This window comes from Chiloscyllium plagiosum, unplaced genomic scaffold (assembly GCF_037043375.1).
Source record: "Chiloscyllium plagiosum isolate Xiang-an unplaced genomic scaffold, Cpla_swu_hap1 HiC_scaffold_47, whole genome shotgun sequence".
Taxonomy (NCBI): Eukaryota; Metazoa; Chordata; class Chondrichthyes; order Orectolobiformes; family Hemiscylliidae; genus Chiloscyllium; species Chiloscyllium plagiosum.
In genome coordinates this window covers 23436961-23581139 of record NW_028270185.1, presented here as the reverse complement: position 1 = coordinate 23581139, position 144179 = coordinate 23436961, and the positions used below count along the sequence as shown (strand labels likewise).

Below are 144179 nucleotides of genomic sequence, written 5' to 3'. Positions count from 1 at the left end.
TGAAAGGTTATCATGGCAAGTGGGAATGTGGGCTTGACATTACAATCAGATCAGTCATGATCTTATTGATTAGATTACTTACAGTGTGGAAACAGGCCCTTCGGCCCAACAAGTCCACACCAACCCTCCAAAGAGCAACCCAACCAGACCGATTCCCCTACATCTAACACTACGGGCAATTTAGCATGGCCAATTCACCTAACCTGCACATTTTTAGACTGTGGGAGGAAACCAGAGCACCCGGAGGAAACCAACGCTGACACGGGGAGAATGTGCAAACTCCATACAAACAGTCGCCTGAGGTGGGAATTGAACCTGGGTCTCTGGCTGTGAAGCAGCAGTGCTAACCACTGTGTCACTGTGCTGCCTTTCAATCTTATTGATCTTATTGAACAGTGAGGAAGCTTCAAGGTGCTGAATAGACCTTGTTTGTATGTTTGTGTATCATTCTAAGTCAGAGAAGAGAAGATATAAAATCCTATGAGGTATTAAAAGGACAGATATGGAGTAGATGTTTACTGCTATAGGAGAATCTACAACTGGGGTCTTTGTTTAAAATTAAGAAGTCAATCATTAAAAGGGATGAGGCAAATATTTTCTCACAGAGGATGAGTATTTGGACCTGAAAAGGAAGTATTTGGAAGCAAAGTCTTTGAATAGTTGTAAGGCAGAGGCGCATAAATTCTTGTTAAGTAAAGCGCAGGTTGTGGGGCAGTGCGGGATGTGGGGTAGTGAAACATTATCGTGGCAGGCAGGAATGTGGATTTCACATTACAATCAGATAAGCCATGAGATTTTTGATCTTATTGAGCAATGGAGCAGGTTCAAGGTGCTGAATTGTATTGTTATACTACATTATATAATTTTTCAATTACTTCTTTTTTCTTGTTGTATTTTGATTATAGTGGATGTGTAAAGTGTGTTTTGTTCTATATGTGGTAGTTTGACCAGTTGCATTGCATCTGGAATGCAACAGTTACCTTTAAAAGAAGAATTCAGCGTCTTCTGAATATTTTGAGGATTATATTATATTTTAGAATATTATATTATTATATAATCAATACATTTTTGTACCTTGGCTGTTTGTTTGTGTATAGTTCCAAGACAGCGGCTTGAAGGGTAGTGCTCCTAAGCATCTGCTGTCGATGTCCTTCAAGGTGCAAGAGTTCACAGATTTGGAGATGCTGTGGTCGAAGCCTTGCTAAGCTGTTGCAGTGGATCATGTGTTGCTGATGTCTATTAGTGGTTTAGGAAGTGCATGCTGAAGGTGTTAGTAGGCCCCGAATCTAGTCAATGGCAACATCCGCAATATTGATAATGGGGGAATTCAAAGATGATAATACCATTATATGTCAATGGGTAATAGTTAGATTATTTCTTGCTAGAGATTGTCCAACAGCATTAGTAGCAAGTGAGAGACAAGATCGAGTGATCCCAAATGCAGTTATGTCATGAGTGGTGGAGGAAGATAGTTGTGATTGTTGGAAGTCAATCATCTCAACTCCACGACATCACTAAGGAGCTCCTGAGGGAACTAGGTCCTACATCTTCAGCAGCTTTGTCAGTGACCTTCCTTCCATCACAAGTTCAGAATCTGCATGGTATCCGGGAAAAATTAATTAATGGCTCAAATGCAGGTTAATGAATATGGTCTTATAGCATGGTAACAAGCAGATCAAAGCTGGGAACTAAATATTCAAGGGTATATGACCTTTCTAAAGGACAGACAGGAAGGAGAGGGTGGTGGGGTAGTATTATTGGTCTAAGTCCAATAGCAAGAAATGATCTTCGATCAGACGATGTGGGATCCATCTGAACCAGACTAAACCCCCTGCAAAATATTCAGAAGATAGTATAGAACCTGACTTTTTCTTATTTTAAAGGTAAGTGTTGCATTCCAGATGCAATGCAATTGGTCAAACTAAAGGATATAAACACTTTATACATCCACTAAAGTTAAAATACAACAAAAAAAAGAAGCAATTAGAATCACTTAGCACTGTTAGAAAACTTAACAAAATAACAGAATAACTGTTCCAATATAGTAACATCCCATTAATTCACCCTTGGCAGAAGCTGGAAAACACGTTGTCTCATATGCAACTCCAGCAGCAGGAAGAAAAATTCCCCATCTTTCAGCTGTAACCGAGATAGGGAACTAAGAATTTCCACTTCTCCAAGTGGCAGCTGCTTAAAGCCAAAACTGAAAATCCTGGCTCTGTGGGAACTTGGTGACACACCTTCAGGCTGCTCCTTTATTCTAACTTTTAAAAACATGCCAAGGCCTCACCAAGTGTTTACTATAATGACTCTAGTAGACTGCTCAGCATCTCTACCTTAAAAACCTCTCTTCACAAAAAAGGAAAAAAAATGGAAAAAAAAACACCTCTTAAAGCCACAGTACGGCCAACTGTGAAATACAAAGGAATTTAAGAGAGCGTTGGATTATTTGGATAGAAAGAGTGTAAAAAGTGAGGGAATGGTGAAGCAGACTAGGTAACGATCCTCATTTGAGATGATTAGCTGAATGGCCTCTTTCTGCACCATAATGTCTCTGTAATTCTGTGGAAAAGGGGAATAAGTCACTATTTATAATAGACTGGAGATCCTCTAACAGTATCTATATGGTCAGAGAATAGTTCAGGAGATAATGAGAGCATGTAACAAAGACAGTACATTAATCATGGGTGACTTTGATATGAACGAAGAATGGTAAGCTCATATTGGGGGACGTAGCCACAAAGAAGACTGTAGTATATCTGGATTAGTGGTGCTGGAAGAGCACAGCAATTCAGGCAGCATCCGAGGACAGGCAAAATCGACGCTTCGGGCAAAAGCCCTTCATCAGGAATAAAGGCAGAGAGCCTGAAGCATGGAGAGATAAGCTAGAGGAGGGTGGGGGTGGGGAGAGAGTAGCATAGAGTACAATAGGTAGGTGGGGAAGGAGATGAAGGTGATAGGTCAGGGAAGAGAGGGTGGAGTGGATAGGTGGAAAAGGAGCTGGGCAGGTCGGACAAGTCCGGACAGGTCGAGTTACTGGAGGTTAGAAACTAGGATGAGGTGGGGGAAGGGGAAATGAGGAAACTGTTGAAATCCACATTGATGCCCTGGGGTTGAAGTGTTCCGAGGCGGAAGATGAGGCGTTCTTCCTCCAGGCGTCTGGTGGTGAGGGAGCGGTGGTGGAGGAGGCCCAGCACCTCCATATCCTTGGCAGAGTGGGAGGGGGAGTTGAAATGTTGAGCCACTGGGCGATTTGGTTGATTGATGCGGGTGTCTCTGAGATGTTCCCTAAAGCGCTCTGCTAGGAGGCGTCCAGTCTCCCCAATGTAGAGGAGACCGCATCGGGAGCAACGGATACAATAGATGATATTAGTGGATGTGCAGGTAAAACTTTGATGGATGTGGAAGGCTCCTTTAGGGCCTTGGATGGAGGTGAGGGAGGAGGTGTGGGCACAGGTTTTACAGTTCCTGCAGTGGCAGGGGAAAGTGCCAGGATGAGAGGGTGGGTCGTAGGGGGGCGTGGACCTGACCAGGTAGTCACGGAGGGAATGGTCTTTGCGGAAGGCGGAGAGGGGTGGGGAGGGAAATATATCCCTGGTGGTGGGGTCTGTTTGGAGGTGGCGGAAATGTCGGCGGATGATTTGGTTTATGCGAAGGTTGGTAGGGTGGAAGGTGAGCACCAGGGGCGTTCTGTCCTTGTTGCGGTTGGAGGGGTTGGGTCTGAGGGCGGAGGTGCGGGATGTGGATGAGATGCGTTGGAGGGCGTCTTTAACCACGTGGGAAGGGAAATTGCGGTCTCTAAAGAAGGAGGCCATCTGGTGTGTTCTATGGTGGAACCGCTCCTCCTGGGAGCAGATACGGCGGAGGCGGAGGAATTGGGAATACGGGATGGCATTTTTGCAAGAGGTAGGGTGGGAAGAGGTGTAATCCAGGTAGCTGTGGGAATCGGTGGGTTTCTAGAAAATGTCAGTGTCAAGTCGGTCATCACTATCATCTATTGTATCCGTTGCTCCCGATGCGGTCTCCTCTACATTGGGGAGACTGGACGCCTCCTAGCAGAGCGCTTTAGGGAACATCTCAGAGACACCCGCATCAATCAACCAAATCGCCCAGTGGCTCAACATTTCAACTCCCCCTCCCACTCTGCCGAGGATATGGAGGTGCTGGGCCTCCTCCACCGCCGCTCCCTCACCACCAGACGCCTGGAGGAAGAACGCCTCATCTTCCGCCTCGGAACACTTCAACCCCAGGGCATCAATGTGGATTTCAACAGTTTCCTCATTTCCCCTTCCCCCACCTCATCCTAGTTTCTAACCTCCAGTAACTCGACCTGTCCGGACTTGTCCGACCTGCCCAGCTCCTTTTCCACCTATCCACTCCACCCTCTCTTCCCTGACCTATCACCTTCATCTCCTTCCCCACCTACCTATTGTACTCTATGCTACTCTCTCCCCACCCCCACCCTCCTCTAGCTTATCTCTCCATGCTTCAGGCTCTCTGCCTTTATTCCTGATGAAGGGCTTTTGCCCGAAGCGTCGATTTTGCCTGTCCTCGGATGCTGCCTGAAATGCTGTGCTCTTCCAGCACCATTAATCCAGAATCTGGTTTCCAGCATCTGCAGTCATTGTTTTTACCTCTGTAGTATATCTGGGACAGGTTCCTAGAACAGTAGGTTGTGGATTCACAAAGATCAGGTATTTTAGGTCTGACGATCTGATAATGAGACAGGTTTAACAGAGGATCTGAGAGTTAAAGGTCCCTGAGGAAGCAGTGAACATAACATGGTAGAATTTACACTCAGTTTGAGAGGGAGGAAACTGGATCAGAAACAACTATGTCCAATTCAAATAAAGGTAATTATAAAGGAATAAGGGCAGAGCTGGATAGAGCTGACTGGGAAAAGAGTTCTGCAGCAAGGATGGTTGAGGATGTATAAGAAAATAATGCATGGTTCTCAATAGAAAAAGTTTCCTTTAAGAAAGAAGAATTCTAGGAAGGGGTTAAATCAACCAGGGTTAATCAGAAAAGTTAGGATGGTGTTCAAATAATAACTGAAAGCAGTGAGTGGCAAAAATAGCACAGTAAGTCAGGCAGCATCCGAGGAGCAGGAGAATCGACATTTCAGACAAAAGCCATAGACCAGTTAGCTTAGCATGTGTTCATGGGAAAACGTTACAGTCTGTTAGAAAAGATGTAAATGCAAAACATTTAGAAATAAATAATATGATCAAGCAGAGTCAGCATGTCTTGAATGAAGGGGAAATTTATTCAAATTACTTAAGGAGGTATCAAGCAGGATAGATAAAGGAAGAACAATGGATGTGATGTTTGGATTTTTCAGAAGGCATTTGATAAGGTGCCACATATTAGCCTACTTAATAACATAAGAGCCTGTGATGTTGAAGGTACTAAGGGACATTTTCAGGATGTCAACCTGTGGAGTGGAGTGCCACAAGGATCAGTGTTGTGGTCATACTTATTTACCTGTACTAGATGTATTGAAGACTTGGATAAGGAAAGTGTTCCCAACTTTGAATTTGACACAAAAATAGATGGGAAGGCAAGTGGCGAGGATAACACAAAGAGACTGTGGAGGGATATAGATTTACATATGAATAGGTTAAGTGAGTGGGCAATAGTTTAGCAGATGAAATATAGTGTGGGAAAATATGAGGTAGGAATAATAAGGAGCTTTGGTAGGAATAATAAGGAGCTGAATATTATTTAAATGTAGAATGACTGCATAACACTACAGAACAAAGGGATTTGGTGCATAAATCACAAAAAGCTCATATAATATCTCATGAAGCCAAACTGAAAAGGAACATTGTTTATTCTTGAACACCAAAGTAAAGCCACTACTCATGATATACGTAGAACTGTAGACATAGTTCTGGGATTAGCCAATGGACACTACAAGTAATGGCTCTATTTTGGTGTTCAACAATAAACAATGCTTCTTTCTAGTCAGGATTTCTGAGTTATTGCAGCTTGTATACAATTTTAGCAGGTATTGGTCATATCACAACCTGAATACTGTGAAAAGTTTTGGTCCCCCTTATCAAAGAAAAGATCCTCTGGCAGTTGAGTAAGTTGGGCTTGTACTCATTGGAATTTCGAAGAATGAGAGGACACCTTAATTAAAACATGCAGGATTCTTAGGGGGCTTGACAGCGTAGTTACTGAGAGTCTGTTTTCCCTTGTGGTCGAGTCAAGGATCAGAGGGTGTAATCTCAGAAAAAGGGGTTGCCCATTTAAGACAGAATTGATGAGGGTCTTTTTTCATGCTTTACAGCACAGGACTGTTGAGGTTGAGTCAGTAAGTATATTCAGGGCCGAGACAGGCCAAGTTTTAATCAAGACCGAGTCCCACGGGCTATTTTGAGGGATATAGTTGAGGAATTTTGGGCTGAATTCAGAGCCTTTACTGAACAATTCTTTAAAATGTTCTCCCCATCAGCACAAACTCCTCACTCCTGATATCCCTTCCAAGATTGGCACTGTGAGTATCTTGACCACACTGAAGAAAATGAACATCAATCTCCAATGCTTTTTCTACCCACCATTTCATAGAATCCCTCCAGTGATGAAACAGGCCCTCTGCCCAACCAGTCCGCACTGACCCTCTGAAGAGTATCCCACCCAAATCAATTCCCTTCCCCAATTACTCTATATTTTACCCCTAACTAACACATCTCTGAATCCTAAGGGCAATTTAGCATGGCCAATTCATCCTAACCTGCACATCTTTGGATTGTGGGAGGAAACTGGAGCACCCAGAGGAAAGCCACGCAAACAACATGCAAACTCCACACAGACAGTCGCCCGAGGTTGGAATCGAAACCGGGTCCCTGGTGCTGTGAGGCAGCAGTGCTAACTACAGAGCCAACATGCCACCCCCACATTTGTACCTTGTGTTGCAAGTTTTATGTTCTACTGCTAGCTTCAGTTATTTAACACCATTTTGTAATATGATAACCAGAACTACATACACGAAGTGTGCTCTAAGCAGCAGTTACTATTAGCATACAAACACTACTGGTATCTTCTCAATTCTATCCATCTTGATATAAAGCCGAAAACACAGCTTGCTTGTTTATGAGCCTTGTTATGTTTGTCCTCTGATATTGTCTTGTTCTTACATAACCCTGACTCTCACCTTCCTAGTGATTAATGGCATTATTTGGACCAAAATGTTCGGCTTCATATTGATCCATGTTGAACTTAATTTGCTAATTATTTGCCCATCCTGAAAATTTATTAATGTCCTGAAGTTTGTTGCAATCTTAGAATCCCTACAGTGTGGAATCAGGCCATTCGGTCCATCAAACCCACACCGACCCTCCAAAGAACAACTCACCCTCTCTACCCTATCACTCTACATTTCCCATGGCTAATCCATCTTGCCTGCACGTTCCTGGATGCTATGGACAATTTGGCATGGTCAATATACCTAACCTGCACATCTTTGGATTGTGGGAGGAAACTGGAGTACCCGGAGGAAACCAATGCAGACACAGGAGAATGTGCATGCTCCACACAGATAGTAGTCTGAGGGTGATATCAAACCCGGGTCCCTGGCGCCGTGAGGCAGCAGTGCTAACCATTGAGTCACCATGCCCCACAAACATCCTCTGTATTATCTGTCACACCATCCCTCTAAATTTGGTTTCATCTGCAAAATAGAAATTGTGCTTTTCAAAGTCCAAGTTGTTGGATGTAAATTGTTCACAGAATGATTCCAGTATTGATTCCTGTGGGAAACAACTTCTCACCTTCTGCCAGCACTCTGAACAATTCCCCTTTACTCCCACTTTCTGCTTTTTTGTCAGCTGCAAACAAATCTGCTCCTATTCCCCAGACTTTTCATTTTCTGACTTTGTTCGTTAAACTATTCCAGGCATCTTATCAAAAATCTTTTGAAGATTTACTACAGTCTACTTTCCCTTCCATATGATTTAAAATACTATTCAGCTGTTTTCCATCTTCCCTCATAGCTTTCCTCACTCACTTAAAACATATTAGAGTTGTAAACATCTAAAAATATGCTATATTCATAAAACTTACAAAATTTCACAAAATTGCATGGTGTATTAGTTCAAAGCTGGCTAGCATTACATAAATTGAAAAACAGTTCAGTATCATTCAATACAGTATGTAGACGTCTGAGTGCCTGACTCCTTTTACAATATCAGATTATATCCATAACAGCCATGTTAATGTCAAACATATAGCTTGAGGGATTTTACATTGTTTCCATTCTGCTAGATATCAAAGTTAAAAATCACACAACACCAGGTTATGGGCAAAAGTGAGGACTGCAGATGCTGGCAATCAGAGTCTAGATGAGAGTGGTGCTGGAAAAGCACAGCAGGTCAGGCAGCATCCAAGGAGCAGGAAAATCGATGTTTCGGGCAAAAGCCCTTCATCAGATATCAAGAAATGGCTAAAGACCTGGATACTGCAGAAACTATATTCAGAAAACTTGTCTCTAGAAGAAGCCATGTTCCAAGTCAGGTTGTCCCAATACAGTGAAAATGTCATCTACCCAACACTGTGAAAAATTGCCCAGGTATTTACTGTTCACAAAAGAAGCAGGGCAAATCCAAACCGACTAATGCCTCACCCATCAGTCTACTCTCACCAGTCAGCCAAGTGCTGTCAAACAATGCATCTTAGCTACAACCTGCTGACTGACACTCAGTTTGGGAGCCATCAGGGTCACTTGGCTCCTGATGGCGTTCTAGTGTTGGACAAAAGAAGCAAATTCCACAGGTACACTGAGAGTGGCTCTCCTCAACATCAGAATTAGAATGAGCATTCGCTTTATTGTCATGTGTACAGGTGGTTCTCCTATAACACCGTAACTGCGTCCCAGCGAAACCTCATTTAAGTAGAAAATCACCTAATAGAAACAATGGGGCCAATGGGAAAAGCGGGCAGACCAGCAGAAAAAAATCACTCACAATCGGTCATAAATCTCCCAAAGGTCGAACACAAAGTATAGCACAGTCTGAATGAAGGTATAAATCATGCTTATCAATGAGACTAAAGTAAATTTAACACAGTACATATAAAAAATATTGTTCATGTAGGGACAGAGGGTCATCATGGTGTGTGAGATAGATTCCCTCATTCCTGTTAAGCAAGCTATATCTCATATTCTCTCCCTACACTCAAAACGCTTTATAACATCGAGCTTCTCTTCCAGTGTTAGAGTCGCTCTTTTGCATTTAGCACTTGCAACCTTATCACCGGGACCCTTCTTGCTAACATTCTTGTCACCAAGTCCCTCCATTTTTTTCAAAAAAAGGGATAGTCTAGGAGTAGTGTAGTTTTCACAGGAAGCTGCTCAATGTATCTCTCCCAGACAGCTGCTCTCTGCACAATACCTCCCACAGAAAGTTGCTCTCTATACAGTAGCTCTGCCAGAAAGCTCTTCTGTTGGCAGCATGGGCAGAAGGGCACGAAGACCAGAGCTGACATCGGCGCATGCTCAGAACAAAGTGCGTGATCCCCACTGGAATCGCACTATTGCCAACAGAGGTAACTGTTCTTGAAAATACTGTCCCTTAATTCTCAGAAATATTATACGAAAATTGCACTTCCGGAATGCGCATTACCTGAGAACTACCTTGTACTCAAATGAGTGCAGTGGAAAGTTGATAAGTCGCCACTTACAGGACTACCTTAGATGGAAGGGTCTCTCGGTACAGTGTCTTCAGTTACAAGATTAGTTACAGTGTACAATGTCACCAAGACACAGTGCCATCTCAGGGCCAGAATACCGAGGTCGAATCCTTAGTTACAGAATAGAGGAAGAAAGAAAAGAAAAGTTACATTACAGCTCTACACAGTATAACCACAGGTCAGAAAAATAACAAGCACAATTTAAAAGACAAATATCACAGTCTCTCACCAAGGGATCATCAAGCAGACCAGCACAGGGTGCCTCCACATGGTCTGACAGTTGGTTACTGTCTCCACTCCGCACTGGTTCCTGTCCCCACTCCACACTGGTTACTGTCCCCACTCCGCACTGGTTACTGTCCCCACTCCGCACAGGTTACTGTCCCCACTCCGCACTGGTTACTGTCCCCACTCCGCACAGGTTACTGTCCCCACTCCGCACTGGTTCCTGTCCCCACTCTACACTGGTTACTGTCCCCACTCGGCACTGGTTCCTGTCCCCATTCCGCACTGGTTACAGTCCCCACTCCGCACAGGTTACTGTCCCCATTCCGCACAGGTTACTGTCCCCACTCCGCACTGGTTACTGTCCCCATTCCGCACAGGTTACTGTCCCCACTCCACACTGGTTACTCTCCCCACTCTGCACTGGTTGCTATCCCCACTTTGCACTGGTTGCTGTCCCCAATCTGCACTGGTTGCTGTCCCAACTCTGAACTGGTTGCTATCCCCATTCCACACTGGTTGCTGTCCCCATTCCACACTGATTGCTATCCCCATTCTGCACTGGTTGCTGTCCCCATTCTGCACTGGTTGCTGTGCCCTCTCTCCACTGATTGCGATTCCTACTCTACACTGATTACTGTCCCCATTCCGCACTGGGTACTGTCCCCAGTCTGCACTGGTTCTTGTCCCTACTCTGCACTGGTTGCTGACCCCATTCTGCACTGGTTGCTGTCCCCTCTCTGCACTGCTTCCTGTCCCCATTCCGCACTGGGTACTGTCCCTATTCTGCACTGGTTGCTGTCCCTACTCTGCACTGGTTGCTATCCCAATTTCACACTGGTTGCTGCGCCCTGTCTGCACTGGTTGCTGCCCCCATTCCGCACTGGTTGCTGCGCCCTGTCTGCACTGGTTGCTGTCCCCATTCCACACTGATTGCTATCCCCATTCTGCACTGCTGCTGTTCCCATTCCACACTGATTGCTATCCCCATTCCTCACCGGTTGCTGTTCCCATTCCACACTGATTGCTATCCCTATTCGGCACCGGTAGCTGTCCCCATTCTGCACTGGTTCTTGTCCCCATTCTGCACTGGTTCTTGTCCCCATTCTGCATTGGTTGCTGTTCCCACTCTGCATTGGTTGCTGTCCCCATTATGCACTGGAATTAAGGGCTATGGGGAGAATGTGGGTAAGTAGAGTTGAAATGCCCATCAGCCATGATTGAATGGCGGAGTGGACTCGATGGGCCGAATGGCCTTACTTCCGCTCCTAGGTCTTATGGTCATATGGTTGCTCTCCCCATTTTGCTCTGGTTGCTGTCCCCAGTCTGCACTGGTTGCTGTGCCATGTCTGCACTGGTTGCTGTCCCCACTCCGCACTGGTTACTGTCCCCAGTCTGAACTGCTTGCTGTGCCATGTCTGCACTGGTTGCTGTCCCCACTCCGCACTAGTTACTGTCCCCAGTCTTCACTGGTTGCTGCACCCTGTCTGCACTTGGTTGCTGTCCCCAGTCTTCACTGATTGCTGGCCCCTGTCTGCACTGGTTGCTGTCCCCAGTCTGCACTGGTTGCTGTCACCACTTTGCACTAGTTGCTATCCCCATACCGCACTGGTTGCTGTCCTCACTTTGCGCTGGTTGCTGCCCCATTCCACACTGGTTGCTATCCCCATTCTGCACTTGTTGCTATCCCCATTCTGCACTGATTGCTGTCCCCACTTTGCACTGGTTCGTGTCCCCATTCCTCACTGGTTGCTGTCCCCATTCCGCACTGGTTGCTATCCCCTCTCTACACTGGTTGCTGTCCCCTCACTGCACTGGTTCCTGTCCCCATTCCGCACTGGGTACTGTCCCTATTTCACACTGGCTGCTGTCCCCATTCTGCACTGGTTGCTGTCCCCACGTTGCGCAGGTTGCTGTCCCCAGTCGACACTGGTTGCTGTCCCCACTCTGCACTGGTTACTGTCCCCATTCCGCACTGGTTGCTGTCCCCTCTCTGCACTGGTTACAGTCCCCATTCCACACTGGTTGCTGTCCCCATTCTGCACTGGTTGCAGTCCCCATTCTGCACTGGTTGCTGTCCCCTCTCTGCACTGGTTGCTATCCCCATTCCGCACTGGTAGCTATCCCCATTCCACACTGGTTGCTGTCCCCTCTCTGCACTGGTTGCTGTCCCCATTCTGCACTGGTTGCTGTCCCCTCTCTGCACTGGTTGCTATCTCCATTCCGCACTGGTTGCTATCCCCATTCCACACTGGTTGCTGTCCCTATTCCGCTCTGGTTGCTGTCCCTACTCTTCACTGGTTGCTATCCCCATTCCGCACTGGTTGCTATCCCCATTCCACACTGGTTGCTGTCCCTATTCCGCACTGGTTGCTGTCCCTACTCTTCACTGGTTGCTATCCCCATTCCGCACTGGTTGCTGTCCCCTCTCTGCACTGGTTGCTATCCCCATTCCGCACTGGTTGCTATCCCCATTCCACACTGGTTGCTGTCCCTATTCCGCACTAGTTGCTGTCCCTACTCTTCAGTGGTTGCTATCCCCATTCCACACTGGTTGCTGTGCCCTGTCTGCACTGGTTGCTATCCCCATTCGACACTGGTTGCTGTCCCCACTCCGCACTGGTTACTGTCCCCAGTCTGCACTGCTTGTTGTCCCCACTTTGCGCTGGTTGCTGTTCCCATTCTGCCCTGGTTCCTGTCCCATTCTGCATTGGTTGCTGTCCCCATTCCACACTGGTTGCTGTCCCCATTCTGCACTGGTTGCTGTGCCATGTCTGCACTGGTTCCTGTCCCCACTCCGCACTGGTTACTGTCCCCAGTCTGGACTGGTTGCTGTGCCATGTCTGCACTTGGTTGCTGTCCCCAGTCTTCACTGATTGCTGGCCCCTGTCTGCACTGGTTGCTGTCCCCAGTCTGCACTGGTTGCTGTCACCACTTTGCACTAGTTGCTATCCCCATACCGCACTGGTTGCTGTCCTCACTTTGCGCTGGTTGCTGCCCCATTCCACACTGGTTGCTATCCCCATTCTGCACTTGTTGCTATCCCCATTCTGCACTGATTGCTGTCCCCACTTTGCACTGGTTCGTGTCCCCATTCCTCACTGGTTGCTGTCCCCATTCCGCACTGGTTGCTATCCCCTCTCTACACTGGTTGCTGTCCCCTCACTGCACTGGTTCCTGTCCCCATTCCGCACTGGGTACTGTCCCTATTTCACACTGGCTGCTGTCCCCATTCTGCACTGGTTGCTGTCCCCACGTTGCGCAGGTTGCTGTCCCCAGTCGACACTGGTTGCTGTCCCCACTCTGCACTGGTTACTGTCCCCATTCCGCACTGGTTGCTGTCCCCTCTCTGCACTGGTTACAGTCCCCATTCCACACTGGTTGCTGTCCCCATTCTGCACTGGTTGCAGTCCCCATTCTGCACTGGTTGCTGTCCCCTCTCTGCACTGGTTGCTATCCCCATTCCGCACTGGTAGCTATCCCCATTCCACACTGGTTGCTGTCCCCTCTCTGCACTGGTTGCTGTCCCCATTCTGCACTGGTTGCTGTCCCCTCTCTGCACTGGTTGCTATCTCCATTCCGCACTGGTTGCTATCCCCATTCCACACTGGTTGCTGTCCCTATTCCGCTCTGGTTGCTGTCCCTACTCTTCACTGGTTGCTATCCCCATTCCGCACTGGTTGCTATCCCCATTCCACACTGGTTGCTGTCCCTATTCCGCACTGGTTGCTGTCCCTACTCTTCACTGGTTGCTATCCCCATTCCGCACTGGTTGCTGTCCCCTCTCTGCACTGGTTGCTATCCCCATTCCGCACTGGTTGCTATCCCCATTCCACACTGGTTGCTGTCCCTATTCCGCACTAGTTGCTGTCCCTACTCTTCAGTGGTTGCTATCCCCATTCCACACTGGTTGCTGTGCCCTGTCTGCACTGGTTGCTATCCCCATTCGACACTGGTTGCTGTCCCCACTCCGCACTGGTTACTGTCCCCAGTCTGCACTGCTTGTTGTCCCCACTTTGCGCTGGTTGCTGTTCCCATTCTGCCCTGGTTCCTGTCCCATTCTGCATTGGTTGCTGTCCCCATTCCACACTGGTTGCTGTCCCCATTCTGCACTGGTTGCTGTGCCATGTCTGCACTGGTTCCTGTCCCCACTCCGCACTGGTTACTGTCCCCAGTCTGGACTGGTTGCTGTGCCATGTCTGCACTGGTTGCTGTCCCCACTACACAATGGTTACTGTCCCCAGTCTTCACTGGTTGCTGCAACCTGACTGCACTGGTTGCTGTCCCCACTCCGCACTGGTTGTTGTCCCCATTCCACACTGGTTGCTGTCCCCTCTCGGCACTGGTTGCTGTCCCCATTCCGCACTGGTTGCTGTCACCTCTCTGCGCTGGTTACTGTCCCCATTCCGCACTGGTTGCTGACCCTTTCTGCACTGGTTACTGTCCCCATTCTGTACTGGTTGCAGTCCCCAGTCTGCACTGGTTGCTGTCCCCTCTCTGCACTGGTTGCTGTCTCTACTCTGCACTGGTTGCTATCCCCATTCCACACTGATTGCTGTCCCCTCTCTGCACTGGTTGCTGACCCCTCTCTGCACTGGTTGCTGTCCCTACTCTGCACTGGTTGCTATCCCCATTTCACACTGGTTGCTATCCCCATTCCACACTGGTTGCTGTCCCCTCTCTGCACTGGTTGCTGTCCCCTCTCTGCACTGGTTGCTGTCCCCATTCCACACTGGTTGCTGTCCCCTCTCTGCACTGGTTGCTGACCCCTCTCTGCACTGGTTGCTGTCCCTACTCTGCACTGGTTGCTATCCCCATTTCACACTGGTTGCTATCCCTATTCCACACTGGTTGCTGTCCCCTCTCTGCACTGGTTGCTGTCCCCTCTCTGCACTGGTTGCTGTCCCCATTCCACACTGGGTATGGTCCCTATTCCACACTGGTTGCTGTCCCCATTCTGCACTGGTTGCTGTGCCCTGTCTGCACTGATTGCTGTCCCTACTCTGCACTGGTTGCTGTCCCCATTCCGCACTGGTTGCTGCGCCCTGTCTGCACTGGTTGCTGTCCCCACTCCGCACTGGTTGCTGTTCCCATTCTGCACTGGTTGCTGCACCTACACTGCAATGGTTACTGTCCCCAGTCTGCACTGGCTGCTGTCCCCACTTTGCACTGGTTGCTATCTCCATTCCACACTGGTTGCTGTCCCCATTCCGCACTGGTTGCTATCCCCATTCTGCCCTGGTTGCTGTCTCCATTCCGCACTGGTTTCTATCCCCATTTCGCACTGGTTGCTGTCCCCTCTCTGCACTAGTTGCTGTCCCCATTCTGCACTGGTTGATCTGCCCTGTCTGCACTGATTGCTGTCCCCAGTCTGCACTGGTTGCTGTCCCCACTCTGCACTGGTTGCTGCACCTACTCTGCACTGGTTGCTGCGCCCTGTCTGCACTGGTTGCTGTCCCCAGTCTGCACTGGTTGCTGTGCCCTGTCTGCACTGATTGCTGTCCCTACTCTGCACTGGTTGCTGTCCCCATTCTGCCCTGGTTCCTGTCCCCATTCCGCACTGGTTGCTGTCCCTATTCCGCACTGATTGCGTCGCACTGTCTGCACTGGTTGCTGTCCCGACTTTGCGCTGGTTGCTGTCCCCATTCCGCACTGGTTGCTGTCCCCATTCTGCCCTGGTTCCTGTCCCCATTCCGCACTGGTTGCTGTCCCCATTCTGCCCTGGTTCCTGTCCCCATTACGCACTGGTTGCTGTCCCCATTCCGCACTGGTTGCTATCCAATTCCTCACCAGTTGCTATCCCCATTCTGCACTGGTAGTTGTCCCCATTCCGCACTGGTTGCTGTCCCCATTCCGCACTGATTCCTATCCCCATTCCTCACCAGTTGCCATCCCCATTCCTCACCGGTTGCTGTCCCCAATCGACACTGGTTGCTGTCCCCACTCCGCAATGGTTACTGTCCCCACTCCACACTGGTTACTGTCCCCAATCTGCACTGGTTGCTGTCCCCATTATGCACTGGTTGCTGTCACCACTTTGCACTGGTTACTGTCCCCAGTCTGCACTGGTTGCTGTCCCCACTCTGCACTGGTTGCTGTCCCCATTATGCACTGGTTGCTGTCCCCAATCTGCACTGGTTACTGTCCCCAGTCTGCACCGGTTGCTGTCCCAACTCTGCACTGGTTGCTATCCCCATTCCGCACTGATTGCTATCCCCACTTTGCGCTGGTTGCTATCCCCATTCCGCACTGATTGCTATCCCCATTCTGCACTGGTTGCTGTCCCCATTCCGCACTGGTTGCTATCCCCATTCCGCACTGATTGCTATCCCCATTCTGCACTGGTTGCTATCCCCATTCCACACTGGTTGCTGTCCCCATTCCGCACTGGTTGCTGTCCCCATTCCGCACTGGTTGCTGTCCCCATTCCGCACTGATTGCTACCCCCATTCGGCACTGGTTGCTATCCCCATTCCACACTGGTTGCTGTCCCCATTCTGCACTGGTTGCTGTCCCCATTCCACACTGGTTGCTATCCCCATTCCGCACTGATTGCTATCCCCATTCTGCACTAGTTGCTGTCCCCATTCCGCACTGGTTGCTATCCCCATTCCGCACTGATTGCTATCCCCATTCTGCACTGGTTGCTATCCCCATTCCACACTGGTTGCTGTCCCCATTCTGCACTGGTTGCTGGCCCCATTCCGCACTGGTTGGTATCCCCATTCCACACTGGTTGCCATCCCCCATTCTGCACTGGTTACTGTGCCCTCTCTCCACTGTTTGTGATCCCTACTCTGCACTGATTACTGTCCCCATTCCACACTGGTTACTGACCCCATTCCACACTGGTTACTGTCCCCAGTCTGCACTGGTTGTTGTCCCTACTCTGCACTGGTTGCTGTCCCCTCTCTGCACTGGTTCCTGTCCCCATTCTGCACTGGGTACTGTCCCTATTCTGCACTGGTTTCTGTCCCTACTCTGCACTGGTTGCTATCCCAATTTCGCACTGGTTGCTGCGCCCTGTCTGCACTGGTTGTTGTCCCAACTCTGCACTGGTTGCTGTCCCCATTCCACACTGATTGCTATCCCCATTCCGCACTGGTTGCTATCCCCATTCCACACTGGTTGCTGTCCCCATTCCACACTGATTGCTATCCCCATTCCACACTGATTGCTATCCCCATTCTGCACTGATTGCTATCCCCATTCTGCACTGATTGCTATCCCCATTCCTCACCGGTTGCTGTTCCCATTCCACACTGATTGCTATCCCCATTCCACACTGATTGCTATCCCCATTCTGCACTGATTGCTATCCCCATTCTGCACAGGTTGCTATCCCCATTCCGCACTGGTTGCTGTCCCCATTCCACACTGATTGCTATCCCCATTCTGCACTGGTTGCTGTCCCCATTCCTCACTGATTGCTATCCCCATTCCTCACTGGTTGCTGTCCCCATTCCGCACTGGTTGCTGTCCCCATTCCACACTGATTGCTATCCCCATTCGGCACCGGTGGCTGTCCCCATTCTGTACTGGTTCTTGTCCCCATTCCGCACTGGTTGCTGTCCCCATTCCACACTGATTGCTATCCCCATTCTGCACTGGTTGCTGTCCCCACTCTGCACTGGTTGCTATCCCCATTATGCACTGGAATGAAGGGCTATGGGGAGAATATGGGTAAGTGGAGTTGAAATGCCCATCAGCCATGATTGAATGGCGGAGTGGACTCGATGTGCCGAATGGCCTTACTTCCGCTCCTATGTCTTATGGTCTTATGGTTGCTGTCCCCATTTTGCTCTGGTTGCTGTCCCCAGTCTGCACTGGTTGCTGTCTCCACTCCGCACTGGTTACTGTCCCCAGTCTGCACTGCTTGCTGTGCCATGTCTGCACTGGTTGCTGTCCCCACTCCGCACTGGTTACTGTCCCCAGTCTTCACTGGTTGCTGCACCCTGTCTGCACTGGTTGCTGTCCCCAGTCTACACTGGTTGCTGCACCCTGTCGGCACTGGTTACTGTCCCCAGTCTGCACTGGTTGCTGTCCTCACTTTGCGCTGGTTGCTGCCCCATTCCACACTGGTTGCTGTCCCCATTCTGCACTGGTTGCTATCCCCATTCTGCACTTGTTGCTATCCCCATTCTGCACTGATTGCTGTGCCCACTTTGCACTGGTTGCTGTCCCCATTCCTCACTCGTTTCTGTCCCCACTCCACACTGGTTCGTGTCCCCACTCTGCACTGGTTGCTATCCCCATTATGCACTGGTTGCTGTCCCCACTTTGCACTGGATGCTGTCCTCATTCTGCACTGGTTGCTGTCTCCACTCCGCACTGGTTACTGTCCCCAGTCTGCACTGCTTGCTGTGCCATGACTGCACTGATTGCTGTCCCTACTCTGCACTGGTTGCTGTCCCCATTCCGCACTGGTTGCTGTCCCCATTCTGCCCTGGTTCCTGTCCCCATTCCGCACTGGTTGCTGTCCCCATTCCGCACTGATTGCTGCGCACTGTCTGCACTGGTTGCTGTCCCGACTTTGCGCTGGTTGCTGTCCCCATTCCGCACTGGTTGCTGTCCCCATTCTGTCCTGGTTCCTGTCCCCATTCTGCACTGGTTGCTGTCCCCATTCTGCCCTGGTTCCTGTCCCCATTCCGCACTGGTTGCTGTCCCCATTCCGCACTGGTTCCTATCCCCATTCCTCACCAGTTGCCATCCCCGTTCCTCACCGGTTGCTGTCCCCAGTCGACACTGGTTGCTGTCCCCACTCCGCAATGGTTACTGTCCCCATTCCACACTGGTTACCGTCCCCACTCTGCACTGGTTGCTGTCCCCATTATGCACTGGTTGCTGTCCCCACTTTGCACTGGTTACTGTCCCCAGTCTGCACTGGTTGCTGTCCCCACTCTGCACTGGTTGCTGTCCCCATTATGCACTGGTTGCTGTCCCCAATCTGCACTGGTTACTGTCCCCAGTCTGCACCGGTTGCTGTCCCAACTCTGCACTGGTTGCTATTCCCATTCCGCACTGATTGCTATCCCCACTTTGCGCTGGTTGCTATTCCCATTCCGCACTGATTGCTATCCCCATTCTGCACTGGTTGCTGTCCCCATTCCGCACTGGTTGCTATCCCCATTCCGCACTGATTGCTATCCCCATTCTGCACTGGTTGCTGTCCCCATTCCACACTGGTTGCTATCCCCATTCCGCACTGATTGCGATCCCCATTCTGAACTGGTTGCTATCCCCATTCCACACTGGTTGCTGTCCCCATTCTGCACTGGTTGCTGTCCCCATTCCGCACTGGTTGCTATCCCCATTCCACACTGATTGCTATCCCCATTCTGCACTGGTTGCTGTCCCCATTCCGCACTGGTTGCTATCCCCATTCCGCACTGATTGCTATCCCCATTCTGCACTGATTGCTATCCCCATTCCACACTGATTGCCATCCCCATTCTGCACTGGTTGCTGTCCCCATTCCGCACTGGTTGGTATCCCCATTCCACACTGGTTGCCATCCCCATTCTGCACTGGTTACTGTGCCCTCTCTCCACTGATTGTGATCCCTACTCTGCACTGATTACTGTCCCCAGTCCACACTGGTTACTGACCTCATTCCACACTGGTTACTGTCCCCAGTCTGCACTGGTTGTTGTCCCTACTCTGCACTGGTTGCTGTCCCCTCTCTGCACTGGTTCCTGTCCCCATTCTGCACTGGGTACTGTCCCTATTCTGCACTGGTTTCTGTCCCTACTCTGCACTGGTTGCTATCCCAATTTTGCACTGGTTGCTGCGCCCTGTCTGCACTGGTTGTTGTCCCAACTCTGCACTGGTTGCTGTCCCCATTCCACACTGATTGCTATCCCCATTCCGCACTGGTTGCTATCCCCATTCCACACTGGTTGCTGTCCCCATTCCGCACTGATTGCTATCCCCATTCCACACTGATTGCTATCCCCATTCTGCACTGATTGCCATCCCCATTCTGCACTGATTGCTATCCCCATTCCTCACCGGTTGCTGTCCCCATTCCGCACTGATTGCTATCCCCATTCCACACTGATTGCTATCCCCATTCTGCACTGATTGCCATCCCCATTCTGCACTGATTGCTATCCCCATTCCTCACCGGTTGCTGTTCCCATTCCACACTGATTGCTATCCCCATTCCACACTGATTGCTATCCCCATTCTGCACTGATTGCTATCCCCATTCTGCACAGGTTGCTATCCCCATTCCGCACTGATTGCTATCCCCATTCTGCACTGGTTGCTATCCCCATTCCGCACTGATTGCTATCCCCATTCTGCACTGATTGCTATCCCCATTCTGCACTGATTGCTATCCCCATTCTGCACTGGTTGCTGTCCCCATTCCACACTGATTGCTATCCCCATTCTGCACTGGTTGCTGTCCCCATTCCGCACTGATTGCTATCCCCATTCGGCACCGGTGGCTGTCCCCATTCTGCACTGGTTCTTGTCCCCATTCTGCACTGGCTACTGTCCCCATTCTGCACTGGTTCTTGTCCCCATTCTGCACTGGTTGCTGTCCCCACTCTGCACTGTTTGCATCCCCGTTATGCAGTGGAATTAAGGGCTATGGGGAGAATGTGGGTAAGTGGAGTTGAAATGCCCATCAGCCATGATTGAATGGCGGAGTGGACTCGATGTGCCGAATGGCCTTACTTCCGCTCCTATGTCTTATGGTCTTATGGTCTTATGGTTGTTGTCCCCATTTTGCTCTGGTTGCTGTCCCCAGTCTGCACTGGTTGCTGTCTCCACTCTGCACTGGTTACTGTCCCCAGTCTGCACTGCTTGCTGTGCCATGTCTGCACTGGTTGCTGTCCCCACTCCGCACTGGTTACTGTCCCCAGTCTTCACTGGTTGCTGTCCCCACTCTGCACTGGTTACTGTCCCCAGTCTGCACTGCTTGCTGTGCCATGTCTGCACTGGTTGCTGTCCCCACTCCGCACTGGTTACTGTCCCCAGTCTTCACTGGTTGCTGCACCCTGTCTGCACTGGTTGCTGTCCCCAGTCTACACTGGTTGCTGCACCCTGTCGGCACTGGTTGCTGTCCCCATTCTGCACTGGTTGCTATCCCCATTCTGCACTGATTGCTGTGCCCACTTTGCACTGGTTGCTGTCCCCATTCCTCACTCGTTTCTGTCCCCACTCCACACTGGTTCGTGTCCCCACTCTGCACTGGTTGCTATCCCCATTATGCACTGGTTGCTCTCCCCACTTTGCACTGGATGCTGTCCCCATTCTGCACTGGTTGTTGTCCCTACTCTGCACTGGTTGCTGACCCCATTCTGCACTGGTTGCTGTCCCCTCTAAGCACTGCTTCCTGTCCCCATTCCGCACTGGGTACTGTCCCTATTCTGCACTGGTTGCTGTCCCTACTCTGCACTGGTTGCTTTCCCAATTTTGCACTGGTTGCTGCGCCCTGTCTGCACTGGTTGCTGCCCTTATTCCGCACTGGTTGCTGCCCCCATTCCGCACTGGTTGCTGCGCCCTGTCTGCACTGGTTGCTGTCCCCATTCCACACTGATTGCTATCCCCATTCCTCACCGGTTGCTGTTCCCATTCCACACTGATTGCTATCCCCATTCCGCACTGATTGCTATCCCCATTCAGCACCGGTTGCTGTCCCCATTCCACACTGGTTCTTCTCCCCATTCTGCACTGGTTACTGTCCCCATTCGGCACCGGTGGCTGTCCCCATTCTGCACTGGTTACTGTCCCCATTCTGCACTGGTTACTGTCCCCATTCCACACTGGTTCTTGTCCCCATTCCGCACTGGTTACTGTCCCCATTCGGCACCGGTGGCTGTCCCCATTCTGCACTGGTTACTGTCCCCATTCTGCACTGGTTACTGTCCCCATTCTGCACTGGTTCTTGTCCCCATTCTGCACTGGTTCTTGTCCCCATTCTGCATTGGTTGCTGTCCCCACTCTGCACTGGTTGCTGTCCCCATTATGCACTGGAATTAAGGGCTATGGGGAGAATGTGGGTAAGTGGAGTTGAAATGCCCATCAGCCATGATTGAATGGCGGAGTGGACTCGATGGGCCGAATGGCCTTACTTCCGCTCCCATGTCTTATGGTCTTATGGTCTTATGGTCTTATGGTTGCTCTCCCCATTTTGCTCTGTTTGCTGTCCCCAGTCTGCACTGGTTGCTGTCTCCACTCCGCACTGGTTACTGTCCCCAGTCTGCACTGCTTGCTGTGCCATGTCTGCACTGGTTGCTGTCCCCACTCCGCACTGGTTACTGTCCCCAGTCTTCACTGGTTGCTGCACCCTGTCGGCACTGGTTACTGTCCCCAGTCTGCACTGGTTGCTGTCACCACTTTGCACTAGTTGCTATCCCCATACCGCACTGGTTGCTGTCCCCACTCCGCACTGGTTACTGTCCCCAGTCTGCACTGCTTGTTGTCCCCACTTTGCGCTGGTTGCTGTTCCCATTCTGCCCTGGTTCCTGTCCCCATTCTGCATTGGTTGCTGTCCCCATTCCACACTGGTTGCTGTCCCCATTCTGCACTGGTTGCTGTGCCATGTCTGCACTGGGTCCTGTCCCCACTCCGCACTGGTTACTGTCCCCAGTCTGCACTGGTTGCTTTGCCATGTCTGCACTGGTTGCTGTCCCCATTCTGCATTGGTTGTTGTCCCCATTCCACACTGGTTGCTGTCCCCATTCTGCACTGGTTGCTGTCCCCATTCCACACTGGTTGCTATCCCCATTCCGCACTGATTGCTATCCCCATTCTGCCCTGGTTCCTGTCCCCATTCTGCATTGGTTGCTGTCCCCATTCCACACTGATTGCTATCCCCATTCTGCACTGGTTGCTATCCCCATTCCACACTGATTGCCATCCCCATTCTGCACTGGTTGCTGTCCCCATTCCGCACTGGTTGGTATCCCCATTCCACACTGGTTGCCATCCCCATTCTGCACTGGTTACTGTGCCCTCTCTCCACTGATTGTGATCCCTACTCTGCACTGATTACTGTCCCCAGTCCACACTGGTTACTGACCTCATTCCACACTGGTTACTGTCCCCAGTCTGCACTGGTTGTTGTCCCTACTCTGCACTGGTTGCTGTCCCCTCTCTGCACTGGTTCCTGTCCCCATTCTGCACTGGGTACTGTCCCTATTCTGCACTGGTTTCTGTCCCTACTCTGCACTGGTTGCTATCCCAATTTTGCACTGGTTGCTGCGCCCTGTCTGCACTGGTTGTTGTCCCAACTCTGCACTGGTTGCTGTCCCCATTCCACACTGATTGCTATCCCCATTCCGCACTGGTTGCTATCCCCATTCCACACTGGTTGCTGTCCCCATTCCGCACTGATTGCTATCCCCATTCTGCACTGATTGCTGTCCCCATTCCGCACCGGTTGCTGTTCCCATTCCACACTGATTGCTATCCCCATTCCACACTGATTGCTATCCCCATTCTGCACTGATTGCTATCCCCATTCTGCACTGGTTGCTATCCCCATTCCGCACTGATTGCTATCCCCATTCTGCACTGGTTGCTATCCCCATTCCGCACTGATTGCTATCCCCATTCTGCACTGATTGCTATCCCCATTCTGCACTGATTGCTATCCCCATTCCGCACTGATTGCTATCCCTATTCCTCACTGGTTGCTGTTCTCATTCCACACTGATTGCTATCCCCATTCCACACTGATTGCTATCCCCATTCTGCACTGATTGCTATCCCCATTCCGCACTGGTTGCTATCCCCATTCCGCACTGGTTGCTGTCCCCATTCCACACTGATTGCTATCCCCATTCTGCCCTGGTTCCTGTCCCCATTCTGCATTGGTTGCTGTCCCCATTCCACACTGATTGCTATCCCCATTCTGCACTGGTTGCTATCCCCATTCCACACTGATTGCCATCCCCATTCTGCACTGGTTGCTGTCCCCATTCCGCACTGGTTGGTATCCCCATTCCACACTGGTTGCCATCCCCATTCTGCACTGGTTACTGTGCCCTCTCTCCACTGATTGTGATCCCTACTCTGCACTGATTACTGTCCCCAGTCCACACTGGTTACTGACCTCATTCCACACTGGTTACTGTCCCCAGTCTGCACTGGTTGTTGTCCCTACTCTGCACTGGTTGCTGTCCCCTCTCTGCACTGGTTCCTGTCCCCATTCTGCACTGGGTACTGTCCCTATTCTGCACTGGTTTCTGTCCCTACTCTGCACTGGTTGCTATCCCAATTTTGCACTGGTTGCTGCGCCCTGTCTGCACTGGTTGTTGTCCCAACTCTGCACTGGTTGCTGTCCCCATTCCACACTGATTGCTATCCCCATTCCGCACTGGTTGCTATCCCCATTCCACACTGGTTGCTGTCCCCATTCCGCACTGATTGCTATCCCCATTCCACACTGATTGCTATCCCCATTCTGCACTGATTGCCATCCCCATTCTGCACTGATTGCTATCCCCATTCCTCACCGGTTGCTGTTCCCATTCCACACTGATTGCTATCCCCATTCCACACTGATTGCTATCCCCATTCTGCACAGGTTTCTATCCCCATTCCGCACTGATTGCTATCCCCATTCTGCACTGGTTGCTATCCCCATTCCGCACTGATTGCTATCCCCATTCTGCACTGATTGCTATCCCCATTCTGCACTGATTGCTATCCCCATTCTGCACTGGTTGCTGTCCCCATTCCACACTGATTGCTATCCCCATTCTGCACTGGTTGCTGTCCCCATTCCGCACTGATTGCTATCCCCATTCGGCACCGGTGGCTGTCCCCATTCTGCACTGGTTCTTGTCCCCATTCTGCACTGGCTACTGTCCCCATTCTGCACTGGTTCTTGTCCCCATTCTGCACTGGTTGCTGTCCCCACTCTGCACTGTTTGCAATCCCCGTTATGCAGTGGAATTAAGGGCTAAGGGGAGAATGTGGGTAAGTGGAGTTGAAATGCCCATCAGCCATGATTGAATGGCGGAGTGGACTCGATGTGCCGAATGGCCTTACTTCCGCTCCTATGTCTTATGGTCTTATGGTCTTATGGTTGCTGTCCCCATTTTGCTCTGGTTGCTGTCCCCAGTCTGCACTGGTTGCTGTCTCCACTCTGCACTGGTTACTGTCCCCAGTCTGCACTGCTTGCTGTGCCATGTCTGCACTGGTTGCTGTCCCCACTCCGCACTGGTTACTGTCCCCAGTCTTCACTGGTTGCTGCACCCTGTCTGCACTGGTTGCTGTCCCCACTCTACACTGGTTGCTGCACCCTGTCGGCACTGGTTGCTGTCCCCATTCTGCACTGGTTGCTATCCCCATTCTGCACTGATTGCTGTGCCCACTTTGCACTGGTTGCTGTCCCCATTCCTCACTCGTTTCTGTCCCAACTCCACACTGGTTCGTGTCCCCACTCTGCACTGGTTGCTATCCCCATTATGCACTGGTTGCTCTCCCCACTTTGCACTGGATGCTGTCCCCATTCTGCACTGGTTGTTGTCCCAACTCTGCACTGGTTGCTGACCCCATTCTGCACTGGTTGCTGTCCCCTCTAAGCACTGCTTCCTGTCCCTATTCCGCACTGGGTACTGTCCCTATTCTGCACTGGTTGCTGTCCCTACTCTGCACTGGTTGCTGACCCCATTCTGCACTGGTTGCTGTCCCCTATAAGCACTGCTTCCTGTCCCTATTCCGCACTGGGTACTGTCCCTATTCTGCACTGGTTGCTGTCCCTACTCTGCACTGGTTGCTATCCCAATTTTGCACTGGTTGCTGCGCCCTGTCTGCACTGGTTGCTGCCCTTATTCCGCACTGGTTGCTGCCCCCATTCCGCACTGGTTGCTGCGCCCTGTCTGCACTGGTTGCTGTCCCCATTCCACACTGATTGCTATCCCCATTCCTCACCGGTTGCTGTTCCCATTCCACACTGATTGCTATCCCCATTCCGCACTGATTGCTATCCCCATTCAGCACCGGTTGCTGTCCCCATTCCACACTGGTTCTTCTCCCCATTCTGCACTGGTTACTGTCCCCATTCGGCACCGGTGGCTGTCCCCATTCTGCACTGGTTACTGTCCCCATTCTGCACTGGTTACTGTCCCCATTCCACACTGGTTCTTGTCCCCATTCCGCACTGGTTACTGTCCCCATTCGGCACCGGTGGCTGTCCCCATTCTGCACTGGTTACTGTCCCCATTCTGCACTGGTTACTGTCCCCATTCTGCACTGGTTCTTGTCCCCATTCTGCACTGGTTCTTGTCCCCATTCTGCATTGGTTGCTGTCCCCACTCTGCACTGGTTGCTGTCCCCATTATGCACTGGAATTAAGGGCTATGGGGAGAATGTGGGTAAGTGGAGTTGAAATGCCCATCAGCCATGATTGAATGGCGGAGTGGACTCGATGGGCCGAATGGCCTTACTTCCGTTCCCATGTCTTATGGTCTTATGGTCTTATGGTCTTATGGTTGCTCTCCCCATTTTGCTCTGTTTGCTGTCCCCAGTCTGCACTGGTTGCTGTCTCCACTCCGCACTGGTTACTGTCCCCAGTCTGCACTGCTTGCTGTGCCATGTCTGCACTGGTTGCTGTCCCCACTCCGCACTGGTTACTGTCCCCAGTCTTCACTGGTTGCTGCACCCTGTCGGCACTGGTTACTGTCCCCAGTCTGCACTGGTTGCTGTCACCACTTTGCACTAGTTGCTATCCCCATACCGCACTGGTTGCTGTCCCCACTCCGCACTGGTTACTGTCCCCAGTCTGCACTGCTTGTTGTCCCCACTTTGCGCTGGTTGCTGTTCCCATTCTGCCCTGGTTCCTGTCCCCATTCTGCATTGGTTGCTGTCCCCATTCCACACTGGTTGCTGTCCCCATTCTGCACTGGTTGCTGTGCCATGTCTGCACTGGGTCCTGTCCCCACTCCGCACTGGTTACTGTCCCCAGTCTGCACTGGTTGCTTTGCCATGTCTGCACTGGTTGCTGTCCCCATTCTGCATTGGTTGTTGTCCCCATTCCACACTGGTTGCTGTCCCCATTCTGCACTGGTTGCTGTCCCCATTCCACACTGGTTGCTATCCCCATTCCGCACTGATTGCTATCCCCATTCTGCCCTGGTTCCTGTCCCCATTCTGCATTGGTTGCTGTCCCCATTCCACACTGATTGCTATCCCCATTCTGCACTGGTTGCTATCCCCATTCCACACTGATTGCCATCCCCATTCTGCACTGGTTGCTGTCCCCATTCCGCACTGGTTGGTATCCCCATTCCACACTGGTTGCCATCCCCATTCTGCACTGGTTACTGTGCCCTCTCTCCACTGATTGTGATCCCCACTCTGCACTGATTACTGTCCCCAGTCCACACTGGTTACTGACCTCATTCCACACTGGTTACTGTCCCCAGTCTGCACTGGTTGTTGTCCCTACTCTGCACTGGTTGCTGTCCCCTCTCTGCACTGGTTCCTGTCCCCATTCTGCACTGGGTACTGTCCCTATTCTGCACTGGTTTCTGTCCCTACTCTGCACTGGTTGCTATCCCAATTTTGCACTGGTTGCTGCGCCCTGTCTGCACTGGTTGTTGTCCCAACTCTGCACTGGTTGCTGTCCCCATTCCACACTGATTGCTATCCCCATTCCGCACTGGTTGCTATCCCCATTCCACACTGGTTGCTGTCCCCATTCCGCACTGATTGCTATCCCCATTCTGCACTGATTGCTGTCCCCATTCCGCACCGGTTGCTGTTCCCATTCCACACTGATTGCTATCCCCATTCCACACTGATTGCTATCCCCATTCTGCACTGATTGCTATCCCCATTCTGCACTGGTTGCTATCCCCATTCCGCACTGATTGCTATCCCCATTCTGCACTGGTTGCTATCCCCATTCCGCACTGATTGCTATCCCCATTCTGCACTGATTGCTATCTCCATTCTGCACTGATTGCTATCCCCATTCCGCACTGATTGCTATCCCTATTCCTCACTGGTTGCTGTTCTCATTCCACACTGATTGCTATCCCCATTCCACACTGATTGCTATCCCCATTCTGCACTGATTGCTATCCCCATTCCGCACTGGTTGCTATCCCCATTCCGCACTGGTTGCTGTCCCCATTCCACACTGATTGCTATCCCCATTCTGCCCTGGTTCCTGTCCCCATTCTGCATTGGTTGCTGTCCCCATTCCACACTGATTGCTATCCCCATTCTGCACTGGTTGCTATCCCCATTCCACACTGATTGCCATCCCCATTCTGCACTGGTTGCTGTCCCCATTCCGCACTGGTTGGTATCCCCATTCCACACTGGTTGCCATCCCCATTCTGCACTGGTTACTGTGCCCTCTCTCCACTGATTGTGATCCCTACTCTGCACTGATTACTGTCCCCAGTCCACACTGGTTACTGACCTCATTCCACACTGGTTACTGTCCCCAGTCTGCACTGGTTGTTGTCCCTACTCTGCACTGGTTGCTGTCCCCTCTCTGCACTGGTTCCTGTCCCCATTCTGCACTGGGTACTGTCCCTATTCTGCACTGGTTTCTGTCCCTACTCTGCACTGGTTGCTATCCCAATTTTGCACTGGTTGCTGCGCCCTGTCTGCACTGGTTGTTGTCCCAACTCTGCACTGGTTGCTGTCCCCATTCCACACTGATTGCTATCCCCATTCCGCACTGGTTGCTATCCCCATTCCACACTGGTTGCTGTCCCCATTCCGCACTGATTGCTATCCCCATTCCACACTGATTGCTATCCCCATTCTGCACTGATTGCCATCCCCATTCTGCACTGATTGCTATCCCCATTCCTCACCGGTTGCTGTTCCCATTCCACACTGATTGCTATCCCCATTCCACACTGATTGCTATCCCCATTCTGCACTGATTGCTATCCCCATTCTGCACAGGTTTCTATCCCCATTCCGCACTGATTGCTATCCCCATTCTGCACTGGTTGCTATCCCCATTCCGCACTGATTGCTATCCCCATTCTGCACTGATTGCTATCCCCATTCTGCACTGATTGCTATCCCCATTCTGCACTGGTTGCTGTCCCCATTCCACACTGATTGCTATCCCCATTCTGCACTGGTTGCTGTCCCCATTCCGCACTGATTGCTATCCCCATTCGGCACCGGTGGCTGTCCCCATTCTGCACTGGTTCTTGTCCCCATTCTGCACTGGCTACTGTCCCCATTCTGCACTGGTTCTTGTCCCCATTCTGCACTGGTTGCTGTCCCCACTCTGCACTGTTTGCAATCCCCGTTATGCAGTGGAATTAAGGGCTAAGGGGAGAATGTGGGTAAGTGGAGTTGAAATGCCCATCAGCCATGATTGAATGGCGGAGTGGACTCGATGTGCCGAATGGCCTTACTTCCGCTCCTATGTCTTATGGTCTTATGGTCTTATGGTTGCTGTCCCCATTTTGCTCTGGTTGCTGTCCCCAGTCTGCACTGGTTGCTGTCTCCACTCTGCACTGGTTACTGTCCCCAGTCTGCACTGCTTGCTGTGCCATGTCTGCACTGGTTGCTGTCCCCACTCCGCACTGGTTACTGTCCCCAGTCTTCACTGGTTGCTGCACCCTGTCGGCACTGGTTGCTATCCCCATTCTGCACTGATTGCTGTGCCCACTTTGCACTGGTTGCTGTCCCCATTCTGCACTGGTTGCTGTCCCCATTCTGCACTGATTGCTGTGCCCACTTTGCACTGGTTGCTGTCCCCATTCCTCACTCGTTTCTGTCCCAACTCCACACTGGTTCGTGTCCCCACTCTGCACTGGTTGCTATCCCCATTATGCACTGGTTGCTCTCCCCACTTTGCACTGGATGCTGTCCCCATTCTGCACTGGTTGTTGTCCCAACTCTGCACTGGTTGCTGACCCCATTCTGCACTGGTTGCTGTCCCCTCTAAGCACTGCTTCCTGTCCCTATTCCGCACTGGGTACTGTCCCTATTCTGCACTGGTTGCTGTCCCTACTCTGCACTGGTTGCTGACCCCATTCTGCACTGGTTGCTGTCCCCTCTAAGCACTGCTTCCTGTCCCTATTCCGCACTGGGTACTGTCCCTATTCTGCACTGGTTGCTGTCCCTACTCTGCACTGGTTGCTGACCCCATTCTGCACTGGTTGCTGTCCCCTCTAAGCACTGCTTCCTGTCCCTATTCCGCACTGGGTACTGTCCCTATTCTGCACCGGTTGCTGTCCCTACTCTGCACTGGTTGCTATCCCAATTTTGCACTGGTTGCTGCGCCCTGTCTGCACTGGTTGCTGCCCTTATTCCGCACTGGTTGCTGCCCCCATTCCGCACTGGTTGCTGCGCCCTGTCTGCACTGGTTGCTGTCCCCATTCCACACTGATTGCTATCCCCATTCCTCACCGGTTGCTGTTCCCATTCCACACTGATTGCTATCCCCATTCCGCACTGATTGCTATCCCCATTCAGCACCGGTTGCTGTCCCCATTCCACACTGGTTCTTCTCCCCATTCTGCACTGGTTACTGTCCCCATTCGGCACCGGTGGCTGTCCCCATTCTGCACTGGTTACTGTCCCCATTCTGCACTGGTTACTGTCCCCATTCCACACTGGTTCTTGTCCCCATTCCGCACTGGTTACTGTCCCCATTCGGCACCGGTGGCTGTCCCCATTCTGCACTGGTTACTGTCCCCATTCTGCACTGGTTACTGTCCCCATTCCACACTGGTTCTTGTCCCCATTCCGCACTGGTTACTGTCCCCATTCGGCACCGGTGGCTGTCCCCATTCTGCACTGGTTACTGTCCCCATTCTGCACTGGTTACTGTCCCCATTCTGCACTGGTTCTTGTCCCCATTCTGCACTGGTTCTTGTCCCCATTCTGCATTGGTTGCTGTCCCCACTCTGCACTGGTTGCTGTCCCCATTATGCACTGGAATTAAGGGCTATGGGGAGAATGTGGGTAAGTGGAGTTGAAATGCCCATCAGCCATGATTGAATGGCGGAGTGGACTCGATGGACCGAATGGCCTTACTTCCGCTCCCATGTCTTATGGTCTTATGGTCTTATGGTCTTATGGTTGCTCTCCCCATTTTGCTCTGTTTGCTGTCCCCAGTCTGCACTGGTTGCTGTCTCCACTCCGCACTGGTTACTGTCCCCAGTCTGCACTGCTTGCTGTGCCATGTCTGCACTGGTTGCTGTCCCCACTCCGCACTGGTTACTGTCCCCAGTCTTCACTGGTTGCTGCACCCTGTCGGCACTGGTTACTGTCCCCAGTCTGCACTGGTTGCTGTCACCACTTTGCACTAGTTGCTATCCCCATACCGCACTGGTTGCTGTCCCCACTCCGCACTGGTTACTGTCCCCAGTCTGCACTGCTTGTTGTCCCCACTTTGCGCTGGTTGCTGTTCCCATTCTGCCCTGGTTCCTGTCCCCATTCTGCATTGGTTGCTGTCCCCATTCCACACTGGTTGCTGTCCCCATTCTGCACTGGTTGCTGTGCCATGTCTGCACTGGTTCCTGTCCCCACTCCGCACTGGTTACTGTCCCCAGTCTGCACTGGTTGCTTTGCCATGTCTGCACTGGTTGCTGTCCCCATTCTGCATTGGTTGTTGTCCCCATTCCACACTGGTTGCTGTCCCCATTCTGCACTGGTTGCTGTCCCCATTCCACACTGGTTGCTATCCCCATTCCGCACTGATTGCTATCCCCATTCTGCCCTGGTTCCTGTCCCCATTCTGCATTGGTTGCTGTCCCCATTCCACACTGATTGCTATCCCCATTCTGCACTGGTTGCTATCCCCATTCCACACTGATTGCCATCCCCATTCTGCACTGGTTGCTGTCCCCATTCCGCACTGGTTGGTATCCCCATTCCACACTGGTTGCCATCCCCATTCTGCACTGGTTACTGTGCCCTCTCTCCACTGATTGTGATCCCTACTCTGCACTGATTACTGTCCCCAGTCCACACTGGTTACTGACCTCATTCCACACTGGTTACTGTCCCCAGTCTGCACTGGTTGTTGTCCCTACTCTGCACTGGTTGCTGTCCCCTCTCTGCACTGGTTCCTGTCCCCATTCTGCACTGGGTACTGTCCCTATTCTGCACTGGTTTCTGTCCCTACTCTGCACTGGTTGCTATCCCAATTTTGCACTGGTTGCTGCGCCCTGTCTGCACTGGTTGTTGTCCCAACTCTGCACTGGTTGCTGTCCCCATTCCACACTGATTGCTATCCCCATTCCGCACTGGTTGCTATCCCCATTCCACACTGGTTGCTGTCCCCATTCCGCACTGATTGCTATCCCCATTCTGCACTGATTGCTGTCCCCATTCCACACCGGTTGCTGTTCCCATTCCACACTGATTGCTATCCCCATTCCACACTGATTGCTATCCCCATTCTGCACTGATTGCTATCCCCATTCTGCACTGGTTGCTATCCCCATTCCGCACTGATTGCTATCCCCATTCTGCACTGGTTGCTATCCCCATTCCGCACTGATTGCTATCCCCATTCCTCACTGGTTGCTGTTCCCATTCCACACTGATTGCTATCCCCATTCCACACTGATTGCTATCCCCATTCTGCACTGATTGCTATCCCCATTCCGCACTGATTGCTATCCCCATTCCACACTGATTGCTATCCCCATTCTGCACTGATTGCTATCCCCATTCCACACTGGTTGCTATCCCCATTCCGCACTGGTTGCTGTCCCCATTCCGCACTGATTGCTATCCCCATTCGGCACCGGTTGCTGTCCCCATTCTGCACTGGTTACTGTCCCCATTCTGCACTGGTTCTTGTCCCCATTCTGCACTGGTTGCTGTCCCCACTCTGCACTGTTTGCAATCCACGTTATGCAGTGGAATTAAGGGCTATGGGGAGAATGTGGGTAAGTGGAGTTGAAATGCCCATCAGCCATGATTGAATGGCGGAGTGGACTCGATGTGCCGAATGGCCTTACTTCCGCTCCTATGTCTTATGGTCTTATGGTTGCTGTCCCCATTTTGCTCTGGTTGCTGTCCCCAATCTGCACTGGTTGCTGTCCCCACTCCACACTGGTTACTGTCCCCAGTCTTCACTGGTTGCTGCACCCTGTCTGCACTGGTTGCTGTCCCCAGTCTACACTGGTTGCTGCACCCTGTCGGCACTGGTTACTGTCCCCAGTCTGCACTGGTTGCTGTCCTCACTTTGCGCTGGTTGCTGCCCCATTCCACACTGGTTGCTGTCCCCATTCTGCACTGGTTGCTATCCCCATTCTGCACTTGTTGCTATCCCCATTCTGCACTGATTGCTGTGCCCACTTTGCACTGGTTGCTGTCCCCATTCCTCACTCGTTTCTGTCCCCACTCCACACTGGTTCGTGTCCCCACTCTGCACTGGTTGCTATCCCCATTATGCACTGGTTCCTCTCCCCACTTTGCACTGGATGCTGTCCCCATTCTGCACTGGTTGTTGTCCCAACTCTGCACTGGTTGCTATCCCCATTCCACACTGGTTGGTATCCCCATTCCACACTGATTGCTATCCCCATTCTGCACTGGTTGCTGTGCCCTCTCTCCACTGATTGCGATCCCTACTCTGCACTGATTACTGTCCCCATTCCACACTGGTTGCTGACCCCATTCTGCACTGGTTGCTGTCCCCTCTCTGCACTGCTTCCTGTCCCCATTCCGCACTGGGTACTGTCCCTATTCTGCACTGGTTGCTGTCCCTACTCTGCACTGGTTGCTATCCCAATTTTGCACTGGTTGCTGTCCCCTCTCTGCACTGCTTCCTGTCCCCATTCCGCACTGGGTACTGTCCCTATTCTGCACTGGTTGCTGTCCCTACTCTGCACTGGTTGCTATCCCAATTTCGCACTGGTTGCTGCGCCCTGTCTGCACTGGTTGCTGCCCTTATTCCGCACTGGTTGCTGCCCCCATTCCTCACCGGTTGCTGTTCCCATTCCACACTGATTGCTATCCCCATTCCGCACTGATTGCTATCCCCATTCCGCACTGGTTGCTGTCCCCATTCCACACTGATTGCTATCCCCATTCTGCACTGGTTGCTGTCCCCATTCCTCACTGATTGCTATCCCCATTCCTCACTGGTTGCTGTCCCCATTCTGCACTGGTTCTTGTCCCCATTCTGCACTGGTTACTGTCCCCATTCGGCACCGGTTGCTGTCCCCATTCTGCACTGGTTCTTGTCCCCATTCTGCACTGGTTACTGTCCCCATTCTGCACTGGTTCTTGTCCCCATTCTGCACTGGTTGCTGTCCCCACTCTGCACTGGTTGCTGTCCCCATTATGCACTGGAATTAAGGGCTATGGGGAGAATGTGGGTAAGTGGAGTTGAAATGCCCATCAGCCATGATTGAATGGCGGAGTGGATTCGATGGGCCGAATTGCCTTACTTCCGCTCCTATGTCTTATGGTCTTATGGTTGCTGTCCCCAGTTTGCTCTGGTTGCTGTCCCCAGTCTGCACTGGTTGCTGTCTCCACTCCGCACTGGTTACTGTCCCCAGTCTGCACTGCTTGCTGTGCCATGTCTGCACTGGTTGCTGTCCCCACTCCGCACTGGTTACTGTCCCCAGTCTTCACTGGTTGCTGCACCCTGTCTGCACTGGTTGCTGTCCCCTCTCTGCACTGGTTGCTGTCCTCTCTCTGCACTGGTTGCTGTCCCCTCTCTGCACTGGTTGCTGTCCTCTCTCTGCACTGGTTGCTGTCCCCATTCGGCACTGGTTGCTGTCCCCTCTCTGCACTGGTTGCTGTCCCCATTCCGCACTGGGTACTATCCCTTATTCTGCACTGGTTGCTGTCCCTACTCTTCACTGGTTGCTATCCCCATTCCGCACTGGTTGCTGTGCCCTGTCTGCACTGGTTGCTGTCCCCACATTGCGCTGGTTGCTGTCCCCAGTCGACACTGGTTGCTGTCCCCACTCCGCACTGGTTACTGTCCCCAGTCTGCACTGCTTGTTGTCCCCACTTTGCGCTGGTTCCTGTCCCCATTCTGCATTGGTTGCTGTGCCATGTCTGCACTGGTTGCTGTCCCCATTCTGCACTGGTTGCTGTCCCCATTCCGCACTGGTTGCTGTCCCCATTCTGCCCTGGTTCCTGTCCCCATTCCGCACTGGTTGCTGTCCCCATTCCGCACTGATTGCTGTCCCCATTCTGCCATGGTTCCTGTCCCCATTCCGCACTGGTTGCTGTCCCCATTCTGCCCTGGTTCCTGTCCCCATTCTGCACTGGTTGCTGTCCCCATTCCGCACTGGTTGCTATCCAATTCCTCACCAGCTGCTATCCCCATTCTGCACTGGTAGTTGTCCCCATTCCGCACTGGTTGCTGTCCCCATTCCGCACTGGTTCCTATCCCCATTCCTCACCAGTTGCCATCCCCATTTCTCACCGGTTGCTGTCGCCAGTCGACACTGGTTGCTGTCCCCACTCCGCAATGGTTACTGTCCCCACTCCACACTGGTTACTGTCCCCACTCTGCACTGGTTGCTGTCCCCATTGTGCACTAGTTGCTGTCCCCAATCTGCACTGGTTACTGTCCCCAGTCTGCACTGGTTGCTGTCCCAACTCTGCACTGGTTACTATCCCCATTCCGCACTGATTGCTATCCCCATTCTGCACTGGTTGCTGTCCCCACTTTGCGCTGGTTGCTATCCCCATTCCGCACTGATTGCTATCCCCATTCTGCACTGGTTGCTTTCCCCATTCCGCACTGGTTGCTGTCCCCATTCCGCACTGGTTGCTGTCCCCATTCCGCACTGGTTGCTGTCCCCATTCCGCACTGATTGCTATCCCCATTCTGCACTGGTTGCTGTCCCCATTCCACACTGGTTGCTATCCCCATTCTGCATTGGTTGCTGTCCCCATTCCGCACTGGTTGCTATCCCCATTCCGCACTGGTTGCTATCCCCATTCTGCACTGGTTGCTGTCCCCACTTTGCGCTGGTTGCTATCCCCATTCTGCACTGGTTGCTGTCCCCATTCCGCACTGATTGCTATCCCCATTTCACACTGGTTGGTATCCCCATTCCACACTGGTTGCTGTCCCCATTCTGCACTGGTTGCTGTCCCCATTCTGCACTGGTTACTGTGCCCTCTCTCCACTGATTGTGATCCCTACTCTGCATTGATTACTGTCCCCATTCCACACTGGTTACTGACCCCATTCCACACTGGTTACTGTCCCCAGTCTGCACTGGTTGTTGTCCCTACTCTGCACTGGTTGCTGTCCCCTCTCTGCACTGGTTCCTGTCCCCATTCCGCACTGGGTACTGTCCCTATTCTGCACTGGTTGCTGTCCCTACTCTGCACTGGTTGCTATCCCAATTTCGCACTGGTTGCTGCGCCCTGTCTGCACTGGTTGTTGTCCCAACTCTGCACTGGTTGCTGTCCCCATTCCACACTGATTGCTATCCCCATTCCGCACTGGTTGCTATCCCCATTCCACACTGCTTGCTGTCTCGATTCCACACTGATTGCTATCCCCATTCTGCACTGATTGCTATCCCCATTCTGCACTGATTGCTATCCCCATTCCACACTGATTGCTATCCCCATTCTGCACTGATTGCTATCCCCATTCCTCACCGGTTGCTGTTCCCATTCCACACTGATTGCTATCCCCATTCCGCACTGATTGCTATCCCCATTCCGCACTGGTTGCTGTCCCCATTCCACACTGATTGCTATCCCCATTCTGCACTGGTTGCTGTCCCCATTCCTCACTGATTGCTATCCCCATTCCTCACTGGTTGCTGTCCCCATTCTGCACTGGTTCTTGTCCCCATTCTGCACTGGTTACTGTCCCCATTCGGCACCGGTTGCTGTCCCCATTCTGCACTGGTTCTTGTCCCCATTCTGCACTGGTTACTGTCCCCATTCTGCACTGGTTCTTGTCCCCATTCTGCACTGGTTGCTGTCCCCACTCTGCACTGGTTGCTGTCCCCATTATGCACTGGAATTAAGGGCTATGGGGAGAATGTGGGTAAGTGGAGTTGAAATGCCCATCAGCCATGATTGAATGGCGGAGTGGATTCGATGGGCCGAATTGCCTTACTTCCGCTCCTATGTCTTATGGTCTTATGGTTGCTGTCCCCAGTTTGCTCTGGTTGCTGTCCCCAGTCTGCACTGGTTGCTGTCTCCACTCCGCACTGGTTACTGTCCCCAGTCTGCACTGCTTGCTGTGCCATGTCTGCACTGGTTGCTGTCCCCACTCCGCACTGGTTACTGTCCCCAGTCTTCACTGGTTGCTGCACCCTGTCTGCACTGGTTGCTGTCTCCTCTCTGCACTGGTTGCTGTCCTCTCTCTGCACTGGTTGCTGTCCCCTCTCTGCACTGGTTGCTGTCCTCTCTCTGCACTGGTTGCTATCCCCATTCTGCACTGGTTGCTGTCCCCTCTCTGCACTGGTTGCTGTCCCCACATTGCGCTGGTTGCTGTCCCCAGTCGACACTGGTTGCTGTCCCCACTCCGCACTGGTTACTGTCCCCAGTCTGCACTGCTTGTTGTCCCCACTTTGCGCTGGTTCCTGTCCCCATTCTGCATTGGTTGCTGTGCCATGTCTGCACTGGTTACTGTCCCCAGTCTTCACTGGTTGCTGCAACCTGTCTGCACTGGTTGCTGTCCCCACTCCGCACTGGTTGTTGTCCCCATTCTACACTGGTTGTTGTGCCCTCTCTGCACTGGTTACTGTCCCCATTCCACACTGGTTGCTGTCCCCATTCCGGACTGGTTGATGTCCCCATTCCGCACTGGTTGCTGTCACCTCTCTGCACTGGTTACTGTCCCCATTCCGCACTGGTTGCTGTCCCCTCTCTGCACTGGTTACTGTCCCCATTCCACACTGGTTGCTGTCCCCATTCTGCACTGGTTGCTGACTCCTCTCTGCACTGGTTGCTGTCCCTACTCTGCACTGGTTGCTATCCCCATTCGCACTGGTTGCTGTCCCCTCTCTGCACTGGCTGCTGACCCCTCTCTGCACTGGTTGCTGTCCCCTCTCTGCACTGGTTGCTGTCCCCATTCCGCATTGGTTGCTATCCCCATTCCGCACTGGTTACTGTCTCCATTCCTCACCGGTTACAGTCCCTCCTCCGCTCTGGTTGCTATTCCCATTCCTCACCGGTTGCTGTCCCTTCTCCGCACTGGTTGCTGTCCCCATTCCGCACTGGTTGCTGTACCCTCTCTGCTCTGGTTGTTGTCCCCATTCTGCACTCTCCCCCACTATCGACATTCTGGGGGTTAATCAGAAACTAAACTGGCCTAGTCATAGAAATGCAGTGATTACAAGGACAGCTAAGAGGCTAGGAATCTTGTCATGAATAACTCACATTCTGACCTATCCACCATCTTCAAAATATGTGAAATACTACTTTCTATTTGCCTGAAGGAATGCAACTCCAAGAAAGCACAAATTGATTACTATTCAGGACAAAGTAGCCAACTTCCAAGCCATTAAATTTGAAGATACATCATTATTCCACGCAGCTCACTACCACTTTCGCAAAGTTAAAATGTGATCAATTAAGCGCTGGGTCAGACAACAATGGCCGCATCTCATGAAAGAATACATAAAATAGGAACTTTCCTTACAATCCTCTCTTCCATCAGCTCTTCTGATTGATCAGTGTGCACTGTACAAGAAATAAATTAGCAATTTCTTTGTTGCATTTTGATAGTTAATTACAAATGGTTGATTCATTTTACCTCTCATTCAAACTTGCCTCCCCTCTTCCAGCCCATGCCTCCAGGGCCTTTGGGAATTTTTTGGGGGGAATGGTTCGAATAAAATGTGCTCACTTTGCCGAACGACAGTGAAGGGTATTGCAAAGGGGTTTGCTTTAATTGCCATTGTCCAGCACAGCATCCTTTAATACTGAGCCCCTCCTCCAAACCCTGACTCCCTCAGCCCTAGTCTTACAAGTCTGACAAAACTAAACATGCAACATTACTAGGCAGTTTGTTGATGTCTTCAAAATCCCGGCTGCACAGCTGGATAGAAACTTAATCCTATTTTTAGGAAACCTGACCTCAAACTGTTTGCTGGTTTCCAACGTGGGAACAGTGATCAACTTTTGTCTGTCCCCGGGCTGCCTTCAGAATGTCAACGACACTATTTCCAGGCTCCCATACCCCTCCCTTCCCTGGGAGCAAGGAGCTGTGTCCGGGTTTGCTGTTTACAACTGATAGACTGGATCCTGGGGTCTGCCTATCTCTCAGTCAAAGATTCTGCTAAAGCCTTGGATTTGATAATGGTATTTAGAAGTCACCTCTTCTCATTTGCCAGAGGATCAAATGTCACGGAATCATAATTGTTACAGAGCAGAAAGAGGCCTCCACTAACTCTAATATCCAGTCCCAATTTCCTGCCTTTTTCACAAAACCTTGCACACCATTTCTATCCAAATAACTATCCAATGTCCTCCTGAATGCTTCACTTGAACCTGCCTCCATGACATTTATGGGTTTTTCATTCTATAAGCTAACTCCTCACTGAAAGAGTTATTTCTTTGTTAGACTTTAAATCTATGCCCTCTCATTCTTCTTTCTTTTGACCAGCCTAACATCAGCTCAGTCCAGGCTGCTCACAATTTGAAAATCTCAAATAGATCTCCACTTCACCTTCCTCTGTCTGAGGAGAACAGTCCCAACTTTTTCAGTCTATTTATAGTGAGTGTAACAAGGTCAGCCAGGTGATCCTCATAGAATACAAGTTCCCTGATTGGGGCTGTTAACCTGGGTCAATCAGGGAGCCCTGGCTGACAGATAAGAACAGGAGTGTCAGACATCCTGACACTCTGAGAGCTGGTTCTGAGGGAGCTGGATCACAGTGTCAATGACTCTCCACATGTAAATAAAGGATGACTTGGTGACATGACGCTGGTCTCTGTGAAGTTCTTTGACTATCCACAAAGTTAAAAATTCTCACACCTGGATCCATTCCAGTAAATTACTTACTTTCTATAGTGTGGCAACCACAACTGCACATAATACTTTAGCTGAGGTGTGATGTGTCTTACACAAGTTCAATATCACCTCGTTGCCCATGTACTCTCTTCCCCTATTAATAAAGCTTTGCACTTTATGTCATAGTTATTGCAATTTCCATTTGTCCTGTCACCTGCAATGATCTTCACACAAAAACATCCAAGTCCCTCTGCTCCAGTACTCTCTATTTTATACTGCCTTTTTATGATGTTCCAACAAAAGCACATTACATCACACTTCTCTGCATTTAACCTCATCTGCCACCTCTGCCATCTTGGCAATGTCCTTTTGGAGTTCTGCACATTCCTCCTTACAGTTTATGATTCTTCCAAGTATATTGTCACCTGCGAACATGGAAACAGACCCTTCGGTCCAACCCGTCCATGCAGACCAGATATCCCAACCCAATCTAGTCCCACCTGCCAGCACCCAGCCCATATCCCTCCAAACCCTTCCTATTCATATACCCATCCAAATGCCTCTTAAATGTTGCAATTGTACCAACCTCCACCACATCTACTGACAGCTCATTCCATACACATACCACACTCTGCGTGAAAAAGTTGCCCCTTAGGTCTCTTTTATATCTTTCCCCTCACACCCTAAACCTATGCCCTCTAGTTCTGGACTCCCCGACCCCAGGAAAAAGACTTTGCCTATTTATCCTATCCATGCCCCTCATAATTTTGTAAACCTCTATAAGGTCACTCCTCAGCCTCCAACGCTCCAGGGAAAACAGCCCCAGCCTGTTCAGCCTCTCCCTATAGCTCAAATCCTCCAACCCTGGCAGCAGCCTTGTAAATCTTTTCTGAACCCTTTCAAGTTTCACGACATCTTTTCCCCTAGGAAGGAGACCAGAATTGCACTCAATATTCCAACAGTGGCTTAGCCAATGTCCTGTACAGCCGCAACATGACCTCCCAACTCCTGTACTCAATACTCTGACCAATAAAGGAAAGCATACCAAATGCCTTCTTCACTATCCTATCTACCTATGACTCCACTTTCAAGGAGCTATGAACCTGCACTCCAAGGTCTCTTTGTTCATCAACACTCCCTAGGACCTTACCATTAAGTGTATAAGTCCGGCTAAGATTTGCTTTCCCAAAATGCAGCACCTCGCATTTATTTGAATTAAACTCCATCTGCCACTTCTCAGCCCATTGGCCCATCTGGTCCAGATCCTGTTGTAATCTGAGATAACCCTCTTCGCTGTCCACCACACCTCCAATTTTGGTGTCATCTGTAAACTTACTAACTGTACCTCTTATGCTCTTATGCACATCAAGGTCCAGATCATTATTAAATATCCATATGATCCGATATGATCCCTGGGATCCGCTCAAACCTTCCTCCAATCTGAAAAATATCCATTGACCCATTAATCTCTGTTTCGTATCAATCAGTCAATTTGCTATCCATGTTTCCACTGTCCCTTTGATACACGGACTTACAACTTTTCTCACACATCTGCGTGAAATGTCTTCTCGAAATCTACGCATACTGCTTCAAAAATACTATCCTCATCAACCATTTCTGTCACCTCTTCAAAAAACTACAGAAAGGTAGTTACACACAATTTCTCCCTTAGATTCATGTTGACACTTCCTAACTAAACTCACCTTCCGTGTCACTACTGACTTAATTCCAAATAATTTTTCTAAACATTTCGCACCGCTGAAGTTAAATTGACTGATCTGTAACTGCTGGCAGTATCCTTACAACTTTCTAGAAACAGGCCATAATGCTGACAATTCTTCTGCTAAATCGCTGAAGTCCAAAGAGGACTGAAATATTATGATTAGTGCCTCTGTGACTTCTACCCTTAATTCCTTCAAAATCCCTGGATGCATCTAAAACAGTCGTGGTGCCTTGCTAACTTTATGTGGGATGGGGCTGCAGCTTAAGTAAGTATCAAGATGGCCTGTTTCCGTCTTGTGATTGCACTGTACAACTAGTTCCAATCCTTCTTCCCCACGCTGTTTCCATTTAACTTCCCTTGGTTTTACTTGTCTTTCTAAACTGTATTTAAGTTTTGACATGGTCTCTGTTTCAGTCACTAATGTTGGTTGCAAATCTTCATAAATAGGCAGTTTGGGTAAACACATTCTAATGACGTCTTCATCCACAAGTGTGCACAATGCACCATTTATTGACTACGACTCCAATTTACATATTGCAATTTATTCACAATCTTCCTTTTGACTTTTGAACCTTTCTGGGCAGCATCTAGATAGTTGCAAAGTATTCACGTCAAACGTTGCTCCTTACCAACTACTATAAATCCACTTTTCAGTATTTGACTGATCCTACTGCTATTTCAGACCATTGCCTTACTGTTTTCATTCTGATTGAAGACTTTGAGACTTTCCTTAATGAAAGATGGGTGACATGGTGGCTCAGTGATTAGCACTGCTGCCTCAGAGTGCCGGGGGGCTGCGTTCGATTCCAGCCTTGGGCAAATGTTTGTGCGGAGTTTGCACATTCTCCCTGTGTCTGCATGGGTTTCCTCCCACAACCCAAAGACGTGCAGGTTAGGTGAATTAGCCATGCTATGTTGCCCATAGTGTTCAGGAGTGTGTAGGTTAGGTGTCTTTGTCAGGGGTAAATGTAGGGGAGTGGGTCTGGGTGTGTTATGCTTCGGATGGTCGGTGTGGGCTGAAGGGCCTGTAGGGATTCTATGAAAGCTGCTACCTTTATCATGCATCCTCTTTGCATGATAAAAGGTAGCAGCTCCCCCACCCTCACCCAAGCCTTTGGTATTCCTGTTGATTCTCTCTTTTTTTATGATTTGTTCACCGGATGAGGGCATTGCCAACTCGTATTTGTGTCCATTCCTAATTGCCCAGAGGGCAGTTAAAAGTCAACCACATTGAGTTGAGTCTGGAGTCACATGTCAGCAGTTTCCTTCCTACAGGCCAGATGGGTTTCCCTGACAATCAACAACAGTTTCATGGTCATCATTAGACTCCAGATTTTTGAAACTTCAGATTTCACCATCTGCCATGTTAGGATTCAAACCTGGGTCCCCAGAACATTACCTGCGTCTCTGGATTAACATTAGCCTCATTCCTGATGAAGGGCTTTTGCCCGAAACATTGATTTTCCTGCTCCTTGGATGCTGCCTGACCTGCTGTACTTTTCCAGCACCACTCTACTCTCGACTCTCTGAATTAACAGTCCAGCACTAATACAACGAGCCATTGCCTCCACTCTATTGTATTTTTAACCTTACATATGTTGTCAGCACACTTCGTTTCTAGTGTTAATTCCAACCCCTTTGTCACCTGGGGCTCTCTGAATTTGTCCCACTTTTTGTGTTAGCAGGAATAGACTGTGAGATATTATATGTTAGGTCCCTTCACTAAATCACTCACAAGCACTTTATATTTCCCAGTCACAAGCCGTCTATGTTTATTCATTCATAACTCCTTTACTAACCCACTCACAAGCGAACACTGCATTCCTTTTCATTCATAACTCCCTACTATAATACGGTTTCATTCATTCATTCATAAAACGGTTGTTCTGTCGTACATTTTACTATCATAAAATAGACCAAAGTAAAACAACTCTTTCTAATCAAAACAACCCTTTCAAACCCATTACTGCTTTTTCACACCTTCGATCCTAATCAGCCCTTGCTACAAGTAGTGTTTAGGCTTATTTAACTCGGAATAAGTTTTCGTATCATAAACAATGCCATCCCTATCAAGTCTCCACAAAACACTATAATATTAATCAGGCCTTACCAACCATCTCTCATGGTTGGTAAGGCCTGATTAGATTACAAAATAGATTACAGAACACCAAACAGTTTCCCCAATTAGGATGCACTTGTTGAATACCTTTTAAAACGGTGCTTAAACATTTAAAAGGCATCTGTATACGAATAAGAAGAGTTCAGAGGGATATGGGCCAAGTGCTAACAAATGGGACTAGGTTAATTTAGGATATCTAGTCAGCATGGATGAGTTGGACTGAAGGGTCTGTTTCTGTGCTGTACATCCTTGTGACTGTATGGCCCTATATTAAATTGCATTAATGAATGAAACTCACACCAGCAAATTGTAAACATATCTCACAACCCAGCTGAGGTAATCCGTTTAATATCCTCTATTCTTTTATTAAGTACAGGTCCAATTTCTAACTTATTTAGAGCATAGAGGTCTAGTATTTTTACTAATATTTACTAACTCAAAAGACAAAAGAACTAACACCTCTTAATTATGACACGATGATCTTTTGCTATAGATTCTGTGTTCTGTGATCCTGGGCAAAAGTGAGGACTGTATATGCTAGCAACCAAAGTTTATTCCTGATGATGGGCTTTTGCCCGAAACGTCGATTTTCCTGCTCCTTGGATGTTGCCTGACCTCCTGTTCTGTGATCCTACCCCACCACCTACCTGACAAAGGAGCAGCGCTCTGAAAGCTAGTGCTTCCAAATAAACCTGTTGGGCTATAACCTGGTGTTGTGTGATTTTTAACTTTGTCTACCCCAGTCCAACACCGGCACTTCCACACCGTGACCTCCTAATTGTGCAAGTAGACCGGACACTCTTTCCCCCATCAGAAGTAGCAACCAGCACTTAGCACATCTTTTAACCCACCTCCTGCCTCAGGACAGAAGCCCCTCAAACCTTTATGTACTGTAGATAAAACAATGTAACACTATAGTGACAGAATTCTAATATATGTAAGAACTGTGTTATACGATGCTGCTGTAAAACTGTGTTCCGGAATTCTATTGCTACCTCAAACTTGTGCGACTGTGGTTGCTGAATAAAGAGACTACTTTCACCGCACCGATTTCAGCCGTTATTTGAACACGATCCCACAATACCTTGACTCTACCCAAAATATTTGCTCTTTGAACTTGGCCCATTGTTCGGTTACTGACCTGTGAGGGAATGAACTTGCATCTTTAGTTGTCGAGCTGGAAGAAGAGTTTGAAGAAGGTCTTTAGAGCAGAGAAGGCTGAGAGGGGACCTGAGTGAGATGTGTAAGATTACGGGGGACATGGACAAGTTGGAAAGGAAGCAGCTGTTCCTTTAGTTGTTCAAAGAGGAATAATTTTATGGTGAAGGGCAGGGTGTTTAGAGGGGATTTCTGGAAAATTGTTTTCATCCAGGAATGGTGGGATCCTGGAATGCATTGCCTGGGAGGTTGGTAGATGCAGGAAGCCTCTCAACCTTTTAAAAAGTACATGTATGAGCAGTTGAAGTGACATAACATTCAAGGTAAGTGCTGGACAGTGGGATAACCATAGCTAGGTCAGTGCAGACCCATTGGGAAGCAAGACCTCTTCTGTGTTATATGACTCTATGATCCGAAGAAGTTCTTGCTGCTTCAGCAGCAAAGGTATTAGCTCTCATCAAACCCCTTACCAATATATCTGAAAACAAGGTGAATAAATTGTGTTTTTACAAACACGAGCTTATGAGTTTCAGGTTGTCTGCTTAAGCTGGCCAGGTGTTCAAAAATTTAAAAAACTGGATTCCATGTGGTTGCATAATGTGCACAAATTTCCCCTTGCAGCTCCTTATGTGCAGTAACCTCTCCAGTTTTTATCCTTGCTCTATAGAAACTAGTGAAGTGGCTGTAATTCCACGCCTTGTCTCTTTTCAAGGACAATTCCCCAACAAATCCCAAGAAAATCATATTCCAAGGATAGGCAAACATTCTCTCTTACTTTCTTGCCATCTGTTCTCTGTCTGTCTCACCCCAAAATGCTGTCTATGTGATATCCAGAAATGTTTTAACATTGGACTGCAAGTCAAAGTTATAACAATATCATGGCTCTGAATTGCCAGCATGTTATATTAGTGTCACTGGTTTTAGAAACAATGTGGGGAAGGTGCCTACGCAAATATTTCAGCAGCAGATAGACTCAATCTTGAACTGTAAATAGGTTTATTATGTCTCACTTAATTGCTAGTTGCATTACATCTCAAATACATGATAATATCTTGTGAGGCATCAGGTTTGGGGCAGATCCAGGTTCCTTTAAACAAGTTGAGGGTATCTGTATCCAACACCAAACTGAGCATCAAATTCCAGACACCTAAACAGCCTCTTCTATTTTTTCTTATATATACAGCCAAGACCTCTCTGCTCCTGCACACTCTTTAGAATAGCACCCTTTATTTATGATGTCTGTGTACCAAAGTATACACTTCAATCTTGATCTGTCTTGCTCACTGTACGGAAATTGATAATAGCTTTATCGTCATCAGTACCGACACTAATTTATTAATTAATTAAAATTAAATTCTACCCGTTGTCATGGTAGGATTTGAACACATCTTCCTGATGTTATACATGAGAAAATAACAGCTTTTAACAAAATCCCCATCCACACTTTTAGTGAGAGGTTTATTTTCGTTAACTACACACTGTTAAACTCTCACTGCATTGATTATTAACTTGCCATATTTATACAACTAGTCCCCACCCAAACAGTCCTTAATTCAAGCATGCCTCACCTGTTTTATTGCCCTGTTAGGTCATAGAAACATTGAAAATAAAAACAGTTGTAGCCTATTTGGCCCTTCCAGCCTGCTCCACCATTCAATATGATCACGGCTGGTCATTTTGCTCAGTACCCTGCTCCTTCTTTCTCCCCAGAGCCTTTGATCCTTTTAGCCCAAGAATTAGATCTAACACCTTCAAAGCATTCAATATTTTGGTTTCAGCCATCTTCTGTGGTAGAGAATTCGACAGAGAATTTACCACTTTCTGAGTGAAGACATTTACTGTGACCCTGGTTCTGGGACGTACAGTCATCAGGAACGTTGTAGGTTCTGTAGGTTTCAGACATCCTTTAGACTGTACTAACAACATTTCTCTCACCTTCCCAAATAAAAACTAGAAACCCTCCTGCCTCAAGAACCCATCACATGGATGTACTAAAAACAAATTTCACTTGGAGTCATAGATATGTACAGCACGGAAACAGACGCTTTCGGTCCAACTTGTTCATGTGGACCAGATACCCCAACCCAATCTGGTCCCACCTGCCAGCATCCGGCCTATATCCCTCTAAATCCTTCCTATTCATGTACCCCTCCAGATGCCTTTTAAATGTTGTAACTGTACCAGGATCCATCATTTCCTCTGGCTGCTCATTCCATACACGTACCACCCTCTGCATGAAAAAGTTGCCGCTTAGGTCTCTTTTATATCTTTCCCTTCTCACCCGAAACCTATGCCCTCTAGTTCTGCACTCCCCCACCCCAGGGAAAAGTCCTTGTCTATTTACCCTATCCATACCCCCTCATGATTTTATAAACCTCTATAAGGACACCCCTCAGCCTCTGACACTCCTGGGAAAACAGCCCTAGCCTGTTCAGCCTCTCCCTATAGCTCAAATCCTCCAACCCTGGCAACTTTCCCGTAAGTCTTTTCTGAACATTTTCCAATTTCACAACATCCTTCCTCTAGCAGGGAGACCAGAATTGCACATGATGTTCCAAAAGTGGCCTAACCAATGTCCTGTACAGCCGCAACATGACCTCCCAACTCCTGTACTCAATACTCTGACCAATAAAGGAAAGCATACCAAATGCCTTCTTTCTTTGCATCTCCCTGTGATGGAAATTTCAAAACATAATGTTCCATTTTTAATGTTTTCAATGCTGTTCACTCAGAGAGTATCTTCCATCTTAGGCTTTTTCACAGTTGTACTGTAACATTTCAAACCTGGCTCCATTAGGTGCCCAGCCACACTGTTCTTCACAATTCCTCCATTTCAATTTTTGAAACCAATGCAACTTTTGAAACCCTACCTGGACTACATTAACATTTTTCAAATAAAATTACTGATTGAAATTGACTTGATCTTTTCTGCCTGATTTCCAATCCAATTTACTTAGAAGTCTCTGAAGCCTAGTTGCCAATATTAACTTTCATTCATTACAATGTTTTCAAATTCACTGCTCTCAGCCTCCAAAATAATCATCTAATTGCATCGTAAAGATGCCTGCATAGTGCCAATAAAACATTAATTAACATTGCCAGGAAGTACCAAACTCCTGGGTCATTTGGGGGCATGGTGGCTCAGTGGGTAGCACTGCTGCCTCACAGTACCAGGGACCCTGGTTCAATTCCAGCCTCAGGCGACTGTCTGTGTGGAGTTTGCACATTCTCCCCGTGTGGAGTTTGCACATTCTCCCCGTGTCTGCATGGGTTTGGTCCAGTTTCCTCCCACAGTCCAAAGATGTGCAGATCATGTGAATTGGCCACACTAAGTTGCCCATTGTGCTAGTCAGAGATAATTGGGTCTGGGCGGGTTACTCTTCAGAGGGTTGATGTGGACTTGTTGGGTAGAAGGACTTGTTTCCACACTGTAGGAAGTCAAGTATATGCATTTATTTAACTTCAGAGTATGTTCACTTCATTTGATGTCTCTTTTGGAGGATGAAGAACCAATTCTCTCATGCTGATGTCACTGCAATCATGCAGATGTAACAACAATTAATCTATACACCCAGGCATTTGTTGCCAACCAACCAGCACCTTGCTGAATGCTTGGCCTTATAATTATGCAACTGTTCCTTCTGCACAACATCCTTGTATACTCCATGGTAACCATCCTCCTTGATTCTTCATCCACACAACTCCTGATTATCAAACCACTTAGTCTCACCAAAACCACAGTAGAGAGAGAGACTCCAAGTTAATAATTTGACTGGCACCTCCAGTAGAGGCTAGATTAGAGTGGTGCTGGAAAAGCACAGCAGTTCAGGTAGCATCCGAGGAGCAGTAAAATCAACGTTTCGGGCAAAAGCCCTTCATCAGGAATACAGGCAGAGAGCCTGAAGGGTGGAGAGATAAGTGAGAGAAGGGTGGGGATGGGGAGAAAGTAGCATAGAGTACAATAGGTGAGTGCGGGAGGGGATGAAGGTGATAGTTGGAAATGAAGATAGGCAGGTGGGACAAGTCATGGGAACAGTGCTAAGCTGGAAGTTTGGAACTGGGGTGAGGTGGGGAAGGGGAAATGAGGAAACTGTTGAAGTCCACATTGATGCCCTGGGGTTGAAGTGTTCCGAGGCGGAAGATGAGGCGTTCTTCCTCCAGGCGCCTGGTGGTGAGGGAGCGGCGGTGAAGGAGGCCCAGGACCTCCATGTCCTCAGCAGAGTGGGAGGGGAAGTTGAAATGTTGGGCCATAGGCAGTGTGGTTGATTGGTGTTGGGCCACAGGGAGGTGTGGTTGATTGGTGGTCTACCTCCAGCAGACTTCCAAAAAATGAACTGTCTTTGATGCGGGTTATGAATACTGATGTTTGTTTTTTGTGAAAGATTACATACTTAAGTGTATTGAATGTGCTTTTGTGTGTGTTTTCAGAATGTTTTTATAAATGTGTTATGAATGTCTGATGTCTTTTCTAGGGTGGGGGATATTAAGACTAAGGCGCATACTTTTACAGTGAGAGCAGAAGGATTTTGTAATAGAACTTTTTTTCTTTCAGCACGGCTCCCGAGGTCTGCTTCTGTTGGATAGCAGGTAAGTTGTCAAGGGTATAATGACATCAGGTAGTGGGTAGAGGGGCATGGATTGGTATGGAAAGGATAAGGGCCCATCATTGAGGGGCACAGAGGTATATTGGGCTGGGTGGAGACATGAGTTAGCATGGATAGACAATGGGTAGTTGGTGTTGAGATGAGGAGTGCTGGTGAAGGTAAGCATCTTAAACAGATCACTTTGGCAGGTAACAGCCTTCAGGTGCCTTCAGTTTGTATCTGGAGGTGGTGCTATCCTGCCACTGCCCTCCTGGAATGAACATGGGCCATCAGGTCACTATCTCTCACGGGGAAATGAAGCATCGAGCTGGGATATTTCCCAACATGAGCCCCCCCCCCCTTCCCCCCCCCACCTCTAAAATGAAAATTCGACTCGGTATCTCTCTCCAAGATGCTTTTTGACATGATGAGAATTCCCTGTGCTTTTATTTTAGCAAACTATCAATGATGCTTAATACTTGATTGGTGCTTGATTCCTTGATTGGTGTTTATGTAAGGCGCTGAGAGAAACAAGCTCTCTCATCCTCTGTTGTTCTCTTCTACCAGGGCCTGTGCATCAGCAATGTCACTAAAAATCCTTCTTTACTGTTCCAATTGGGTACATCTGATTATGACATCAGGACAAATTGCTCCCACCCCCACTGCACTTGCCTGGAATTGGCAGAATCTGTCAGTACTGGCTGGAGGATCACAGAGCTGGTGACAGCAATGCGTTAGAATGTGTTCTCGAGGGATTCATCAAGGATACCTGAAGAAATATGGTAAGGTTGTAAAACATGTCTTACTTATTTTTTCACAATGAGGAGACACAGCACCAGATTATAACAGACTCAATAACCTAGGGAAATTGACAAGCTTAAACAATGACGTACTGGACGAGTCATGACGATCAAATATTTTTAAACTGCCTTTTTAATCGTGGGAAATTATAGTATGGAAGAAATCTATGTGGCTCATCATGAATGTACTAATTTTTCAACGAGAACTTTACTCCAATCCATATCCCAATTTTTTTTCCCAATATTCTTTTAAAATCTTCCCCTTCAAATCCCTTTCCAATTCCTTTTCAGATGATCTTACAATCTCTCCCTCAATAATCCTCTAATGGTAAAATATTTCAAGCTTTAACCCCTCAGTGTAAAACACTCATCTTTTTCATTTATCCTTGTAGTCAACTTCCTCAGTCTTTATTTATGTTCAGAATCACCACACATTTTACCTTTATTATCCTTGGATGCACATTTGATGGACATTTGAATACATTAATCATGATATTTTTCAACATTAATGTTGTGATTGCTGTGTGCATGTTTTTCGGATTGAAACCATTGACAGTAGCTAGAAAGGTGAATGGTGTCTGTTACAGGGAGTAGAGCAGTAGTCTCAAAAAATGGGAGAAAAAAGTACAAGTATTAGAGGAAAATGCAACACATCAGAATTCAGTGAATAATAGGTTGAAAATGTATGCATCCAAAATTATTAAAGTTTAAAATTATTCAGGTCCTTTGAGCACCTTCAATAATATAAATCTTCTGACATTTATATTACTGAAAGATATATACTTTATGATGCCTATAAAAATCATTAAGAGAAATTTGGTATGATTCCTTGCCCTTGATCCTAACCAGTTTGATACCTTCTTACTTAATATCAGTTTATAAACAGAGGGACAGTGAAAATACAGCAAGGGGCTAGTTAATTAATTCATGATAGATTAGAGTGGTGTGGAAAAGCACAGCAGGTCAGGCAGCATCCGAGGAGCAGGAAAATCGATGTTTCGGGCAAAAGCTTTTCATCAGGAAAGAGGCTGGGAGCCTCTCTCCACCCCAGAGGAGAGAGCAGAAAGATTTTAAAAAGTCATGCAATGCAATTTTTTTTTACCCAGAGACTGGTTGGTGTATGGAATGAACTTCCAGAGGAAGTGGTGGATGCGGGTACAGTTACAACATGTAAAAAAATTTAGATATGTATATGAAAAAGAAATATTTGAAGAGATATGGGCCAAGTTTAGTATGGGATTATAGTCGACATGGACTTGTTGGACCAAAGGGTCTGTTTCCATGCTCTATGACTTTATGTCTGCATGGTTCTCTAATGAGCATTATGACTTACTGTCAGTCACCTGCACTTCCTCATACCATTTAGTTAATTTTCATTTGAGCGTTATAGATTAGATTCCCTACAGTGTGGAAACAGGCCCTTCGGCCCAACCAGTCTACACCGACCCTTCGAAAAGCAACCCTTCCAGACCCATTTCCCTCTGACTAATGCACCTCACCTGCACCTCTTTGGATTGTGGGAGGAAACCAGAGCACCCGGAGGAAACCCACACAGAGAATGTGCAAACTCCACACAGACAGTCACCCAAGGCTGGAATCGAACCTGGGACCCTGGTGCTGTGAGGCAGCAGTGCTAACCACTGAGCCACCGTGCCGCCCTGAAGCTGCTTTCACTTCCTCATGTAGCATCCCAGACCAGAGCTCACTGAACAACAAACTTTTCCTCACATTGCCTCTCACCGATCATTTTCAATCAACATTCAATCACATGAATTAGGAGCTGAAGAAGACCATTCAGCACTTCAAACCTGCTCTGTTATTCAATAATGTCATACACCGTTTATATTCCATTTGCTCCATATCAATTGATTTCCTTTAACAAGAATCTATTTAGCTCTGCCTTAAAAATCTTCAATGAACCTCTCTCCACCGCCTTCTGAGAGGGGTCCATAGCTATACAATCATTTAAGAGGAAGTATTTCCTTTTATCTTTGTCCTGAAGAGGGTTATTTGAGCCTTCAACTGTTGAAAACAGTTCTCTTCACTGTATCCTTTCTTGATCTGACACACCTCGATGAAGTCTTCTCTTCACCTTCCCATATTTAGGGAGGAAACCTCTAGCGTCTCTGATTTCTCCGCATTACTGAAGACCCACATCCCTGCAACTTTCCACTTTACCTATACTGCACTCTCTTTAGGGACTTGCTAGCATCTCTGACATGTAGTTGTTTATTCCACCTTAGGCCCAAGCAGTATTTTAGAGGGGCTTAGCAAAGCCATTTTGCTTCTGTGCTCTACACATTTATTAATAAAGCCCAGAAGATCACATTTGTTAGCCCTGCTGCCTCATAGCACCAGAGACTTGGGTTCTATTCCAGCCATAAGAGACTGTCTGCATGGAATTTGCATGTTCTCCATGTGTCTGAGTGGGATCCCCCCCCCCCCCCAACCCGGGTGCTCCGGCTTCCTCCCACAGTCCAAAGGTGTGCAACTTAGGTGCATTGCCCATGCTAAATTACCCTGCAGTGTTCAGAAATGTACAGGCAAGGTGGATTAATCATGACAATCACAGGGCGAGTTGGGACTGGTTGGGCTGGTCTTTGGAGGATCAGTACAGACTTGTTGAGCCGAATAATTTTTCTGCATTGTAGAGCTTCTGCGATTCTATGATTTTTTAAACAGCTTGCAGACATCGCTCAATAATCCCAGATCTTCAAGCCACTCAGTGTGAAGTTGAAATGATTAATAGACAAATTTAAAATGTCAAAGCGCTTCCTTTCATACTAATAATTTCCGTGATACTTCAGTAGCAGCTTTCAGTGATAGCTCTTGACAGCCCACTCCTTTCTAACCCCCACCACTTTCAACTGTGCGTTCCAGAGTAGAGACATATCAGACTCAAAATGTTAACTTTATTTCTCTTTCCACAGATGGTGCTAGACCTACTAAGTTTCTCCAGCGCTTTCTGTTTTTATTGACCTAAACGGATGATTTATTATGTCACTGTTTATGGGATCTTTCTATCTACAAATCGGCTGCTGTGTTTCTTATTTTACTGAAGATCATTACATTTCGAAAGAACTTAATTGGCTGTGAAGTGTTTTTTATTCAGAGATTGTGAAAGAGGCTGTAAAAATGCATGTGTTTCCATTTATTGTGGGTAATGTCAGCCTTAAATATCTGATCACATTATGAATGAGATGGAGTAATTTAATGCATCTGAGAAAATGATGTTAACAGGTTTCCCGCGCACTTTATTCAAACTGCAGATGAAGTCAGACGCAGTGAGGGGATGGGATCTCAGAACATACTGTCCTATGCAAACCCGTGGAGAGCAATCAGCTTGTGAATGAGGGAGAAAAGCCAGGGAGGAAATGAATTCTGTTCCAGATTAAACAGCTCCAATCAAACATTACGGCATCCTGCTTTCAGGATTCTGCCCACATGGGGCCCTGAGTGCATTAGAGATTAATGCTGCAAAAAGCTGATTACTTCCTAATCCAGCAAGTATTATAGCCCATAAACATAACTTAATCAGTCTTTAATCTATCACTGCTTTCTCTCTCTCTCTCTCTCTCTCTCCATAGCTTTGAAGTATTATTAATTCACAGTGGATCATAATCTAATGCATGATTTTAATATGAATATGAAAGAGGGTTCAGAATGCATTTCAGAATGGGGATTATTTGAGACAGGACGATTAGGTAGCCATCAGAATGTTGCTCAATTAGGATAGTGGAAAGAGTAATGATAATGGGTGTGTGATTCTACAGGTTTATTTCATTAAATAGAAATCATTTGTAATACCATTATTTTAAAAGCTGAGTTTGCTTTTAGTCCAAATAAATTGATAATCTCAAGTTAAAAATAGTAATCTTTTAAAAAAGAGAGACTTTGTTTTGATTCCTTCATGAGATATGGGTATCGTTGGTTGGATCAGCATTTATAGCTCATTTCTAACTGCCCTAGAGAACTCAGTCACGAGCTGCCAAGTGGAACCACTGCAGTCTGTTTGCCCAGGTAAACCCTCAGTGCATTTTGAGAGGATTTTGGCTCAGTGACACTAAAGGAACAGCATTTTAATTCCAAATCAGGATGATAAATAGCTTGCAGAGGAGCTTTTGCTTGTGATTTTCCCATGTATGTGCTGCTCCTCACTGTCTCAATGGAACTGGTTGTGAGCTTGGAAAGTGCTGTCTGAAGAGCCTGGGAGAAATTGTGTAGTGCATCCTGTGGATGGTAGACATTGCTACTACTGTTGGTGGATGTTTGTGTCGATCAAGCAGGTTGTTTTTTCTTGGATGGTGTCAAGCTTTGTGAGTGTTGTAGAAATAACATTCATTCAGGTAAGTGGGTAACATTCCAGCACACACATAACTCATGTGGATCTATAGCCATTTACAGGATATCCCAAACATTTTGCAGCCAATGAAATAGTCTCAAGTGTACTCATTACTTTAAAGTAGGAAACACAGCAGCTGAATGTGCACAGTAGGATTCCATTAACAGCAATGTTGTAAGAACCAGACAATCTTTTTTTGACATTGGTTGAAGAATAATTATGTCTCCAACAGTAGAGTGAACCCTCGTACTCCCACACAAGTCTGAGATTAGAATTGTAGTAATGTCCAAGTGGATGTAACTGGAATTCATACTTCAAACTGAAACTGTGTTGAGGTGACTGGCTCAGTTGCTATCACTAAGAGGAACACTTGGGGAATCTGCTGAGAGTTAACACATTGGATGGATTCAGTTGTGTTAAAACTTCCCCCCTTCCCACTGCTAGGATGGTCTTTAGGATTGGTGAGATCAGGGGCAAGCTCTTTCACTGATGAATAATGGTCATCATTCGATTCTTAATTGGATTCAAATTCTACAAACTGCTGTGGTGGGATATGAACTCGGGTTCCTGGAACATTAGCTGGATCACTGGATTACCAAACTAGTGGTAGTACCAGTAGGCCATCACCTCCCCCTATCTAAAAGTGCAGTTCACCAAGTGCCACTTAACATTTTCTTGTAACCCTGCACATTATTCCTTGACAGATGATTATCCAATAATCATCGGAAAGTACCAATTAATTGAAAGGCGTTGAGAAACGTATCAGCCATGATCGAACAGCAGAGCAGATTTAATGGGCTGATTGATCTAATTCTACTCTGATATCTTATAGTCTTAATCCTGCCTCCATTGCACTCTCAGCTGATGCATTTTAAACTCGAACCACTTGCTGCATGCAAACAGTTTTCCACGTGCAGCCATTGCTTTTTGACCTTAAGTCTGTCCTGGTGTAGATACAATGAGCTGACTGCTTTTATCTGTGCCATAGCTTTGGTATGGATCAATGTGATCTCTGTTTCTCAATTCTTCCACCAATGTGTGGTCTTTCCTTCTGCAGAGCCCTCAGGATTTTGAACGCTGTGGTAATTGGATGCAAAGTCTGGACGTTTTCAGGCAATGAAAACATTTTGGAAGTGTTAATCTGTGAATGATTAAAGTAAAACATTTGCATGGATTAAGGGAAAGAGCAGAGGAAATGATTAGTAACCTCTGACATGATGCCAACTGGCGTCCTTTCTTATGCTGCTTATCTCTGATTCACTGATGGCATCTAACTAGGGATGGCAGTAATGTCAACCTGACCTTCTCATAAATTGTAAGAGAATCTCTTAACAATTAAGAGATTTGGCTTAAGATTGTGAGGTTTTTTTAAAAAAAACATAGTTCAATATTCATTGAAAGCTGGTTTATAAATGGTGCATTTAATTGAACTGGTTTAATTCAATTTAAGTGGTTTATTTAATTACTAACAATTAATTACAAACATACATCCGAATATATGAGTCAGGAACATGAACCTACTGTGCCCATTGATAGGACTGTGTTTACTCTCCTATTCATCCCCTCCCTGACATCCTTTGTCAATCAAGAAACTATTCGATTCGGCCTTAAACCAACTGATGCAGTTGAAGATGCTGTGCTCAAAGACATGCTTAAAAAAAGTCCTGTTTACTGGGTATGGTCATGGTTCCACCCGCCACGCAGAGACCCCAAGCTGCATTCGCTTCTCAGTGAACTCAGACGTCAAGCTAGGAAGGAAGGCAAGAGAATTCTTCATCATATTAACGAATCGATCATAAATCAATCGAAAACTGTATGAATGGTCGATATATCTCGTAGGTTTGAGGATTTGGCTAATACAGTTATTTTAAATGTGTTTGTGAGCACATGTTTTGGTTATTGATGTCCTGACACATGTGCACATGTTCCTGAGTGTCAGCAAGTTCATCCTTAGACATATCATAATTAACTTGAACTGTGTGTTGATTATAAACAAATTTCTCTGTTTTATTGTCAGTTGTAAATTTTATATTAGATTAGATTACATTACAGCGTGGAAACAGGCCCTTCAGCCCAACAAGTCCACACTGACCCGCCGAAGCGCAACCCACCCATACCCCTACATTTACCCCTTACCTAACACTACGGGCAATTTAGCATGGCCAATTCACCTGACCTGCACATCTTTGGACTGTGGGAGGAAACCGGAGCACCCAGAGGAAACCCACGCAGACACAGGGAGAATGTGCAAACTCCACACAGACAGTGTGAGGCGGGAATTGAACCCGGGTCTCTGGCACTGTGAGGCAGCAGTGCTAACCACTGTGCCACCGTGCCACCCACAAAGCTTTTGTGAAGCTTTGCTTGTTCTCAATATTTATGTGCCATTAACATTGATTTTTGAAGTGATGTGTGATTCTCTGCCTTGTTTTTGAATGTATTTTCTATTATCTGTCCATCAATTCAAATTCCTAGCCTTCCCACAAGCTGACTGTGTGGAGTTTGCACGTTCTCCCCGTGTCTGCGTGGGTTTCCTCCGGGTGCTCCGGTTTCCTCCCACAGTCCAAAGATGTGCAGGTCAGGTGAATTGGCCATGCTAAATTGCCCGTAGTGTTGGGTAAGGGGTAAATGTAGGGGTATGGGTGGGTTGCGCTTCGGCGGTTCGGTGTGGATTTGTTGGGCTGAAGGGCCTGTTTCCACACTGTAATGTAATCTAATCTATGAGACTTGTGCTTCCCATGATTTCTGGCAGGACCTCTGTCTCACTGGTTCTGAATGGGCAACTGGAGGTATTCGTGACAGGAGTACTGACCAAGGCCCAAGCCCGATCGAGGAGTCTCAACATTGATCCTGAGCCATCTGAGCCTGAAATGGCAAGGGCTGGGGACCATACGCAACTCATGCCTGGGAACCAAAATGCTCTGCCAGGCCCCACTTTTCTTGCCAACTCTCATGCATGCCGAAGGTCAGATACAATCTGGAAATAATTGCTATCAAGAATCCCAAAATTACAGAGCCCAATTATGAGTAAGGCTCAAGTTTGGTTTGAAATTGTAATTTTGTAGTTAAAACGGTCTGAGTTCACATAGGAAAGCCGAGTTGGCATTGAAGTCATTACCTTCTTAGTCGATATGTTACTCTGCCCCAACTCACGGAGACATCAGAGAAACATGATGCTTGGCTCACTGCCCCAGAATTGTACGTCGGGCCTTCAGTAGAGTTACCAAATTTCCTGGATTCTCCAGGAATCAAATATAAATTTCTTCTTTACTCTGAGTCAAAAGATTATGGCTTTTATTTCCACTCCAGGAGTGCTACATATACATCAATCAAATTTAGTAAATGTGCTGCATTGAGGGACTTTTTAACAAATTCACTCATGGGATGGGCAAGCATTTATTGCTCATGTCTAAGTACCCTTGAGAGCATGATGATGAGTTGCCTCCTTGAGCCACTGCTGTCGATGTGCAGTAGGTAGAATTACAGTGTTGCTAGGGAGGAAATTACAGGCATTTGTCCCAATGACAATGAAGGAATAGAGATATATTTCTAAGCCAGAGTAGTGAGAGGCTTGAAGGGGAACTTCTAGGTGGCGTTGTTGCCATGTATCTGCTGCCTTTGTCTTTCTAGGTGGTAGCAGTTGTGGATTTGAAAGGCACTGTCTAAGGATCTTTGGTGAATTTTAGCTCCCTTAAGTAGAACAGGGAATTTTCCTGATGTCCTGGGCAACGTTTATTCCTCAAACATCATCAGAAAAACAAACTAACTGCTGATTATCATATTGCTGTTTTGTAAGAATTTGTATTTCTATATGACAGCAGTGAGTACACTTCAAAATGACATTAATGGGTGTAAAACACTTTGAGACTTTCCAAGATGTGAAAGCTGTTCTTGAAAGGAAAGTCTTTTTCTGTTGGACACTAATATGAGCAATCAGGGAATTACCAACAGACTATTAGAAAATAGTGTGTTTTATTTGCACACTTTTAAAAATTAGTCTTGAAGTAATTGGTGTTTTGGATAAATGCTTTTTGACTGGACATAGTTTTTACAGATGGAAAGACATGTGACAAATTCTCCAGAGATATGACAGCTGGAGCTGACAACATATATCTTTATTCATGAAACGGAAATTGTTCCAAGAGGAGGAATTGGCATTTAGGTCCCACATTAAAACTGGTCATGTGAAGTTCCGGAGATGGAAGTGGAAAGGCAGAGAAGTTTATGGAAAGAATTCCAGAGTGGGATCTCTGCTGCCAAAGGCAAAACTTTGGTCATCATCTTTAGGGGAGGAAGGAAGTAGAATTCAATCCAACGCACAGAATAAGTGCAATAAAGTCTTGTACTTATTCTTCAAAGAGAGACAATTGTAAATATTTTCAATCAACGTATCCAGATATGTATGACACGCATCTGGAGCAAATGAGACCTGAATCCACGGCTTCTTGTTTAGAGGTAGGGACACTACACATAGTGAAAGCCTGTGCAAACAGTGTTACTGTATAGTCAGTCGTATCACTGAGCAATATACAGAAAAGGTTCTGTAATTGGGCATGAGCTAATTCACATCAAGTACAACACTGTTTACAAAAGATCAAGCTACTTCTCAAATAGGAAGTGGTGAATGCAGCTTAAAGTTGAAATCAGGTGAAGGCTTATTCAAGAATTCACTTTGAGTTTATTCTGAAAGCTGCTTCTAAAACCATGTACTGTGGCTGCCTCACTTTCAAAAACTACCTTGTAAAGTGAACGAGGCAGTTCTCCTTTTGTGGCCTTAGCCAGCCTCGTGCATTCTCTTCATCAATCCCTCTCCCTCTCCACTTCCCCTGCTTCCTTCAGTGTTCTCCTTAAAATTGATACTTCACCAAACTCTGCCAGCCTTCCTCATGAAAATTACCTTGGTTTGGAAACCACGTTTCTCCTGAGCTTTGTCTGGAAGTTAATTGCAGGTTGATTCTTTTTCAGTGCTGGGGATGCATATGCTCAAACAAATGGTAGATATTGAATATTAACTGGGGGCTCAAAGGGAAACAACCCTTCTAAAAATGGTTTTGACCTGTGTTGAAGTCAAAAGGATTGTGGCTGCAAAAGCTACGGGGTGGAGATTTGCTTGTCCCTTGGTTGTCCACCCATTATCAACTCATTGATCCACCCGTTATCAACTCATTGAAAGTTCCAGAATGGAACCTCAGTCGTAAGTATTAAGTGAATGTTCCTTGGAACCTACTGGAAAATATTTGCATGAATTGGTGTCCTCAGAAGCCAAGCAAGATACAATTCAATGTAAAATCATGAGGGGCATTGATAGGATAAATAGATAAAGTCTCTTCCCTGGGGTGGGGGAGTCCAGAGCTAGAGAGCAAAGGTTTAGGGTGAGAGGGGAAAGATATAGAAGAGACCTAAGAAGCAACTTTTTCACGCAGAGGGTGGCATGTGTATGGAATGAGCTGCCAGAGGAAGTGATGGAGGTTGGTACAATTGCAACATTTAAAAGGCATCTGGATGGGTACATGAATAAGAAGGGTTTGGAGGGATATGGGCCGGGTGCTAGCAAGTAGGATGAGATTGAGTTGGGATATCTAGTCGGCATGGATGAGTTGGACCGAAGGGTCTGTTTCCGTGCTGTACATCTCCATGACTCTATGACTCTATGACCTGTGATGTTATGATTTTGGAGTTTTAAGTGAACTGGCCAGTTATATCTCATTGATTTTTTTTCTTTTCATTTATTCCTTGACTGTGTCTATTTGACTATCTGAAGACAATTTTAACTGTTCCACTGAAACATGGCTTTGTTTTGGAGTTTTGCTGTGGGCTGACTGAGTGACCCTCTAGGCAAAAGTGAGGACTGCAGATGCTGGAAACCAGAGTTTAGATTAGAGTGGTGCTGGAAAAGCACAGCAGATCAGGCAGCATCTGAGGAGCAAGAAAATCGATGTTTCGGGCAAAAACCCTTCATCAGGAATAGAGGCAGGGAGCCTCCAGGATGGAGAGATAAATGGGGGGTGGGGGGGTGGGGCTGGGGAGAAGGTAGCAAGGAGAACAATAGGTGAATTTGGGTGGGGATGGAGCAAGGAGTACAATAGGTGAATAGGGGTGGGGATGGAGCAAGGAGTACGATAGGTGAATTGGGGTGGGGATGGAGAAAGGAGTACAATAGGTGAATTGGAGTGGGGATGGAGAAAGGAGTACAATAGGTGAATTGGAGTGGGGATGGAGAAAGGAGTACAATAGGTGAATTGGGGTGGGGATGGAGAAAGGAGTACAATAGGTGAATAGGGGTGTGGATGGAGAAAGGAGTACAATAGGTGAATAGGGGTGGAGATGGAGAAAGGAGTACAATAGGTGAATTGGGGTGGGGATAGAGCAAGGAGTACAATAGGTGAATTGGAGTGGGGATGGAGCAAGGAGTACAATAGGTGAATTGGGGTGGGGATGGAGCAAGGAGTACGATAGGTGAATTGGGGTGGGGATGGAGAAAGGAATACAATAGGTGAATTGGAGTGGGGATGGAGAAAGGAGTACAATAGGTGAATGGGGTGGGGATGGAGAAAGGAGTACAATAGGTGAATAGGGGTGGGGAACATCCTGAGTGAGGCTATGCAATTGCCTGCACTCAAATGGTGTTCCACAAGCTCAATCAGACCAGTAAGGGTGTTCACTTTCATCGGGATACATTACAATCCATATGCTCCACGTGTCGCATTTTCCAATGATAAAGCCAGTTGTAGCACCTGTTGGAAGTCCATTTGGACTAGCAGGAATTTTTGCATGGTTACATTAGGAACTTCACAAACCAGTATCTCTCATTAAGGAATAAACCAAATTCACAGGCAGTTGTCTTAACCCAGTCAAAAACCCTGATATGGATTCCCCTGGTTCTCAAACTGCCAAGTAAAAGCGAGAATGTCTCAGAATTTAAGGAGGCTTGGGGTCACGATATTCCTTAATTTTGTCAGTCAGTTCTTAATGATTTTAGATTAGATTACTTACAGTGTGGAAACAGGCCCTTCGGCCCAACAAGTCCACACTGACCCGCCGAAGCGCAACCCACCCATATCCCTACATTTACCCCTTACCTAACACTACAGGCAATTTAGCATGGCCAATTCACCTGACCTGCACATCTTTGGACTGTGGGAGGAAACCGGAGCACCCGGAGGAAACCCATGCAGACACGAGGAGAATGTGCAAACTCCACACAGTCAGTCGCCTGAGGCGGGAGTTTCTGGGAAGGTTGGACTTGGAATGACAGAAAGAGTTGTAGTTGCACAAGCTGTCAGGAAGATTATTCATTTTCTGTCTGCCACCATGTCAGCCTGGAAAAAATACATTCTTTCCACATAGTGGGCAGGGGGCAATTAATTCAAGCTTCCCAATCAAAGGCAAGCCAGGAGAAAATGCTTACCCCCAACTCAAAAGCGACTATTGTGAGTAAGTTTCTTCAGGATCATGCTTTATTCTTGGTGCAGGTTAAATAACTCCACAGGGGTCAGTATCACATCACCAAACCACGCTTTATTTACACATTAACAGTTCTTGATTAAAGTGCTGCCTCACAAAGAATCAGGCACCAGAGTAACATTCGACCTTTTTACTTAAGTCAGGGCTTGACAGACACAATCAGGGAACCCATGTTCTATGAAGTCCAGTTGGCCAACCTCATTGCAATCTCTATATTATAGTCTCTGTCTCTGTCACGTTCTCCCCATGTCTGCACGGGTTTCCTCCGGATGCTCCGGTTTCTTCCCACAGTCCAAAGATGTGCAGCTTAGGTGAATTGGCTGTGCTAAATTGCCCATAGTGTTCAGGGATGTGTAGGCTAGGTGCATTAGTCAGGGGAAATATTAAGTGATAGGGTAGGGGGATGTGTCTGGCTGGGTTACTCTTCGGAGGGTCAGTGTTGACTTATTGGGCCAAAGGGCCTGTTTCCACACTGTAGGGATGCTATGATAAATTCTTGGAATGATGCTCTTCTGCCCATCATATCTGCACTGGTCATGAAGCACCTCTCTAGGAGAACGTGAAGACTGCAGATGCTGGAGATCAGAGTCAAAAAGTGTGGTGCTCATTCATTCCTGATGAAGAGCTTATGCTCGAAACGTCAACTTCCTGCTCCTTGGAAGCACCTATCTAGTCTAGTCCCACTTTCCAGCACTTGGTCTGTAGCCCAAAGCATTTCAGGTGATCATCAAAATATTTCTTAAATGTTGTAATGGTTCCCATCTCTACTACCCTTTAAGGCATTTTCATTTATGAATTTTCTTTGTGGGAATCCGGACAGCTGTCATTTACCACATGTGTGTGACCTAATGTGCAAACTCCCATAGTACACACTTTGGGATGGTGCCAGAATCTTCAGCTCTTTTAAAAGACAAATTAATGGAAACCATCATTGGGATGACTGACCTGAACAGTGTTAAAAATCACACAACACCAAGTTATAGCCCAACAGGTTTATTTGGAAACACTAGCTTTCTGAGCGCTGCTTCTTCAGGTGGTTGCGGAGTATAAAATCATTCGACACAGAATTTATAGCAAAGGTTTACAGTGTGATGTAATTGAAATCATATATTGAAAAAGACCAGGATTGTTTGTTAAGTCTCGCATCTTTTAGAATGAACATGTTAGTTTCAGTTCTTTCATAAGCAAATCGCATAACTTTTTTCAAATTACATTCTCAAGTGAACTTTAACAATTTGTGTCATGTCGGCCCAAACGGTGCACTTAAGATGTTAGCTGCCCCGTATGAGACTTTTGCTATAAATTCTGGGTCTTACAATCTTATATTCAACAACCACCTGATGAAGAAGCGTCGCTCCGAAAGCTAGTGCTTCCAAATCAACCTGTTGCACTATAACCTGGTGCTGTGTGATTTTTAACTTTGTACACCCCAGTCCAACACAGGCTCCTCCACATCATGGCCTGAACAGTGCATTTCTCATGGCACAATGTGCTGGGGTGCATGGAAGATGTGGTCAGTGGGAATTGTGGTGATGTCAGAACATAACACCAGAGCTAGGAGCAGAACTAGACAATTCAACCCTTCGACCTTGCTCTGCTTTTATGATCATGGCTGATCTCATCCCAGCCTCAACTCCACCTTCCACACCACACTCGATAACTGTTCAACCTATTACTAATTAAAAATCTGTCTTTGCCTCCTTAAAATTCTTCACTGTCCAGCATCCACCAGACTTTGGGGCAGTGGATTACAAAGATTCATGACTCTTAACTGAAGTAATTTCTCCATATCTCTGTTTCCATAGAATCATAGAATCCCTACAGCACAGAAGCCAGTGCAGCCCACCAAGTCTACACCGACCCTCCAAACAGCATCCCACCCAGACCCACCCTCCTACCATATCCCCATAATTCCCATGGCTAATCTATCTAGCCTGTGCATCCCCAGACACTATGGGCAATTGACCATGGCCAATCTGTCTAAACTGCACATCGTTGGACTGTGGGAGGAAACTGGAGAACCCAAGGAAACCCATGTAAATGCAGGGAGAACGTGCAAACTCCACACTAACAGTCACTGAAGGATGGAATCGAACCTGAGTTCCTGGCATTGTGAGGCAGCAATGCTAACCACTAAGCCACTGTGGCGCCCCTTATCCTAAAACTATGACCTAACATTCTTGATTGCCCCATCCATTCTACGTCTAGTTTGTCAATCCCCTGTACACCTCAATTTGATTGTTTAAACTTCTAAACGCCAAAGAATATTGGCCTAAACTGCTCAATCTCTCTTCATAAGACAAACCCCTCCTTTCTGGAATCAATCTAGAGAACCTTCTCTGAACTGCCTCTAGTTCAGCAACATGGCAATCCGAAGGCATTTTACATGTATGTGAGGAATAAGAGAATGATCAAAGAAAGAGTAGGGCTGATCAGGGATAGTATAGGGAACTTGTGTATAGAGTTTAAGGATGTAGGGGAAGCCCTAAATGAGTTTTTTGCTTCTGTCTTTACTAAAGAAAAGGACCTTGTAGTGAATGAAACCATTGAGGAGCAGGTAAGCATGCTAGAACGGATAGAGATTGAGGAAGCTGATGTGCTGAAAATTTTGACAAACATTAAGATTGACGAGTTGCCAGGGCCAGACCAGATTTGTCCTTTGCTGGTTTGGGAAGCAAGAAATGTGATTGTTTCGCCGCTTGCGAAGATCTTTGCATCCTCGCTCTCCACCGGAGTCATACCTGAGGACTGGAGGGAGGCAAATGTAATTCCTCTCTTCAAGAAAGGAAATAGGGAAATCCACGGCAATTACAGACCAGTCAGTCTCACATCTGTCACCTGCAAGGTGTTAGAAAGGATTCTGAGGGATAGGATTTATGACCATCTGGAAGAGCATGGCTTGATTAAATGCAGTCAGCACGGCTTTGTGAGGGGCAGGTCATGTCTCACAAATCTTATTGAGTTCTTTGAGGATGTTACTAGACAAGTTGATGAGGGTCGAGCGGTGGATGTGGTGTATGTGGACTTCAGCAAGGCATTTGATAAGGTTCCCCATGGTAGGCTCGTTCAGAAGGTCAGGAGGAATGGGCTACAGGGAAATTTAGCTGTCTGGATACAGAATTGGCTGGTCGACAGAAGACAGCAAGTAGTAGTGGAAGGAAAGTATTCTGCCTGGAAGTCAGTGGTGAGTGGTGTTCCACAGGGGTCTGTCCTTGGGCCTCTACTCTTTGTAATTTTTATTAATGACTTGGATGAGGAGATTGAAGGATGGGTTAGCAAGTTTGCAGATGACACAAAGTTTGGAGGTGTCATTGACAGTACAGAGGACTGTTGTAGGCTGCAGCGTGACATTGACAGGATGCAGAGATGGGCTGAGACGTGGCAGATGGAGTTCAACCTGGATAAATGCAAAGTGATGCATTTTGGAAGGTTGAACTTGAAAGTTGAGTAGAGGATTAAAGACAGGATTCTTGGTAGTGTGGAGGAACAGCAAGATCTTGGTGTGCAGGTACATAGATCCCTTAAAATTGCCACCCAAGTGGACAGGGTTGTTAAGAAAGCATATGGTGTTTTGGCTTTCATTAACGGGGGATTGAGTTTAAGAGCCGTGAGATCTTGTTGCAGCTCTATAAAACTTTGGTTAGACCGCACTTGGAATACTGTGTCCAGTTCTGGTCGCCCTATTATAGGAAAGACGTGGATGCTTTGGAGAGGGTTCAGAGGAGGTTTACCAGGTTGCTTCCTGGAATGGAAGGCTTATCTTACGATGAGAAGTTGACTGAGCTCAGACTTTTTCATTGGAAAAAAGGAAGAGAGGGGACCTAATTGAGGTGTAAAAGATAATGAGAGGCATAGATAGAGTTGATAGCCAGAGGCTTTTTCCCAGGGCTGAAATTGTTAACACGAGGGCTCATAGTTTTAAGCTGTTTGGTGGAAAGTATAGAGGGGATGTCAGAGGCGGGTTCTTTACGCAGAGAATTGTGAGAGCATGGAATGCATTGCCAGCAGCTGTTGTGGAAGCAAGGTCATTGGGGATATTTAAGAGATTGCTGGACATGCATATGGTCACAGAAATTTGAGGGTTGTACATGAGGTTTACCTGACATGAGGATCAATGGTCGACACAACATCATGGGCTGAAGGGCCTGTTCTGTGCTGTACTGTTCTATGTTCTATGTTCTATGTTCTCTATCTCTCCTCTCTTAAGGTGACTAACATTGTACTCCAGGTCTTGTCCCACTAATGTCTTGTATAGTTGCTGCAGTACTTTCATATTTTTAAACTCTATTCCTTTAGTAATAAATGCCAACTTTCCATTTGCCTTCATTATTAGCTGTAGTATCTGCATTTTGCGATTCATGCTTGAGGTCACCCAGACTCTTTAAGCTCTCTGGACTTTCTCCCTATTTTGATAATACGTTGCCTTTCTATTCATCTGACAAAAATGGATAGCCTCACACTTACCCACATTAAACTTCATTTACCAAACTTTGGCCCATCCACTAAACCTTTTCATGTCCATTTGTAAGTTTCTTAGTCCAACTTACTTTTCTACTTATTTTTGTGTCACCTGCAAAGTTACATATTGCACTTTCTATCCCCACATCCAATTCATTCAATTAGATCGTAAAGAGTTGGGGCCCTTGTGCGTTTTGTGCATATAAATGGTTGGAAGACATTCCTGGTGTCGGTAATTTGATTTTTCATTCACTTTAAAACTGTAATGGAGCTTTTCCTTCAGACAGGGGACAAAAGAAAGTCCTACAAGCAAGATTGTGCTGTTCGCCATCTGTGCTGTATGTCACAGTCTGAACAGGGAATTGTATGTTGAGTGGGAAGCTGCATTTCCAGCGAGGTTGAGAAGCTGAAGGAGCATCTGTGCAAGTCCAGCTACGGCCCAGTTTCTAACATGTGCCAGCTTGCCATAGAGCAAGGGAGGGGAGGCCACAGCAGGTAGACAGAGAAGGCAAGATCTGACATACTTGGAAACCACAGAGCACCACTGACTGTCCATTACATCAAAATCTGACATGTTGGCTAGGAAGAGCACATGCTGTTTTGTGGAAGGACACTCGATGCAAGTGCCCTTGAAGATCACAGTGGCTTGGAATTGTTTCATCATAGGGCATCACCTATGTGAGTGACAAAACCAAATGCAGATCACCACATCAAGGTAGTCACAGATGCCACATTTGGTGGGGTACATGAGTTTATTTCATTTAGTGAGGGTTTTTGAAGGTTCACGGTGTCAGAGGTTGCACACAGCTGGCCATTAAAGTGCTGGCTGGACAACCACAATTCAGTCAGGAAAGGCGATCACTCCTTTCATGTTCAGCTTTTATGTCATGACAGGCAACACATAACACAAGTGTGTGCATACAATACTGGGCTGGTAAACCATTGTAATTGTTGCCGATTTCCAAAGTTGAGATAGCAAAAGCATCCTACTAGACCTAAATTGAGTAAGATAACTCATATGCTGGTATCCAAGAGGGCATAAAGGGGAGTTTAGACGTTGGAAAGTCCACTTACATCTAGTTTTGGTTAATTGAGTTTAAAAGCAGGGAGGTTATGTTGCAGCTGAATAGGGTGCTGGTGAAGCCACACCTGGAGTACTATGTGTAATTTTGGTCTCCATACTTGAGAAAGGGTGTACTGGCACTAGAGGGGGTGCAGCAGTGGTTCACTAGGTTGATTCCAGAGTTGAGGGGGTTGGCTTATGAGGAGAGATTGAGTAGACTGGGATTATATTCATTGGAATTTAGAAGAATGAGGGAGGATGTTATAGAAACATGTAAAATTATGAAAGGAATAGATAAGATAGACGTAGAGAGGATGTTTCCACTGGCAGGTGCAACACGGACAACAGGGTATAGCCTCAAAATTAGAGGGAGCAGATTTAGTTCTGAACTGAGAAGGGACTTCTTCGCCCAGAGGGTTGAGAGTCAATGGAATTCCCTGCCCAGTGAAGTAGTTGACGCTACTTCAGTAAATGGTTTTAAAGCTAAGATATATCTTTTTTAAAGAATAAAGGGATAAAGTGTTACAGTGAGTGGGTAGATAAGTGGAGCTGAGACCACAAACAAAATCAGCCATGTTCTTACTGAATGGAGGACCAGGCTCGAAGGGCCAGAGGCCTATTCCTGCTCCGAGTTCTTATGTTCTAATAACATCAAAGTCAGAACCAGTCAAGGTAAACGTTTGGTTAAATGGTCATCCAGTTCTCACAGAGGCTGATACCAGAGCGGGCATATCAATGATCGCAGAACCAGTATTTAAAAAATTCACTCTTGACTCCAACCCTTTAAATCTGTGTGTGACCTCAGCTAGGCTGAGAACCTTATACCAGCAATCCTTTTCAGATTAAGGGGGCAACTTCAGTTCCTGTCTCTTATGAAAAGCAGCTGGTTCAGTAATCACTGATTGTAGTAAAAGGCTCAGGACAAAGTCTGATGGGATGCAATTGGTTGCAAGAGAGTCGCCTAGATCAACTCAACATTTTTCAACGAGAAAATAGCTGCTTGAATGAAGTGCTCGTTAAGTACCTGGAAGTCTTCCAGGAATGTGTTGGGACTATCAGAGGAGTCAAGGCCACTTTGCACATTAACCAGGAAGCAATTCCACAATTCTGCAAGGTCCACCCAATGTCATTTAAGTAGAAGCAGAAATCCGAAGGCTGGAAAGTACATGAATCATCAAACCAGTCCAATTCGCAGAATGGGCACTACTGGTCATACCAATTTTGAAGCCCAATGGGTCAGTTTGCCTTTGTGGGAATTTAAAACAAATGGCAAACCACTTTTTACAGCTGGATAAATGCCCAATCCCTCGGATAGAGGAGATATAGACAAAGCTGGCTGTGGGACTGCCCTTCACAAAGTTGGGCAGGATCCATGCGCACTTGCAATTGAGGTAAAAACACGGACTGCAGATGCTGGAAACCAGAGTCTAGATTAGAGTGGTGCTGGAAAAGCACAGCAGGTCAGGCAGCATCCGAGGAGCAGGGAAATTGATGTTTCGGGCAAAAGCCCTTCATCTTGCAATTGAGTCCAAACCAGGATTTCCCAGAAGTATGCTACAATTAATATCCATAAGACTTTGTACCAACATCATTTGGGATATCATCAATCTGTTCAATTTCATTTGCATGGTCTATCTCAGGTTGCCATTTACTGAGATGGTGTCCCAATAGCAGGGAAAATGAATAAGGAATGCTTAGAGAACTTGGATATTGTCCAAAGGTGCTTTCCCAAGGCATCTATCTACCTAAGTAGGGAAGAATGTGTGTCCAGGCCCCCCAAATGACCTATTTGTGTTATGTAGTTGACAAGACCAGGTTAGACTGGTGAGAAGGTAATGTGAGAGTGATCAAAGGTGTCCCAGCTCCCATATCAATCCAGGAGCTTAGGTCATTTCTTGGTCTGGTAAATTGTTAAATAAAGTTCATATTCAACATGACATCCCATCCTGAAAACTTTGCATCAACTCCTTAAAAATGGTCAGCATTGAAAATGTATTCATAGACAAGCCCTAGCTTTTAATGAAGGAAAGAAACAGCTATCAACTCTGAGATGTGAGCACACTATGATCCCAAGAAAGATCTGATATTGATATGTCATGCCTCTCTCTCTGGCATTGGGATGGTGCTAGCTCATAGGTGGTCCAATGGAAAGGAACCCCCATTAGCTTATGCATGTAGACCTTTGGTTAATGCAGAGTGTAAATAAGTCCAGGTAGCAAAAGAAGGATTGGTGCCATATTTGAAGTCAGAAGTTCTTCCAGTACATTTATGGCTGAAAGGGGGCATAGCTTTAAATTAAGGGGGGGTAGGTATAGGACAGATGTTAGGGGTAGATTCTTTACTCAGCGAGTCGTGAGTTCATGGAATGCCCTGCCAGTAGCAGTGGTGGACACTCCTTCATTATGGGCATTTAAACGTGCATTGGATAGGCATATGGAGGATAGTGGGCTAGTGTAGGTTAGGTGGGCTTGGATCGGCGCAACATCGAGGGCCAAAGGGCCTGTACTGCGCTGTATTCTTCTATTTCTATGTTCTATAAAATTTATGCTGATGACAGACTGCAAACCCCTACTTGGCCAAGTGGACAAAGCAGTACTGCCCACAGCTTTGAGCTGTATTCAGCGGTGGGCTCTAACATTAAGTGTTTAAAATTACAAGTAAGAACACCATCTGGGAGGTTGAGTAATGAATGCAGATGCATCGAGGCACCTCCCATTAGCATATACACCGCTGGTGGTGCCCCCAATGGAAGAGTCTGAAATGATATTAAATTTTTGAGACAATGTCCCATTCATAGCTAACAATATCAGACTTGGACAGGGAAAGATCCATCCTTTCCAAACTGTAACAATTTGAATTAATGGTGGAAACCAAAGACCGTTGCAACTCGAATTAAAACCCTTTTGGATCTGGAAAGACCAGCTCTTGGTAGAGAATGGCATATTGTTATGGAGAGTAAGAATTAATGTCCTGAGCAAAGGCTGCCTTCAGATAGTGGCTGACCTCCAAAGGGCTAACCAGGATCTTCAAAATGAAGATGTTGGCCAGAAGGTAGGTCTGGTGGCCAAGCTTGCACGGAGACTTAGCTGCTTTGGTGGGGCAGTATCCAAAGTGCCAATAAAGACAAAAATTACCGTCAGCAGCTCCCACATCCATGGGAATGGCCAGATCAATGTTGGATTCAGTTGCAAGTCAACTATGCAAGTCCTTTCATGGGTTCAATATTCTTAGTCATTGTAGATGTCTATTTAATGTGGTTGGACGTGCATAGGGCTCGTTAGGGAAACACTGAGACAATGATAGAAAAACTGAGCAAATCTTTTGCAACATGCAGAGTCCCAGAATTGTTGGTCACATACAACAGTCATCGTTTATCAGCAAGGAAACTGGTTATTTCTGAAAGTTGAATGGGATCCGACATATACATACAGATCCAAACCTCCCATTGCCAAATGATGTGACAGAAAGAGTGGTCCAAACTTTGAAGGCTGGATTGAAGAAGCAACTACAACCTCACAAGTTGTCATGGTTCTTGCTTCATTATATGACCACACCACATGCAGCTGCAGAGTTGCTAATGGGTAGTAGACTCCTCACCAGGTTAAGTCTGATCCTCTGGGACCTGGCCGGGAGAATGAAACTCCAATGTCGAAACCATGACTCAGCCAAGCGAGAGAGACAGTTTGATATGAGGGATCGAAGCTCAGTGTAAGAATCACAGAAATGTCCTCACATGGGTCAGAGACATGGCCAACGCAAGATCAGGACCAATAATTTGTCAATTTTGAGGAGGTTCGACCGTCTTGCACAAGAACATGGACCAGATAAAAGCACAAAATTCACCAACAGTTTGGGAGCATACCGTGCCCTGCCCCTTGGGACCTTCAGAAATACTGCCGGAACCCATAGATTTACCCTCTCTGTCAAACATTGTCAAGATCTGAATCAGAGATGGACATGACAGAATTAGCTGTCTTGACGCCTTTGCCACAAGAAGCTGAAAGGCAAAGTCGACTGAGGGTCTCCTGGCACAAGAAGCGAGCTCCCCTACATTACATGCAGCTGTGTCAGATACCGAGTGGGAGGAACCCGGTCTGGTTCGAAAACACCCCCGGAGGCTCTCAAAGAGAAAGGATTGACCTGTGTCTGTGAACTCAGAGGGGGCAGGATGCAGTGATTGTAACGAGGTCAGCCAGTTAGACATTATAACATACGAGTTCCCTGACTGGGACTTTTAATCTAGTCCAGTCAGGGAGCCCTGGCTGACATAAAAAAGATGAAGGGCGAAAGTGAGGACTGCAGATGCTTGAGATCAGAGTCAAGATTAGAGTGGTTCTGGAAAAGCACACCAAGTCAGGCAACATCCGAGGAGCAGGAAAATCGACATTTCAGGCAGGAGCCCTTCATCAGAAATGTGCTTTTCCATCCCCACTCTAATAAAAAGTCAGAGTCAAAACGTGGGGTGCTGGAAAAACTCAGCTGGTCAGGTAGCATCCGAGGAGCAGGAGAATCGATGTTTCGAGCATAAGCTGTGCATTTCCTGCACCACACTCTTCGACTCTGATCTCCAGGATCTGCAGTCCCCACTCTGTCCCATAAAAAGGAGGAATGTCAAGGATACTGACACTCTGGTATGAGACCGTACTACAATCAAGGACTGTCATGTGTAAATAAATGGTGATTTGATGATGGGATACCAGCCTTTATGGAGTTATCTCACATAAGACAGAGGAACAGATGTAGGCCATTCAGCCCATCGAGCCTACTCTACTACTCAGTGAGCTCATGATTGATCTGATAATTATCATCTCTACTTCCCTGTTTTTGTCCCCATAACTCTTGATTAAAAATCTATTTTATCCTTGAATGTACTTACTGACCCATCCTCTACAGACCTCTGTGGTTACAAACTCCACAAATTCACTACCCTCTGAGAGAGGATATTCCTCCTCATCTCTATCTTAATAAGTTGACCTCTTCTTCTCAGATAATGCTGGCCCTGGCCCTAGACTCACGTGTGACAGGAAACAACATTACCACGTCAACTCCCCTAAAAATGTTGCATGTTTCATAAGGTCACCTCTCATTCTTCTAAAGAACAATAAGTGCATGTCCAACCTACTCAACCTCTCCTCATAAATCAGTCTCCCCATGCCTGATATCAATCTGGACTGCTTCCAATGCCAGTATATCTTTCCTTTGACAACAAGTCCAAGCTGTTCACAGTATCCCAGCTGTGGACTGACTCATGCCTTGTATAATTTTAGGAAAACTTCCCTTCTTTCACACTTTATACCCTTTAAAATAAACATTCCATTTACCTTTCCAATTACCTGCTAAATTTGTATGCTAGCTTTTTGTGTTTATGCACAAGGATTCCTAAATTCCTCTGTGCCATAGCTTTCTTTCCCCACCCTTCTTGGAAAGTAAAACCACATTTTAGAACATAGAATATAGAACATAGAACAATACAGCACAGAACAGGCCCTTCGGCCCACGATGTTGTGCCGAACATTTGTCCTAGCTTAAGCACCCATCCATGTACCGATCCAATTGCCACTTAAAGTTCGCCAATGATTCTGACTCTGCCACTCCCACAGACAGCGCATTCCATGCCCCCACCACTCTCTGGGTAAAGAACCTACCCCTGACATCTCCCCTATACCTTCCACCCTTCACCTTAAATTTATGTCCCCTTGTAACACTCTGTTGTACCCGGGGAAAAAGTTTCTGATTGTCTACTCTATCTATTCCCCTGATCATCTTATAAACCTCTATCAAGTCACCCTTCATCCTTCTCCGTTCCAATGAGAAAAGGCCTAGCACTCTCAACCTATCCTCGTACGACCTATTCTCCATTCCAGGCAACATCCTGGTAAATCTCCTCTGCACCCTCTCCAAAGCTTCCATATCTTTCCTAAAGTGAGGCGACCAGAACTGCACACAGTACTCCAAATGTGGCCTAACCAAAGTCCTGTACAGCTGTAACATCACTTCACGACTCTTGAATTCAATTCCTCTGCTAATTTTTGGACAGCACGGTGGTTCAGTGGTTAGCACTGCTGCCTCACAGTGCCAGGGACCCAGGTTTGATTCCAGCCTCAGGCAACTGTATGGAGTTTGCACATTCTCCCCGTGTCTGCATGGGTTTCCTCCCACAGTCCAAAGATGTGCAGGTTAGGTGAATTGGTCATCCTAAATTGCCCATAGAGTTCGGTGCATTAGTTAGGGGGAATGGGTCTGGGTGGGTTACTCCTTGGAGGGTCGGTGTGGACTAGTTGGGCCAAGGGGCCTGTTCCCACACTGTAGGTAATCTAATACACTGTGACTCTAGTACCTCATTGACTGTATAACGTGCTTTTAGATGTCCTGAAGTCATGCAAAAAGTGCTACAGAAATGCAAACATTTCCATTTGATGCGGGTCTCAATCTCAAATAATCTACAGCTATTGTTCTCCCAGATAAATATACGATGCTGTTGGTACTGCCAGATATTCCAGTTCAAACAAAACTGACTCTCTTTGCTGCTGGACTAAGAGAACTCCACTTCCTGCAGCAGACGTTGCACACCTGCAGTTCTGTGCAACTGTGGCTGATGGTGTTTTGTTCGTTGTTTCACGCTGCAGGTGGGTTTGTCTTCAAGCAATGGAAGGAGAAATTCTTCTTTTTATCGACGAAGGGATCCTTGGCAATCTGTCGTGACCAGGATGCACTGCCTGAGGCTGAAATCTCACTCCCGAGTAGCTGTAAGGCCATCGTCAAGGGCAGCCAGATCAGTGACCTTCCCCGGCTTCCCCTAGGAGTACACGCAGACTGCTGCTTGGCTCTGATACTGACAGAAGGCAAGCTTCTTCTGTTGCTGGCAACAGATGCTGAGGATTGCAGGTAGCCATTTTAAAATTAGTTCCATCAAGTCAATTCCTACAAGGATTGCAGGTAGCCATTTTAAAATTAGTTCCACCAAATCCATTCCAATAAGTCAAATCACAGCATTTTAAACTAGGGTAAAGGGTGTCAACCCCTAACAGGAACGCTGTCCCAGACATTAAATTTACAAACTTAAAACAACAAAATTATATTAACTGGCTGTTTTAAAAATTAAGAACCCACTGCAGCTGCTGTGGTGCCCAATGGCCAGAGAAAGCTTCAAGCTTGCCAGTGGGTACTGTCTCAGGTCACCCAGGCATTTATGGGACCACAGGGGAGAGGCAGACAGTTAGGCTTAATGGCCACCTCAGACCATTTGCTGCCTTTGATATGATGATGCACACTTTGGCTAAAACCAGGAGCAGGAGTTCCACTGCTCTGCTCCACCAGATCTCACCATCCCAACTGAGTGACCAAAGATTCACAGGTTCCAAAAATTTGAAGAGCAGCAACTTCAAAAAGTGAAAGAGGGTTTGAGAGTGACTGCAACCAGTGTACACGTGGAACACAGACTCCTCAAGATACTGGCCCAGAATATCTTGGGCTGTGGGTGTCTGTAGATAAACTACTCCTGAGGTTGATGTCTCCTTATCTCTATGCAAGGCTTTTCAACGCCTTATGTACTCTTATTTATGCCTGTATAATAGGTCATTCAATAAAGTGGGGTGTGGAAAACATCTCTCTAGACTTCGATCTTCAGTCTTCTTGATATCAGAGCTCTTGTGACAACCATCATAATTTACATGAATCTCCTTATACTGCAATGCTGTTACCTCAGGCAGCACTTTCAAAAGTGGTCACAGGTCTCAAGCTACTGGTCATGACCTTCCAGTTCAGAGAAGACAGAGCTATCGAGTGAAATAAGGGTGACACAAAATGCAATCTACTTACACAGTTTAAGCTGGAAATTATTATCTTGATTTTTGTGAGGTCTTACTGTGGGATTATTAGCTGCAGTGTTTGCTACTTCACAACAGTGACTATAACTCTAAAGTGTGGAGGTGCCGGTGTTAGATTGGGGGGGACGAAGTCAGAAGTCACATGATACTAGATTATAGTCCAACAGGTTTATTTGAAATCATGACCTTTCAGAGCGCTGCTCCTTTGTCAGGTGTCATGTGACTTCTGCCCTTATTATTCCAAAGTAATTCTTTGCTTGTGAAGCTCCCTGTGATGTTGCAGAAGGATTTACATGATTACAAGTTTGACCTATCTTCCTTGACCTCATCGAAAATTAGTCCAGGCCAGATAGCAACGTCAAATGGAACTGTTGCGGCAAATTGTCAAGGTCAAATCACGTGTTGATCATGTAAATCAATCCACTGTGCTGAGGGTCCAGGTCCCATGGGTCCTAATGATTACGCTGCTGCAGGAATCCAGGAGCTCCAGTGAAATTTGGGAATCAGTTGCACCACAACTGATGAAGAGATGAAACGTTCAGCCTTACTGAATAAAGCATTAATCGCCAGGTTGGTGCAACAATCAATAGAAGATTACCTGGCTGCTGAGTTCCCTGGTCTGGACAAGCCGTGAAGCATTCTAATAACCAAAACATTGGCTGGATGTGAGGCTGTAATTTTCAAGATCATCTTCTCGAAGGACGTTTTAGTGATTGACTCCTTATCAGATGATAGTCCCTTTTCAAATCCTGCTTCCTTGCTCATCTTCCCAGCAAATCAAAGAACTGGGAGGAACTGCTAGGCAGCAAGAATTAACATTCCTGATGAAGGGCTTTTGCCCGAAACATTGATTTTCCTGCTGCTCAGATGCTGCCTGACCTGCTGTGCTTTTCCAGCACCACTCTAATCTTGACAGCAATGATAAACAGTCAAAACCCGTGACACCAGAAAAGCACAACAGATCAGGCAGCATCTGAGCAGCAGGAGAGTTGACATTTTAGGCATTAGACCTTTGATTCTCAATATGCTAGACATTACCTGAACTCTGACAGGTATTTCACAAAGTTATCAAAATGTGTGGACAGAGCATCCGCTTAATAAATATTAATCCTGACTGGTGGAGCATCTTTGTAAATAAATGCCTTATCACAGAAATTTTAATTTTCATGTCATCTTGGAATTCACAAACCCCCTCATGCTTAGGCATTAAATAATAACACTTGTATTTGTTCTCCTGATGCAGCCATTGGTTGAAGGTACTAAGGAAGATGAAAGAGGTAAGACTTGTCATTCATCTATTGCCTAGTCTGCCTGGATTAGAAGGTATGAGCTATAAGAAGAAGCTAGAAAAACTAGGATTGTTTTCTCTAGGGTAGTGGAGGCTGAGGGAAGACTTGATAGAAGTTTATAAAATTAAGCGACGCAAAGATAGGGCTGATGATCAGAATCTTTTTCCCAGAGTTGAAATGTCTAAAACTAAAAATCACACAACACCAGGTTATAGTCCAACAGGTTTAATTGGAAGCACTAGCTTTTGGAGCAGCACTCCTTCATTAAACCTGTTGGACTATAACCTGGTGTTGTGTGATTTTGAACTTTGCACACTCCAGTCCAACACCAGCATCTCCAAATCATGTCTAAAACTAGGAGCATGCATTTAAGGTGAGAGGGGGAAATTTCAAAGAAGATGTGAGAGGCAGGTCTTTTACACAGAGAGTGGTAGGAGCCTGGAACGCACTGCCAGGGTGCTTGTGGAGCAAATACGATAAGGACATTTCAGGGACTTTTTAGATGAGCACATGAAAATGCAAGGAATGGAGGAATATGGATCAACGGCAGGCAGAAGGGAATAGTTTCATTTGGCGTTATGTTCAGAACAGCATTTTGGACCTAAGGGCCTGTTCCTGTGCTGTGCTGTTCTATGTTCTATGAATAGTGTTATGGACTAGGCCAGACCACTCAAAACATTCTTAAGCAGGCAGCCCTAAACCTAACTTTGCAATTTGTTTCAGTAAGTGAAAATTACCTGGAGTAAGATAGCTAGGTTGACTACTAGTTTTTAAAACAGACAAAAGATCTATTCACAAAATTACACAATGAAAACAAAGAACAGAATAAACTCAACTTATCCAGCTATAAATAGTTTTGCTGTTCCGAATACACACAACAGTCCCAATAAGCAACCTCCTTTTAGAAACCAGTATAAATGGAACAGGTTGAAGTTGAAGGACAGAAAAAAAAGGGAGTTTCCACATAGCTCCCTGTTAAATTTCCCAGTTCAAGACTGAACTAAAACTGCTCAGCTCAACTAGTTAGAGAGCTGACCGCTCCCCTCTCTTTATACAGGGCAACTCTCAAGCATGACCACTTTGGCCTGAAGTCTCATCTGTTTACATATAAACAAAAGGCTCTCAAAATCCTTTTCATCTCTGTACCAAACCAGACTGATCGGTGCCCAGCCCAGTTTATTACCACTCTGAAAACAATCAAGGACAGAGTCTCCTTGAGCCAAGGAACAGCTTTTAGAAAAAAAGGGACTAGCTTTGTGACAATAGATAAACCACATAATGACAAGAAGAATTAGAGAATGCAAATCAGCAGATAAGACTAGAGGTTGCAAAAATAATACAGGGACAAATCCTAAGGCACAGATGAACTGGTAGTACAAATTCAGATAACTATGTATGATCTTGGGGCCTTAACTGAGACATGGCTGCAGGATGCTCTCAATTGGGACCTAAGTATTGAAGACTGTGACGAAGACAGACAGAAAGCTAGGAAAAAATGGAGGAGGGTCTCTATCAATTATAGATTGTTTGAGCACAAAAAAGAGGAGTATCCTAAATTCAGGAAACAGGGTATAGAAGCAGTCCCAGTCGAGGTGGAAACGATTAAGCTAAGAGGTCAGTTTTGGGAGTTGTGTACTGGTGCTCTAAAGGAAGCTGTATGATAGGACAGGGTATCAAGGAAGAAATAATGGGAGCTTTTAAAAAGCTATTATCTTGGCATAGTTTAGTGTACATATAGATTGGACAATCAGATGGGGAAAAAGTAATCCAGATGAAAAATATTTTGGCCAATATCTTAGACCTAGATGCAATGGCTCCAACCAAAGAGCAGGCTACACTAGACCTGGTTTTGACCAACAAGAAAGAATACCTGGATAGCAGCAACCATATTGTATTTAAATGTACCTACAGTTGAAGGGAGAGAAGTGTGGGACCATGACTATTATTTTGAATCTTTTTAAAATTCATTTGTGGGACTTGGGTGTCACTGACTGGCTAGTATTGATAGCCCATCCCTGTTTGCCCTTGAGAAGGTGATGGTGAACTGAGTGGCTTGCTAGACCATTTCAGAGAGCAGTTGAGAGTCAACCACATTGCTGTGGCTCTGGAGTCACATTTAGGCCAGACCAGGTAAGGATAGCAGATTTTCTTCCCAAAAGAAATTAGTGAACTAGATGGATTTTTCCAGCAATGGTTTCATAGTCATCAGTCAACTATGACATTGTTTATTGAATTCAAATTCCACCATCTGTTGTAGCAGGATTCAAACCCAAGTCTCTAGAATACTATTCTGGATTAATAATTGAACGATAATACCACTAGGCCATCACCTACCCTGGAGCAACAATGAGGGGATGAAAGCAAAACTTGTAAAAGTGAACTAGCAATTTAGTTTGGGGGATAGGTCAACAGAGATGCAATGACAAGTTTTTAAGGGGATATTCCAGAAATCATAAAATAGAAAACATTCAAATAAATAAGGAAGATTCTAAAGGACTGACTGCCAGCCATGGTTAACTAAAAGAGTCAATGATAGCCACCAACTCAAAGAAGAAACATATAATTGTCCAGAGCTAAGTTGCAAGTAAGAAGATTTGGACAGAATATTTAAAAAAAAGCAAGTTATTATTAAAAGATTAACAAGGTGGGAAAAAATAGAATATGAGAGAAAGTCAGCCAAAAATGTAAAAACAGATAGGTAGGTTTCTTCAAATGTTTAAAAATAGATAAAAGTTAACAAAGTAAGTGGTGCCCTTTATAAAATGAATCATGAAGAATAAAGAGATGCCAGCTGGATTGAACAATTTGTACAGTGTTCTCGAGACATGCCAGAAATAGCTGTGTATCAGGACTGAAAGGGAAAAAGGGAACTCAAAAAAGTCAAAGGTCTAATGTTTTGTTTTAAGAAACTTTGCAACTCATTCTGTCTTTTTCAAATATCAGAGCATGGATGCAGTTCACATTGTCATTCCTCATTGTTTGCAAAAATGGTTTAATAGAGACTTGTGTTTTCCTTTGATCTGCCTGTCCATATCCTCCTGTAAACTGTAAATTATCTTCATTGTACACTGCACTTTCAAATTTTATATCATCCACAAACAATGATGTCCTGTGGATATTTAAGTCCAGGTCATTACAATATATCAAAAAGATAGACGTCTCCCTCCAATCTGAAAAACAACTGGTCACCTCTCTTTAACATTTTTAATTCCTTTGGAAAGTTTGTATCCAATCTGTTGATGCTCCTTTTAAATTTAATTTAATGGTTTTTAATTTTGTTTATGCATTATGATATGCTACTTTACCAAATGCCTGGTCCATTTACCGAACTTCAGAAATGCTGTCCTCATCAAATCTCTCCTTCACTTCATCAAAGAACTCCTTCAAGTTGGTCATTTATTTATTAGCTCATATTTTTTCATGCATCAATTAATTTTATACTAATTTATTGTTTTCAAGAGATTCCTCACCTTTGACAATAAGATGACTGACCTGTAATATAGGCCTCTTCCTCTTTCCATTTTTAGTAGTACTTGTAGTCCTCTAGTCATCTGACCCATACCTGACGAGGACTGGGAGACTGGTCAAAGTCTCAATGATTTCCACACTATTTCCTTCAGTAACCTAACTGACCATCCCGACCAGATGACTCATCAATCTTGCTGGAATACCCTCTTCATCCATTTTCATCTCTTCACTATGCCTTTCCTTGTGTTATTTCTCTGACGTATTTAAACTGAGCATTGATTTATTTTGTCTCTCTTTTTGTTCAAAGTCCTTTTCCCCCAATGTGTCCTTGTGCAGGATCCACTTTGATAAAAGGCTCAGCATATCTGACCGAGAGAAAGAACATGTTGCAATGGAGATGGCATGTCATTGTCGGGAAGGTAGGAACTTTGCTGCTTCTCCGTGAAATTTCTTTCAGTTGCACACCCTCTCCTTTGCTGTCTTGACCTAGATGATTATTCTTATGCGTAACTTCAAGCAGGAGGATGCCACCAAAGCATTGGGCCATCAGCTATGACTCAACCGAGTCGCTGAATCATCACAGCCTGAAGCAAGAAAGAAAGGCCCCTCCATGCATCAAACATGCCTCCATCAAAAACAACCACCTAACTATTCTAATTCTATTCCAAGGAAAACAACCCCAATATGTCCGATCTCTCTTCATAACTAAAGCTCCTCAGCCGAGGAAGCTAGTTGATTTCATACAGTTCCAGTATGACTTCTCTGCTCTTAAACTCTATACCTCAGGTAATAATGGCAAGTATGCTAGTTGCCTTCCTAACCACCTTATCCACCTGTCCTGATACATTAAGGGACTGGTATATATGTACTCCAATGCCCCTGTAATCGTCGGTGCTTTCTGAGCTCCATCTGCTCATCATTTCTTCCTTTGCTTTGTTTTACCTACCCAAGTTCATCACCTCATACTTATCCTGGTTAAACTCTGTAATTCCATAGCAGTTAGCCTGAGTTGTGGGATCTGTCACTTCAATAAAAATATTCTAATGATCAATCAGCTCCTAATGAGTAATTAACTCCATGGGTTACTTTATTTAAAACAGTAAAACTCATTGCAAGTTATGAAGGAGACCTCACAGCAAACCTAACTGATTCCTGTTTATGTAGTTTATATAAGTGCAGCAGACTAACTGACAGTCGTGAATTGTATGACTATATAGGCAGAGCACACGGAGTCCTGAAAAGTGAACTCTCTTAAAGGCAAGGTACACGCACAACAGCATATAACCATTGCAGTGCAGAACTGAGGGAATGCCACCAAGTCAGGACTGTGTCTTTCACCTGCGGTACTAACCAATGTTATATAACAGCTCTCATGGTTTTATTTTAGCAAAGAACAGGGGGGTTCTCCATAGTGTCCTGGACAATTTTTCTGCTTAAGCAATATTAATAAAACAGATTGTTCAGTTTCTATCAGCCTCCTGCATGTGGTTGAAAATCACACAACATCAGGTTATAGTCCAACAATTTTATCTGGAAGCTCTAGCTTTCAAAGCACTGCTCCTTCATCAGGTGGTTGTGTAAAGGAACGGCACTCCAAAAGCTAGTACTTCCAAATAAACCCGTTGGACTATAATCTGGTGTTGTGTGATTTGTAACTTTGTCCACCCCAATCCAACACCCCAGTCCAACACCGGCATCTCCAAGTCCTGCATGTCGGATTTTGTAGTGCACAAATTGGCTGCCAGGTTTCCTCACAATGAATTTATCTTTTAACTGATTTTGTCTTCTTAGTTTTCCCATGATGAAAAAATAATATTTCTGGGTGCTTGCCCCAACCTTGAATGGTTTCCAACAGCAGTTGCTGTGCCTCAGCTTCTGAATTGGGAAATAATCTGGTCAAATCAAAGCAAACATTTAAATATAAAGTCTAAACAAAACCTCAATGTTGCTCTGAGGCAACTTTTTACTGCCTTTCATGAACCTAAAAGCCCATGTTTGTCCTAAATTTAAATACTGAAAGTATTGTTGAATCTCAGTAGGACTTTGGGGGAGTCCAGAACTCGAGGGCATAGTTTGAGAGGGGAAATATATAAAAGGGATCTAAGGGGCAACTTTTTCACAGAGGGTGGTATGTGTATGGAATGAGCTGCTGGAGGAAGTGGTGGAGGTTGGTACAATTGTACCATTTAAAAGGCATTTGGATGGGTATATGAATAGGCAGTGTTTGGAGGGATATGGGCCGGGTGCTGCAGGTGAGACTAGATCGGGTTGGGATATCTGGTCGGCATGGATGGGTTGGACCAAAGGATCTGTTTCCATGCTGTACATCGCTATGACTCTGTGACTTGGCAGCACCTGCAGAAAGACAAAAAAAAAGTGAACATTTCGAGTTTGATATGACTCTCCTTCTATATCCTCTAAGGCAGATCCCAATGTACTACTCAGGAAAGAGATGGAGAGGCAAGATCCTGCATACTTTTCATGCCCTTATCAACATGAAATTAATCTGCTCTGCGTAGGATTGTGCAAATTGGTTCCCATTTCCTACAACATCACAATAATTCATTGGCTGTAGAGTGATCGGCCTGTTCAATCCAAATGCAAGTCTTCCTTTCCTGAGGCACAAGAGGCTTTTATGTTGTCCTGGGCATGCTGCCTATTGTCACTTTGATATTCAGGGCAACTTGATAAGGGTCTAATTTCTTCTTCTGAGGCTCTGTTGCATTTTACTCCACAGCTACACCAAACAGGATTAAAGGACGGCAGCCGAGAGGATGCCTGCGACACGGTTGCCAGTCCAGAAAGCTTGTCCGAGCTGCCTGCCTGTTAGTGGGTGGCGCAGCCACAGGCCCCAGCCTTGGTTACATGATGACCTCCTCCTCTGCACCAGCCTCTGAAAGAGTTCCCCTGGATTTCAAGGAACTTGGCATTCACTCATCTGACTCCTGCCAGGATACTGAGCCAGGTTCGGGCTATAACTCTTTTGAATGCGAAACCATGGATCAGGACTTTGACACGTTTGACTTTGGTGGGTTTGCTTTCTAGATGGTTACAAGCTATTTCAACCCTATTCTGTCCTCCTACCTGAGCTCCAGTTGGGAAAAGCAATAGCTATCCAGGCCTGCAACTGGATAATATTGGCAACCCTCAAAGATTGCCTCAAAGCCTCCAGACATTAAATACAAACCTGCAGCAACCCTGGTTGGGGGAGTGGGGGGGGAGATATCAAAAAGAGTCAGCATCAACAAAATAGTTTTCATTTTTTTCCTTTCAATGTTTTTATTCATTGGTTTAGCAACCTTGGAGATTGGGGATTAAGGATTGTTTGTTTTGATCATGCGATCAAAGCTCCAGGAAAATGTTCCATTGGAGTTGGCATCCCTCTCGCAGCAGTGTCTATTATTCCATTCTGTTGGTCATTCTACCCACACATCTTTTGGACAATATCATACAAACAAGGCCAGTGAGGGACTGCAGCATTAAGACAGAGAAACTAATTGGAAGCTTCCTCAACAACACAACAAACATAATGTAGAAGCGAACAAAGGGGCCAGTGCTGTTTCTCACTTTGCCATGTGTACAAAATAATTGATGCACTAACCTACAGAACAACCGTTGCAGTATTTCAAATTAATCCTTCCTTAACCACATGTAGGGAATTCCGATGGTTGATAAGCTGCTTAAACTGCAATATAAATGCAAGCATGTCGTTTGGAACTGCACAATTAGGGAGAGTATTTTGAAATTGAATAGAATATTGTTCCCCTTATATATCAATAAGAATAAATATTTGATGCTTCTTTAATTTGATGAACTTTCTCAAGCTGCTTTGCATGAGCGTAATTGAACAACAGACCAAAGAAGGTGATCATAGAATAGGGGAAGAAACATTTGAACAAGGAGTTAGGTAAATTAACTCAAAGAGGCTGGTATCCCGTCATTCAGTCATCCTCTATTTATATGTGCATAGTACTTGACACTGATCCGTCTTCCTCAGAATCAGCTTCCAGAGTCGAGCCAGGGCTCCCTGATTGGACCAGGTTAACAGCCCCAATCAGGGAACTCATATTCTATGAGGTCCAACTGTCTGACGTCATTATAATCACTACAGTAGGTTTTTAGATTAGATTAGATTACTTACAGTGTGGAAACAGGCCCTTCAGCCCAACAAGTCCACACCGACCCTCCGAAGAGTAACCCACCCAGTTCTATTTCCCTCTGACTAATGCACCTAAAACTATGGGCAATTTAGCATGTCTAATTCACCTGACCTGCACATCTTTGGACTGTGGGAGGAAACCGGATCACCTGGAGGAAACCCACACAGACATGGGGAGAATGTGCAAACTCAACACAGACAGTCACCCGAGGCTGGAATCGAACCTGGGACCCTGGTGCGGTGAGGCAGCAGTGCTAACCACTGAGCCACCATGCCACCCCTATTGCTGAAGCGTTTTAAAGAAGAATTCCAAGTTTTAAGCAGCAATGTAAAGGAAGAGAGAGAGGTTGAGAAGCAGAGAGGTTTGGGACAGGGAAGTCAGCACTTAAGACCTAGCCGTGGAAAAGGCCTAACTTTCGATACTGATCTGAAGGAATTGGGAAATGATGGGACAATGTTGTGGGCCAGCATGCACAAACCTGTTGATGTAAATTTAGCTTACATCAGTGCCACTCATTTTCAGACTCTAGTACAGCCTTGGTCCAAACACAGACTGTATTCTAGAGGTGAAGAGAAAATAACTGCTCTTGATATGGCAGCATTTGACCAAGTGAGCATCAAGGATCCCAAGAAAAACTAAACTGCTTGGGAGTCAGGGGAAAACTGTTTAGTGTCTTACCTAGCATAAAGAAAGAGGTTGTGGTTGTTGGCAATCAATCATCTCAGTGACGGGCCATCCCTGCAGGAAATCCTCAGGACATAATGTTTAGCTGCCTCCTCAATAACCTTCCCTCCATTAAAAGGTCAGAAGTAGGGACGTTCTCGTGGGTGCACGATATTTAATAGCATTCACATCTCCTCAGATAGTGGACAGATTCATGTTCACATACAGCAAGACCAGGACAATATCCCAGCTTGATCTAATAAATCACAAATAGCTCTTGCGTTATACATGACCACTTGTGGATCTGGAAAATTCCCCTTGACTCTCAATAGCATTGTCTTCATTGAATTGCCCCACTATCAATATCACCTGGTTACCATTGACCAGAAGCTGATCTGGACCAGCCTTATAAATACTGTGGCTACAACAGCAGGTCAGAGGATGGGAATACTGCAGTGCATAGCTTTTTAAAAAATTGATTCATGCGATGTGGGCATTGCTGCTTGGGCCTTAATTTATTGCCCATCTGAGTTGTCCTAGAGAAGGTGGTGGTGAGCAGCATACTTGAAATGCTGCAGTCAATTTGGTGTAAGTAGATCCACAATGCTGTTAGCGATGGTGTTCCAGGATATTAACCAAGCAATACTGAAGGAATGTTGATGTTTTTCCGAATCAGAATGGTGAGTAGCTTGGAAGAGAACTTGCAGACAGTCATATTCACGTATTAATGCTACCCTTGACCTACTGGGCAGTAGTGATCATGAATTTAGAATGTGCTGTTGAAGAAGCCTTAGTGGATTTCTGCATTGCGTCTTGTAGATGTTACAGACTGCTACCACTAAGTACAGATAATGGAGGGAGTGTGTATTTGTGGATGTGGTACCAACAAAGTGAGCTTCCTTGTCCTGGCTAATGACAAACTTCTTGGTTATTATTAGAGCTCCACTCTCCAGGTACAAAGGGAGTATTATTCACATTCCAGACTTGTACCTTGAAGGTTTGGACAGGCTTTGGGGAGTAAAGAGGTGAGTTATTTGTTGGAGGATTCTTGGGTTCTGACCTGCTGTTCCACCATATTATTTAAATGGCTGGTTCAGATCTCACCAAGGCTTCTTCAACAGTACCATCCAAACCTTCAACCTCAATCATCGAGAAGGACAAGAGGAACACATACATGGAATGCCACCAGCTGCAAGTTCCCCAGCCCAATCGTGACTACAAAATAAAAAGCCTTCTTTCTAATAGCATTATAAGGAACTTGCCAGTTGGACTGTATCACCAAATCTTCTCAAGGGCAATTAGGGATGGGTAATACAGTTGCAAGGTCCCTTCCAAGCCACTTACGACCCTGGCTTGGAAATATGCCACCATTCCATCAGTGTTGTTGAGTCAAAATCCTGGAACTCCTCTCCCTAACAGCATTATGGGTCTCCCACAGCACATGGACTGCAGCTCACTCCCACCTTCTCAAGGGCAACTAACCAAGGGCAACAAATGCTGGTCCAGTTAGTGACACCCACATCCCATGAGTGAATCAAACATAAATAAATAAGCGAACAAATGCTGGCCTTGTCAGTAGCACACCAGAAGGTTAATTTTTTTGGAAAAAGAGTTGATAATTGACTATTTATATAATTCTGGCCTACATTGCTTTGTTATATTTTCCGTGTGAAAGCAGCCAGACTGAGCGAGCCAGATTGTGTCACTATCAATTACCAGCTGGGATCAGAGATTGTTCGAAGAGATTGTATCTTTATTTGTATGTAAATCATGCCTTTTTTTCTTGTTTCTAGAAGTTTCTTTCTGTCACTATTAAAATTGCTCCTTGCGAATCGTGGTGAATAATGTGGTGGCCTTTGTCTCCTCTATGGGAGTGGCTTAAATTCAGGGAGGTTCTTTTTGGGAGTAATCAGAGGAATTCAGATTTAAGTCAGACCTACCTGCACAATGCTCCTGACTGTGGACAGAGGCATCCACAAAATGTTTAACATAGCTTCACTCACTTATCACGCGCACCCACTCCAATCTCACCATCTTTCTAATTCAGCAGTGGCTGGGAGGATTACTGCTCCACTCTGTCAATAGATCATTCCATCTCTGAAAGTTGCCACCCAGGTAAATAGTGCAGTGAGGAAGGTATATGGCCTACTGGCTTTTATTGGTAGAGGAATTGAGTTCCGGAGTCCTGAGGTCATGATGCAGTTGTATAAGACTCTGGTGCGGCCGCATCTGGAATATTGTGTGCAGTTTTGGTCGCCATACTATAGGAAGGATGTGGAGGCACTGGAACGGGTGCAGAGGAGGTTTACCAGGATGTTGCCTGGTATGGAAGGAAGATCGTATGAGGAAAGATTGAGACACTTGGGGCTGTTTTCATTAGAGAAAAGAAGGTTTAGGGGTGACTTGATTGAGGTGTACAAGATGATTAGGGGGTTAGATAGGGTTGACAGTGTGAACCTTTTCCCGCGTATGGAGTCGGGTATTACAAGGGGGCATAGCTTTAAATTAAGGGGGGGTAGATATAGGACTGAAGTTAGGGGTAGGTTCTTCACTCAGCGAGTCGTAAGTTCATGGAATGCCCTGCCAGTAGCAGTGGTGGGCTCTCCCTCTTTATGGGCATTTAAGCGGGCATTGGATAGGTATATGGAGGATAGTGGGTTAGTATAGGTTAGGTGGGCTTGGATCGGCGCAACATCGAGGGCCAAAGGGCCTGTACTGCGCTGTATTCTTCTATGTTCTATGTTCTATCAAGACACAAGGGTTACTATGTACACATTAGGAGAAACCTACATCAAAAAACAGGATTTTAATTTGGTGGTGCGGAGTGGGGTGGGGGCTGGTGGTGTGGGTTAGGTGTGTCTGGGAGTGCAAGGACATCAGAGGATGTTTATGAATGAAAATTGAATGTGGCCTCAGAGGCTACCAGGTGCTGTGGTAAGATATGTAAATCTCACACACACACTCCATGCCCTATTCAGGTCAACTCTTGTCAATACATGTCTTTATCCAAGCCTAGTAACTCCCATACCCCACGTCTCTCATTGACTCTTATCGTCCCAATGGCAATTTAATGCCAACTTATGATAACTCCTGCTGATCCATCCATCAATCTTTTCCCTTACGTCCTCCATACCAACTCACCCAGCATGCTCCAAAGGTAGACCTCAGGATTTATTATGTTATAAAAGTATTCCTATGAAAGCCCGTTTGAAATTTTTACTCTCATTTAGTACTGAATTCTTTATTGAGCAAAAGACTTGTATTCATACTACTGCATCAGAGACAAGTGATCCTTCAGTAAACTCTGCACCATCAATCAAACAGTGAACTTAGATTCAACTGCTGGAATCATGATAGGTTGTGGATGGTAGCTCAGCGTTAATAATGATAGCCTTTAGGATAATGTCAGCAAACAACTATTGTTTCCCTCTCACTGATGCACAGCAGCAAGGCTGGGCTTGAAACTCTATGGAACAGGAGCACTATTCATTCCTAGATTAAAGGCAGACTACTGTGGATGATAAAAATCTGAAATGAGCACAGAGAATGCTTGAGAAACTGAGCAGGTCTGACAGCATCTGTGGCGAGAGAAACAGAATTAATATTTTGAGTCTTGTGTGACTCGTTTGCAGAACTTTATTCCACTGGCTACAAAACTATATAGATGCTACTAGAAGCATATAATTCAGAGGAATGATCTATATACGCTGGATGGTCACCTGATATTCCAGAATATTTCTGCAGAGCTTTATACCTGAGCTTTATACAGCAGAGTTCCGTCGGTGGAATTCCAACTGCAAACTTTCTCTGATCATGTGACACTGATTACTTATTTTCCAGACACAAAAGTGATGTACCTTCTCTTGAGCTCAGGAGTTGGTGGGCCATCTAGGTTTCCTGCAGCAGTTCATTCACTCCACAATCACTTTCCAACTCCCAGTCACTCTCTATGGCTTTGCTCTGCACTATTCCAGCTCCTGGCTACTCTGGAACATTACTCCAGCTCTTGGCTGATCTGGAACCCTACTCCAGCTCCTGGCTACAGCTCTCTTCTCCTTTTATCTCCATGAGGTTTCTCTGGCTCAAAGGTGCTGACAGTCAATCTCCCTAGGTACGCAGCAGCTGCACGCCTATCCATAGAATCCCGACAGTGTGAAAGTAGGCCATTTGGTTCCATCAAGTCCATATGGACCCTCTGAAGAATATCCCATCCAGACCCACGCCCCCTTCCCTACCCCTGTAACCCTGCACTTCCCATGGCTAATCTATCCAGCCTGCATATCTTTGGACTGTAGGAGGAAGAGTACCACACAGACATGGGGAGAGCATGCTATTTCCACATGAATAATCGCTTGATGCAAGAGTCGAATCCTAGTCCCTGAGGCAGCAGTGCTAACCACTGAACCACTGTGTGCCCAGTGCTGGGACAAGTATTCCAATGCCCCTTCCTGGATCTCTCATCACCAACAGAGACTTTGCTCCTTGTGTCCAATGTCTCATGGGACCTGGCTCTGACCCTCTGCTTCCCAAACACTGTACACAGCCGGAAGGGTCCCAGGAGAACAGATTCATTCCCCTGCCTTATGTCATCTGCTATAGCATGCCCTCCTTCATGAGGTGCTTCAGGCCTGTATCCTGACATGTCATAAAACAAGAGATTTAAACTGAATGCTGAAATGGTTCATGTGACGGGAGATGTGAGAGAAATGACAATTCAGGAATGCAGAGTAATAATATGGAAACCAGAGTCTGATAGGAAGGGACAGAGCATACGACATAATCATAAGGGACATGGTGAGGATAAACAGACAAGGTTATTTCCCTGGGGTGGGGGAGTCCAGAACTGAGGGCAGAGATTTAGGGTGAGAGGGGAAAGATTTAAAAGGAACCTAAAGGGCAACGCCTTCTTGCAGAGAGGGGAGCGTGTATGGAATGAGTTGCCAGAGGAAATGTTGGAGGCTGATACAATTGACAACATTTAAAAGGCATCTGGATAGGTATATGATTATGAGGGGTTTAGACGGATATGGACCAAGTGCTGGCAAATGGGATTAGATTAACTAAGGATATCTGGTTGGCATGGACGAGTTGGACTGAAGGGCCTGTTTCCGTGCTGTACATCTCTATGATTCTATTACTCTAAGTAAGTTCAGAGAAAAGAGAATAGTAAAAAATGCAAAACTAAAAGTTCTTTAGCTGAATGAATCAAGAGCAAGACAGATAAATCAAGAGCACAAGCTGATATAAATGGGTAGGATATGATAATCATAACAGAGATATGGTTAAAAATATGGGAGGTAGCTGCAGAGATAGTGGAGGTGTTAGTGGTGGTCTTTCAGGAATCACGAAGATCAGGAAGGGTTCCAGAGGACTGGAAAATCATGATACCCCTGTTTAAAAAGGGACTAAAGCATAAGATGGGAAATTACAGACAGATTAACCTAACCTCGATTGTGGTAAGAACTTGGAATCCATTGTGAAGGATGAGATTTCTGACTACTTGGAAGTGTATGGTAAAATAGGGCAAAGTCAACATGCTTTCATCAAGCGGAGGCCATGCCTGACAAATCTTTGAGGAAATAACAAGTAGGTTAGACCTAGGAGAGCCAATGGATGTTATCTACCTGGACTTCAAGAAGGTCTTTGACAAGGTGCTGCACAGGACGCTACTGAGTAAGAGAGTGGGGATAAAAGGATCTTTCTTAGGATGGCAGCCGGTGAAAAGTGGTGTTCCACAAGGCTCAGTGTTATACATTAACGATCTAGATGAAGGAAAGGGCATTCTGGCTAGGTTGGCAGATGATACAAAGATAGGTAGAGGGACAGGCAACATTGAGGAGGTGCAGAGTCTGCAGAAGGATTTGGACAGATTAGGAGAAGGACCAAAGAAGTGGCAGATGGAGTACAACGTGGGAAATTGTGAGGTCATGTACTTTGGTAGGAAGAATAGAGGCATGGACTATTTACTAAATGGGGAAAAAATGCAGAAGTCTGAAGTGCAGAGAGACTTGGGAATTCTTATCCAGGATTCTCTCAAGGTAAACCTCCAGATTAAGTCAGCAGTTAGGAAGGCAAATGCAATGATGGCATTTATTTTGAAAGAACTTAAATATAAAAGCAGGAATATACTTCTGAAGCTTATGAGGCTCAGGGAAGACCACATTTGGAGTACTGTGTGCAGTTTTGGGCCCCATTTCTCAGGAAATGGCTCTGGAGTGTGTTCAGAGGAGGTTCATAGGAATGGCCTCAGGAGTGAAACGTTTAACGTATGAGGAACATTTGAGGACTCTGAGTCTATACTCAATGGAGGATGAGGGGGATCTAATTGAAACTTACAGAATACTGAATGGCTTGGACAGAGTAGATGTTGGGAAGATGTTTCCATTAGTAGGAGAGACTAGGACACGAGGGCATAGCCTTAGAGTAAAGGGAAGACTTTTTAGAATGCAGATAGAGAGAAACTTCTTCAGTCAGAGAGTGGCGAATCCATGGAAGCCATTGCCACAGAAGACTGAGATAGATAGGTTCTTCAGGATCAAGGGTTACAGGGAGAAAGCGGGAGAATGGGGTTGAGAAACTTATCAGCCATGATTGAATGGTGGAGCAGATTAAATGGGCTGAATAGCCTAATTTCTGCTACTATGTCTTCTAATCTTTATATAGGAACAGTAATTTATTGTTACATGTATTTATGAAAATATAGCAAAATGTATATTAGCTCCATAAGCCGCACCATTTTAATTACATAAATTATAAAAGTGGAATAAATCATACAATGTTAGGACAAAATTCACTTTTTGTTCGAATCACAGCTTCTTGGTTTTGTAAGCGGTTGTGGTATCACACTTGCCAAACCATTCTCTGAGTCCGTAACACCAAGGAGGAAGCACATTGAAGCAGCCTAAAAAGCGACGAGGGCTGGTAACTGCATATCTAGGGACACTTAGAAAGGTCGGGCAGAAAGCTTAAGGGGATGCTGTTAGAAGAATAGAGTCATAGACTATTTTCTAAATGGGGAAAGGCTTCAGAAATCTGGAAAAGGAGCCCGAGTTCAGGATTCTTTTCACAATAACACGTAAGTATAGTTGGTGGATAGGAAGGCAAATGCAATGTTAGCATTCATTTCGAGAGAGTTGGAATATAAGAGGTGAGTATAAGGCTCTGGTCAGAACACAGTTGAAATATTGTGAGCAGTGTTGGGCCCTGTATCTAAGGAAGGATATGTTGGTGGTGAAGGGGTCCAGAAGAGGTTTACAAGAATGATCCCAGGGATGAAGGGCATGTTATATGAGAAGCGGTTGAGGACACTGGGTCTGTACTTGATGGAGTTTAAAAGGATAGTAGGGGATCTGATTGAAACTTCCAGAAAACTGAGAGGTCTGGATAGAGTAGACATGGAGAAAATATCGCCACTCATAGGAGAGACTGGCACCTGAGGGCACAGAATTGAAATGGTGAGGAACTTCTTCAGCCAGAGGATGGTGAATATGTGGGAGACATTGTCATAGAAAGCTGTGGAGGCTAAGTCATTCAGTGTATTTAACACAGAGTTGGTTGGTTTCTTGATTAATAAGGGGATCAAGGAATATGAGGAGAAAGCAGGAGAATGCAGCTGAGAAACATGTCAGCCATGATCAAATAGTAGAGCAGACTTGATGGGCCATATGGCCTAATTCTTCTCCTATATCTTATGAACTTCTTGGGCAGTATTCTGAGATCCATTAGTAGTGGGAAATTATCTTGACCAGAGATCAAGATTTAAAATAATTTTGTGTGGAGATTAGAAATAGCAAAGTCATTCTAGTCCTGGATTATTCAAATGAGGCATACAAAGAATTTGATCCCATCCATTAAGGCATGATTACATGGTGCTATCAGCTGTTCTACCATACATTGCAAATATCAACACATTCTTGGCAAGTATCATAATTGTAAATACTCAGCAGTCTGTGGTGGGAGGACAGTTAATGTTTCATATCAATAGCCTTTCATCAGAAATGAATACGACATTAAGTTATAAGAGATCGCTTTGTTTAAAATCCTTTCTTAATTCCTCTACTGACTTGTAACTGTAATCATAACCTTTTTGTGTACAAAGCTATTTAATGCTTTATCAAAGGAGATAATCCCCTGGCATTTTGTTCTACAGGGTTCCACAATGCCAATCAATTCTTGAGCAGCTTTCTGTCTCGTCAGACAATGGGTTGGCACTTGGTCATCTGTACTGTGTACACATGAGATCATGTCACAAATCAGTTGGGAATATTACGCCAATAGTCAAGCCCCATTATTTCACAAGCTGTCATAAATGTCAAGGATATAGGAAAAAGGCAAGAGAGTGGAGCTGAATATTATCAGATCAGTCATGATCTCGTTAAAGGATTGAGCAGACCCAATGGGCTAAATGGCCTTCTCCTGCTCTTATGTCTTTTGGTCTTAAATGTGTCACAACCCAATTAAACCGCACAGATCAAATTGCAAAACTAATTGCTATTCGTGACAAAAATAATTCACACCAGACTTTGTTATGACCAGGAAAATAACTTTATTCCAAAAAGGCTTATTCGTTAGTAAACAGTAAACAAAATGCATTACTTATTACTACTGTGTGACTTAAGCTGCACCCCTTTAAAATCCTAAATACACAGATATTAATTCACAAATAAGACAGACAAAAACAGACATTTGAACACAAATATTATGGTTGGGAAAAAAATCAGTTTGGAAGCCAAGTTCAGCAGTACTTAAGTCCAGGAGGAAGAGAGGACTGCAGATGCTGGAGAATCAGAGTTGAATTAGAGTTCGGGGTGGCACGGTGGCTCAGTGGTTAGCACTGCTGCCTCACAGCACCAGGGACCCCGAATTCGATTCCAGCCTCAGGTGACTATCTGTGTGGAATTCGCACATTCTCCCCGTGTCTGCGTGGGTGTTCTCCAGGTACTCCGGTTTCCTCCCATAATCCAATGATTTGCAGGTCAGGTGAATTGGCCATGCTAAATTGCCCATAGTGTTAGGTAAATATAGGGTAGGGGAATGGGTCTGGGTGGGTTACTCTTCAGAGGGTCGGTGTGGACTTGTTGGGCCAAAGGGCCTGTTTTAAAAAGGTGGCGCTGGATAAGCACAGCAGGTCAGGCACCATCTGAGGAGCAAAAAAATCGATGTTTCCAGCAAAAGCCCTTCATCAGGAATGAGGCTCATTAATAAGGCAAGTTTGGTAAGATATGATTAGAAATAACCAAAGTGTACGCCGTGCAACCTCGCTTGATCTTCAAATTGCAAACAACACTCCTGATACTTTGGTCCTAAATCAGGAAACTTCCATTTTCCAATTTATAGTCTAAAAGAAAACATGGTCTCTTATGTGGTGAATCACATATTCTATGGAACCCTGTGAGGCCTGAACCACAGCAGTAGCACCTATCTGTGCATTATACCATTACCCATTCTGAACATTGCTTTCAAACTGCAACTTGAGTGAATTTATAAATACCACTGCCGAGTTTAGCGTGGCACAGTGGGTCAGTTGTTAGCACGGCAGCCTCATAGCACCTGAGACCTGAATTCAATTACACTCTTAGGCGACTGTCTGTGTGGGGTTTGCACATTCTCCCCCTTTCTGTGTGGTTTCCTCCAGGTGTTCTGGTTTCCTCCCACCGTCCAAAGATGTGCAAGTTCTGTGGATTGGCCATGCTAAATTACCCATAGTGTTTGGGGATGTGTTTTGGCATTAGCAATGGGAAGTGCAGGGCTACAGGGATAAGGTGGGGGGCGGATTTGGGTGGAACGCTGTTCGGAAGGGCAATGTGGACTCATTAGGCCAAATCCACACTGTACAGATTGTATGATTTCAATCTGTGATATTCAGACAGGATCTATTGTTTATTGGCAATAATCCATCCTGAGATTTTATCATCCTGCCTCAATAAGTCTCAGAGGTGTGACAGAGTATTTAATTGTTTCACATTAAAGTCACAGTCAACAAAGGACAACTACGGTCCACTCCTCAAAACTTGGTTTTGCCATACAACAACAACTTGTAATGGTGTTGTATCCTTAATGTAGCACCACAGGGCTGTCATTGGATAATGTTTGACACTGAGCCACATAAGGAGATACTATGAGTGGTGGGTAAAAACGATGAGTCAGAGAAGTAAGTTTCAAATAGCATCTTACAAGAGGACAAAGAGGTAATGAGGCAGAGAGATTTATAAAGAAAGAATTCTAGAGCTGAGGGGAATAGTAGCTGGAAGTCCAATCATGGATTCATTTCAATCAAGAATGGCAATAGATCATAGAATTAGAGAAACCTAGATAACTTAGGAATGTTTTGCTTGGAGGAAATTATAGAGATTGGAAGATTGTAAGGGCTGGTAGCGGTTACAGAGATCAGAAGGGGTATTGGGCTGGAGTAGGTTACAGAGACAGAGAAGTTTGTGGAGGCTGAGAGACGTACAAAGAAAGTCATCGAGTCATCGATCTGTACAGCATGGAAATAGACCCCTCAGTCCAACTTGGCCATGCTGAACAGATATCCTAAATTAATCCCATTTGCCAGTATTTGGCCCATATCCCTCTCAATCCTTCCTATTCATGTACCCATCCAGATGCATTTTAAATGTTCCTCTGGCACTTCCTCTGGCAGTTCATTCCAAAAAGGATTGTGGGGCCAGGGAAGGTTACAATTATAGAAAGGACTGTGGGCCTGGAGGTGGTTAGAGATAAGGAGCAGCAAAGCCATGAAGAAATTTGAACTGTACAATAACTTGAAGACTAACTTTGAATTTTCGGCTTAAGTGACCACAAAAGAAGCTCTGGGATTAAAAAGTCTGGTGTCACTGCGAGGAGATTGCGGAGATAATAATCAGAATTTAATGATGTCTGCATGGCAGATTTGGCGGTGCTGGTGATGGGGGTGTGGGAGGTGATGGTGTGAAGAGGCAGGGAGAGGAGAAGCGAGGAGGAGACCCTATTATCTCTGTCAGGAATGCTTGCATGCGCTCAATTTACCTTAGCTCCTGAGGCCAGTTCAAACTGGTCGCAGATGCTTGTGCATCTGCACACTGTGCACAGCAGATCTGAGCTAGAAAACAGCAACGTCTTCCATGTACAGGGAGGTTTTGACCTGCAGGCCTGTGCTGCCTGGACTAGTCACCCCTCTCAGGCTCACATTTTTCCTGATGGACTCAGCAAAATGCTCTATGCAGATGGGTTCTCCGATAATGCTGTAGTTGCATGCCAGAAAAACCTCGCTGAACAGAAAATCACTTAATAAAATAATGGGGCTGATGGAAAAAGTGGGATTAGTCCAGCCAAAAATACCACTCACATCAAAAATCACCCAAAAGTCTAACACAAAGTATAGCACAGCCTGAGTGAAGGTATAAATCATATCTATCAATAAAACAAAAGTAAATTTAACACCGTACATGTAAAAGATATTGTTAATGCAGGGACAGATGGTCATCATGGTGCATGAGGTAGACTCCCTCATTCCTGTTAAGCAAGCTGTATCACATATTCTCTCCTTTACACTCAAAACGCTTTATAACATTAAGCTTCTCTTCCAGTGTTACAGCCTTTCTTTTGCATTTACCACCTGCAATTTTATCACCAGGAAACAGTCTTGCCACTATGCCCCTCCATCTTTTCAAAAACAACGATAATCTAGGAGTATTGTACCTTTCACAGGAAGCTACTCAATGTATTTCTCTCAGAAAGCTGCTCTCTGTACAGTATCTCCCACAGAAAGCTGCTCTGTCATCAGCTGGCGTCGGCGCTTGCACCAAACGAAGCGTGCAAAATGATCCCCATTGGAATCGCGCTATTGCGAACAGAGGTAAGAGTTCTCGGAACTCCCGTTCCTTAATTCCTCAGCGACGTTATAAACAAATCGCGCTGCCCAAATCCGCGTTATCTGAGAATTACTTGTACAACACTCAAGCAAGGCAGAAGAGAGTGGGCAGCCCTGCCTGACTCCAGATCTGATTGAGAAACTTTATGATTCCTACCCATTGATTGAGACTGCACGACTTATTTTGGTGTAAAGCAGTCGGATCTAATTGAGATTCCCTTGCCAAAGCACATTTCGGAGAGTACATCCCTCATATGGGTCTGCAATATCCTGTCAAAAAGTATCCTGCTAGTGAGCTAGGTGTCCATCCCACTACACCGAATGAAAGTGATCGTATTCCTGAGGGGCATGAGGCCCTCAGGCATCTTCCCACCCAATAGAGCACACATTTGGTCGGGGTGAATTACTGACTCTCAAGCAGACCCTACCCAGCTGGTGATGCCCTTGGAAGCCTGCATTCATGCGTGAGACTGGTTGCCAAACACCATTCAGTTTTTTTTTTGCAAAAATACACTTTTTTTAAAAAAAATGTACATGCACAATGTACTTAAACAGTTCTGTAGAGCCATTGCAGAGGGAAAATATAAACACATTGAAATTGGACATTCCTCAGAGCTTCCCTGTGGTTGCAGACAAAGATATTTTTCTACTTGTACAGGAAAATATTTACATAGATTTTGAGGCCAAAAGGGGTTCTGAATAGACCCTCATTGTACTTTGGCAAAAGGGTAGGTAATGGCCTAGCAGCATTATTGTTAGACTAATAATCTAGAGACCCAGGTAATGTTCAAATCCTGTCATAGCACATGGTAGCATTTGAATTCTAATTTTAAAAATCTGGAATTAAAAGTCTAATGATGAAAATGAAACTATGATCGATTATCAGGTGTCCTTTGAAATGTGTTGTTCTCCCAGCATCCGAGTTCTCATTAATGCTTACAAATGAAAACTGGCGATACACTCCCCCCAGATTTTGGCGCATACCCTCACCCCTCTGAACCATATACCCAACACCTTGAGGGAATCTGTCCTGACAGACAAGGTAATCAAAGATCAGTCAGCCCAGTTCCCAAACATGGCCTCACTCTTGCCTCAATTTACCTTGGCCAGTTTGAGCTGGTCACAAACGCTCATGAGTCTGTGCACTGACAGTGAATCTGAGCAGAAAACAGCGACACCAGCTGTATACAGGGAGGTTTTGAATCAAGGCCTCCACTGCCTGGAATAGGCACCCCTCTCTGCCTGATGGACTTGTCAAAGGGCTCTGTACAACACACAAACACCAACCAGTATGTATGAACTGAACTCAGTGGGAAACTGGAATTTTATTTAAGGCCCTTTTCTTTCAGACATTTGGGTGTGCCCTGAAGCTGTAGAGTTGTACTTGCTTCAATACAGCTGATATAATAGTGCTCTTTCATTTAAACACTGCATTTCTGTGAGTGAGTTTGGGTCTGGTACACAAGCGGTTTTGAATGATTGGTTCCTATGTCAACAAGGGGGAGTTCCTGTGAAGGGGTGGAGGACGTGGTTATGTTGGTGCAGAGGTGCTATCTGATTCTCCCATCCTCTCTGAATGCTGAGGTTCCCACATTCTTCAACCACCCTTTCCATAAGTTTGAACCTCAGCAGGAATTTTTCACAAATTACTCAACTGTGAATACTGAGTCAACAAACATTACTCAAAGTCAAGCGTACAGATATACATACACATGCAAACAGAAACACACAACAGGCTTGGTGGGAAACATTCATGGTTTACTATGCACTTCTGAGAATTGCAATCCCTTCCTCAAAAGACAATAAGTGCAGAAACTTTAAGTATGGTTGAGGCAGAAGTGGATAGATCTTTGATTATCAAGGGGATGAAAGATTACCGGGATATGCAGGAAAACAGAGTTGAGGTTAAAGCCAGATCAGCAAAGATGTTATTGAATGCAAGTTGCCTACTCTTGTTCCTTGTTCATATTTACCCGTTTGGACATCAGACAATCTTTGCCTATGATGATCCAGAGGAGGTTTCTTCCTTCTTTCACATTTGGACATTTTTTTCTCGGATATCACCAAAGGTGGGGGGCGGGGGTGGGTGGGTGTGGAAGGGGGGAGGGGAGGCACTGGAAACCCCTTGTTCTGCAATTTCTTGAGAGCTTTCCAAATGTAGGCCCCTGGCCGTGAACTTAATGTGAACTCAAACCTAATTATAGAAAGCAGCTGAGTAGTAGAGGGAAGGGTGATATTGCCAACTTCCAGCCTCTCTCATTTGCCTGATTCATCCGGTATCATCCGTAGCTCCAAGTCTGTAGGTCATGAATTTAAATCCCTTACCAGGAGTAGAGCAAAAAATAAGTATCTCAGCTGACACTCCAGAGCACGATACAGTTGGAGGTACTTTATTTTGGATCGGACCTTAAAACAAGGTCCCACCGCTGTCTGAATAGAACTTATGAGTACTGGAGAAATTCAGCTGGTGTGGCAGCATCTGTGGAGAGGGAAACATTTCGAGTCTAATGGATTCTTTGGAACTGAAGGGACTTGGGAAAGTCATAGGTTTTATGCTGCTAAAACAAAAGGGCATATCAGGGAAATTAAAGATCAAAAGTACCACAGAACAAAAGGTAGAGGTGGTGGTAGAGGAGGCTTCTTCACGCCATATGTACTTTGGCTAATACCTTCAGGGATCTCATTTGTGGGATCTTGCTATGCTCTCATGGATGCTGTATTTCCTGCATTACAGCAGTTACTGTGCTTCAAAAAGAGCTTGGCTGAAAAGTGTTTTAGAACGTCCTGTGGTCATGAAAGGTGTCACAGATGCAAAATTTTCGTTTTATTCCCAAATTTGAAATTGAAATGGAAACCAGACCTTGGAGTTTTCGTAAGGAATTCCTAAGAGAAAGCTTGCACTTTTCTCAACTGATAGTCTATCTAACAAGCACTTCAAACTGCTGCAGACCCAGCTCAGGTTCCAAGGAGCATGGATTCAGGTCTCTCAAACCTGCGGTTACGTTTCCATTCCTGTGGATCCACCATGATCTCAGAGTCAAGCTGTTTTCTGTGTGCAACAAAAGTAGCACAACAGGAGAAAAAAACGTTCATCTGTATCGCACTTTTCACCACCTCAGGGTACAGCAAATCACTCTACATTTAATAAAGTCATAAAGTGGGAGTGAAAGTCTGTCATTTGGGACCTCAAACATGCTCCACCACTCATTAACATCATGGCTGTTTTGTTTGTGTTGTGAATTCCACATTCCCATCTACCTTCAATAATTTTCGAACCCCTTGCCCAAACTATCCTTAATGTCTGAAGCATGACAGTCAATTGGCACAGGAAACTTCCAGAAACTGCAATTGGCTAATGGCTAGATAATGCGTTTAGTGATGCTGGTTGAAGGATAAATATTGTCCATGATAGTTGGGAGAATTCTCCTCCTTTTCTTTGAGATAGTGACCCTGAGACCTTTTACGTCTACCTGAGAGGGTTGTCAGAGCTTTGATTTAACATTCCTCCAGCAGTGTAACAATCCTTCTGTAATGCTCTAGGATGACTGCTTAAATATTCCACCAACATCTGCGAAGTGGAGTTGAACCTACAATCTGATTCCTGATAAAAGGCTTATGCCTGAAACGTCGATTTTCCTGCTCCTTGGATGCTGCCTGACCTGCTATGTCTTTCCAGCACCACACTCTCAACCTTGAATCTACAACATCCAGATTCAGAGTTGAGAGCACTCTCCAGAGATTCACAATTGACACCAGTGTAGAAATGGATTTGTTGCTCTCACAGGTGAAAGACACCAATTAGGGGCCCTGCGATGACTCTCCAGAACAGAAACAAACCTATGTCAATAATGTTTGTACACTGGAAGATTTAGTTTGGTAAAGTCAGTTCTGGAGATTTTGACTGTATCCCTGTGAACTGAGGCCCAAGTACTGGCTGTTCACTGGATGATCTCATCAGATAAAAGTGCTTGGATATAAAACGGAACACTGTTAAGTTCCTGTTTCAAAAACCTTAAGAAGTACTCAAATTTATTCTGGCTCAGTCTAAAATAGATTCCAGAAGCAAAACTAACTTTCATATACAGTGTATTTTTGCCAGGAGGTTTTAAAAATATTATTCCCATCTGGAGCTGGGAATCTTCACAGAAATATCAATGCATCTCAGTTCAGTTCCTTTGGTTAAGATCAGTGACTGCACTCTGTTAAGGATGCTATCAGGCAAGAGTAGCTCATGCCTCCACCGGACAAAAGTCAGCATTGATGTTTTTGACAGCAGGAAATCCTTGTCAGCCTATAACACGATCAGACAGACTATGAACACCAGTACTGACCTGGTTATGTATTGAAAAGAGTTGATGTGAAGCAAGCTGGTTCCATTGCTTTTGGTGGGTGGTGGACCATTCCCATTCCACAGCGGAGGGTGTGGTCCTGGTTGCCCAGGATACCATTACACACATTCCATTTGGACAAGCTGCAGCACATGAGTCAGATTATTTTGTTCTTTATAACCACATTCCATCCAGTTTTGAGAGGAAGTCGTGCTGTTCAGTCACTGACCTTTTTGGGTATCATGCCAAAACAGTGGCATGCAAACAAACAAGTGCTGCCATTTTCCCTGTGTAAGGAGATGTGGGGCTCAGTGAGGAGGACACTAGTGAAGGCAACCACCATTGTAACTATGCACTATACATTTTTCACCTCACTGTCTAGATTCACCAATGAAGAATAGTAACCTGTCATATGTAATAAATGGGCACCATTGATACCAGTGGGTTAATCAGAACTCAGCACAAGTGTCTGTAAGAGGGATGGGGAAACACTTGGAGAAGTGTGGCAAAAAATACAAGATTTCACACAGTCCAGTAGAAATTGAGAAAAAAGGTACAGCCAGAGGTAGATGGTAGTTGTACAAGGTCAGAGGGATTCAGAGTGAGCCATCCAGATGGACAGTTTAAAGAAATAGGAACATTGTTTATGCAATGGTAATCATTACGATGATCATAAAAAACAAAGAAGAACAAAGAAAATTTACAGCCCAGGTACAGACCCTTCGGCCCTCCAAGCCTGTGCCGATCCAAATCCACTGTCTAAATCCACTAAATTTCTAAGCATCTGTATTTCTCTGCTCCTCACCTACTCATGCATCTATCCAGATGCATCTTAAATGAAGCGACCGTGCCTGCCTATACTACCTCTGCTGGCAACACGTTCCAGGCACCTACCACCCTCTGTGTAAAGTACTTGCTGCATGTATCCCCCTTAAACTTTTCACCTCTCACCTTGAAAGCATGACCTCTCGTTACTGAATCTTTCATCCTGGGAAAAAGCTTATCTATATCTACCCTGATTCATGATTTTGTTAACCTCAATCAGGTCCCCCCTCAATCTCCTTTTTACTAATGAAAACAATCCTAACCTACTCAACCTCTCTTCATAGCTAGCACCTTCCATACCAGGCAACACCCTCGTAAACCTTCTCTGCACCCTCTCCAAAGCGTCCACATCCTTTTGGTAATGTGGCAACCAGAACTGTACACAGTATTCTAAATGCGGCTGAACCAAAGTCTTGTACAATTTTAACATGACATGCCAGCTCTTATACTCAATACCCCGTCCGATGAAGGTAAGCATACTGTATGCCTTCTTGACCACTCTATCCACCTGTGCAGCAACCTTCAGGGTACAATGGGCCTGAACTCCCAGATCACTCTGCTCATCAACTTTTCCCAAGGCTCTTCCATTCACTGTATAATTTGTTCTAGAACTTCCCAAAATGCATCACCTCACATTTGCCTGGATTGAACTCCATCTGCCACTTCTCCACCCAACCCTCCAGTCTATCTATATTCTCTTGTATTCTCTGACAGTCCCCTATGCTTTCTGCTACGTCACCAATCTTTGTGTCATCTGCAAACTTGCTGATCATACCAACAGTGCCCTCTTCCAGATAATTTATGTATATCACAAACAACAGTGGCCCTAGCACTGATCCCTGTAGAACACCACTGGTCACCTTTTTCCATTTTGAGAAACTACTACTCTCTGTCTCCTGTTGCTCAACCAGTTCTTTATCCACGTGGCTAGAACACCCTGCACACCATGTGACTTCACTTTCTCCATTAGTTTACCATGGGAAACCTTATCAAACGCCTTACTAAAGACCATGTATATGATAACTACAGCCCTTCCTTCATCTATCAACTTAGTCACTTTCTCAAAGAACTCTATTAAGTTGATAAGGCATTATCTCCCCGGCACAAAACAATGTTGCCTATAACTGATAAGTCCATTCTTTTCCAAATATAAATAGATTTTATCCCTCAGTACCTTTTCCACCAACTTTCCCACCACTGAAGTCAGGCTCACGGGTCTGTAGTTACCTGGAATATCCTTACTACCCTTCTTGAACAGGGGGACAACATGAGCAACACTCCAGTCCTCCGGCTCTTCACCTGTGTTTAAGGATGCTGCAAAGATATCTCTCAGAGCCCCAGCTATTTCCTCTCTCGCCTCCCTCAGCAACCTGGGATAGATCCCATCCAATCCTAGGGATTTGTCCACCTTAATAACCTCTAGCCTATCCAACACATCTTCCCTACTTAAGTCAACGTGATCCAGAGTAATCAAACTTCTATCTCTAATTTCAACATTCATCATGTCCCTCTCCTCAGTGAACGCTGATGCGAAGTAACTATTCAGAATCTCACCCATTCTCTCAGGTTCGACACACAACCTTCCTTCATTATCCTTTAGTGGACCAATCCTTTCTCTAGTTACCCACTTGCTTTTTATACAATCATCTGAATAAGTAGTGGAGAAAGAGCCTTGAACTACCTCAAAGGTCTTTTAAAATTGTGTTTTGTTGTTTCATCAATGTCAAAATGTGGCAGTGCAACTCAGGAGTATGCTGACCCTTTTTTTTCATTCACAGGATGATTAGGGAAGAGCACCACTGGCCAGACCTGTATTTATTGCCCATTCCTACTTGGTATATTTAAGAGTTGACCACATTGCTGTGAATCCTGTATCACATGCAGGCTGGACCAGGTAAGGGCGGCAGTTTCCTTCCCGAAAGGACATTAGTGAACCAGGTGGATTTTTTTCTGACAATCAGCAATGGTTTCATGGTCATCTTCATTCCAGACTATTATTGAATCCAATTCTACTGTCTACCATGACAGCATTCAAACCTAGGACAGGGCAACAACTCCTCGACAATGATCCTCAGAACCAGTGCCTTGCAAAGTTGCATACTTAGCCCTTTATTATACTCCTTATACATTCACGAATATGTGGCCAAATCTGCTCTTATTCCAAGTTTGCTGATGACACCACCGCAGTGGGTCGAATCTTGAACAAGAAAGATACAGCGTTTAGAAAAGAGATAGAGTACTCAGTGGCATGGTGTAAAGATAACAATCTCTCCCTCAATGTCAGCAAAACAAAGGAGCTCGTCATCAACTTAGAGAACACATCCTTGTGTATATCAGTGATGCTGAGGTGGAGATGGTCGATTTTCAAGTTCCTTGGTGTAAATATCACCAGCAATCTGTCTGGGTCCATTCAGGTCAATGCTATGGTCAAGAAAGCAAGGGAGGAGCAAAGGACTTCTGGGAAGGTGAGTCTAACCGTTTAAAAACCTTACTTCAGGCGTCGGGGCCTCCATTTGCCTAGAGGTGCAAGGGAGGAGTGAAGGATTTCTGGGCAGTTTTAAGTGGGTGAGATCTAAACACAAAACCCTACACCGTATGGCCTCCCTCCCACCCATCTCCTCTAACCTTACCAAGAGTCTGTAAACTAGGTGAGTTTTCAGGTTTCTTTTTTTTTCTTCTCTTCTTTTGTTTAGTTCTGTGCGGGCTATAAGAGTAACGGGTTATGGACATTAGGGCAGTTGCATGTTCCTCCTGCAGAATGTGGCAGGTGAGAGACACTTCACATGCCTCTGCTGACTACATCTGCGGGAAGTGCACCCAACTCCAGCACCTCGAAAACCGAGTTAGGGAACTAGAGCTGGAGCTGGATGAACTACGGATCATCCGGGAGGCTGAGGGGGAAATTGAGAGGATGTACAGGGAGGTGGTCACTTTCCAGACACAGGATAAAGACAGCTGGGTTACAGTCAGGGGGAAAAAAGGGAACCGATGGCCAGAGCAGGGGTCCCCTGTGGCCGTTCCCTTCAGCAATAAGTATACCGTTTTGGATACTGCTGGTGGGGACAGCCTACCAAAGGAAAGCCATAGTTGTCAGGTCTCTGGCACTGAGCCTGGCACTGTGGCTCAGAAGGGAAAGGGGAAGAATAGAAAAGCGCTAGTTGTAGGGGACTCAATAGTTAGATGGATTGACAGGAGGTTTTGTGGTCAGGAACGGGACTCCCGGAAGAAATGTTGCCTCCCTGGTGCCAGGGTCCGGGATGTTGCCATTCGGGTTTACAAGATTCTGAAGGGGAAGAGTGAGCAGCCAGAAGTCGTGGTACATTTTGGCACCAATTATATAGCCAGAAAAGGGATTAAGGATCTGAAACTGACTACAGAGAGTTAGGTTGGAATCTGAAGAGCAGGACGAGTAGTGATCTCAGGTTTGCTACCGGTGCCACGAGATAGTGAGGTGAGGAACAGTCAGTGAATGCAACTTAACACGTGGCTGCAAGGCTGTTGCAGGAGGGAGGGCTTCAGATACCTAGATCATTGGATACCTTCTGGGGAAGGTGAGACCTGTACAAGAAGGATGTGTTGCACCTGAACTGAAGGGGTACAAATTCCTGGGTGGAAGATTTGCTCGTGTGATTCGGGGGGTTTTAAACTAGTTTGGCAGGGGGTTGGGAATCAGAGCCACATGTCTGAGAGGGGGTCAGTTGCAGACAGGGCAGTGACAGGATATATTGAAACTATCAGGAAGGTTTCTCACGCGATGAAACATAGGGATCGGTTAAAGTGTGTCTGCTTTAATGCAAGGAGTGTCCGGAATAAGGGTGACAAACTTAGAGCATGGATCAGTACTTGGGCCTACGATGCTGTGGCCATATCGGAGGGGTGGTTTCGCAGGGGCAGGAATGGTTGCTTGATGCTCCAGGGTTTAGAACGTTTAAAAAGAACAGGGAGGGTGGAAAAAGAGGAGGGGGTGCAGCATTGCAAATCAGAGAGTGCATCACAGCTACAGAAATGAAGGTTGTTGAGGAAGGTTTGTCTACTGAGTCAGTATGGGTGGAAGTTAGGGACAGCAAGGGAACAGCCACCTCATTAGGGGTTTTCTACAGACCACCTAATAGCAGTAGAGAGATTGAAGGTCTCATAGGCAGGCAGAATCTGGAAAAATGCAAAAGTAGCAGGGTTGTTGTTATGGGTGATTTCAACTTTCCCAATATCGACTGGAACCTCCTAAGTGCAGATGGGTTGGATGGAGCCGTTTTCGTCAGGTGTGTTCAGGAGGGTTTCTTTGCTCAGTATGTAGACAGACCGACGAGGGGAGAGGCCATTTTGGATTTGGTGCTTGGCAACGAGCCAGGACAGGTGTCAGATCTTGCAGTGGGAGAGCACTTTGGTGAAAGTGATCACAACTGCCTCACATAGCCTTGGAGAGTGAAAGGAGCAGTTACCGAGGGAAAATATTTAATTGGGGAAAAGGAAATTATGATGCTATCAGACAGGAGTTGGGTAGTACAGACTGGGAGCAATTATTCCACAGAAAGGGCACAGCAGACATGTGGAGACTATTTAAGGAGCGGCATGGTGGCACAGTGGTTAGCACTACTGCCTCACAGCGCCAGAGACCCGGGTTCAATTCCCGCCTCAGGCGACTGACTGTGTGGAGTTTGCACGTTCTCCCCGTGTCTGCTCGGGTTTCCTCCGGGTGCTCCGGTTTCCTCCCACAGTCCAAAGATGTGCAGGTCAGGTGAATTGGCCATGCTAAATTGCCCGTACAGTTAGGTAAGGGATAAATGTAGGGGTATGGATGGGTTGCGCTTCGGCGGGGCAGTGTGGACTTGTTGGGCCAAAGGGCCTGTTTCCACACTGTAAGTAATCTAATCTAATCTAATCTAATCAGTTGTTGCGAGTGATGCACAAATTTGTTCCTCTGAGACAGGTAGGAAGGGGTAAGATTAAGAAAACTTGGATGACGAGAACAGAGGAATTTCTCGTCAAAAGGAAGAAGGCAGCTTACATAAGGTGGAAGAAGCAAGGATCTAGCACAGCATTAGATGATTACAGGCTTGCTAGAAAAGAGCTCAGAAATGGACTAAGGAGAGCCAGGAGGGGGCACGAAAAAGGCTTGGCAGGAAGGATTAGGGAGCACCCAAAGGCATTTTACTCATACGTGAGGAATAAGAGAATGCTCAGGGAGAAGGTAGGGCTGTTCAGGGATAGCAGAGGGAACTTGTGCATGGAGTCTGAGCAGATGGGGGAAGCCCCAAATGAGTTTTTTGCTTTGGTTTTCACCAAGGAAAGGGAACTTGTTATAAATGAAAACTTAGAGGAGCTAGGATACCGTCTTGACCAGATCAAGATTGATGAAGTTGATGTGCTAGAAATTTTGGAAAACATTAAGATTGATAAGTTCCCAGGGCCAGACCAGATTTATCCTCGGCTGCTCCGGGAAGCGAGAAAGGAGATTGCTAAGCCACTGGCGAGGATATTTGCCTCCTCACTCTCCACGGGAGTCGTACCGGAAGATTGGAAGGAGGCGAATGTTGTTCTACTTTTCAAGAAGGGTAATAGGGAATCCCTAGCAATTACAGACCAGTCAGTCTTACATCTGTGTCAGCAAAGTTGTGGAAAGAATTCTGAGGGATAGGATTTATGACTATTTGGCAAAGCATAGTGTGATTAAAGGCAGTCAGCATGGCTTTGTGAGGGGCAGGTCATGCCTCACAAATCTTATTGAGTTCTTTGAGGAGGTGTCAAGACAGGTAAATGACGGTAGAGCAGTGGATGTGGTGTATATGGATTTCAGCAATTTGATAGGGTTCCCCATGGTAGGCTCATTCATAAAGTCAGGAAGTATGGGATACAGGGAGATTTGGCTATCTGGATTCACACTTGGCTGGCTGACAGAAGGCAGAGAGTGGTTGTAGATGGAAAATATTCTGCCTGGAGGTCAGTGTTGATGGGGTCCCACAGGGCTCTGTTCTTGGGCCTCTGCTCTTTGTAGTTTTTATAAATGATTTGGATGAGGAGGTTGAGGAGTGGGTTAGTAAATTTGCAGATGACACAAAGGTTGGAGGTGTCATCGATAGTTTAGAGGGCTACTGCAGGCTGCAGCATGACATAGACAGGATACAGAGCTGGTTTGAGAAATGGTAGATGGAGTTCGACCTGGGTAAATACAAAGTGATGCAGTTTGGAAGGTCGAACTCGAATGCTGAATATAGGATTAAAGACAGGATTCTTGGCAGAGTGGAGGAACAGAGGGATCTGGGTGTGCAAGTACATGGATCCCTCAAAGTTGCCGCCCAAGTAGATAGGGTTGTTAAGAAAGCATATGGTGTTTTGGCTTTCATTAACAGGAGGATCGAGTTTTGCTGCAGCTCTACAAGTCTCTGGTGAGACCACACTTGGAATATTGTGTCCAGTTCTGGTCGCCCTACTATAGGAAAGATACAGAGGCTTTGGAGAGGGTGCAAAGAATGTTTACCAGGTTGCTGCCTAGACTGGAGGGTTTGCTATATGAAAAAAGGTTAAATAAGCTTGGACTTTTCTCTCTGGAGAGAAGGAGGAAGAGAGGAGACCTGATTGAGTGTACAAAATAATGAGAGAAATAGATAGAGTCAATAGCCAGAGAGTTTTCCCCAGGGCAGGATTGACTGGTACGAGAAGTCATAGTTTTAAGATATTAGGAAGAAGGCATAAAGGAGACATCAGAGGTAGGTTCTTTATGCAGAGAGTTAAGAATGCATGGAATGCATTGCCAGTTAAAGTGGTGGAAGCAAAGTCATTGGGGACATTTAAGCGACTGCTGGACATGCACATGGATAGCAGTGAGTTGAGGGGTGCGTAGGTTAAGTTACTATATTTTACATTCGGATTAAACCTCGGCACAACATTATGGGCCAAAGGGCTGTGCTGTATTTTTCTATGTTCTATGTTCTAAAGCATATCAACACCTCTACTTCCTCAGAAGGCTAAAGAAATTCAGCATGTCTACAATGACATTTACCAATTTTTATAGATGCATTATAGAAAGCATCCCATCTGGATGAATCACAGCTTGGTATGGCAATGCTCTGCCTAAGTCCGCAAGAAATTACACAGTTGTGAACACAGTCCACTCCATCACACAAACCACTCCATCCATTGACTCCATCAATACTTCCCACTATGTTGTGCCCAGCAATTAACCTAACCTACCCACCCCACAATTTACTGCCGTCCATGTGATTGTCCAGCAGTCACTTAAATGTCCCCAGTGTCTCTGAGTCTACTACCACTGCTAGCAGTGCATTCCACACACCCACCACTCTCTGGGAAAGCAGCTAACATAATCAAAGACCCCTCTCATCCCCGTTATACACTTTTCCACTCTCTTCCATTGGGCAGAAGATACACAAGTGTGAAAACACATGAAGGGAAGATGTTAACGAGGGAAAGAGCAGGGACCACTAGGGGCCTATGTGCAAAGGCACAGGATATTGGAAGGGTGTTGAATGAATACATCTCTTTGGTCTTCACTTTAGCAAAGGAGAACATAAGTGTGGAATTCAGGAAAAGGGGTGGTGAAGAGCTTGGAAAGTTTGACATACGAAATCGAGAGTTATTGGAGACTCTGTCAGGCTTAAGAACAGACAAATCCGCTGGCTTGGATGAATTGCATCCAGGGCTACTGTGGGAGGTGAAGCTGGAAATTGCAGTGGCTCTGACCCAAATGTTTAATTTCCCTCTGGCCATGGGGGAAGTGCCAGAAGTCTGGAGGTTGGCAAATATGGTTCCACTTTTTAAGAAGGGTGGTAGAGATGAGCCAGGAAATTACAGAACGACAAGTCTCACATGAGTGGTAGGAAAGCTTTTGGAAAAAATTCTGAAGGAGCGAATTAATACCAACTTGGAAAGGCATGGGTTAATTAAATAGTCATTCTGGCTTTGTCAGAGGGAGGTCATGCCTAACAAATTTGTTAGAAATTTTTGAAAATGTGATCAAGTGTGTGGGTGAGGAAAGTTCAATTGCTGCAATTTTTATGGATTTAAGCAAGGTTTTTGACAAGGTTGCACATGGGTCACTGATTAAGAAGGGTGAAGAACATGGAATTGAGAGAAATGCAGCAAGATGGATCAGAAAGGGGCCTAGTAATAGGACACATAGGGTAGTGGTAGAAGGCTGTTTGAGTCACTGGAGGTCAGTGTCTAGTAGTGTACCACAGGGATTATTACAGGCACCCGTACTGTTTGTTATGTACATAAATGATATAGATGAAAATGTGGGAGGGATGTTAAACAAATTTGCAGATGGCACCAAGATTGGTAAAGTGGACAATAGTGAAGAAGATGGTTATAGGTTACAGGAGGATATAGATGGGTTGGTCAGTTGGGCAGACTAGTGACAGATGGTGTTTAACCTCGATAAGTGTGAGATGATGCACTTTGGAAGACAAAACAAGATGAGGAAATATTTAATGATGGCAGGACATTGAGTAGCTTAAGTGAACAGACAGATCTTGGGGTAATTATTCACAGATCCCTGAAGTCAGCAGAGCACACGAATACAATAGTTAAGAAAGCATATGAGACACTTGTTTTTATTAATTGTGGCATAGAGAATAAGAGCAAGGAGGTAATGGTGAAATTGTACAGAGCATTGGTCAGGCCTCAACTGGAGTGCAGGTTCTGGTCACCTCACTACAGGAAGGATGTGATAGCGCTGGAGGGGAGACAGCAGAGATTCACAGGGATGTTGCCTGTGATGGAGAAATTGAGCCACAATTGAGGCTGGGTAGGTTTGGATTGTTTTTTCCAGATCAGAGAAGACTGAGGAGGACATGATTGAGGTGTGTAAGATTAAGGGGTATGGACAGGGTGAATAATGAGCAGCTGTTCCCCTTGGTTGAGGGGTCAGTCGCAAGAGGACATCATTTTAGGGGAAAAGGCAGGAGGTGAGGAGAGGATTTGGGAAAAAAAATGTTTTCACTTTGCAGATGGTGCGAATCTGGAATGCACTGCCTGGGAAATTGGTGGTGACCAGAAATCTTACAACCTTTAAAAAACATTTGGATGAGCACTTCAAATATCATAACATTAAAGGATATGGGGCAAGTGCAGGAAATTGGGATTAGCACAGTTTTAGTGGTAGTTATGTCAGTGCAAACGTGATGGGTGGAAAGGTCTTTCTGCGCTGTATGAATCTAAATCAAATTTAAGAACAGCTTCTTCCCTGCTGTTATCAGACATTTGAATGGATCTCTCACATATTAATATTCGGCTAAACATTCTCTGTAGCTGTAACACTATATTCTGCATTCTGTTCTATTACTCTTCTGTAATTATAGCACACATAACAATACTTTTCATTGTATCGTGGTACATGTGACAATAATAAATCAAATCAAATTAAAATATTACCTGGGTGTCTGGATTAATAGTCTAGTAATAATAACATTAGGAGAAAGTGAGGACTACAGATGCTGGAGATCAGAGTTGAAAAGTGTGCCGTGGGAAAAGCACAGCAGGTCAGGCACTTTAAACCGCCGCCAACAGCCCGCCACAGAGGCCCTGACGGGAATGTGCGAGTGACGCGCTGAAGGGAATAGGTACCCCAAGGAGCATGAGAATCAATGTTTTGGGCAAAAGCCCTTCATCAGGAATCCTGGGATGCCCAAAACAATGATTCTCCTGCTCCTGGGATGCTGCCTGACCTGCTGTGCTTTTCCAGCACTAGACTTTTCAACAATAATACCATTAGGCCTACAACACCTCCCTTCAAGTGATATTAGCAGCACATTGGCCGATCACGTCTTTGTCAATGCCCCATTCCCTGCCTTTTCCCTGCATTATTTTCCGCTTTTCCAATCCAGTTCCCCTTAAATGTTATTGCAGCTTCTGCCATAACAGCCAGTTCTGATTTAAAATTTCTGTTAGCAAGTAGTTCATTTTTATAATTAATCTTTGCTATTTAAGAACATTTCTATGAGAAGGGCAGTTTGAATCAAAAAGAATTACTGTGAGAAAGGTCAAGCTGATAACATCTCTACAAAGAAACAGAACAAACAAGGACTGTCCTTGCTGATAAGAAATTCAGCTAACGCTGGCCTTGAAAAGACACCTGCAAACTAGAAAATTAGCGAGTCAAGTTAAGCAAAGTGATTGCTTTCCAAACTGAAGTCCTTTAATTGATTGTCATGGAGAACATGAATTCTTGTATAACTAAAGTGAGAGGGAAATAAGATGAGCAGAGTTCCAGCTGAACTATTCAGTTCTGAACAAGGGTCACTGGACTCAAAATGCTAATTCTGCTTTCTGTCCACAGATGCTGCCAGACCTCCTGATTTTCTCCAGCAATCGCTGTTTTCATTTCAGATCATCCGCAGTTCTTTGTTTTAGATTAGATTTAAATTACATTAAGATTCACCCTACACTTTCTTCTGCTCACAATCTGTGGCATGTGCCCAGCACTTCCAGTCTAGATCATCAGACTGGATGTGTCCCATAAAACAGGAACTGGGATATCAGGAAGTCCCAACACGATGCAAGCTTAAACTTCCAATGACCAATTCCCTGCAGGCAAAACTCTCTAAAAAGGTTTCCAGATCTGAATTGGAGTCAGAGCCTTCAAAGCATTCCAACTTGCCTGGATAGTTACCAGGAAATGATGCATGGATAAATAAAAGAGTTTTAACTCTTGAGTTATATACATCTGGCTTTTCCAACTCCCCACTATTGACCCCTTCCCCGACTGCCCAACCCTGACTACCATCCTCCCAACTATTTCTCAAACTGAACCAACTGACACCCTCTCTCCAAAACTCCCCTCCCAACTCGACTACCTTCCAAATCCTCCCAAACCAACCAACCCCCAAACTGACTGCTACACTGAACGTTTGGCTAGCACATACTGACTAGCCCTCTGCTACCCAAAAAAACTTTAAGCCTTGAATATCCTGTTTGCACTATACCCATTCACCCAAACTACCCTCACCCCCCTCCAATTACACTCTTTACTGAGTAGTGCCCACTACCCAACATCCCCATATTAACTCAGATCCACCAAACTGATCTGAACCCGCTGCACTCAATTCCTCATCCAGTTACCTACCACATTGTGCCCCTCACACATTTTGCATACACACTCACCTTCATTCCAAAGCTCCTGAAAGAGATTTTGGGCATTTAGATCATGTATCTTACTGGGATACTATTGCAGTGAAACAGAGGATTCAGCTTTTACAAGTGTCCTCTACACTGATTTCTGTGACAATTCCTGGGAATCAGAGGACTATACACATTTCTGCCTTGAATTAGGGTGAATTTTACCAGAAATTGGTTAAGTGTCAATTTTGGTGAATTTCATGCAAGGTTTCTCTCTGTGGAAAAGACCTTTTTCTGAAACATGACTCTTATCTATGCATCATGTCCATATCGTGTCCCATTCATCACATCTTCCCTCTTTCTACTGATAGAATAATTTGCTAATTCTGAAAATTTCCAAACCTCCCAGCACAGGTGTCATATTTATCAAGTTAGGTGCTGTCAGTCCAAATGTGTCCTGCACATTTCATGTGAGGGGAGATCAGAGGGACTGTTTTTGACGACAAGGGAAGGTTTTACATTGAGCATGACAGGGAACACTAGCAAACCTAGAATTAATGGGATTTCTGAGGAAAGCTTTCCATTGGTTGGAGTCATGTGTGGCACAAAGGACTTGTTTGTGGCTACCTCATGACATCACTGTGGCTACAAGAGCAGCAGAGGTTAGGAATCCTGTTGCAAATGACTCAACTCCTAACTCCTCAAAGCATATTCACTACCTACAAGGCATATGTCAGGAGAGTGATGGAATGTTATCTACTTGCCTGGAGGAGTGCGGTTTCAACAACACTCAAGAAAACTAACACAATCCAGGACAAACAGCCCACTAGTTTGGCACCACATTTATAAACATTCACTCACTCCAGCAATAAAGCACAGTAGCAGCAATGTATACAATCTACAAGATGCACTGCAGAAATTCACCAAATATCCTTAAACAGCACCTTCCAAATCCATGACCACTGGAAGGACAAGGGAAGTAGATACATGGGAATATCACCTCCACTCCAAGCCATTCACCATCCAGATTCGGAAATATGTCACCATTCCTTCACAGTTGCTGTGTCAAAATCCTGGAACTCTTTCCCACAAAATGTTGTAGGTACACCTAATCGACTGTTAGGCAGCTTTAGAGATGGTCACATTGCCCGTGAGGCCAACATCCCTTGAATGAAAAAGAAAGAAGAATAGTTGGCACACTGGAATAGATGAAAATCGATAAAATAGACTGGCTAGATGGAAGTTGCTAAGTCACCAGGACCTGAAGTGATCTATTTAAAGACCCTTTTGACAAGTGGTCACTTGACCCAAAATGTTAACCCCGATTTGTCTCCACAGATGCTGCCAAACCTGCTGAGCTTTTCCAGCAATTTCTGTTTTTTGTTTCTACTGAAGGATAGTTTATGAAGTAACAGTAGAAGTTCTGGAGGCACATATGAATTCAAATGTTACACCTTTGTTCAAAAAATACTGTAAAGATAAACCCAGCAACCCCAGCCTCAGATTTTAACCATGGCAGTGAGGAGATTTTTATAAACAATAATCTGAGGCAAAATTTCCTTCATAGCTTTGTGGGTGCACCTGCACCAAATGGAGTACAGTTCAAGTCCACCGTTCACCACCACCTTCTCAAGAGACTAATGAGGGATGGGAAATAAATAAAACAAGATCTGCAGGTACTGGAGATCTAAAACAAAAACAGGAATTGCTAGCAAAACCTAACAGGTCTGGAAGTATCTGTAGGAAGAAAGCAAAGTTAATGTTTTGAATCTAGTGACTCTTCATTAGAACTGTTAGCAGCTAGGGAAAAGATGGAAAATAAATGCGACCAAGCCAGCACCAACCACATCTTATGAATGAGTAAAAGAAAATGCACTGGAAAATGTGAATTAATTCAGGAATGTCTACATGGATTTGTTAAAATGAAAGCTGTCTAAACAATCTTGTTTAAGGCTTTTAATGAGATAAAAGAGAGGGTTGATGAGGATCATGTTTATATTATGTACATGGAATTCTAAATAGAATTTGATTAAGACAATACAAATCTTGAGAAAATTTAGAATAGAAGGTCAAAGCATTATGTATATGAATTTACTGAGTGATAGCTCATTTCAGTAAATAATATTCAAATGTAACTTTCAATGTACTTAAAGGAGAATTGTTTGTACTATCTTTTTTAAGGACGCTTTTTGGTGATTTCAGAAAATAACTGATTACCCCACATGGCACTTGAACCCATGATCCTTGGATTAAGAACACTTTTTCCATTAACTAAATCAACCAGGAAACTAAGAAATTCCCAGTACAAGGACAGAACATAAATGAAAAGAGTTCATTTTCATGGTTTGAATGCATCAGAAGGACTGTGATTATGTGCACAACGTCTCTCAATGCTGCTGCCTGGTGTGTATGTCTGGGGAAGGACAACTCTGAAAGCACCCAAGTGATGTAACTTCCAGTGCAAGGGTCTCTGTGATGAGCATTTGGGAGAGAATGAAGACCTGACGGTGTAATTTCACCTACGGGGTGTATAGCATATTGACAGCATGTGTAAACCTAACCCAGCAAAGTAAACTCACTGGAACTTCCACATTCTAACCCCCTGCCATCAACCCAAAAGGTGTCAGCAACAAAAAGCAAAATACTGAAGATGCTGCAGATCTGAGAGAAAAACAGAAAATGCTGGAGAAACTCAGCAGGTCTGACTGCATCTGTAGAGAGAGAAACAATTAACTTTTCAAGTCCAGTATGACACTCCTTTGGAGAGTTCTTTGAAAAAGGTCGTATTAGTCTCAAAGGTTAACTGCATTTTCTCTCTGTAGATGCTGCCACACTACTGAATTTCTTCAGTATTTTGTTTTTCTTTCAGGTGTCAGCAACAGTGGTGCATGGACTGGTGTCTTTTTCGCTACAAGATTTATTATGTTCACGATAACTGTTCCAGAGATGAGAAACTTTCTTGGATAAAGTGGTGCCACTGTTTAAGAAAGGTTGTAAGGACAAGCCAGGGAACTATAGACCAGTGAGCCTGACGTCGGTGGTTGTTGGAGGGAATGCTGAGGGACAGGATGTACAAGTATGTGGAAAGACAAGGACTGATTAGGGATAGTCAACATGGCTTTATGCATGGGAAATCATGTCTCACAAACCTGATAGAGTTTTTCGAAGAAGTAACAAAGAGGATTGATGAGGGTCAATGTGACCTGGTAGATGTGATCCATATGGACTTCAGTAAGACGTTCGACAAGGGTCCCCATGGGAGACTGGTTAACAGGGTGAGGTCTCACGGAATAAAGGGAGAACTAGCCATGTGGATACAGAACTGGCTCAAAGGTAGAAGACAGAGAATGGTGGTGGAGGGTTGCTTTTCAGACTGGAGGCCAGTGACCAGTGGAGTTCCACAAGGACCTTTTCATTATTTATATAAATGATATGGATGTGAGCATAAGAGTTATAGCTAGTAAGTTTGCAGATGGCACCAAAATTGGAGGACAGTGAAGAAGGTTACCTCAAATTACAAAGGGATCTTGATCAGATGGGCCAATGGGCTGAGAAATGGCAGACGGAGTTTAATTTAGATAAATGCGAGGTGCTGCATTTTAGGAAAGCAAACCTTAGCAGGACTTATACACTTAATGGTAAGGTCCTAGGGAGTGTTGCTGAACAAAGAGACCTTGGAGTGCAGGTTCATAGCTCCTTGAAAGTGGAGTCGCAGGTAGGTAAGATAGTGAAGAAGGCGTTTGGTATGCTTTCCTTTATTGGTCAGAGTATTGAGTGCAGGAGTGGGAGGTCATGTTGCGGCTGTACAGGACATTGGTTAGGCCACTGTTGGAATATTGCATGCAGTTCTGGTCTCCTTCCTAACGGAAAGATGTTGTGAAACTTGAAAGGGTTCAGAAAAGATTTACAAGGATGTTGACAGGGTTGGAGGATTTGAGCTATAGGGGAAGGTTGAATAGGCTGGGGCTGTTTTCCCTGGAGCGTCGGAGGCTGAGGGGTGACCTTATAGAGGTTTATAAAATCATGAGAGGTATGCATAGGATAAATAGACAAAGTCTTTTCCCTGTGGTGGGGAAGTCCAGAACTAGAGGGCATAGTTTTAGGTTGAGAGGGGAAAGATATAAAAGAGACCAAAGAGGCAATTGTTTCACGCAATGGAATGAACTGCCAGAGGAAGTGGTAGAGGCTAGTACAATTGCAGCATTTAAAAGGCATCTGGATGGATATATGAATAGGAAGGGTTTGAAGGGATATGGGCCGAGTTCTGGCAGGTGGGACTAGGTTGGGTTGAGATATCGGGTTAGCATGGACAAGTTGGACCAAATGGTCTGTTTCCATGCTGTACATCTCTATAACTATGACTCTATTGGAAAAGTTGGGATTGTTTTCTATTGGCAGGGGTTTGATTGACGTATTTAAATGATGAGGGTCTGCATTGAGGAGAGAGAGAAAGAGAAACCTAATTTAGTGGAAGAATTGAAAACTAGGGACACTGATTTCAGCTGATTGGCAGAAGAAGCAACAGTGACACGAGGCAAAACATTTCATGCAGGAAGTGGTTAAGATCTGGAATGAACTGGCTAAGAGTTAGGTGAAGACAGATTCAATTGTTGCTTTCAACAAAGATTTTAATCATTGTCTGAAGAGTAATAAATTGTAGGGCTACAGAAAAAAAAACAAGTGAGTGGCATTAGGAGCACCGCGCACACAGACAACCAGTGCATTCAGAACAGACTGAATGGCCTCCTGTGCTGTAAATATTCATTTTCTTTGTAAGTAACAATTGTTATAATTACATTTAGTGCCTAGAAAAGCTAAAACTTGACTTTAAACCCTATCATGTTTAGAAATTATTTATAAACTTACAAGTAAGAGTGTTAATTCTCTAACAATCTAATATCAAATTAGGCATCCGTATAAAATTACTGTTCTGTCATTTTGGAGAAAATGAGAACTGCAGATGCTGGAGATCAGAGCTGAAAAATGTGTTGCTGGAAAAGCGCAGCAGGTCAGGCAGCATCAAAGGAGCAGGAGAATCGATGTTCCGGGCATAAGCCCTTCTTCAGGAATGAGGAGGGTGTGCCAAGCAGGCTAAGATAAAAGGTAGGGAGGAGGGACTTGGGGGAGGGGTGTTGTGAATGCGATAGGTGGAAGGAGGTTAAGGTGAGGGTGATAGGCCGGAGAGGGATTGGGGGCGGAGAGGTCGGGAAGAAGATTGCAGGTCAAGAAGGCGATGCTGAGTCCGAGGGTTGGGACTGAGAAAAGTTGGGGGGTGGGGAAATGAGGAAGGTGGAGAAATCTGCATTCATCCCTTGTGGTTGGAGGGTTCCTAGGTGGAAGATGAGGCGCTCTTCCTCCAGGTGTCATGTTGCCATAGTCTGGCGATGGAGGAGGCCAAGGACCTGCATGTCCTTGCCGGAGTGGGAGGAGGAGTTAAAGTGTTCAGCCACAGGGCGGTTGGGTTGGTTGGTGCGGGTGTCCCAGACGTGTTCTCTGAAACATTCCGCAAGTAGGCGGCCTGTCTCCCCAATGTATAGGAGACCAGATCGGGTGCAGTGGATGCAGTAAATGATGTCGGATATGTGGAACTGTCCATCTTCCGCAGCTACACTGGCACCACGCCCCACCTTTTCCTCCGCTACATCAATGACTGTATCGGCGCTACCTCGTGCTCCCACGAGGAGGTTGAACAGTTCATCCACTTTACTAACAGCTTCCACCCCGACCTCAAATTTATCTGGACCGTCTCAGACTCCTCCCTCCCCTTCCTAGACCTCTCCATTTCTATCTCGGACGACCGACTCAACATGGACGTTTATTATAAACCGACTGACTCCCACAGCTACCTAGATTACACCTCCTCCCACCCTGCCCCCTGTAAAAAGGCCATCCCATATTCCCAATTCCTTCGTCTCCGCTGTATCTGCTCCCAGGAGGACCAATTCCAATACCGAACAACTCAGATGGCCTCCTTCTTCAAAGACCGCAATTTCCCCTCTGACGTGGTTGACAATACTATCCACCACATCTCCTCCACTTCCCGCTCCTCCACCCTTGAACCCCGCCCCTCCAATCGCCACCAGGACAGAACCCCACTGGTCCTCACCTACCACCCCACCAACCTCCAGATAGATCGTATCATCCTTCGCCATTTCCGCCACCTCCAAACAGACCCCACCACCAAGGATATATTTCCCTCCCTTCCCCTATCAGCATTCCAGAAAGACCACTCCCTCCACGACTCCCTCGTCAGGTCCACACCCCCCACCAACCCAAGCTCCACTCCCGGCACCTTCCCCTGCAACCGCAAGAAATGCAAAACTTGCGCCCACACCTCCCCCCTCACTTCCCTCTAAGGCCCCAAGAGATCCATCACAAATTTACCTGCACCTCCATACACATCATTTACTGAATCCACTGCACCCAATCTGGCCTCCTATACATTGGGGAGACAGGCCGCCTACTTGCGGAACATTTCAGAGAACACCTCTGGGACACCCGCACCAACCAACCCAACCGCCCCGTGGCTGAACACTTTAACTCCCCCTCCTACTCCGCCAAGGACATGCAGTACTTGGCCTCCTCCATCGCCAGATCATAGCAACATGACGCCTGGAGGACGAGCCCCTCATCTTCCGCTTAGGAACCCTCCACTACAAGGAGTGAATGCAGATTTCTCCACCTTCCTCATTTCCCCTCCCCCCACCTTTTCTCAGTCCAAACCCTCGGACTCAGCACCGCCTTCTTGACCTGCAATCTTCTTCCCTACCTCTCCGCCCCCAACCCCTCTCCGGCCTATCACCCTCACCTTAACCTCCTTCCACCTATTGCATTCCCAACGCCCCTCCCCCAAGTCCCTCCTCCCTACCTTTTATCTTAGCCTGTTCTGTCATTTTGTTGATATTTAATCCATCTATGTACGAGCGGTATGGTGGCTCAGTGGTTAGCACTACAGCCTCACAGCGCCAAGGAACCAGGCTCAGTTCCAGTCTCAGACGACTCTCTGTGTGGAGTTTGTATAAGTTTGTATGGGTTTCTTCAGGTTGCTCCGGTTTCCTCCACCAGTCCAAAAACGTGCAGGTCAGGTGAATTGGCCAAGGGAAATTGCCCATTGTGTTAGGTGCATAAGTCAGAGGGAAATGGGTCTGGGTGGGTTACTCTTCGGAGGGTCAGTGTGGACTTGTTGGGCTGAAGGGCCTGTTTCCACACTGCAGGACATCTAATCTAATAATTACTATGTCTGCTGGTCACCAGTTGAAACAATACTTTAGTAGTTATCTATTGAAAACTACATCTTCCCCTAACCTCCCTGTTTGAATACAGATCAGTACATTTTCTTAAAAACCCTGCTGCATAACTGTAGCCTGTTAATTTAACACCAAAGACATGAGCACAGCTCCAAATTGGCACATCAGTTCAGGGGGAGTGTTGTATTGTTGGGGTGCAGTGTGTTACAGATGGCATGTTAAACAATGGTCCCAAATGATCCCTTAGCACTTTTTTCAAGAAAAGCAGAGGATTCAGACAGCCAATCTTGCAAACAAAATTTTTTTTAAAGTTATCCGGTTGTTATCTTATTGCTATTTGTCGGGGTTTGATGTAGCAAACTGGCTGCTGCGCTGTGATTGTTTTTTATAAGTACTTAATACGTTACTAAATGAGTATTTTGCATTAGTGTTTACTGTGGAGAAGGATATGGAAGATAAAGAACTTGGGAAAATAAATAGCGACATCTTGAAAAATATCCGCATTACAGAGAAGGAGGTGCGGGATGGCTTAAAATGCAGAAAGGTGGATAAGACCCCAGGATCTGATCAGGTGTACCCTAGAACTCTGTGGGAAGCTAGGGAAGTGATTGCTGTGCCCCTTGCTGCGATATTTGTATCATCAATATACATGGGTGAGGTGACAGAAGACTGGAGGTTGGCCAACATGGTGTCACTATTTAAGAAAGGTGGTAAGGAAAATCGAGGGAACTATAGACCAGTGAGGCTGACATCAGTGGGCAAGTTGTTTGGAGGAATTCCTGAGGGACAGGAGTTACATGCACTTATAAGGTAAGGGCTACTTAGCGATAGTCAACATGGCTTTGTGAGTGAGAAATCATGTCTCACTAATTCGTTTGAATTTTTTGAAGAAGTAACAAAGAAGACTGATGAAGACAGAGCAGTGGATGTGATCTATATGTACTTCAGTCAGGCATTGGACAAGGTTTCTTATGATAGACTGGTTAGCAAAGTTAGATCACATGGAATACAGGGAGAATTAACCATTTGGTATAGACCATGCTCAAAGATAGAACATAGAGGGTGGTGGTGGAGGGTTGCTTTTCAGACTGGAGGCCTGTGACCAGTGGAGTGCCACAAGGATCGGTGCTGTGTCTACTACTTTTTGTCATTTATATAAATGATTTGGATGTGAGCATAGAAGGAATAGTTAGTAAGTTTGCAGATGACACCAAAATTGAAGGTATAGTGAACAGCGAAGAAGGTTTCCTCAGAGTACAACAGGATCTTGATCAGATGGGCCAATGGGTTGAGAAGTGACAGATGGAGTTTAATTTAGACAAATGTGAGGTGCTGCATTTTGGAAAGACAAATCAGGGCAGGAGTTAGAGTAAGGCCCTTGGGAGTGTTTCTGAACAAAGAGATCTTGGAGTGGAGGTTCATAGTTCCTTGAAAGTAAAATCCCAGGTAGATAGGATAGTGAAGAAGGCATTTGGCATGCTTTCCTTTATTGGTCAGAGCATTGTGTTTAGGAGTCAAGAGTCATGTTGTGGTTGTACAGGACATTGGTTAGGCCACTTTTGGAATACTGCATTAATTCTGGTCTCCCCTGCTATGGGAAGGATATTGTGAAACTTGGAAGTGTTCAGACAGAACTTACAAGGATGTTGCCAGGGTTGGAAGATTTGAGCTATTGGGAGAGGCTGAATAGGTTGGAGCTGTTTTCCCAGGAGCATCGGAGGCTGAAGGATGACCATGTGGAGGCTTATAAAATCATGAGGGAGATTTGATAGGGTGAATAGACATGCTCTTTTCCCTGGGTGGGGGAGTCTAAAACTAGAGGGCATAGGTTTAAAGTGAGGGGGAAAGATTTCAAAGTGACATAAGGGGCAACATTTTCATGCAGAGTTTAGTACATTCATGGAATGAGCTGCCAGACGAAGTGGTGGAGGCTGGTACAATTACAACAGTTAGAATGCATCTGCATGGGTATATGAATACAAAGGATTTAGAGGGGAATGGATCAAATGCTGGCAAATGGGACTAGATTAATGTAGGATATTTGGTTGGCATGGACAAGTTGGACTGAAGGGTTTGTTTCCATGTTGTACCACTCCCTGATTCTAATTGGCTGTGCAGTGCTTTGGGACATCCTGAGATTGTAAATGATACAATATAAATATAAATTGCAGCAAAGGTGGTATGGTGGTGAGTCTAGCTGCCTTCCAACATATTGACCCAGGTTCAATTTCTGAAAATTATAAACTTTCAATCAACCAGATAACCCATTGATGAAATAATTTAGGCTTCTTGTGGTGCAATGGTAAGTGTGCCTATCTCTATCACCTCGGAGGCCAGAGTTCAAGGCCCATGCGCCAGAAGTATGTAATAACATCTCTGAACAAGTTGTTTAGAAAATGTTTATATAAACTGAAATAACTGCACAGAAGCAGCTATCCCATCACCAAGTTATCGTTTATTTATCAGATACAGTACATGGACTCTGACCAGCTAGCTCAGATCCAGTCCCAGCGTGAGGAAACTCTGTTTATATCTCTCAGCCAGGTAAACTGAATGACCCCGGCTAACAACCCCAATCAGGAATCTCATCTCAGGGAGATCCACCTGGCCCTCATCCCAATCACTGCATCAACATAAATTTTCTTTCCTTTCTTCATGGAATGATTCCAGTGAATTTTCATTCTATTCTTTCTGTGGCTGAAATATTATTCTTTTCTTATGAGATCAATGTTATAGTGTTCATAAAACAAAGAAAATCTTGAACTTACGTCATGTCCTTATAATCAAGACTCGGGGTGCACATTTTTAAAGTGAGAGGAGAGGGATTTAAAAAAGCAATGAGGGGCAAACCTTTCATACGGAGGGTCGTTCATGCATGAAGTGAGCTTCCTGAGGAAATGCTGGATGTACATACAATTATGTTTAAAAGACATTTGGATACGTACATGAATTGGAAAAATGTGGAGTGATATGGAAAGAAGTAGGCAGGTGGAATTAATTTAGTTTGGGATTATGGTCAACATGGACTTGTTGGACTCTGTGATGTATAACTCTGTGACTCTATGTTAGTTGTTCATCAACAACAAATTATATCCAAGATCACACCCAATATTAAACTCAAGCAACTGGCATTGCTCACCTTAAAACATTCATAGTAATGTGGAGATTTTTTTAGAAATGTCAGTGATTGTGATGGAGTCCCTAGGAGACATTTCTTCCAGTAGCTAGAGGAACAGTAACCAGAGGACATAGATTAAGATAACTATGCAGAGCGCAGAGGCCAATGATGAGAATACTAATTTATGCAACAAATTTTAAACATTTGAAATATATTGCCTTCAAAGGAATAATAACTTTCAAAAGGAAATTAGATGAAAGTCTGAAAAACAACAAAAAATACAGGAATGATGCAGATAAGCAAGGGAATGGGACTATTGGACCATCCCATCAAAGAGCTGACACAAACATGATAAGAACCCTGTCTGGAATGAGCTGCCAGAGGAAGTGGTGGACGCTAGTACAATTGTAACATTTAAAAGGCATTTGGATGGGTATATGAACAGGAAGTTTATGGGCTGGGTGCTGGCAGGTGGGACTAGATTGGGTTGGACGGAAGGGTCTGTTTCCATGCTGCACACCTCTATGACTCTGTGACTCTATGACTCTATAACCCAAGTCATTCTGTCCATCCAGTCTGCTCCACCATTTGATCATGGCTGATATGTTTCTCAACTTTATTTTTTTGCCTTTTTACCTATAACTTTTGATCCAATTACTAACCAAGAACCTGTCTATCTCTGCATAAGTACACTCAATGATTTCATAGAGGCTTATAAAATCATGAGGAACACAGATAGGTTAAATAGACAAAGTCTTTTCCCTGGGTGGGGGAGTCCAGAACTAGAGGGCATAGGTTTAGGGTGAGAGGGGAAAGATATAAAAGGGACCTAAAGGGTAACATTTTCACGCAGAGGGTGGTGCATGCGTGGAATGAGCTGCCAGAGGAAGTGGTGGAGGTTGGTTCAATTGCAACATTTAAAAGGCACCTGGATGGGTATATGAATAGGAAGGGTTTAGAGGGATATGAGCCAAGTGCTGGCAAATGGGACTGGAATAAGTTGGGATATTTGGTCAGTATGGACACGTTGGACCGAAGGGTCTGTTTCCGTGCTGTACATCTCTATGACCCTATGACTTGGATTCCACAACCTTCTGTAGCAATGAGTTCCATAGATTCGCCACACTCTTACTGAAGAAATTCCTCCTCATTTCAATTCTAAAAAGCCATGCCTCTGACATGTTCTGAGGAAGGGTCACTCAGCCAGAAATGTAAGCTTTGTATTCTCTCCATAGATGCTGCCAGACCTGCCAAGCTTTTCCAGCAATCTCTGTTTTTGTTTCTGATATACAGCATATTTCTAAATTCCACTGTGTACAGACCTAGAGTCCTCAACCACTCCTCATATGATCAGCCCTTCATCCCCAGGATCATTCTTGTAAACTTCCTCTGGATCCTCTCCAACATCAGCACATCTTCCCTTAAGATATAAGGTCTAAAACTGCATGCAATATTCCAAACACGGTCTGAACAGAGCCTTGTACAGCCTCAGCATTATATCCCTTCTCTTGTATTCTAGCCTTCTTGAAATAATGCTAACAGTGCATTTGTCTTCCTAACTGTCAACTGAACTGGCATGCTAACCTTTAAAGAATCTTGAAATGAGATCATAAATCCTTTTATGCTTCAGATTTCTGATAGATTTTTCCATTTAGAAAATAGTCTATGCCTTTATTCTTCCCACTGTTGTGAAGTTGGCGTGTAAAATAGGGGAATGCATTGTGTGGTCCCTTTAAAAGATGGCATCCTTTTCTGTGCTTAGAGTTAAAATGTATATCTGAACAGCAGTTAAAGTGGACAAATTGAAACATTTTGCATCATACAACCAAGTTGCATTTCGGACAGAGAGGAGAAAGCTAGCTGCTATTTGAAGAGATAAGTAATCTCCATGTTCTCAGAAAAATGCACTATCCATTCATGAAGGTACCATTGCACTTTTAGATAATATTCCAGGCAAAAAGATCAGCAAAACCGACTGAGAAAGCATTTCAGACAAAGGATGACAATGGAAGAAGTTACAGAAAGTTCAGGAGGTTCTATTCTGTGTGAACCTTGAGAGACTAAATTTTAATTTATCGCTTTCTTATTATTTGGATTTATCTAAGTGGGGTCTGTGTTATTGGAACAGCATACTATTAAAATCTTGTTTTATTCAGGAATAGGTAGTTAGAGAGAAACTGCTCAGTTTGTTGTTCTGATAATTTGTTCAGTGTTGAAGTTACATAAATAAATTTTTATTGGTTAATTATAGAGTGGGTGAAAGGATTCCATTTCACTTAAACATTCCTTTACCACACATTGGGGGTAAGAGGTAAGTTATATCACTTCTCACACTTCTATCAGATTACAAGGCGAGGTGAGCTCTGGGTGTTTTGGGTTTTATTATCAGTGGGGTGTAAATCTCGGCTTTGTAACACTACCAAAGTGCATAACCTCACACTTTTGCCCATTGTATTTCCTCATTGCCACCACTGTGCCCACAGCCTAGCTAGTCCAAGTCCTTCTGAGCTGCCTTGCATCAACACTACCTTTCTCTCCACCTTTTTTCTGATATCTTCAAATTTAGCAACATTGCCCTCAGTTCCTTCAGCCAGTTCAGCCAGTATGATGTGAATGGGTGTGGTCCCAACACTGATCGCTGTGTAACTGCACTAGTTACTGGCTGCCATGCTGAGAACCATACTTACCTTACTTAGCAGTAACCTGTGCAGCACCGTGTCAAAGACCTTCTGGAAAACCAAATAGACCATGTCCACTGGCTCTCCTTTATCTAACTTGCTTATTACACCTCAAAGAATCCTAACGGATTTGTGAGGCATGACCTCCTTTTGACGAAGCCGAGCAGGCTCCGCCCTATTTTACCATGCACTCCAAGTACTTTACAATTTCATCCTTAATATTGGACTCTAAAATCTTACTAATGAACAAGGTCAGGCTAACTGGCATATAATTTCCTGTGCTTTGCCTCTCTCTCTTCTTAAACAAGGTTGTTACATTAGCTAGTTTCCAGTCAACTAGGACTCCTCCTGACTCCAATGATTCCTGAAAGATCACCACCAATGCCTCTGCAATCTCCTCAGCTCTCTCCTACAGAACTGCAGGACGTAGTCCATCCAGTCTGGATAATTTGTCAGCCTTCAGACCTTTGAGCTTCCCCAGCACCTTCTCCTTAGTGACGGACATGACACTCACCTTTACCTCCAATTCCCTTGAAGTTCTGGTCTGCTACTTGTGTGTTTCCCATGATGCAAAGTACCCATTCAGTTACTTATTAATTTCTCTGCTCCTCATTATTACTTCACCAGCCTCATTTTCCTGCTGTCTAATATCCACTCTTACCTCTCTTTTACCTATTATTTCTCTAAAACAAATTCTTACAATCTTCTTTTATATAGCTAGCTTATCACATAACATGTCTTCTTCATCAGGTGGTTGTGGAGCAGAATCATCAGACATGAACAGTATAGCAACCGGATCACAGTGTCATGGAATGTAATATTAAACAAATTTACTAAATAACCAAGTTCGCTACCCATGGGGATGGCCTCAACCTGGACCTTGGGTTCATGTCACACTACAGGTGACCCCACTACACTACATACATATACACACAGACACAGACACACACACACTCTCTCTCTCTCTCTCACACACAGACACTTATACCCCCATATGCACATACCCACATGCACACACTCTCCCCTGCACACATGCACATATAAGTTTGTGTGGTGAATTTGTACTTGCAGAATTACATTTTATTTTGCTTATGCAACTTTAACTCCCACTTTAGAAATAGAATCAGTTTGACCTAACATTGAGTTTAACTTCACATCTTCAATGCATTATCTGAGCTGAGATGACACCTACTGTTAAAAGCTATCTTGAGAATAGAACTTTTTTTAAGTAACTGAAACTAACATGGTCATTCTAAAAGATGAAAGACCTCAGCTAAATTTGTTTAATATTACATTCCATGACACTGCAATTCTGTTGCTGTAAAGTCTGTGTCTTATGATTCTGCTTCACAACCACCTGATGAAGAAGCAGTGCTCCGAAAGCTAGTATTTTCAAATAAACCTGTTGGACTTTAACCTGGTGTTGTGTGATTTTTAACTTTGTCCACCCCAGTCCAACACCAGCACCTCCAAATTATCAGATTCAAGCTTTTTCCTCTTAAACTACAAGATGGATTTGGTATCATTGGTATAATTGAATCCCTACAGTGTAGACAGAGGCCATTCCACCATCAAGTCTGCACCAACTCTCCAAAGAGTATCCCATGGTTAATCCACCTCACCTCCACATCTCAGGATATTAGGAGGCAATTTCACAAGGCCAAACCACCTAAACTTCACATTTTTGGACAATAGACAATAGGTGCAGGAGTAGGCCATTCAGCCCTTCGAGCCCTTCAACATAATCATGGCTGATCATTCCTAATCAGTATTCAGTTCCTGCCTTATCTCCATAACCCTTGATTCCACTATCTTTGAGAGTTCTATCCAACTCTTTCTTAAATGAATCCAGAGACTGGGCCTCCACTGCCCTCTGAGGCAGAGCATTCCACACAGCCATCACTCTCTGGGTGAAGAAGTTTCTCCTCATCTCTGTCCTAAATGGTCTACCCCATATTTTTAAGCTGTGTCCTCTGGTTCGGCACTTACCCATCAGTGGAAACATGTTTCCTGCTGCCAGAGTGTCCAATCCTTTCATAATCTTATACGTCTCAATCAGATCACCTCTCAGTCTTCTAAACTCAAGGGTATACAAGCCCAGTCGCTTCAGTCTTTCAGAGTAAGGTAATCCCGCCATTCCAGGAATTGACCTCGTGAACCTACGCTGCACTCCCTCAATAGCCAGAATGTCTTTCCTCAAATTTGGAGACCAGAACTGCACACAGTACTCCAGGTGTGGTCTCACCACGGCCCTGTACAGCTGCAGAAGAACCTCTTTGCATCTACACTCAATTCCTCTTGTTATGAAGGCCAGCATGCTATTAGCCTTCTTCACTACCTGCTGTACCTGCATGCTTGCCTTCATTGACTGGTGTACAAGAACACCCAGATCTCTCTGTACTGCCCCTTTACCTAAATTGATTCCATTGAGGTAGTAATCTGCCTTCCTGTTCTTGCCACCAAAGTGGATAACCATACATTTATCCACATTAAACTGCATCTGCCATGCATCTGCCCACTCACCTAACTTGTCCAGGTCACCCTGTAATCTCCTAACATCCTCATCACATTTCACCCTGCCACCCAGCTTTGTATCATCAGCAAATTTGCTAATGTTATTGCTGATACCATCTTCTATATCATTAACATATATTGTAAAAAGCTGTGGTCCCAGCACGGATCCCTGCGGTACCCCACTGGTCACTGCCTGCCATTCCGAAATGGAGCCGTTTATCACTACCATTTGTTTCCCATCAGACAACCAATTTTGAATCCAATCTAGTACTTTGCCCCCAATACCATGCGCCCTAATTTTACTCACTAATCTCCTGTGTGGGACTTTATCAAAAGCTTTCTGAAGCTTTTTGGATTGTGGGAGGAAACCGGAACACCCAGCAGAAATCCACATAGGCATGGGGAGAACTCCACACAGACAGTCCCCCAAGACTGGAATCGAATCCAGGTCCCTGGCAATGTGAGGCAGCAGCACTAACTACTATGCCACCCTCTTGCCCAAATCATATCATATTATGGTCACTGATCCCTTGGGGTTCCTTCACCTTAAGATTCCTGATCGTGTCTGCCTCATTACTTAACACTAAATCCAGAATTATCTGGCTTGAATGCCCTCCTCTGGTTTTATTCATTCACAAGATTGGGTGGTAACCACATTACTGTGGATCTGCAGTCACTTGGAGGCCAGACCAGGTAAGGATAGCAATTTTCGCTTCGTGAACCAGTTGGGTTTTCGATGGTAGTGGTTGTCGATATTTTCTGAACAACCTGCACAGGGGTGTTATTACAAATCAGGTAAGTCTTGAACCGAGGTCTCCTGCTTCAAAGGTAGGGACACTGACCCTCAACCAAAACAGACCCAGTCTCTCATTTTTATTTATTTAACCTATTTTTCTGATGAAACTGCTCAGAGATATCATTCTGCAGTAAGTGAGATTTGAACCTAATCCTCCTGGTCCAGAGATAGGGACACTATCCCCACACCATAGGAAGGCCCTAAGACAATCCAGTCAGAAATGTGACACACTTGTATTTACAGAGGAACCTCGATCATCTGATATTCAATTATCTGAATATTGGATTATCTGGCAAGATTGCAAGATCTCTGTGCTTAGCTAAACTATGTTATCCAGCATTCGATTATCTGGCATTCGATTAATGGAACAAAATATTCCCTGCCCATGTCTTTCAGATAATTGAGGTTCTCTGTACATGGATCACTTAATGTCATTGGTAAATGTTACTTTAATTCATCCTTTATTTAACCAATTTTTCAACCAATCTGTTCAGAGATGTCATTACACATCTCTGGACCAGGTGGGACTTGAACACAGGCCTCCCAGTCCAGAGGTAGAGACACTACCAGTGCACTACAAAAGGGCCCTCCCCAACCTCCTTCTATGCTATTCTACACTCTGGAACCCCAGAGTATTATATTAGAATGAGCTGACTTAGTCCTGCAGCCTTAATCCTAATCAGTTTAAACATCTGTTCAACATTCTGCCAGAGGCAAATTGTAAATGATTTGGGTTTTTTAACCTGATAATCCATACTGCTATCAATCCTAAGTGATTATTTTCTCATAAGATGCACTCGGCAAAATGTGGCCACATCAGTGATTGCTGAATCAATTTTTAATGAAATTCTCTCTGGGCTCCAGCCCTCAGCTTTGTAGCAAGACTTCAAATGGACTGAGAACCTATACTAGGGAGCCTTTACAGATTAAGAGTACAACTTTGGCTCTGGTCATTTATGAAAAGCAGCTGATTCATTTACCAGTGATTGTAGTAAACGTCTTGGGACCAAGTTTGATCAGGCGACATTGGTTGCGAGAGATTCACCTAGATTGATTCAACATTTTTCAACTAGAAAATGCATGCCTGAGTGAACTCCTAATGGAATACCTGGAGGTCTCCTGCAAGGCCCACCCAGTGCCATCTGCCTCACGGGCAAAAGTAAAGGCAGAAATCAAAAACCTGGAAAGTGAAGGAATCATTAAAGCAATCCAATTCATAGAATAGACAGCACTCGTTGTACCAATTATAAAACCTGATGGATCGACTTGTCTTTGTGGGGATTTTAAACAAATGGTAAACCACTTCCCACAGAGTAAATACCCAATTCTGCGCATGGAGGATATATAAGCAAAGCTAACAGCAGGGGGGGGGGGCATCTTTCATGAAGCTGGACATAAGCCAGTCTTACTTGCAATTGCATTTAAAACAGATTCACAGATATTTACTACAATTAATACCCATAAGGACTTGTACCAATAGACAAGACTCCCATTTGGTGTATTATCAGCGGACAATGGAGAACCTTTTTCAAAATCTACCACAGGTTGCCAATTTGCCTAGACAATGTCCAAATAACCGTGAAACTTTATAAGGAACACTTAGAGGGAAAAGTATGCGTTCCAGGTCCCCCAAGTGACCTACTTGGGCTGCAGGGTCAAAAGACTGCGTTACATCTGTTGGAAGATAAATGTGGGTGATCAAAGGTGCTCTGGCTCCCATGTCTTTCCAAGAGTTCAGGCCATATCTTGGATTGGTAAATTATTTTGGAAAATTCATACATAACGGGAAATTTGCATCAAAAAAGGGTCAGTTTGGAAATACTTGCATAGACATGCCCTAGCTCTTGATGAATTAAAGAAACAGCTATTGTCCTCTGAGGTATTGGGCCACTATGGCCCCAAGAAGGATCTGGTATTGACATGGCATGTCCTTCCTTATGGCATTGGGATGCTATTAGCTCATAGGTGGACCAACAGAGAGGAATGCTTATGCATCCATACTACGTGTATATAATTATAAGTTTTTGGGAGGCTGGGTAGCGAATATGAATGTATTGAACTGCCTCCCATCAGCAGATACACCATTGCGGTACCCCCAATGGAAGGGTCTGTCATGATATTAAATTTTCTGGACACAATCCCAGTCACACCTGACAACGGGAGACTTTGGATGCAGAGGGATCCAGTCTTTTCAAAACTGAAACAACTGGAATCAATGAGCAAAACCAAAGACTTGTCACAACTAGAACTGAAATGTTTTTGGACTCAGAGAAACCAACTCATGGTAGAGGATTGCATATTGTTATGGAGAGGGAGAGTGATTGGCCTGAGGAAAGGTTGCCAACAAATACTGGCTGAACTCCACCAGGATCAACCAGGGGTCTCCAAAATGAAGATGTTGATGAAAAGTTATGTCTAGTGACTAGGTTTGGGTACAGACATAGCTGCATTGGTGGGGCAGTACTCAGACTGCCAACAAGGTCAAAAATCAACACCAGCAATTCTCCATGGGAATAGCCAGGTACACATTGGACTCAATTGCACGTGAACTATGCAGGTTCATGGGTCCAATGTTCTTAGTCATTGTAGATGCCTATTCGAAATGTATGGACATGCATAAGATCCATTTGTCAAACACAGGGATGATGACAGAAAATCTGCGTGTGTCTTTTTCAACACACGGAGTCCCAGAAGTGTTGGTCACAGGTAATGGGCCATTGTTTACCAGCAGGGAATTTGGTTATTTCTTGATCTGATCAAGTGTATCCCAGGATGTTGTGGGAACCTAGGAAAGAATTTTTGGGCCCCCTAACAGAGATATTTGTATCATCTACAATCACAGGGGAGGTGCTGAAAGACTGTAAGATGGCTAATATTGTGCCTTTATTTAAAAGGAGAAATATTGCCAATTAATCTGATGTCAGTAGTGGGTAGGTTGTTGGATAGATTCTGACAGATAGGATTTACATACATTTGGAGAGGCAATGACTGATTCACAATAGTCAACATGGCTTTTTGCGTGGGAAATAGTGTCTCACAAAGTTTCTGAGAAGATTTGTAGCTCGGGTGCTCGTTGTTGTGGTTCTGTTTGCCGAGCTGGGAATTTATATTGCAGACAATTCATCCCCTGTCTAGGTGATATCCTCAGTGCTTGGGGGCCTCCTGTGAAGCATTTCTGTGATGTTTCCTCCGGCATTTATAGTGGTTTGTCTCTGCCGTTTCCGGTTGCCAATTCCAGCTGTCCACTGCAGTGGCCGGTATATTGGGTCCAGGTCGATGTGTTTGTTGATAGAATCTGTGGATGAGTGCCATGCCTCCAGGAATTCCCTGGCTGTTCTCTGTTTGGCTTGTCCTATAATAGTAGTGTTGTCCCAGTCGAACTCATGTTGCTTGTCATCTGCGTGTGTGGCTACTAAGGATAGCTGGTCGTGTCGTTTCGTGGCTAGTTGGTGTTCATGGATACGGATCGTTAGCTGTCTTCCTGTTTGTCCTATGTAGTGTTTTGTGGAGTCCTTGCATGGGATATTGTACACCACATTGGTTTTGCTCATGCTTGGTATCAGGTCCTTTGCCTGGTGAGTTGTTGTCTGAGAGTGGCTGTTGGTTTGTGTGCTGTTATGAGTCCTAGTGGTCGTAGTAGTCTGGCTGTCAGTTCAGAAATGTTCTTGATGTATGGTAGTGTGGCTAGTCCTTTGGGTTGTGGCATGTCCTCGTTCCGTTGTCTTTCCCTTAGGCGTCTGTTGATGAAATTGCGGGAGTATCCGTTTTTGGCGAATAAAGGACTGCGGCCTGTACTATCCCATTTTGTTGCCAGTGACTGCCGCCTTTGGGCTTCAGAGGACTATTGTTTGGACTGTGAATTGGGTAGCAGGTCAGAACATAGCTGGCTAAGGAACTGGAGAAGGAAGCGGGGGACGCCTCCCTTCCCTGAGGCTACGGTGGGATACGGGCAAGACTCACGCCTGTGTCTTCTGTCAGCAGTACACATGGGGGTTGAATAAGAGGTGGAAATCCAGGATCAAGGGGTTAGAGAAGGAGGTATTTGACCTGGAGTCGCATCTCAGTCAGACAGATGTGGACCTGGCCCTGCGGGAGGTGTATAAAGCGTATGGCCGCACCCTGGGATCTGCAGCTCCTTGGGTTCCAGGGTGTATATGTGAGATCATGGGTCCCGTTCTTTCAGGATCTAGACTGCAGCTCCCCCTTCTTTTACTCGCTGGACAAAATGTCACAGGGTCACCAGTAGCTCCTTGTTCTGGATTAGTGGTGCTGGAAGAGCACAGCAGTTCAGGCAGCATCCAAGGAGCAGAAGCCCTTCATCAGGAATAAAGCTTTATTCCTGATGAAATGCTTTTGCCCGAAACATCGATTTTGCTGCTCTTTGGATGCTGCCTGAACTGCTGTGCTCTTCCAGCACCACTAATCCAGAATCTGGTTTCCAGCATCTGCAGTCATTGTTTTTACCAGCAGCTCCTTGTGCCATTTGTCAATGATGGATCCTTGGTCTCAGATCCAGGGGGCATTGGGGCCTAAAGGCAACTCATACCACCCATCATCCAACGGCCTGGAAGAAGCAGCTGTCAATACCTTGAAGGCAGGCTTGAAGAAATAGCCCACAGCCTCACTCGGTACCAAGCTGTCACGGTTCTTATTTGATTGTAGACAACTACATGAATAGCACAGGCTGAGTCGTTAATGGATAGGAGACTCTGCATTTGATCTTCCTGGACATGGGAGCAAGGGTGAAAAGGATTAGGAATGCCAATGCCAGACACAAGACTCCGCCAAGCAAAAGAGACAATCATGGAAATGCCTCACATGGGTAAGAGACATGGTCAACGTGAGGACCAGTGACGTGTAGAGTTCAGATAGGTGTGACAGTCATAAACAAACATGCAGACATATGAAAAGGATGAATTTGCAAACAGTGGGGGAACAAAATGTGCCCTGTCCCTTGGAACAGTCAGAAAGACCGCCGGAACCCATGAGTTCACTCTCTCCACCAAGTCTTAGAATCAGATCTAAACATGGCATCAAGGCAGCTACATTCATCTTTGCTGCTGGAAGAAGAGATTAAAATTCTATTGAGTGCTCCTGGCACAACAGGCAAGCTCCCACCACCAGGCGTTGCACACTGTCCATATTAGATGCCACGTCAGAGCAACCTAACCCAGTACGAAAACACCCTCGACATTGGGGAGACTGGACGTCTCCTCGCAGAGCGCTTTAGGGAACATCTCCGGGACACACGAACCAATCAACCCCACCCCCCTGTGGCTCAACATTTCAACTCCCCCTCCCACTCTGCCGAGGACATGTAGATCCTGGGCCTCCTCCACCGCCACTCCCTCACCACCCGATGCCTGGAGGAAGAACGCCTCACCTTCCGCCTCGGAACACTTCAACCGCAGGGCATCAATGTGGACTTCACCAATTTCCTCATTTCCCCTCCCCCCACCTCACCCTAGTTCCAACCTTCCAGCTCAGCACCATCCCCATGACCTGCCTTACCTGCCTATCTTCCTTTCCACCTATCCACTCCATCCTCCTCTCTGACCTATCACCTTCATCCCACACCCATTCACCCATTGTACTCATTGCTACCTTCCCCCACCCTCCTCTCTGACCTATCACCTCCATCCCCACCTCCATTCACCTATTGTACCCTATGCGACTTTCACCCCACCCCCATCCCCTCTCATTTATCTCTCCATCCTGCAGGCTTCCTACCTCTATTCCTGATGAAGGGCTTTTGCCCGAAATGTCGATTTTCCTGCTCCTTAGATGCTGCCTGACCTGCTGTGCTTTTCCTGCACCACTCTAATCCAGACTCAGGTTTCCAGCATCTGCAGTCCTCATTTTTACCTAAAGTCAAAGACTGTTCATGTGCAAATGTTATAAAGTGGAGGTTGAACCCCCCCCTCCCCCCCCAGCGCCCCCCCCCCCCCCGGAGAAGTAAAACCGAAAGACCCAAATGAGAACATTTGGCCCTATAAGCTGTAAAAGGAGTGTAAAAAGTGGCAGAATCTGCCTTTTCAGCTCTTCTAGTGGTTAAATAAAATAAAACCCTGACACTCACTTTAAAATCAACAAGTTTGGGCGGCACGGTGGCACAGTGGTTAGCACTGCTGCCTCACAGCGCCAGAGACCCGGGTTCAATTCCCACCTCAAGCAACTGACTGTGTAGAGTTTGCACGTTGTCTACATGGGTTTCCTCCAGGTGCTCCGGTTTCCTCCCACAGTCCAAAGATGTGCAGGTAAGGTGAATTGGCCATGCTAAATTGCCCGTAGTGTTAGGTAAGGGGTAAATGTAGGGGTATGGGTGGGTTGCGCTTCGGCGGGTCAGTGTGGACTAGTTGGGCCGAAGGGCCTGTTTCCACGCTGTAATGTAATCTAATCTAATGTATCAATTTATTTATCTAACTCTAACAGTGAACAAATTAAGTAAACTATTAACAAACCAAGTAAATCCCTTCTAACTACTAACTATTCCTAAATAAAACAAGAATTTAATGGTATGCTGTTACAATGAATACAAGTCCCACTCATATACAAAAAAGACAGAATTTAGTCTCTTGAAATTACGGCCAGATTACATGTCTTCCGGAATGTTCTGTGTCTCCTCCATCAATTCTTCTGTCAGGAACACCTTTTTCCATGTTCTTCTGTCAGGAATGTCATCTCTACTGTTAGTATTGTTATTAATACATAGATGACTGTGAGAGTCGATTTCTTTCTCGAGAGGTGAGGGCCTGTGGCTCTGGCGGATGGCAGTTAGTTCTGTCGTCTCTGTCCAGCTGCCTCCTTTTTTTTATACCCGTGATAACATCTCGATATTTCTTACATAGGATTGGTATTATGTTGTCAAAACCATCAGATTTAAATTTAAGAGGTTTCTGGTATCAAAGTGCCTGGTTCAAATTAATTGGCTAACTTCAAAAATCTGTTATCTTGGTGAACCTGTTGCTTGGCCTGCATACTGTACAGCTTTTCGATAAAAATGTTTCAGTTTGGGCTCTCTGTGCTCTTGCAAGCTAAGCACAGGAAAAGGACTGCCTTTTCAAGGGACCATCCAATGCTTTCCCATTTTACAAGTTTACAATTTTACTACCGCCAAATTCTAACTTTCTGCCTCCCAATCTACAATTACTCTCCCCAACTTTGCAACAGTAAATAAAGAGTGACTTGGTGATGGATGCTTGTCTCTGTGGAATTATTTCAGTAACCTTGTAACCCAATGAGAGGTGGCAGCAAGGATCAGAACTGGCTTAGCTCAGGGGTGAGATCACATGATTACAAAACAAGGATGAATGAGCAGATAATTTCTGTACATCAAGCAGGAATCTGTAGGCTGTTCATCAACCAAATCTAACATCTCAATTTTCCTACTTCGAAGTCTTCATCAGAGAAATAAGAAAACTCTGAGTGCATTTTTAGTTGTAATGGCTTGGATTTCTTTGTCAACCAACTTTATTAAAGCTAATTATGTGAAAATTGCCATTTTTCTGCAGAGAGCTTGTTGTGGGTAAATTGGTTCCCACTGGTGCTTCAGTGCTCTGCCCCTCTTTTAGATTAACAGTTACGCATCCCAACAAGGTCGCATCTCACTCTCTCTTCCCCTCTCTCTCTCTCTCTCTCTGTCTCACGCACACACACACACACACAATGTTCCAGCCAGAATAGTTGGAGGGCTTCGGCATGTGGGGATATGGGGAGAAAATCACCCACAGCTCTTGTTCCTAGATCAATTTTCAGTTACAACTTCTGGAAGGAGAAAATTACAGAGGTTAAGATGTCAATCAGATAGCTTTAAGGAAGATTACTGGTGTTCTGGAGCATTGCTTGGTTATTTTAGGGAGGCTGACAATGTATCTCTTCAAGGGTGGTCCCTCTGGTGTCCCATCTCTGACTGGATATGTTTCTCAAGATGTACTGCTCCCTCAGACTGCTTCACCACTTTGCCTACATTGGTTTCACAATACAGACATTCTTGTAATACGCATCTTCTCTAAACTATAAGCAATCAGTCTCTTCATTACTGAACTGGTGATTTCTGACTCAGTCAAGCAGCCCTTTCTCTCCAAATCCAATACTTTATCCTTTATAAAATGTAAATTTATTGCACCTCTGTCTTTTCTGCTATTTGCTCAAAGCTGTGATTGAGAGACCAGCTGTAATTCCTGAAGACTTCAATACAATCATGGAGGGTTGGTAATCTGAGATACTTTGCCTGTCCTGGAGATTAGTGACTGGCAACCATCAAGCAGCAGAGGGAGTTATGTCAATGGAGCTACTCATGAGTAGATGACAGGTGAATCAGATGGTCTGTGACCTATTCACATTTTCTAGCTAAGGTTATTATGTGCTATAAGGCCAAGGTGGGTGAATGGAATAATGCTATATGTTACACAGGATCTAATTGATTTGCAGAACACAATTAAAGGGTTGACTGGCCCACTTCTGTTCCTATTTTGTCTTGCAAAATGTTGCCAAGATCCAATACAGTTGTTTGACCCCTTTAATAGTTGAAAGTTGGGTTTATACCTGATACCTGGGTCGTGGGCTACAGGACATCCTGAGAAGCAACATCTTAATAAAAGTCAAGTTTCCTCTGCAGAAAAGAGTGCACACTTGGGAAAGAAATTGTGTGTGAAATCTCACATAAAACTTTATTTTTACCCTTTTTTTAAAAAAAGTACTTGTGTGCATTACTGACAATCTGTAAACAGTGATTACATGTGTGTTCTTTGAAAGATTAATCTGGCTCATGGGTCTAACGTCATGGTATGTTTGTTAAGCTCTTCAGAGGCATGTCCGTGGTGAATTGTTACTCCCTCAGCTGACAATTTAAGACACGTCTGGCACGAGACTTGCACAGTTCAGCATTGCCTCATATGTGGAAAATGTTTGCTTGTGCCAAAGCACAGTCACTGAGATCCGATTCTGCAAAATTAATTCTGCATAGAGTGAGAACTGGTGTATATATTATTTTACAATACGCACATGGGACAACAATAACTTGGAATTATATAGCACCATGATTATATGTAATGTATATCAAGGCTGCATTTGACCAAGTAGGATTTGAAGGAACCCAAGCAAAACTGCATTCAATGGGAATCAGGAAGAAATTCTCTGATGGATGGCGTCTTACTGTCACATAGGAAAATGGTTGTGGTTGCTGGAGGTCAGTCACCTCAGCTCAAGGACATCTCTGCAGGAGTTCCTCAGGTACAGTCCTAGGCCAAACCATCTTCGGGTTGCTTCATCAATGACACTCCTTCCATCATAAAGTCGGAAGTGAGGATGTTTGATCATAATTGCACAATATTCAGCACCACCCGCAACTCCTCAGACATTGGTTATTGTCCATGTCCAAATGTTACAAGCCCTGGACAATAACCAGGCTGGGCTAAAAAATAACAAAGCAATACTCCTGCCACATAAATTCCAGCAAAAGCCACCTTCCATAAGAGACAATTTAAACACTGCCCTTTGACATTCAATGATATTACCATCACTGAATCCCTCATTATCATCATCTTGGGTGATACCATTGACCAGAAACTGAACTTGACTCATTAAATAAATACTATGGCTGCAAAGGGAGGTCAGAGGCGAGGAATACTGCAGCAAGGAACTCATCTCCTGACTCCCCAAAGTCTGCCTTTCTTCTACAAGGCACAAGTCATGAGTGTGATGAAACATTTCCCACTTTATTGGATGAGTGCAGCTCCAACAACACTTAAGGAGCTTGACACCATTGATGCAAGTAGTTGCAATGTGTGCTATCTACAAGATGGACTGCAGAAATTTGTAAAAGTTCCTTAGACAGCACCTTCCAAACCTACAACCATTTCTGTCTAGAAGGACAAGGCTAGAAGATTCATGGGAACACAACCACCTTCAAGTTCCTCTCCAAGGCACTTGCCAACCCGACTTGGAAATATATCATCATTCCTTCATTGTTGCTGGGTCAAAATTCTGGAATTCCTCCCGAAGAGCATTATAAGTCAACACACAGTACATGGACTGCAACGCTTCAAGAAGGCAGCTCACCACCATCTTCTCAAAGGGCAAGTAGGGACAGGTAATAAATGCTGGCCAGCCAGCGACACCCACAGCCCACAACTGAATAAAGAAAATGCTTCACAAAAACGTTAATGGACAAACTTTAAGGAACATCTTAAAGGAGAAAAGGGAGGCAGAGAGGAGGAGAGTTTGGGAAGGAATTTCACAGTGGCTGAAGGTGTCAATCCCCAATGATGGAACAATTATAATCAAAGGTTGATCAAGTGTTGGAGGAATGCCAGTTGTCTCAGAGGAGATTATAGTGATAGGGAAGGACAAGGTCATGAAGGGATTTGAAAACGGATAAATTTTTTTAAATGGAGGTGTTTTCAAACTAGCAATGTGGTTAGCAAGTGCAGTGGGAGGACAGGGAAAATGGGTGAACAGGACTTGGCGAGAGTTAGGCCAAGGTGCAGAGGAGTTTTGGAAGCCCTCAAATTGACAGACAGAGTGAGTCCAGAAGCTGGCCAGGAGAACAACCGCTCTAGTGTTTGGACCCACATGAGCCTCCTGCCACATTACCTCACCTCCCTCAATCAGCATATTCTTCAACTCCGTTCTCTCTCCACATCGACACTCTCTTGGAAAATGACTTAAGGAGGGGAAAGATCCAGGGGTTGGGAAAAATTACAAAATGGAAATGAAAGAGAAGCCACTGGCAACAAGATGCCAGGAAAACGCAGACAAGAAGTTATTTGAGTAACCAAAGCACTTTTCAGAAACTTACACCTTAATTGTTCCCAGATGTAAACTAAACAGTCTCAATCCTCACTTCCAAATTTATTCAACTTCAAACATATGGTCTTTCCACAGGTTTATTGCTGATTAATGCATTTCCTGCTCCCGCTAGGCATCTGGTCTTCACAACATACCCTGAATTTCAAGCAAATCAGCTTCTTCTTCATTGACTTGTTGTATATGGAATTTGTAACTAATCTGGTATAAGGTATGTAAATGTAAATGTAGAATAGATTTTCTCTCCCATAGTTAAACACAAATTGAGATTTGGGTTTAGGATCTGTTATACACTTGCCCTAAAGAGTTGGTGGATGGAATTTCTGCCTATGACATCCACACATCGTTGCACCATGATTAAGACCTTCCTCTCTCCCTCAATCTACTAGAAATATTCTTTTTCCAATCCAGATGGTTCCATGGACAACAGGCCAGCATTTTTTGAATCCTTAATTGCCTCTGAGAAGGTGATGGTGAGCTGCCTTCTTGGAGAACTGAAGTCCATAACACACAGGAGCTTCAGGAGTTTGACCCAATGCTAAAGACAGAACCATAATGTGGTTCAAGTCAAGATGGACTGTGGCATGGATGGGAACTTACAGGTCATCCCTGACCTTTTACAGTTTATCATGAAGGATCCACCTACCCTCTCATGTGGCCAATAAAGATACTGAGACCCAATTTTGAAAAGGAACAGACGAGTTTTCCTTGGTGTCCTGAGTGACATTTGTACCCTGACTAACATCATTGAAATTAACCACTTATGGAAAAGAATAGTATTGCAGAACTGTTACGCGATATCAAGACACGCTTGGAGGCATTGGATACTGCAAAGGCTGTGGGGTCTGACAAAATTCCAACAATATTAGTGAAGACTTGTGCTACAGAACTTGCTGCTCCCCTAGCCAAGCTCTTCCAGTACAGTTACTACACTAGGAGAAGGTGAGGACTGCAGACGCTGGAGATCAAAGTCGAGAGTGTGATGCTAGAAAAGCACAGCCAGTCAGGCAGCATCCGCAGAGCCAGAGAATCAACATTTCGAGTATAGGCCCTTCATCAGAAATTACCCCAGGGTTGAGTCACAGACAGAAAGTCTACCCCAGTATTGACCCACAGAGGGATTACCAGGATAGACCCAAGTTCCTGGTGAAGGGCTTATGCCCGAAATGTCAATTCTCCTGCTCCTCAGATAACACCTGACCTGCAGTTACTAAATTGGCAGTTACCTAATAATGTGGGAAATTGTCTAACTATGTCCTGTACACAATAAAGAGGACAAATCCAACGCAACTAATTACCGCCCAATCAGTTTACTCGCGATCATCAGTAAAGTGTCACCAACCGTGCTATCAAGCAAAACCTGGTCAGCAATAACCCACTCGGTAACGCCCCATTCAGGTTCCGCCCCTCAGCTCCTGACCTCATTACAGCTTTGGTTTAAACATGGTCAGAAGAGTTGAATTCCAGAAATGAAGTGAGAGTGACAGCCCTTGACATCAAGGCTGCATTCCACCAAATGTGGCATCAAGGACCCATCGCAAAACTGGAATCAATGAGTAGCGGGGATAAACTCTCCACTGATTGGAGTCATACCTGGCACATTGGAAGATGGGTTTTGGTTGTTGGAGATCAGTCACCTCAGCTCCAGTACATCTCTGCAGGAGTTCCGGGTCAGTATCCTAGGCCAACCATCTTCAACTGCTTCATCAATGACCTTTCCTCTATCAGAAGGTCAGAAGTGGAGATATTCGCTGATGATTGCACAATGTTCAGCACCATTCATGACTCCTCAGACACTGAAGCAGTCCATGTTCTAATGCAACGGGATCTGGACAATGTCCAGGCTTGGGCTGACAAGTAGTAAGTAATATTCACACCACACAAATGTCAGACTATGACCATCACCAACAAGAAACAATCTAACCACCACCCATTGACATTCAATCATGCTACCATCACTGAATCCCCTGACTATCTTCATCCTGGGGCTGACCAATGACCAGAGACTCAATTGAACCTGCCACATAAACACATTGGCTATAAGTGCAGGTCAGAGGCGAGGAATACTGCAGTCAGTAACTCACCTCCTGACTCCCCAATGCTTACACATCATCTACAAGGCACAGATCAGGAGTGTGATGGAATACTCCACACTTGCGTGAATGGTTGCAGCTCCAATAACGCTCAAGAATTTTGAAGTTATCCAGATCAAAGCAGCCTGCTTAATTCGCACCACATCCACAAACATCTGTGCTCTCCACACTGATGTTCAGTAGCAGTAGCATACACTATCCACAAGGTACACAGTAGAATTTCACCATCTTCCAAAGTCATAATCAGTTCTATCTAGAAGGACAAGGACAGCCAATACATGGAGGAACACAACCCCTGCAAGTTCCCCTCTACTCCACTCATCATCCTGCATGGGGTCAAAACCCTGGAATTCACTTCATATGAGCATTGTAGGTTAACCCACAGCAGGTGGACTGCAGCAGTTCAAGAAGGCAGCTCACTACCAGCTTCTCAAGGGCAACTAGGGATGGACAATAAATGCTTGCCTACCAACAACACCTGCATCCCACAAATGACAGAAATAAAACAGCAGTGAGGGAGACCAGTCAGCCCCACTCTCTTTGCAGCTATCTTCCAGAGTAATACAGTTAATTTCACTGTAGCCCTTTACAAATCTTTCTCTTCAGGCTCTTGTTCAATTCTTTTTGGAAAGTATGACTGAAACTGCCTCCACCTCACTCTCAGGCAATGCATACCAGATTCTAACCACTTCCTGCATTAAAAATGTCTTCTTATATTGTCACTGCAATAGGAGAGAGAGAGGAGAGTTGGAGGCTCACAGTGTAGGGAAGAGCGGGGTTTAAGTCGACATGTGGTGAGGAGAGAGGGGTCTGAAGGGGAGCTCTGACCCTTCTCCTCAGCTGTAAACACAGAAATCCCAGGCTGTCCCCCAGTTTCCCCAGACTCCTCTCTCCCAACCCAGTTTACTGCAAATAATTGGGGGTCAGAGTGACTGAGAGGAGGCAAGCTTGAGCCCTTTGGTCAAAGTTGCTAGCTACCAGTATATGACAATCACTGACTGCTGGGATAGTTTCTTAATACTCTATGTCCAAGATGATCTCTGGTATGATTTACTATTCCTCCTCCAGCTGCGGGTAAAGAAAGCTTAAAGGTGAGAAAATACAGGAGACAGCATTACTGGTATTAACCGATTATTCCTTCTGTCCCAATTATTTATTAAACGACCTTAACCTCAGCAATGTAAGCAATGAAGGAACAAATTATCCCAGTAAGTATGTTCAAGCTGCTTGATCATGATGGGTATCACAGCAAGACGAGAAATAATGTAAAAGCATATTACATTTCTACAATCCCTCTAATGTAAAGATACATGAATGAGATTGACATGAGCAAAACCAAAAGTTTAGGAAGGAGAGGCTGAAAGGAAAATGAGGTACAGTAGCACTGTTAATGAAGGATGAGATTTGCAAGAAAGAATTTAAGATTGCAAGATCAAGATGTGGGATCAACTTTGGAGGAGCTAAGAAGCAGTATGGTGCAGAAAACATTGGCACAAGAGTTTTTGTAGGTCATCAAATAGTTGTGATAAATTATAGCACGGTATTGGAGGTGTATGGAACAAGGACAATAGAGTAATAATGGGGGACAGCAGGTCAGGCAGCATCCAAGGAGCAGGAAAATTGACGTTTTGGGCAAAAGCCCTTCATCAGGAATGTGGAGGTGTGTCATCAGGGCAAAAGTCGATTTTCCTGCTCCTCGGATGCTGCCTGACCTGCTGTGCTTTTCCAGCACCACTCTAATCTTGACTCTGATCTCCAGCATCTGCAGTCCTCACTTTCGCCTAATAATGGGGGACTTCAGACTACGTATAGGAACATGCTTACTTGCAAAACAGGAACAGAAGTTCAGCATTCATCCATTCAGATTCCTGATGAAGGGCTTTTGTCCGAAACGTCGATATTCCTGCGCGTTGGATGGTACCTAATCTGCTGAGCTTTTCCAGCACCACTCTA

At 45.4% G+C, this 144179-nt stretch overlaps 1 protein-coding gene across 1 annotated transcript; it reads left to right on the top strand.

The window, feature by feature from the left end:
• Positions 1 to 50063: 50063 nt before the first annotated feature.
• Positions 50064 to 86736, top strand: LOC122542921 (uncharacterized). Its single transcript, XM_043681065.2, has 5 exons — positions 50064 to 50146; positions 74118 to 74376; positions 76561 to 76594; positions 80382 to 80493; positions 82812 to 86736. Exons 1-5 carry the CDS (start codon positions 50104 to 50106, stop codon positions 83117 to 83119), a joined length of 756 nt encoding a protein of 251 aa, XP_043537000.2. The 5' UTR covers positions 50064 to 50103; the 3' UTR covers positions 83120 to 86736.
• The last annotated feature ends 57443 nt before the right edge of the window (positions 86737 to 144179 follow it).

Excerpts from the sequence above, each read along its gene's own strand:
- LOC122542921 (XM_043681065.2), top strand. The coding sequence starts at position 50,104 with ATGTGTTCTCGAGGGATTCATCAAGGATACCTGAAGAAATATG. Across the intron at positions 50,147-74,117 it reads AGGATACCTGAAGAAATATG|GTGGGTTTGTCTTCAAGCAA; the intron begins GTAAGGTTGTAA and ends TTCACGCTGCAG. Across the intron at positions 80,494-82,811 it reads GGCATGTCATTGTCGGGAAG|CTACACCAAACAGGATTAAA; the intron begins GTAGGAACTTTG and ends TTTACTCCACAG.